General features: G+C 39.2%; 2 protein-coding genes and 1 long non-coding RNA gene across 6 annotated transcripts; 1 reads left to right on the forward strand and 2 right to left on the reverse strand.

Annotated features, from left to right (window-relative positions):
* Window positions 1-2,772: 2,772 nt before the first annotated feature.
* STEAP2 (STEAP2 metalloreductase) lies at window positions 2,773-20,020 on the reverse strand. 3 transcript variants are annotated; one of them, XM_066187057.1, is made up of 5 exons: window positions 19,974-20,020; window positions 14,803-15,324; window positions 12,613-13,140; window positions 10,484-10,648; window positions 2,773-4,221 (listed from the first exon to the last, which is right to left on the reverse strand). In XM_066187057.1, exons 2-5 carry the CDS (start codon window positions 15,292-15,294, stop codon window positions 3,937-3,939), a joined length of 1,470 nt encoding a protein of 489 aa, XP_066043154.1. In that variant the 5' UTR covers window positions 15,295-15,324; window positions 19,974-20,020; the 3' UTR covers window positions 2,773-3,936. The 3 variants fall into 3 exon arrangements, with proteins under 3 accessions (XP_066043154.1, XP_066043321.1, XP_066043238.1); XM_066187224.1 differs by lacking the exon at window positions 2,773-4,221 and adding an exon at window positions 5,898-6,402; XM_066187141.1 differs by lacking the exon at window positions 2,773-4,221 and adding an exon at window positions 9,214-9,406.
* An 11,791-nt stretch (window positions 20,021-31,811) lies between these two features.
* STEAP1 (STEAP family member 1) lies at window positions 31,812-42,348 on the reverse strand. 2 transcript variants are annotated; one of them, XM_066197943.1, is made up of 5 exons: window positions 42,145-42,348; window positions 39,076-39,180; window positions 37,749-38,261; window positions 36,141-36,305; window positions 31,812-34,601 (listed from the first exon to the last, which is right to left on the reverse strand). In XM_066197943.1, the coding sequence occupies exons 2-5, from the start codon at window positions 39,166-39,168 to the stop codon at window positions 34,344-34,346; spliced, it is 1,029 nt and encodes a 342-aa protein (XP_066054040.1). In that variant the 5' UTR covers window positions 39,169-39,180; window positions 42,145-42,348; the 3' UTR covers window positions 31,812-34,343. The 2 variants fall into 2 exon arrangements, with proteins under 2 accessions (XP_066054040.1, XP_066054048.1); XM_066197951.1 differs by lacking the exon at window positions 42,145-42,348 and adding an exon at window positions 39,624-39,741.
* A 31,863-nt stretch (window positions 42,349-74,211) lies between these two features.
* Window positions 74,212-91,850, forward strand: LOC136292134 (uncharacterized). The gene is made up of 4 exons (XR_010721840.1): window positions 74,212-74,304; window positions 74,717-74,742; window positions 87,609-87,668; window positions 91,605-91,850. It is a non-coding gene; the product is annotated as an uncharacterized lncRNA (long non-coding RNA).
* Window positions 91,851-144,179: the final 52,329 nt, after the last annotated feature.

Raw genomic sequence — 144,179 nt, forward strand, 5'->3', positions numbered from 1 at the left:
AGCAGTTTAATCACTGTTGAAGAAATGTAATGACAAAGTAACTTTTTGCATAGGAAAGAGGGCCAATACATTTCTATATATACTGTCAGTGGATGCATTACAGTACATTATATATGGACTTTGACAGTAATTTTCAGTAAGTACAATATCATAGTTCTGCAACATTATCACTATTGCATCAAAATAAATGACTGTAGGGAACATGAATGTTAATTACATGTTCTACAGAAATGTAAAATGACTGTAAAATAATAGCAGCATATTTCATTTTCAAAAGTAGTCAGATTGTCAATGTTAGTGCTTTCTGCCTAAATCTGTTCAGAGGTACTAAATTCTACTCTCAGTTATACCAACCCATTCTAGTTATTTTAATTAGGTTTCAGGTGCAGGACTGGCATAGAATGTAGAGTGGTATTTATCCCATTAAAATTCTCCAAGATTTGATATTTTCTAAAATTTAGAAGTTAATTTTATTTAAAGAAATGAAGCACAATGCTTCAACCTTGTGTGGTTTCACTCTGCAGTAATGAAATAGGAGACAGTCCAGGACATTCAATTCTGTAATCCTTTTAAAATATATACACCTTTTGGAATGCAATAACAGACACAGTTAAGTTAGAAGTTGTAACAGTTATTTGTTCTTCATTTTTATGTGAAAATACCATTTGTAAAAGTTCAGGCTTTTGTCTGTCTCCAGCAACAACAGGGTTTTCACTTAATGTCTAGAATGTTTGATAAAAAAGTATTGTACTTTGTGTATCACCACCAGTATCACTGAAATAGCTGCATATTGGAGGAGAAACAATAAAATAAATACCCTGAAACAAACTTATTTGGTTTTGGAAAAAAGAAAGAATGTAAACATTTTTTTAAATTTATTTGATAGATTTATTGAACCTTTTTTTTTCTTCTTTTTTTTCTGTTAAAAAAGAGGAAAGTTTCAAATTTCTAAAATGTTTGATAAATTTTTGGAGAATATAGCTATTAAATACAGTAATCCAGAGGCAGCACCTATCTCAAATAAATCCAAAATTATTGATTTTCAAGAGGGTGAGAAGTTATGTTAGGAAAAAAAAATCACTAGACACCTGCTTTCTTTTTGGAAGGATCTGCCACTTGTCAGCTACTTGAGACAATCTCAAAGACCTTAACCTGACCAGTTACAGATGTTATTATTTTTCAAAAAATGGTGAAATAAAATTAATTATTTTCCTCCCAATTGACTTCATCACCAAGGCTGGAAAAGGAGGATAAATCTGAGCTTTCCAACTACTTGAAATTGAAAATTTGTGAACTAAAAAAAGTATCAAGTATCTGTTGACACACATAACACAGTTTTTTTTTCAAAAAAAGTACTCACAAAACTCCATTTTCAAGAAGAATCCATTGGCCTCTCATTCAATACAAAATTTGTCTAAAGACATATAAAAATGCTTTAATTCTGAAAAAAACATTATGCAAGTATTTTGTTTTTCATCTCTGGATTTGATCATGCTTAAAATGAAAGGAAATTCAACTGTCTCTTATTTTGTAACAGACCCAGAATATACACAGGATTGATGTGTATGTCTGGGGAATTTGAATACTAGAATAAAAATAAAATTGTTGTAGATATTTTTAATTTGAAATTAATTAAATTTAGAACAACTAGCATGAATTCTTTAGGCTTAGGCTGGCATAACTGGGGGCATAGTTTGATTCTAAAATCTTCTTTTGCTGTAAAGCTGTTCATTTCATTAAAAGCAGAGATAATGAGATTTACAGGACCAGTGATGTTTAAGGATAAAGTCAAACTTAATTCTGTAGATTTCTGATGCATGATAGGGCAAATTCTTAGTAAGTAATAAATAATAAGAGAAAGTTCCATTAAGAAAATCAGAGATTTTAAACAGTGCAAATAGAGATAAGAAAAATATAATTTAATACAAGAAAATTAGGACCAAATGCACAATCTGATTCACTGAAATAGAAGTTTTGCTAATTAAGCAGTAGCAGCCTCAAGGTATGAGTTGAGTTTGGTTGTTTTGTTAAAGAAGAGTAATTACTACTGATACAGCAGTAGTAATAAGTAATTGTGAATATTATTTAGAATCCAACAGGAAATGTAAATGTCAAGGTTTAGAGATTTTTAAGTATAAGAATAATAATTTGGTTTCTCAAAACTTCAGGCATATCCCAGAGACACTTGTAAAAGTTAGATCTTTATATAAAAATAGAAGATTGGATTTGCACAAAAAGATACTAAGAATTTAAGACACATTCTGGGAAATTCATATATAATAACTGAAACTCCAGTGTAGATACATACAGAATATGAGTATTGTGATGCTTCCAACATACTGGAAGTTTCACAGTGAAAATGGATTTTTATTGTTGCTGAATTCTCAGCCTTCCTTTTTGTTTTAAAATATTTCCTCATATTTCAAAATAATTGAAAAATCAAAAAATAGTTTACACACATATCTTTCTATAAAGATTCACTGTTTTGAATCTTCATTATATGATGTATGGGAAAAAAAAAGATGCCAAAGGTCTAAAATCCTACATAACACTTTGAAAAAAAATAAAAAATATGGTATTAGTACAATACCCTTTGCTTACAAGATATACAATCACACTGTAATTGAAACTGGGTTTGCATATTCAAATCAGGTAATGGTGTAAAACCACACACAAATAAATATACTGTACATGTGCAATACACTTGGCCAAGTACAAGGTGCTGCACCTGGGCTGGGGTAACCCCCAGGATCCACACAGGCTGGGGGATGAAGGGATGTGGAGCAGCCCTGCCCAGAAGGACCTGGGGGTGCTGGTGGGTGAGAGGCTGGACATGACCTGGCCACGGGCACTCACAGCCCAGAAAGCCAAAAGTGTCCTGGGCTGCACTAAAAGCAGCGTGGGCAGCAGGGCAGGGAGGTTTTGCCCCTTTGATCTGCTCTGTTGAGAGAGATCCCACCTGGAACACAGCACCCAGCTCTGGGGTCCAGCACAGGAAGGACATGGACCTGCTGGAGCGAGTCCAGGGCAGGTCTCCTGAGATGATCCAAAGGGCTGGGGAACCTCTCCTGTAAGTAAAGGCAGAGAGAACTGGGTTTGTGCAGCCTGGGAGGCATGGCTTGGGGGTGACTGAATTTCAGCCTTCCAGCACCTGAAGCGAGCCAAGAGAGTTGGAGAGGGCTCTAGTGTCAGGAGAGCATGTAGTGTCTGGACAAGGGGGAATGGTTATAAACTGAATGGGAGTAGGTTTAGATTGGCTATTAGGAGGAAATTCTTTAGTGTGAGGATGGTGAGGCCCTGGAACAGGTTGGCCAGAGAAGCTGTGGATGCTCCATCCCTGGAAGTGTTCAAGGCCAGGTTGGATGGGGGTTTGAGCAATTTGGTCAAGTGAAAGTTGGCAAGGCCCATGACAGGGGTGTTGGACCATTGATCTTTAAGGTCCCTTCCAACTCAAACTCAATTCTGTGATTCTGTGATCATTACAAATTAATTTGTTTCAATCTCTGGTTATTTCCTAAAGAAATTATTTTATACTCTGAACTCATTAACCCAGAAATGTGGTTTTAATAGAAGAAACACTGCCCAGAAAATGTCATATTAATAAATAGTACTCTGAACACATATTCTCTAAGTCAAAAAAATATCTGTAAAGCCTGGTTCTAATAAAATACTATTGTGATTTAACTGTGCAAAGGAACATTAATTTTTTTATTTCATAATCATCTGCCTTCTGTAATCCAAAACAAACATATTTTTGTAGTTATCAGAAGCAGTAATTCTTTAGTTATAAACTTCTCATATTTTGGTTAAGAGCTTGTACTATATGTCAAGAAAGAGACTTTACAAAGACTCCTACTTAGCTAAACTCCTAAAGATGCAAGTTTATGACAAAAAAATCCCGAAGCCAGACAGGTACAATGGTGTTAACAAATATCATCACATTACAGTTATCCTTTCGGGGGAGAGATGTGGAACAGACCCACTTACTTCTTCTATAACATGGCTTTTCTCCCATCCTCTTCGAATTCTCCTCAATCTCCTACTTACACATGGCAAAAGTAACACGATCTTACCTAGGATTACAATAGAAGGCAGAACAAGGGCAAGAACAAAATTTGGTGGTGTATAAAATCTGTAATACTCTTCTTCAAAAGCTCTCTTCCATCCATAAATCAGTACATGGAAAGTACTTATAAGTAGAGCAATGTATCCAAGTGTAGACTGTGAAGAAAGAGAAAACAGGAAAAAAAAAGAAAGGATATAATAGCACTTGGTCCTTCACCTGATAGCTCTAATACATTGTTTGCATTATTTTAACATTTCTATTAGACATCAAGTTAAAATCTCTAACCTATTCACTACATTAAGCTAGCAATATATGGTTTTAAGTTCACATTCTGAAATTTACAGACTGAACTGAGCACTGAACTGACTGAACAGAGTATCTCTGCTAACATCTACAGGCCTTAGTCGAAGCTGAAATGATGCCTGCCCAAATTCTAAGTAATAGAAGTCAACTGCAGGATAGGTATGCCAATAAGGAACAATTCCAGTGTAGTTACTAGAACAACATCCATTGTGACTAGAAATTAAATTTCCTAACTATGAGGATAGATCACTTCCGAGATTCCTTATTATGGAACAATGCAATTGTGTTGGAAGAGATTTGGCCCTAAACTTGCATATTTTTATCACTCTGAGAAGCACAGCTTACTTCTGCCTCACAAAGGCCGACATCCACTTGTCTGATGGTAGCATGAACTGTCCCTTACCTGCTCCATCAGTTGTTGCTGACTGGTTAACAGGAATATCTGAACTGCAGAGCTTGGGCATATTAGCACAAAGTGGTGCAGTTTACCATAAACAAGCAGTGTGGGATAAAAAGTGAAAGAGACGGTTCCCACAGCAGCCTCCAGAGGAAGGACCTCTCACCGCAGAAATCTAGAGCTTGCCACAGAAGGTGGTGGTAATAGGGGTCACTCACCAGTTCTGTCAATCTGCCTTTTTAAGGACCCTGTAGCTGTAATGCTTCACAGATTTGACACAGATCCATCAACCTTAACTTTCCTCAACGATGATAAAAGAAGACTACTATGCTTTGACTTCTGGTGGTGATCAAATGAAGAAAAACTCTTTCTGGCCGAAACTGATGTAATGACTTACTTGGCAGGGAAACATTTGTAGAAAATAATTGAAGCATAGAATGAGCATTAAGAAAGGCTACCAAGGTATGGTCTAATTCCAGGAAACAGACAAGCAAAGAAAAAGGCAGCCTAAGGGTCTATAATAGATAGTGAAAGAATTAATTCCTCCTACTTCAACATTAGGCAGTTTCTAAGGCAAGAAGAATGTCTGAGCTAATACTATTTGCAAGGATCCACAGGTAAAACTGTATAAAAGGAAAATATTCCTGTTAATTTTTTGGGATTGGTACCCTGTTTTACGACTTCCCATATTTATGGGGGTTTTTTGGTCAATGGTTTCAGGGCCATTTTTTAAACCTTTAGATATGCTGCATACTTTTCCTTAAAAAACTAATTTGCTCCCAAAATATCCCAAAATAAACAGAACATTTGACAAACACTTAAGGATATGAAAATGGCATATGAGGTATCTGAACGGAACTCCTGGTAAGAAATTTGGACAGCAAACAATCAAACCTGATGTTTTAATATGTTATTGCAGATTTTTGTTGGTATGACTGTCCTGAATTCATTGTTATATCACTGCCAGCAGCGAGAAGGGCACAAGTGAATCATATCCCTCATTTCTTCATCAGGATCACTGATGAGAAATATAACAATTCTTGAATAAAGAAACAGAAGGGAAATATTATACAGTCATTTCCAAATATTTTTATTTTAGTGGTTATTTTAATTCAATTTTCAAGCTATAGTTTTGAGACATCTATGTATGTCTTTCTATCTAATGGTCAAAATGAAAACTAAGAAGTACATCAGTATATTTTAAGCTAACAACAAAAGGACAAGAAAAACATATGATGATGCACTTTTATTAAGTTCTTTTTTTGTGCCCTGTGAAGAGTTGCCATATGCTTCTCTGAAGTGTATGGTAGAGCATGTGCTAGTGGGTGCTGCACAATTTCAACCACACATCTAAAAAACTAACAAAGACATTACTATTGCTTCTGTCAGCTACTAATGCTATGTTCTTCAACTGGGCCCTTAATTATCATTACTAGGCTCCAGATAATAATTGCTTTAAGAGCAGAGGACTTGTGAAAGCAGCAAGAAATAATACTGTTTCTTTACTGGTAAATTCACAGCAATATCAGTTGTAATTCTTGGCAACCCTCTGCTTGGGCTTTAGGATGACTGCTGAGAAAAGTGGAAGGATATCTTTGGCTGCTTTGCTTCCTTATCTTCAGTAATACTGTGTTTCCTGGAAGTTGAGTAATAGATTAGCACATTTCCTATGGACTCCCAAATCTTTTAGCTTTTCTCTAAGTCCTCCCTGTTTTGTTTCTTTTCCTTCCTGATCAAAGTCAGCTTTTAGCCAATATGGGGGATTCCCAGCCGAGGCTACTGATAAACTGGACAAACTGGTATAGTTTGAGAAAGGAACCAACAGAAGTTAGAGGAGCGGGAAAGATGAAAGGGAAAAAACCCTAAAATGTTACCAGCAAGATGTATGTAAGAGACAAAAATGTGTTGTAGGGCAAATCTGCTTCAGGAATTTCTACATTCACAATGGTCCAGCAGTTCCAAGAAATTTATATATACAAAAGATATTTTCTAAATTCTACATTTATGCAAGATATACTTTAGATTCTCTGAGTAACAGGCTATTGCTAAACTTAAAAACTGTTTGTAGTAACTTCTGACTGGAATCTTACCCATAAACTTGCTAACTACTCAGGCGTGTCTTCTTTGCTCTGGGGAAATGATATCCTATTCTTGTGGGAGAACCAAGGCAGGGCAGGCTTTCCTCAAAGTGTATGCATGAGAAATATTTTACTCACACTGCCTCCAAAAAACTTCAGGGTTGTGCTAGCAGAGAAAAGGAGTATCTACAAAAAAGTCAGCTTCCTACCACTCAAATGGCCGATTTGGGGGGGGGGGGGGGGGTTTTACTAAAAACCATGAAGCTCAGCTTTCAAAACCAGTCTGCTCTGTCCATTGCCACTTTAAATGATGGGTTTTGGACTTGAAGTCTTAGACTGAAAAAAAAAAAAGCAGCAGTTTTTTATGTTTATATGATATATTTACAGTTTAACTTTCCTCACTAGACTGACGGATCCAGTGCAGCATAGCTTGTAGACAACATCCTCCATTTCCTTGTATTTTATGTGAACACTCAAGGACTGGTTTCAATAAACCTCTTTTTTTTCTGTTTACAGTACGTTGGTTTAAGATGTTTATTCTGGCTGCTCTGACAAAATATGAATTCTTTTGTATTTCTTACCCACGTCTTCCTTTGCTCCTTATCCAAATATATTTAGATGAGAAAAAGAAGAATACTGAAGTGGCATTTAAGAAAACTGATGTGTTAAGTATAGCAGCCCCAGCTTTCTTCCCTGCTGCTTTTCTCAGTAAACTTCAGCTCTGGGTTACACTGACTACAAAGTTTTACCCTGTAAGTTTCAGTCATCTAGGATCTCCTACTGAGAAAACTCTTCATCACTGTCTCATTCTGTGGTTCCTCTGTCAGGATGTTATGAGTGTTTCTCTCCAAATCATGATGAAGTAATCAGACCTTTGTTTTGTGCAGTGGTCAGCTCTGTACTGTAGCAATTCCTGTTTTCTGCTGGTCTCTTAGCTCCTTCTAGGACTGACACTGTAATTTCCTTTTGCACTATTAAACCTTCTCATATCTCTCTTTGTGCATTGCATACTATGAGCAAAGGAGCAGAGCCTGCATTGCTTTTCCTCTCAAAGTCCTCTTCTCTTGATGAAGCATGCTGGAATTTTTGGGGCTGCTGACACCCGTGTTTGAAACCAAGCTAGGTAAGATGGAGGCAGCTCCAAAATAATTTGGGATATCAAAGACAGCAATTTCTTCTGTGCAAAAATATTAACAACTGGTGTTTCTTTAGAGTATTAGGGAAACTGTGTTCAAAGACTGCTTGAACTGCTGTAGGTTGGGGAGATGCTGCTTAGGGCTTGTTCTACTGGAACAAGGCTAGTCCCTACTGTACATTTTAATAAACTCAGATTTTCCTAGCAGGACTCAAGACTGAGTATGTTCTAGCGGTAAAACTATTTAGAAGACGCCAGACCCTTATTTTGTTGAAACTGCATTTACTAAGAGGAGCAAGCAAGAATATGTTGTTCTCAGTGGAAAGTGCTGAGCTGGGACAGTGTCTGAGTGGCTGACTGACTGAGTCTTCATCTGTCAGATGTGAAACAAGTTCAGCAGCTGTTGTGGCAAATTATCTGAGATTCAGCACTAAAGCTAGAGACACACTGCTTTTCCCAGCTAGCTGAAAAGAAATGCAGCAATGGGATGATGGGTTAGTAGTTCCATTGTTTGTCCCCCTGACTTAGAGAAGATTGAGAAATTTAAAATCAATTTTCCTTCATTGCACTGCACCTCAGCAGTAGAAAAAGATAAAAGAGCACAAGTATTATGTTTTGTCTCTTCTCCTTGCATACTGGGGACACTGGAACATACAGAAATACAGACTCCTTTTACTCTAAAAAGCAATCACTCAAAGTCTGTATTCTGATTGAGGAAAGCAAGAAGGCTTTTTTTGACAAGTAACTAAATGTCAAAAATTGTGTCAAAATGTCTTACATCCTGAGAAATAATGACAAAGTAAATACTCACTAACCTTTGGGAAATTTTTAGTAGCTCAATACTTTTGTGATTAAGAATTGCAAATGGTCATAGTTCATTACCAATACCAGTTACCTTCTCCCCATAATGCAGTATGAACGGTAACATACACTCAGAGCAAACAACTTATTCCCAAACAAATTCCTCAAAATACTGATAGATGGGTCATTGAAGGTCATAATTATTTAAATTTGGAACTATTTTGACTTAATTTACAGTGGAAATAACTACAGAAAATATGTATTGTAGATACATCATTGTGATTATTGTGTGGCTTTTGACTCAGTCACACAAGCCTGAAAATTGGAAATATGAGTAAAGAAAAATAAGACAAAAATGCTCTCTGTGTGGCTGGAAGTTATTACTGGGTAAAGGCATCATGTCACTCACAAGTGAATACATATTTTTCCCTTTTGCACTAATATTTTATATCACCCAACAGCAGTACTATTGTCCCCACACAGAGAATTCCAGATGGCAGAGATGTTTTAACAACACACTTGAGTATTTAGTCTCTCTGAAGGCTCAAAGCCATGACCGTGAATAACAGTTTTCTCAGGGTAACTCCATGTCGAAAAACTTGTCAGAAAACTTTTCGTAGGTCTACCTGTAGTTTTCCAGTAATAGAAATCATAAGGGAAGGGAAGACATTAAAGACAGACCTCAAACTACTACAGCTATTGAAGTGTTCCCCACCACTCTCTTTAAAATGTTTTTAAATTATGAAGCACAACCCAAGCCCTGAACTTTAAAGTCGGTGCCCACATTCTGAAGTGAACAGGACACAGAATTAGGCAATATTATTAGGCTAAGCTGAAAAAATGTGAATCAGAAAAGGCTGAACTAAGACTACAGTAGTAAAGCCAAAGTCAGAAAACAAAACATAACAAACACCAAAACTGTGCACGCTTAGGAATTTTCATCCAGCTGAATCCTAGTAAAATTTCTTAAACCTGACTGCTACCTAAAACTACTGCAATGATGTGTAGGAGCAAGCATTGAGCTGTTCATTAAAACCTGAATTTCTCAGTACTTTATGCTGGTTAGATTTGCATGTTCTAGGTATTTACCTGAGAAAGGAAGGCAGCAGATGGTGTGCCAGGGCCATGAAAAGCCTCTGATTTTAATAAGCAAACCTTCATATTTTACTAGTGGGTATTTTCAGCTAATGGGGATAATGAAGTTGGAGAGCTGTGTCAAGTCCCACACTGGATGGGAAGTAAAACTTAATCAAAGGCACCATGGCTGTCAAAGGGCTGTGCAATAAAAATCCTGCAGGGTAAATTAAGTCTTCAAGTTTAATAGCTGCGTGCATCTACCTACACAAGTATCTCATCAGTATCACTGCATTTAACAGGTTTGTCCAAATTTACCTAATTCGAATTTAGCAAAAAATTCTAAGAACAGAAACAGAAAAGATTAGTGATCATTTGGTCTTAGCTATGTTGGTTATTTAAGATCAAGTGTAGAAGGAAAAGTCCCATTCTAACACTCATGAAATGCTTAATGTGCCTTCACGGTAACATGTTCGTTAAGTAATTATTGTTTTTATTGAATTACCAGAGACAGAGGGAAAAAAAGCCTCTTGTCACATTGCAGTGAGCTTTTGTTTATGATCTTGATCATGAGCATGCTCAAGGAATTCTTGTTAACATCAAAACCCCCTTAAAAAAAAGTAACACACCTGAATAAAACTGAACTCCCTCCAGTTTAAGGCACTGTTTACTGAAGGGATGGAAGTTACTGCCAGCAAAGAAAGCAATCCAAGACTCATTATTCCAAAGGAGATATACATTTCAATTCGCCACACTTCTTCCTCATTCCAAGAATTTTCAACATTTGCATGAATCTGATGAAAGAGCAGAAAGGAAGAACTTTATTCTAAAGAATATTAAAAGAAACCAACAGAAGTTATTTTGCTGACTTCAAGTTCACAGTCACAGGACAACTATAAAATGGAGTCAAATATTTCAGAGGTTTTCTCATTCCTTGGAGAAAAACAGCTATTTCCTTACTGCTGGTATTGGCTTTTGCTAGGTTAAAAACATGTTAAACATGGAAATTTAGATGAGATGCTAAAAGAAAATGTAACATACCATTTAGAACATTACTGTTATAAAATCAGGTAATTCTGCACATTCTTATACACTATAGAAAAGAAGCTGTGTTCTTCAGACTCTGCAAACCTAAATTCTGCAACCTAAGTTGGATAAACCTGCAATTTCTTTTCAGTTTGTTACATTTAGAAATAGTTTAGCATAATTTCCTTCAGCTTTTCTATGCTGAGTCCAAGCTTGTTTCTCTCTTTCACTATTGACACCAGATTTTTCCAAGATGTTCTCACTGGAGAGCTTCACCAGAAAAAAGAAACAATTCAGGACCTTAACAACTAAGAAACTGAGAAACTCAATTATTTTTTCCACTTCTAGTTTAACTATTGCAATATGGCATCTCTTGAAAAAGGTGCACCAGAAATATTAGCAAGTGAGTTCTACAGTTTCATTAAACTAAGATAATTTCTTAGGAAAAGTACCAGTGAAATCTTTAGTATTACTAATTCTAAGTGTGAATTACGGATTCTTGTTGCCTATTATAGTTTTGCCCTTCCTTTCTCTTAAGTTCAGATTTTGATGCTAGCTCTTTCATAGATCTGTGAAACCCCCTGTTAATTTGTTACATTTGATTTTATGTCCTTATTTTCTATTCTGTTCTATCACATCTCTCTTTCCTACAGATTTTATGTGGTGAATGGCAATGCTGTTTTTCTGGCAATGCTGCTTTTCTCCCACTTTAAAGGTTACAATAAAAGCTGTCTCACTAACAGCAGCATGAGACCCTTTTCTAGAGGATGACAGATTTGTTGGAATGTTTCAGGGTTATGCAAGATCAATTGTTCCTGGAAACTATGACTCAATTTCTATTGCCTGCAATAGATGATGTCCACAGAATTTGAAAAGAATAAAGTAAAGAATAAAATATTTTTAGCATTGGTCCAAAATGTTACCAAATATCAGCACCTAATTTTTTCTTTTTGGAACACAGAAGTATGTGTAAGCATGATTATAGCATCCGCCTTTATACTTTCCATATCTGTAAATGCACTTATGATATTCATACTTCCCCCATGTGTTAAGTATACATAGGAAAGAACATACCTCAGAATTTTCCTGCTGTTGCTCTTATCCTGTCTATTCTACATTCTCCTTCTGTATATTGCTATTAGGAATTTCAGTAGGATGTGTCATTGATTCCCCCTATCACACAAACTTGACTGCAGATTGACCCACAAGGTAAGGAAAATGCACAGATATTTATTTTAGTCTCCTTATTTGGCATCACCTATACATAAGATAACCCACAATGTTTTGTGCCAAAAGCAGTAGGACAGATTAAGAAAAACCCAATTATTGTATTCAGGGGCCACATGCTCCCAGCCAAGGCGTTTTTGGCTTACAGAACTGTTGCTGTAGGACACAAAAGAAAGACTCTAAATATTTCAGAAGGCAAAGAGTATAGAAAAAGGAGGCTTTATTTTCTAATTCTTACCACTTTTTATAAGGTGTTCCGATACAGACTTAACATGATTGGTGAATAGGAACGACGCTTCTTTAATCTCACTGGTTAACTAGAGAAACAGCAAAACACTACCTAGAGAAAGACTGTTTTGAGAAAGGATAGTTGCTTGCCAAGATTGTTTTGAGAAGAAACTTTCTTGAGAAATTTTTCCTTGGGAAAAAGTTAGCAGCTGCTAGCAGGCTAAAATCTCTCAGGGTCAGAAATACCAGGCCCACACAGAACTAAAGACTGTCTTACCTGTTGATATGCCATGTTGAGGAACAAGTACCGCTCCGATCTCCTCATGGGCAAGCAGAGGCTGTACACCACGTGCACTGCTGCAAAGAAAAAACTGAGCAGCCCAAGCTGCTTCCGACACTGCAGCCAGTTGTCCAGCCAAGGAGGAAATCGCCGGTACTTGGTGCTGTAGTAAAGCTGATAAGCAGCTGCAATCAGTCCTGATAAATACACTAGAGAAAGCAAAGTGATAGCAACAATCGGCAGAGTCTTGTTCACAATCTCTATGGGAATCTTGTAAAAGTCACTCTGCTGATTTCTCATGTAGGGATGGATGACATCTCTGACAAAGGAATAGATGAAGAAAAATGTTGCCAGGCTAATGGCAATCACTACAGGCCCCTTCCACAGGGTGAACAGTCGCAGAGGCAGGTTTTCAATTTCCCTTGAAGATGACAATGCTCCCAAATCAATAGGAATGAAACTGAGCTGACGGGCAAGCTCAATAACTTGATGGCGAGCCTGAACATTGTTACTGCATATATAGACCTGTTGGGAAAGTCAAGGGAATTATCCATAGACAGAGAAGGAGACTCAAAGGTAAACAAAAAACTAGCAAAACCCACCAAACCCACAAGGGCTTCCAAATCAAAACTGTAACACAACTGCTAAAACTGTATACTTTATCCCAGCTTTTATCACCAATATGACAATAAAATCACGTAAAAATCTAGCCAAAGTGCAAACATGCACATTGATTTATCAACAGAGTAATCAAAACAAAATTAGCTTTTTCTTGGATTTAGTAACAGGGGATGTCTTGGTAATCTGTACACTGAAACCTGTCATACTGAAATGTCTACAGGACTAGATTAACTTGAAGCAACAGCTGAAAGCATTTCAGAAAATCACAAATCTCTCAAAAATACAGGAATCTTGAACAATGACCCTTAAACAACTATAGCATTCAGAGAACAAGAAACAGCAAGCTGTGTAACCTCTCCACGGGTAACAATTTCAGCCTTATTTCCCAACCCAGATTTCCACAGATTTCAGATCTGAGCATTTAACAGAAAAGACAAAAACTAGCAGCCAAATAAGAAGTCGTTCTAAAGGCCAGTTTATTATACAGTGAAAGAAGTGTACTGCTGTGAAGTACTTCAAGGTTCTGTTAAAATTCACAATGGGCTATACTTTCTCCAACACTATTTGCTAATCATCTGCATTGAAGCAAATATGTTCTGTTTTGACTGAAATGAATTATCTTTAGTGTACAGCTATTCTGGAAAGGGACAAGGGAATTACGGTGAAATTATTTTTTAAATTATGCTAATTCCATATCAATTCCATTCCATTTAAATCTACCTGAGGTGCCATAAAACTCAATTTAGTCTCTAGCAGTCATGTTACATTAGTTATTTCTTATGTATATTTCAGATTTCATAAAGCTGTGAAGGACTGGATGCTTGAACAGGTTTAAATCTCTTACATCACTTCAGCAAAACATGAAAAACATAAAGGTGCGTTTTCCATATGCTGGATGGATTTGCAAAACATACTGGGAAGGAATTTGAACACGATGTGCCCAAGCAGTGCTGGATCAAACAAATGATCACTTAGAAGTATATGTGCCTCCTTCCGTTCCCTCACATTTATCATTTTGGGACACTCTAAAAGCTAGGTAATTTCCTTCAATCACTTTGCTGCTACATTGGACACAAACATTTCTTGAACAGCTGATTCTTGAGCTCTGTGATTGGGACCTGAGATTCCTGTGCATTTCTTTCAATAGTTCACCCCAATGCTGCCACAAAAATCCACTGGGAAAGACTACCTCTACCCTTGTATAAAGCATAAGGAAACACATGAATGTATTTCCTATGGAAAACATTAAGACCCAACCCTTCTCCTCTGTCTGTAGCCACTGAAAGGTAAGTTGTTTACGCTAAGCTAGTATCCACATTTCCTCTGCAATCTTTGAAGATGAACAGGCAACACGGGAAAAAACTGGACCTCTTATTTTATTTGTCTTACAGTAGGATGAACTAAACTCTGAAGGTTTTATTGGCTACAAAAATGTAAGCTAAACATCCAGCATTTTAGGCATGTTAAGTCAGGGAATGTAAATTTCATGAGTTCTGGCTGTTACATTCAGTTCCTGTAATTTTCATGTTACAAATAAATTAAATTAATACAAATAAAAACATTTACCTGTCTGCTGGCATCCTTTGGTCCTAACTGCAGTGACCAAGCTGAAATGACATTGAATCCTTTGACAATTAGGGAATCAGGAAAAAGTGATGCCAAATACTCTGCATTGGAGTCTGGATATTGGTCTACTCTTGTATTATTGCTGACATCAATCAGAATTTTACCAGCAAGTAAATGTTTGAGATCCCACAAAGACATGTAATGTTCTCTGTGTATGGCTACAAAAATGATGTTTGTTTTAGCCACTGCATCTTCATGGTGAGTGACGTCAACCACATGGGGAAAGAAGTCAGCAGCGTGTTTAGGGTTTCTGCTCCCTACGACCACATGGTACCCACATCTGATAAGTCGGATTGTCAATGACTTAGCAAAGTCTCCGCTTCCAATGATGCCTACTGTGACCTTACTGACATCCTTGATGCCATTGGCAACATTTGGTAGAAAAGTTTCATTGAGGCTCTTGGGACTCCCCATCATAGAGATTGATTCCATACTTCCAAGACACCAAACCTACAATGTTTTCTTTAGGAGAGAAAGAAAAAAAAAAAGAGAAAAAAAAAAAAAGGAAAGAGAAGAAAAAAGAAAAAATAACAGAAGGAAAAATCAGCATCATACAATTTTATGAGACCTCAAAATTCATTAACACCTCTGGAAGCAAAATCTTTGGTTCTAAGTTTCATATTATATTTTCTCCTTAATCAAGTATGTGCTAATCAATTTTGTCTTGCAATAGAAGGAGAAACAAGAAATTTAAAGTACTTTAAGTATTTCAATAATACAGTTACTTAAGTAAACAACCATTTTTTCATCTCCTGTTTCTTACCTTCCACTGCCTTGGAATACTGGACCACAAGATAACTTTGTACTCCTGAAACTAATGGTCAGTAGAATAATGAGTAGAAACATGCAAAGAAAATTGGAAAATAACAGAATGCAGAGAGCACTGGCCTGTGATCAGCATGAGATCAGCAAGCACACAGAAGCTGAATTCCATTAAAAGTTTATGCAGGCCATTATTGCGATATCCCCTCCTGGCCATGAAAGAGGAGATGCAAAAGTCTCAAAGCTGCAAATGTCATGACACCACAGCAAACATCCATCTGATATACTCACCTGTCAGCTTGGAAAATGTACTGCCCACGTGGATCCAATGGCAAAAACAACAAAGAAATTTATCAAGACCTGATCATAAGATCACTAATGACATTTCTAGGTCAGACTGCTTGGTCTGGCCATGGATGTATAAGGATTAACTGTGGATGCAAGGGTAAAGGATTCAAGGCCATGAGTCACAAATATGCTTAACACAATTTTCTATCCAGGCAAGTAAGATAAATCCTGGAGACAAACACATGGGACAGCCTTCCATAAAAAGCTAATGGCAGGAAGGGACAGATTTCACACAATAATAAAAGGGAAGATAATTTTAGGACTCAAATTCAGTGTAGTAAGGGATGTTTTGAAGAAAAACAGACACTAAGGCTTGCAGAAAAGTAAAATAAGTACTGCTATATCCTTGGTCACAGAACTGCAATAAAGCTCTAACAAAGACATTAAACACCAACAAAACAACCCTCAGGAGGGAAGTCTTCACACAAAACCACAGTTACGACCTAGGTGGCTCTGCATCATTGGGGGTGGTTGACCCTGCCTGGAGGCCAGGTGCCCAAAAAGGCGCTGCTCTATCACTCCTCTCCTCAGCTGGGCTGAGGAGAGAAAATACCATGAAAGGTTCATGAATTGAGATAAGGACAAGGAGAGAGCACACACCAATTGCCACCAGAGGAAATTCAGACTCTGCTTGGGGAAATTAACTGACTTTATTACCAATCAAAATCAGCAGGATAATGAGAAGGCAAACAAATCCTAAAGAAACACCATCCCCTCACCCTACTAAGCTTCTTCCTGGTCTTTATTTCCGATTCTCTGCCTCCTCCCCCTCTGCAGCACAGGGAGACAGGGAATGGACATTACAGTCAGTTCATCACATGCTATTTCTGCTGCTGCTTTCTCCTCAGGGAAAGAAGTCCTTCTCCTGCACCAGCCTGAGGTTTCTCCCCTAGGAGAGTCCCCTACATACTTCTCCAGTGTGAGTCCTTCCCACAGGCTAGAGTTCTTCACAAACTCCTCCAGTGAGGGTCCCTTCCAAAGTGCAGTCCTTCAGGAACAGGCTGCTGCAGTGTGGGTCCTCATGGGGTCACAAGCCCTATCAGGAAACCAGCTCCACTGTGGGCTTCCCATGGGATCACAGCCTCCTCTCAGGCATCCACCTACACTGGTGTGGGGCTCCTCCACAAGCTGCAGGTGGATCTCTGCTCTACCATGGACCTCACGGGCTGCAGGGAGACAGCTGCCTCACCATGGGCTGCACCACAGGCTGCAGGGGAATGTCTAATCCAGTGCTTAGGGCACGTCCTCCTTCTCCTTCACTGGCCTTGGTGTCTACGTGAGTTGTTTCTCTCACATGTTCTCATCCTCTCTTCTGCAGCTGCAATTACTTTTTTCCCTCTTCTGACCTATGTTACCCAAGAGGCGCTGCCACAACCATTGCTGCTGGGCTGGGCCCTGGCCAGCCATGGTCCATCCCAGACCCAGCTGACACTGGTCCCATTAGACATAGGGCAAGATTCCTGCAGCTTCCCACAGAAACCACCCCTACAGCACTCCTTCTCAACCCTGCTACCAAAGTCTTGCCAGGCAAAGCCAATATAATTGTAGAACAGGAATAAATTCTGAAAATTAAGGAAGCAATGAGGAGAGGCAGGCTTAAGAAGGAGCCTTTCTTTTCTAAAAAGAAACCATAAGGTTGCCATCTTGGGAGTAATCAACATCACACCACACAGAACCTTTTCCTGAGCCACCATCCAAGAGATGATATGATGGTAATTAATCAATGGGGGACATTAACCAGTCATTGGTATACAGCATGTGGGGTGAACAACCTTCCACAATTAAAAGCAGCTTCGTGTTTCAGAAATTAGAGGAAGCTACTAGAAGGATGGGAACTTTTAATTTCAGCTTTGACTAGAAGGTACAAACTCACCGAAACCAGACTCAGAAGTTAAAGACAGAAAGCAATATGTGAAAGTGACCACAAAGTTAGTATTCGAAGAAAAGATCCTAAAAGTGAATCCTTCTGGCAGAGCACAAAGATTTTTATGCATGCACTCAAAAAAACCATTGACTTTTTCCTTACCATGTGACCTGAAATGTATTTAACACATGACCAAACTACCAGTATTTCCTGTATTAGTATGGGTTTGCACCCAGAAACATAATGAGAATATATAATGAGATAAAAGATGTAACTAGATATGACAGAACATGTATGCTTTCACCATACGATTACAGTGGCCCATTTCAGTTCATATCATGTAACCAGAATGTGCTGCAAAACTCTGAGATTGAAAGGGAACCACCATAAGGAAATGGGCTACCAGTAGCATTTTACCATGCTGCAGCCTACTTTCAGTTTTAGTCCAAAGGATCCTGGGGAGAGAGGGCACACAGGACTTGGACATGCTGAATTGCTCCGGTGAGCTGAATTTGGCCTGCTGGCCAAAGATTCTCACTGCCTGTTCTAAGGAAAATACAGTGCGAGTAACAGAATCAAACTAACAGACTTCACAGAAAACCCTCAAGGGAACAGGCTGACATGACTTTTAGACAAGTAATCTAAGAGATGTACAAGAGCAGAAAGCTAGCAGTTACTGAAAGGACTATATTAAATGCATAACTGCAATTCAGAGGCAAGAATGTGTAAGACTGTTTTAACTGCAACAGGAGAGCTTTCCTGACATGAAAAATCACACAATAAAAAAAAAAAAATTGTGTGCACAGCTAAGGAGCACCTTAAAAAGGCAAAGAGACAGTGCCATCATGTAGGGATAAAATAAGAACAAGGATGGTACAGAAGTGCATTTGTAACTAGTGAAGAAAATAAATGGCAACAAGTAAAAGTTCCATAAATACAATAAAAAGCTAAAAGACAGAAGGCAGTGTTATAGCTTCAGAGGAAAAGGAAGAAGTTATAACCTATACAAACTAGGACGAATTATTAAATGTCTTCTTTATTTCAGCCCTCAGCAGGAAAGTTAACTGAGTAGGTATTTAAAGAAATTCCTTCTATGGGGAGACAGACAATGAGGTCAAAGTGCAAAAGGTAAGTAAAGAGTAAAGGAAAAAGTTAAAGATAAGATAAAGATTTTCACATCAGCAGACACTTATGAAATCAGCCCTTGATGCTTAAAATGCTGACCGAAGTGACATCTTCAGAACTAAAGAGATGACAAGACAGGCAGACTAGCACATATTGCTAAAAGAAGGGAGGACGACTAAAGAAAACAAGGACTTCTTTGCCTAACTTCAGTACCTGGCCAGATTTTTCATCAAGTTATTGTGCAATCAATTAGTAAATAAATGGGAAGCAGATAACAAGAAGCAGCTGAGGTGAGTTGTTCAGGAACAGATTTCAAAAAAACCAACCTTCTTTTACGAACTCACTGATTTCAGGGTTATGAAAATCAATAAAAGTGACATAGATTTGACATATGGTCTGAGGAGAGCTAAGAGAACATCACAGAGCTGTGTCAGCCAGAGGGTGACACACGTGAAAAACTGCTCCTGGAAAAACAGCTGCGGGAGAAGAAAACCGAGCCAAGGCAAGCCGGGCCACTGTATCCGTGGCCCTCCGCCCGGGCGGGCACTTACGGGGCGCGGGCTGAGGCGCGGGGCGGGCGGGAGGCCGGGCGCGGGCCGCTGCCCCCTGGGCGGGCTGGCGGGCGGCAGCGCGGTGCGGAGATCCAGCCCGGAGCAGCTCGGCGGGGCCCCGGGCCGGGCCGGCATCTCCAGCTGCAACGACAACACCGCCCGTGACAGGAGCGGCGGCCCCGCCGCCCGCCGGGCACAGCCGGGGCAGCGCTGCCAGGCCCGCCCGCCGCGGGGCGGGGGCTCGCCGACCCCGCCAGGTACCGGAGCGCCCCCGCGGCTGCCCGAGGCCGGGCCGCACCGCTCCGCGGGGCGCTGGCACCGCCAGAGCCTGCCCGGAGACGGGGGCAGCCGCGGCGCAACCGCCGCGATCGGCAGCAGGGACAGCCCCGCGAGCGGCAGCTGCGCCGAGGAGCGCCCGGCGGGGATGGAGCCCGTCCCGCCCCGGCCCCGGCGCCGCTCACCTCCGCCCGCCCGCCAGGAGCACCGCGCCGCCGCTGCTCCTCCTCGCACTCGGGCCCGCAGTGCCGGGCGGGCGGAGAGGCGGCGCCTCTCCTGCCGCTGCTGCGACCCGCCCCCTGCGGCCGCTCCGCCGCCGCCGCCGCCGCGGCCGGGCGCCTCCCTGGGAGCCTTGGGGGGGGACAGGTCGTGAGGCGGCAAGCGTGGCTTTGCGGTCAGGAGGGTCCATGGTATCCTGGGGTGCCTCGGGAAGAGTGTGGCCGGCAGGTGATCTTCCCCCTCTATTCGGCCATGCTGAGGCCACATCTGGAGTGCTGAGTCCATTCCGGGCTCATCAGTGCAAGAAAAACTACTGGAGAGAGTCCAAGGGACACAGTGAAGATGGTGAGGGATCTGGAGTATCTCTCTTACGAGGAGAGACTGCGGGAGCTAGGCCCGTTTAGTCTGGAGAAGACCGAGAGGGAGTCTCATCAATGCATAGAAATATCTCAAATAAAGATGTCAAGAGGGTGGTGCCAGGTTCTTTTCAGTGGTGCCCAGCAACAGGAAAAGGAGCAATTGCCATAAACTACAACTCAAAAATTTCCAACTCAACATGAGGAAAAACTACTTCACATTGAGTATGGCAGAGCACTGGAACTGGCCGCCCAGTTCAGTCCTGGTTGTGGAGTCTGCCTCTGGAGACATTCAAAACCCACCTGGATGCATTCCTGTGTAATCTGCTCCAGGTTACCCTGCCTTGACAGGTGTTGGTTAGATGATCTCCAGAGGTCCCTTCTAACCGTAACAATTCTGTGTTTCTGTGATCTGTGACAGCCCAGGGGCTCGGTGCAGGGAAAGAGGGCTATGGATGACCCTGCGGTGCCCTCAGCTTTGGCCACTGTCACTGTGCTCCAGCCCCGGCACAGGCAGAGCTGGACCCGGGGTGCTGCTGACACAGGAGCAGCTGTGAGCAGCTGGCCCGTGTCCAGATGAGCTCAAGCCCTGCAGGGCAAAATGTGCCTCCCAGACCCTGCCCCGCCTTGGCTGCCATGGCCCAAACTGTTCTTCAGAAGGAACCTGTCATCAGCTGTCTTTCCTTTTCCTCTCCCGGCAAAAAGGTGCTGCTGCAACTAGTGCCAGCTGCAGGGCTGTGGAATTGTACCATCATATGTCACAGAATGATAGGGTTGGAAGAGACCCTTAAAGATCAGAATCCAACACCCTTGCAATGAGCATGAAGATCTTCCAGGAGATCTGGTTGCTCAGAGCTCCATTCAGCCTGACTGAACGTTTCCAACAATGGGGCACCCACCACCTCTCTGGGCAACGTATTCCTGCTTTTCACCACCTTTCTCATGAAAAATTATTTCTGAGGGGGTGTTGGGTGTCCATGCAGCCCTGGTTTGGCTAGTGGGGAGGTCACTGGTACACTCTGCGTAGGTGGGAGTTCTGCTCTAATTTCAGTGTTACTCAAAATGAGAAACATGGTTCAGCCACATAAAAGCAAAGCTGAGCCTCAAGATATGAGTTATGTCTTGTTTGGCATGGAAATTTCCAGTTGAAGACAAATGGAGCTTTTCCCTGAAAAAGCATAGCTTCTGATTTTAACATCTTCTGATTTACCTAATAAATTCTACCTTTCATTAAGCTGTGCTGTGTATGTAACAAGGTATAATCCTCAATTCTTTCTTTTTAAACTGGCCAACCCACATGAAAATGTGTCTCTCATGTTGCAGCAAAAACTGATGAATGCACAGGTGATTGAAAAGAAGCCATATGATGACACTGAAACGCTGAAGGTGACAGTTTTCATCTTTTGTGTGTGTATGCTGACTTGTTTCTATAATGTATTAACCGAGGACTTCAGCAAAATTAACCATGCAATTAATACAAACATTTTTTCCGTATATAATCATGACAACCAAGGTGTAGAATTTGAAAAGATGACTGTGACACCTTTCTGTTGTAGTTCAGAAGACATTCATTCCCCTCCCCAATTATTAAATAAGTAATTTTCTTGATCTTGAAAACATATATTTTTAAAGTATTTTAAAGTCTTTTTTTATTTGATAAACTGGTGCATGGAAATTGTATTGCTTAATTTTCCAAACTCCATTTTCAGCTCCTAGATACTGAGGACTGAATTGCTACTCCACAGAAGAAAACAAAAAGGTGAATCCATTGACAGACCACTCAGAAGTGAATTAGTGGTTTCCAGGGTGAGAACTGGCATTTCAACTCTTCATTTCCTTGTTCTAATATTCTCCTTTGCTATTGATTCAAAGGTCGTTATCCCAGGCTTGTTTTGTGGTAGCCAGTACAGCTGCAATAGTATGAGCTCAAAAATTTTAGTCCAGCCAACAAATATATCAAAATAAAAAAGCAGAATATTCTCTCCTGCATTATTTGTGGCTGATTCTCTTTATATGCTACTACTTTATGTGACTCCTGTTACCAGAAGAGTATTTACATGAGAATGGGCAGTTGAGCCATGTGCCTCAAAATGATAATGTATCGCACAAAATCAGAGCAGTCATAGTTTTGTAATTCTTAATTTATTTGAATTAAAGCCTTAATTAGAAGGCTATAAATTGGAATGTTTGTCATTGCTTTCCTGCGGGATTTTTTAAACATTATTATTTGCAGCATTAAGTCATGAACCAAAGACTCCAACCTTTAGGAGATGATCATTAGATCCATGTTGATTCTTTCAACAAGTAGGGAGCTTTTTTCTTATGCAGGTGTATGATTAAAAATGCATGATTTGTTACCTGTTTCCTGAGCAGCTGTTTGGCCTTGCGAGTGCTCTCTAGCTACATTTTCATGGGAAAGTGTCACAGGTTCTGTCCTCCAGCCTGCACTGTGTAGGGTGTGCCAGCTCTGACCCTGGTCCTTCATTCCTAACCCACAACCCCATGGATATAATTCAATGTCACTTCTCACCTACATTGTTAATTTCTTCTCCAGTTGTTTCTCCTCTTGCTATGTGAAAAGTTATCTGACTTTAGCCTTTGGCACAGGGGTAAATGAGGGAACTCTTGAGACATGGTCATTTACCAGGCTGTTGAACAGACACCACTAATTTGGTATCTAGTACATTTAAAAGTGAAAATCAAGGCAGCTTGATGGATTTAACTTGTTCTTATGTTTTTCTTCTACCTTTTTGAGGTTTTGCAGTTTGAAAATTCTTGTTTGAAATTGGGACTGAAACAACTACAGCCTTCCTTCCATTGCTGTGTAACTGATTTGTTCAAACAGGAAAAGCGTAGAGGGCCCGATTTTGCATGGAGATTAGCATGAGAGCAAGGATACATAAGTACCTTTTATATACTTAAGCTCTCAGAAAAATTGGACCATGTCTCTGTAGTAATAGGATGAAATTGGATACTTACAGTTCTCTCAAATTATGTACTAAGATCTATGGTCAATGTATGTCTCAGATACCCCCTATTAAATGACTATCTTAAACAGTCTGTTAAAATAGATTATTTTCTCTTAGCAGGTGTTTTTCTTTCTTTAACAAATTCCAGGACAACATTATTATTTCTTCCTTTAAGGGATAGAATATAACAAAGGACTTTTGAAATGGCAAATGGAACAGATATTCTGGTTCTTCCTCTTGGCAATGGGAAAGCAAAGCCCTGGGGATTTCCTTGTGGAAAAAGAGTGAAAACAAACACATAAAATTTTGCTTCCTATCAGGGCAACAAAATTAAATAGAATAATTTTTGGCATACTATGCTCAACATAGCTAATTTTATAACCTAGCAGAAAAATACAGTGTTTCCCAGCCAGGAACATTTAGACCAACTCATTTTTCCTTATGGCAGCCTGCAATTACTCTAAAAATAAAACTTATGCTTCTTACCCATTCTTTGTAAGGACAAAATGGATCTGAGAGAAATGTTACTGTTTACTTTAAAAAAGGGTGGTTTTTTGTTGAAATAAATAGATTATAGAAAATACTAGCACCTTACTACTAATTAAATGAAGAACAAAAATAAATGGTAAACACCTCAACTAAAGTATCTTCCTTCTCTTTTTGGATTTCATCAATTTGTGATGTCCCCTTTTCAATAACTGTCCAGGTATGACTGCTTCTCTCAGACTCTGTAGGATCTGAATTTCAGTAGTCAAAAGCAAGGAAAAAAGCACAAACTGAAATAACTAAAACCATTTAGTTATCCTTTTGGGAAAGAGTGAAGATAAGAATGTAGTAAAGAAATAGGAAAGGAAAAAAAGAGAAAAAGTGAAGGAAAGAGAAGAAATGCCTTTTTAGAGCACATTTAATAAATTATAGTTGAGAAATACTGGCAAGTCATGTGAAATAAGACAAAGTATCTCTTTCTTCCCAAGAGAAATTACAAAACAAGGGTGATTCACCTAAAACAGTGGACTACTCTTCCCTCTCTTTTCCCTCCACACAAGAAAAAAAAAATCCAGGTTTACACTTCTATTTCTAAGGCAATCCAAGTAGAAAACCAGTGAGGATTGTTTCTGATTTTATGATCTATCTGATTAATTTTATTCACCAGAAAGAAGCTGAAGGAAGGAAGGAAGGAAGGAAGGAAGGAAGGAAGGAAGGAAGGAAGGAAGGAAGGAAGGAAGGAAGGAAGGAAACCTTTCCTAGATTTCTCTGACTGTGGTTTTCCATAGCTATTGTGATGCCCAGTTGAGGGGTTTCAGGACCTTTGTTCTTGGTTTCATGTGGAGAACAAAGTCACATGCGACCTTTCCACTTCTTGAAACAACATTTGCTTTGTGGTGTGAGTAACAGAAGATAAGAAATTTTTTTCTTGATTTATGGCTGCTCATCTTAAGAAGTATCTACAAAATGAGACAGTAGGTTCTCAAAGTGTGACCTTATGCCTGCAGTAATTGTTGGACCCAAAGTCAGGGGAAAAATAGATTATTTTTCTAATTCATACAATTGCATCCAGACAAAAGCTTTCAGTCAGTTGACTTCTTAACCAAGAACAGATATAACCTCCTTCCTAGTAAAGTATTCCAAAACTGAAAAACTTATTCAAAAGACACTAATACTTGCCTGAATACTAAAGTAGCTGAGGAAAGCATAGGCTGGATTGTGGCTTGGCCACCATTTGACAGCCTAAGACTAATGTGTTTTACTTTTTTAGGTCTTTGATTTCAAATTTCCTTCACAAAGCTTCAGACCACAGATTTTTCTTGAGAGCAGAGAAGTGAAAATCAAGATCATAGAATGTTTCAGGTTGGAAGGGATCAGAGTGGGTCATTTTGTCCCACCACTCTACCCTTGCTGGGTTATCCTAGAGCACATGGCACAGGATTGTGTCCAGATGGTTCTTTAGTATCTCCAGTGAGGGACTCCACAACCTCCCTGAACAGTCTGTTCCTGTGCTCAGTCATCTGCACGGCAAAGAAATTCTTCCTCATATTTAGGTGGAATTTCCTGTGCATTGGTTTTTCCCTGTTGCCTCTTGCCCTGTTGCTTGGAACCACCAAGAAGAGCCTGGTCCATCCTCTTGACACCCTCCCTTGAGATGCTGACAGACATGGATGAGGTCCCTTCTCAGTTGTCTCTTCTCAAGGCTGAACAGACTCAGTTCCCTCAGCCTTTCCTCCTAAGAGAGATGCTCCTGTCCCTTAATTATCTTTGTTCTCCTCTGCTGGACCCACCCCAGGAGCTCCATTTCTCCCTTGTACTCATGAGCCCAGAACTGAACACAGCTCTCCAGATGTGGCCTCACCAGGGCTGAGAGGAGGGGCAGGATCACCTCCCTGGGCCTGCTGGCAATGCTCTTCCTAAAGCACCTCAGGATACCATTGGCCTGCAAGGCCACAAGGGCACTGCTGGCTCATGAAGAGCTTGCTGGCTACCAGGACCCCCAGGTTCTCATCAGAGATGCTTTCCAACATGTCAGCCCCCAGTCTGTACTGGTGAGGTACTACACTGTGTCTTATATATCATTATGATGCTGAAAATGTAAAAATATTTAATATGTAAAATATTTGTAATCTCATTATTACTTGTACCTTGTCATAGATTAGGTCTTCAGTTAATTGATTCTGAACATTTTGTTTCACTGAATGGGATTGTGCTGGCTGTGTAAAATATTCCCTGACAAACAAAAATGAAACAATACTTCAGTAGCAACTTAGCACTGTAAAAGGAAAATCTTTATGTTTATAGAGCAATGAAATACTAATTTGAGTTCCCACTCCTGTGAAGAATTATGTAGTTAATTTCACAGATGTGAAACTGAGACCAGCGAGTTGCTACAGATCCTAAGTGTTAAGCAGTTTTTCACTATCAAGGCAATAGCTTTTTCTTTAGAATTTAAGTTGTCATTCCTAACATATTTGTTTTCCAGCCACGAAACTTACAGGAATGTATTAGAATGAGTGATTTACTGTTGATGTAAGGGAACATTAGAAACCATACTTGGTCAGACCAATAGCCACTAACTATCTAACATCTAACCCACTAATACATGTTTAAGAGCAGCAAAACAAAATGCTGTTTAAGGAGAGTGTGCAATCTTGGCTGCTGTATTTTGTACTCTCCTCCCAAATCCATATTTACCCTAATGATGTCATAGGGTACATACCTACAGCCCTTTTGGTGTTGCTTTAGAGGCTGTTGTTTCTGGGTTTGTCTAACCTCCTTTTGAACCTGCTGATTCTGTCTGCCTCCACAGCCCTCTGTGGCAGCAAGGTCCAGAATTTGTTCACTGCAAAAAGATGCACATTCTTCATCAGCTGTAAACTGATCTACTATTTCTATTGAATACTCTCTATTCCTGGTAAGGTAGATTTGTTTAAAAATAGTTCTGTGCTTATCTTACTCACTGTCTCCAATATTTTGTAAATCTTGATTTAATTCCCTTCCACCTCCTCCCCTCTCATTTGAAGAGCTCCTATCTTTTTAGTCTCTTCCTGTAATGCAGCTACTCCACACTCTGCTTGTGTGAGAAGCACTTCTCTGTATTGCTGGGTTAAATTATCAAAGGCTAGATGTGGCAAAAACAAAGACCCAGTGAGGGTCAGAGGAGCAGTGTCAGGCGAAGGAAGCCCAGCAAGTTGATCAATGAAAATGAAGCCAAATTTCCTACTGCCAAGACTATCCAAGAGGAATGACCAGATCATTGTCACTGGGGTGAAGCTTGCCAGGGTCATCAAAGGAAGAAACTGTTTCCTCTGAATGTAATGTGAACTGAAGAGGTGTTTTTTTAAAGAGATGTGAGACTTGATGTTCAAGGGAAAAAGAATTATCTGGCAGTTATTTTAGGGGGATTGTAGGAATGTGCAAGGCTTACTGTGGGATGTTTAGGGAGGGATCAAAAGTGGGGAAAGGGAGGCATCAAGGAGGATAAGGTTGGAATAGAATATGAAAACAGAGGGAAAGGGGAATTAAATTATAATTAAATTATACCTCCCTTCCATCTCCCAAAATTTCTGTAGGCTCAGTTTCCCCCTTCTTCATTCACTCACCCTCATCTCATTCTAGTAGCTAAGTGTATCTCATTTGTACTTACCCTGCGTACTTCATTTTCTCTTCCTCACCATTGGAATTCCCCACCACCAATTTTCCCTTATTTTTTTGGCACCTTGGTGTCAGAAAGGTGTAAGAACTCAATTATGTGGAAGAGTTTCCAGGGATGTTGTGCTGGTTTTGACACCAGCAGGGAACTACACTCCAAATACACCACTCCCTTTCCCCTGCCCCTTCTGGTAAGGGAGGGACAATAAAGCACAGAATATGGATTGAAATAGCAATTTATTAAAAGAGCAAACCAATGGAATAAGAAATGCACAATAACAACAGCAGTTGTTATTAATAGCAAAAGTATGCAAAAGAGAAGATGTTTTACCCACAAAAGGGTATTTACCACCAGGAACAAAACCCCAAGATGGCAGATGCTTCCCTTAGTTCTGACTCCATGCTGCCTTGCCCCCTGGCTCATTTGCACCTCACAGCTGTCTCGTCAGCACCGCAGGTCCATGGTTGTGGTCCAGAGAAAACAGGAAGGGAAGTCTGGTGGGTGGCAGAGGGAGTAGGTCTGCAGGGTTAATGGTGACATCCCCTCCACTGGGGCAAGCCAGGCACACCCCTGGTTCCAGCGCCCCAGCTTTTCCTGCTGAAACCAGCTCCTAGCAATGATGTTTGTGGTACAGAATAAACAGCTGGGCAAAGCCACCAAGCCCCTTCTCTATAACCAGGGCAGAGGTGCTTAGAAAAAACTGAGAAAAGATGTTAAACAGGGCTGAATAAAACTTTGTGAGATTGCATAGCTCAGCTGCTGTGTTGTGATACGGAATGTTTCAGGCCAGGCTGATAATAAAAAATGGTAACAGATTTTATTGCTATTCCCATGATAAGGCTGCCTTGATGGAAGGTACATGGCAGGATAGTCTATCCCAAACACTGGAGGAGGTGAACAAGTTATTGGTAATTGCATCAAAGACAATGAAGACATGAAGTATTTCAGTGACTGTAGGTGACAAATCTTGCTCTGAATAGCTAAGTAAAAGTCCCATTGGTTTCACTGGGAATTTTGCCTCTGCAAGAACTAAGTGGTGACAATTTAATATTTAAAGTAGAATAGTGATATCAGCACAAGGATAAAACTAAAGCTCTTAGGAATTTTCTGAATACAGTGAATATATATATTTTATATATAATTCATCACCATCTAAATCTGGTTTCAGTTGGTTCCTTGTTTTGTGTAAGTAACTTTTAAGACTGTTTTAGTTTCATTGTGTCTTACATGAGACTTTTCCTTCGTTTAGCACGATGTACTCTTTACCAGGAAATAAAACCGCAATGTCTGCTGTTATTTGAAAATAACTCAGTTTATATATAGATCATGATGAAAAGTGGAGCAATATCTGTGACTTTTCCCCCAAACTTCAGAAACAGTATGTCACTGAAGCACTTACAACCTCACTGAGGTTCATCTGTATCAGTAGCTTTTGAACAGATTTCCCCAGAAATGCCTGAAGTGGTATTTCAGGGTTGGAGAAATGTTTGCAACTTAATAGGTTCTGCAGGTCAAACTCTACACATACCCAGGCTCTTTGTATTTATTCATTCCATTCCCCAGCTCCATGTGGATAACCAACTATCCCATCCCGTTTCAAGGATTCACTTCAGTGTTTTCAGACTCTCCCACCAGTCATTCAGCTGTCCTCCATTTTACCCATCTCTCTTACTAAGGATTCCTAGTCCCTACTAACTTGACAATGTTCATTGATCTCATTCAGTAACCTCCACCTACTTATTTTTACTCTTTAATATCCATTTGACTCCTTTACTCTTTCCTCTCACAAGAAAATCTGAGTGCTTGCAATGTCTCCTTTCCTCTTTTTCACAGATCTCCAATTGTCCTGTTCCTTCTGATTCCATGTTGATGCCTCTCTGCATAGCTTCATAGTCCCCCATAGTCCCTGGTCTGTCATTAATTATCAGGGAATAAATAAAGATGTGAAAAAATGATGTGAATAAATAAAGATGTACAAAGCCTATTGGAAATTAAAAGGGCCAAAGCCATCATTATTTTAATTATGAGTGACATTTAACAATTGTCAGATTTCTAAATTAAAGTTGCAGAGATAATTGAGGAAAGTGGCTTGGGTTTTTTTCCAATTCCAGCTTCTTGTTTATTTTCTTTTTAAGGATTTCCTGTTAGATACTTAGAGTAATTTTGAATGAATGAGATGCACTGTTCAGAAGTTATTCTGGTACATGCACAGGTACAGGCAAGAGAGAAGTGACATTCAGTTTTATATATGAGTCACAGGACTGAAAAAATAAAGCAGAGAAATAATTAGAAGTAGGTAATATGGCCATTCCTCTAAGTCCAGCAGTAAGATACTTCTTAGCATTCCAAATAATGGGGATATTCATGTGGAAAATTCTTTTTCAGTAGAGTACATTCAACAATAAATTGTAAGCATGTATATAAAGACTGTACACTACAAATCTGACCACCCAGTTAAAAAATCCTCACATTTGCCTTGCTTCTTTTTTTAGTAGTGAGCCCAAAAAAATGAAATTTAAGGACCAAATACTTCTATCAGTAGCAATGGTAGTATTCTACAAGTCCCAAGTCTTTAACCAAGTCAAAGACACAGCATATTTGTCTCAGCATTATACTTTCATGCTATGAAGATGAAATATACATAAAAAGAAACAAAAAAAAATACAAAACAACTTAAACTTCTGTTGTATCATCTTTATTGAAAGTAGTTGTGGGTTTTTTTAATGTTGATAGAGTTTGGTTTGTGGATTGGTTTTACGTATTTTCAGCTGAAAATCTCTGAAAACTTCTTATGCCTACTTAATGAATTAGCCTCACTTCACCCATTTAAATGTTAAATTTAATCTACAGAAAAGTTCAAAAAAAGATAATTGAATCCTGATGCAACTGAATTCAAAAAGACTTGTTTTAATAAAAGAAATAATAAGAAGCAATTTTGCCATGAGCAACAGAATATGCCTATGGGATCAAGAAATCCTGGCATTACTGAAAAAAGCATCAGTGGCAATCATCAGCCATTGCCAGACACATAGCAACTACAGCAAATTACATTCTTCAGGGGTGGATCCAGTGTGTTTTCAAAAATTGGTCGTTTTGTTTTGGTTTTTTTTTTAAATTATTCCTTTCATGCAATTTAAAGAAAATTGGTTTAAAAGAAATTAGTTTGAATTTCAAAAATGGTTAATGTAACATTTTGTATTAAGGGACAGTACTAGAAACTATGGACATAGGAGGAGATGTTAGATCATCATCTCTACAAATGAAACCACAGAGCCCAGAGTCACATAGAGGTCAGTCAGTTTTATATGGGTTTTGATGACAATTTCTAGAACACATTTTTGCCCACTGATTCATGGAAAACTAAGAATGTGACAAAAAAAAGTGAAGCAAGAGAATATTCTTGTTACTGAAATAAAATGAAATAATTTAAGTTTTAACTTTTAGGAGCACTTGGAACCTTTCATTTAGGGCTGGTTTAAGTTAAACTGCCTGTTTACACCATTCTTCTTCCTGTCCTTCCTACGTGCATGGCTGTCAGGTGAATCAGACCCATGAGTGGGTCTGGCTGAATCATTCTTCTCTCTGCATTACTTTTCAACTGGATCCAATGCCCTACTCACATCTTTAAAGACTTGCAGCACTGAGAGAACAGAGAAGAGTGGCCAAAGGGAGGGACTGCTTTCAGTAAATGCTGCTGTCAACAGGAATTTGCATTGCACAATAGCCAACATAGCCCTGGCTCTAGCTTCCCGAACAACGATTGTTGCTATCACTTCTTGGAAAGAGTATTCTGGATACGATCTCTCCAAATGATTTTGGCATAAAATTCCTCAGGCCCTCTTAGCAATTTATATCTCCAGAGTTTCAATTCTGTCTCTCTCAAATACATTGGAGACATGTAATAACAGAAAAAGTACTTTGCAGGCCTCACAGAAACATTTTAAAGGCACTGCCACTAGAATGATAGATTCTTACACAAAAGTATGCCCATACATGCTTTTCCTCAATGCCCTTGCTATAATTGAACTTTTTTTGGTCTTTGATCAGTATTTCAGTATTTCCAGGGATCCTGGGTCTCCCTCCAAAGCCTTCTCTTCCTTCTCACAAAATCTCTGAATGCTAGAATATACAGTTAAAGGTTCTGTCAGGATAAATGTAATTTCATTACAGTACAAAAGTGTCCATTTAATTTTTCTCATCTTTCCTTCCTTTGGAGGCTCCAGGCTCTTCACTAGCATGAAGAAAATGGTGCCCTTTGACTGTTTAAATCAGCAGCTCTTCTAGAGTGTACTGTGCCTTTTTACCCTGGATATATATGAAACAATGTCAGATACAGCATACATTGAAGCATTTAATGATGCAAGTTTTATAAAACTAGTTAGTGTTATACAAATAAATGCCTAAAATGTGCACACACATTCAATTAATGTATTACACTAGTATATTGGCCTATTAATACACTGAATTTTGAAACAGGTACATTAACATAAATTAAAAGGTACATATGAACTTAATTTCATCAGTATTGAACTATCATGTCTGCTACAAATGGAGAAATTAAATACTGTCAATGGCATTTTCTTCTTAGCCCTATATAGATCTCCCTCACTGCTGCATCTGAATGCCCAAAAAGCAAATCATAGAATCATTTACATGGAGTCCAACTATGAATCTAACACTGCCACTAGAACATGTCCCTAAGCACCACATCTATGTGTCTTTTAAATACCTCCAGGGATAGTGAGCCTGCAGACTGGGAAGTGAGTTACTAAGATGTAGTTTATTGAAGACTTACAAAGCAGGGAAGAGAGACTCAATATGAAGTCTCAAGTTCTGGCTGTAAGCATTCAGTGGTAGCTTCTAGAGAAGTGGCTAGATGTGACACAAAAAACATGACTCCTACTTGAAACAATCAGTAGGGAAAAACATGCTTGAATGTTTTGGATGTCATGTGTGATTTTTGGAATAGCTTTTGTAGACTATATGTAAATTTCATGTTGTAGAAGACACTTTTGTGTTTGCCTCTGGGCAATGCTAGAGAGAAAAGTCTGAAGTGTGCTTAACGTCCCCAGCTGAATGATGAGCGAAAAAGGTCCGTTTGGATAGTATGTGATGATGTTGAAATTGGTTTGCGCCTGTAATTTATGTTATCAATTCAAAACCATATTAACTGGTTGAAATCAATGAAGTTATGCTATCTTGCACTACCTCCTGTAACAAGTGCATAGAGCTTACTACTTATAAGACATTTATTTAATTTGTGGAAATATAAACGCAAATGCATTGAGCACCATACTTTTCCTGCTCTGTTAGAAACTTCTTAGATTAACATTGCAGCCCAGCTTCCTGTATTGTAGGGTTTTGGCCTCTGCCACGCATTACTGGTTTGATACATAATGCCACAGAGTTCAATCAATATTATACAGGCCACCATGTCCCGGGTACTTTCACAATATTACATTATGTGCAAATTTTAAAAAGGCCAACTTTTAAGTTGCAATAATTGAATAGTAACAACCAGGAAAATACAAAATGTAATATCCCTGGAGCTATTTATGTTCTGTGTAAAAGTCCAGAAAGAGACAACAGAGTCATTAGCACCACGTATTACACTTTTTTTTTAGGCATATGTTGTTTTCCTGCTTGTTTTAATACCAGAATCATTACCAATTACAGTTCTCATTCAGAGGATTCCAGCAATAGGTGGCATCCACATTCCATGGCAGAAATGTTTCTGATGTTGGGTGAAAATGTTTACTATTGAATAATGTATTTCAAAACAGATACTAACAAATGAATTATTCATTTACAACTTTCAGCCAGACCTATGCAATGTAAGGAAAGTAGGATTTAATGAACTGATTAAAGTTATTAGGAAAATTTCTGTGAAAGCAAATGCATTTAGAAACCATTTAATGTGAGAATCTCACCAAATCAATGGCAAGATTCAAATGTCTATTTTTAAAGTTTTTCTTCCAGTCACACAATTGTGCTGGCCCTAGAGTAAACAAAAAACCACATTTACCTGATGGAGTTATCCCACTGGAATAATTTGTGCAAATAAAGTTTAGCACATGTCAAGGGCTGCGGGCTTAGGTCAAAAGCATGGAAAATTTCCAGCATCAGAAACAAAAGAATGTGTTCATGGAATAAAAAATGGGAAATGTTTTATCGTTTCAAGTAAATAGAGACACACCTAGTCCTGGATAACATGGAGATCTGAGTCTAAAAACTCTTTTTTTAGACTGTGCCCAAGCCTCAGGAGATATTTATACCTTGTAAAGATCCCTGTAATTCTGCTTGCCCAGTTGTATACGTTCAAGACCTGGCAGGAATACATAGTTTCTGTCTGGCTCATATGCCAAGATGCCCACTCTGCAGAGTGGAACACAGGCTGCAAGTGCTAAGAGGCAACTAAATAAACCAAAACTAAATACGCTAGTTTTTATCCCATTATAATTCTGAGATTTAATGAAGGTACATGCATGGCCGTGCGAAGCAGAAAGCATTCCTGGGCTCTGTGGTGTAATCACTTTTTTCACTTTCTGCGGTCATCTGGAGAAATGATTTATGCTTGCTTTTGCATACAAAGAACTGGGATTGAAACAATGAAACACTTGGATTTCAAAAACAGTCAGAAGAAAGAAATCATCAAATACCAAAACACTGAATAGGTTAACATGTAAAATAAATGTTTTTGTTTTCTGTCTTTGAAAACGACAAAACTGCATCAAGTATCTCATACTACTGAAGTCAAAAAGAGAAGTGAGAAACAAACATCTGTAGCAAATGTGAAAACAGAGCTCATGAGTGAAAATTTCATGGCCTTGAGCATATTTACATACATAGATGGAAAATGTCCATATTTGATCACAGTCTGGAAGTTATGCTGCTTTGATTGGCTTGTGTCTTAGCTTCCCAACCACTTCTGATTTTTCTGATCCTCTTCCTAAAACATGGGAGGAGCAGTACGCATTTACAAAGCAGAACTACACTAGGAAGAAAAACCGCAACCATAAATGAAGGCGGCGTATACCAGATGAATTGGTTAGCATCAACCCACTTATTCCAGGCAAACACCAGTGCATGAACAGTGCATAGCAGCAGGGATAAATATCCCATCTTGCTCTGAAAAGAGAAAGAAAATAGCAAGCTGTTTATTTTTCCCGACTTGGCAAAAAAAGCACTCTGTTAAGCAAATACAGAAATACAGAAATCTAGACAGTCCTTGACCAACATGCCCAAGTCAAAGAAAAGAGACCATTGGCTTTAAACTAAAAGGAAAGAACTGTAAGTCAAGACTCCAACTTTACTCCTTTATGCCACTGTAAAAGAAAATGGATGAGGCATGTTTTTCAAGTATTGCTATGATACTTAGCTAAAATACAGAAGAGATTGTAGGTTATTCCTGAAACATGCTCAATCCTGAATATCTCAATTTACAGACACCATCTGTATACTAAATTACTTTAATTCTGTGATAAATCATTATGAATTCAAAACCAGATATCTTAAAAGGATTAATTGATCACTTGCAAAGAAAAATTTCAAGCTAAATTAAAACTACAAGCTCTAGTAAGTCTAGTACTATGGCAAAAGCACTGCACAACTACGGAAAACTCAAGTCCTTCACTTCACTTACAGTGATAAATTTGGCTTAGCTTGTTTACAAAGTTCAGGAGTAAAGAAAATTTACTAGTAATTTTAAGTTTGTTGTCACTTAATAATCTTGTACTCATCAGTGAAGTCGAACACTGTCTTTCCAACTGCTGAATGTACAGAATATGACTTTTAAGTAATAAGGTTATTTGTTTATAAAGTAAGTCCAACACAGAAGTATTACTCTTCTGGGTTTCTTCACCATAGTCTTTCTATAGTGAAAGCAGTCATGTCCATATTCTCTGTACACTTATCTTACAAATGATGGACTTCATAGAGTGTGCAGAATATTGAATCACTAATTGATAGTTATACAGTTCAGATCAGCTTTTAAAATATAAATGAAATTTTCAAAGGCCAGTTACTTATTGAATTTTCAGATTTTGGTGTTTGAGGGCCTGATCCAATACTTGCTTAAGTCTAGTGTGACCATACTGATGTCAGCAGAACCACGCTGATTATTATTGCATATAAGAGAACAGAGAGCAACCCAGATGCCTGGGTTAAGGAAACAAACACAGTTGTAGCAAACTCCGAGACTGGCCGGATTTGATTATCTAGCATCTGTTCTAAGATGTCTCTCTCAAAATACACTGTATCATATGGGAGCAGCATTGACTGGTTCAATGCCACCTACTTCAAATTCAGCTGAACATGGGACATTCTGGAGAGAGAAGACCCCCAGAAGATGACTTCAGCACCAGAGCTAAGAAAAAGTCTCAAAGGGACAGCTGCTGCAGGTCACAATGTCAGGAGGAGAAAATAAAGTGGTATGGAGCTGTCTTTTCTTCCCATTTTATACACTGAACACAACAGCCTGTTCTCCCAATAAAAGAGTAATAAAAAGAACATTTCTCACAAACCAGTTAACAAAGAGTACGGAACAAACTTTTCAACTGGTTTCACTAACTCTGTGTTTGACATTTCTAACTCCTAATGGTCTTAGCTGATAACACACAGTTCCACAAATGGGACTAACAACAGTGCAGTAATGACATTCACGCACACCTGAATGCAGTGGAACTCTCTCCAGGTCAAAGAGTGACTGACAGATGGAATGGATGTTATTGCCAAAAGGGCCAGTAAAGCAAGTCCCAGAATTCCTACAGACACATAAATCTCCATTCTCCAAACATCATGTTCAATCCAGGCATTTTCTTTTTTTTGTTTGACCTGCCAAAAGAACACCATTAAAATTAGACGAGCACACTTGGCTGTTTGTGTTAAATATAATTTCACTATTTTCATCATAATATTAATGAAATAAGCAAAGAAAAACAGTATTTTGGTTTGTTTCAATGTCTTTGAATATAACTGCCTTTTACTTCTGATGACGAAGTCTTCACTAGTATCTGCAGAACAAAGGTGAGATTTTAGAGAGAAGAATTTAGCCTTCATCAGTGTCTTGGCCCAGGGGAACCTGATTCTGAGGCCTCTTAACCTGCCTTCACAGCAAGGATAAATCTTGGTTTTGACAAGAAAAAAACCCCACCTATGGCCAAATATCATATCAGGGAGATTATAACAACAGGAAATATATTAACAGCACTACTTCACAGAAGTAATTCGGCAGGCCTTCTTAATAAAAATATCCTGCCAGGGTAGTTGTTTAGTTTTATTAAAAAAAACCCCCCACAACTTGGTACATTTGTGATTTTAATAAACTGATGTCAAAGCTTCTTCCATTTACAACTACTTGCAACAGCACTTTGATCCTGCTAGTGATCACCATGGCATAATATGCCCCAAATATGATCATTTCTGCATTTTGAAGACTGGAATCTCAAGGAAATTCCTAGTAATTCATTCAAGTCATATTACCAGTAAGGCTGATTTCAGAGTTTTCAACAGGTAATTTGACTAATTACAAAAATCTTAAGAATCTACTAACACCATCATATTTTGTTTTTAATAATTTTTAATAATAAAGAATTTAGGGGTAATAAAAACATGGATTTTCAGTCTATACCTTATACTGAAATATTTCTAATACTGCATTATTTATGGCACCCAAGGGAATGAGTGAGCATTAGGAACTCTCTAGTCACAGAGGACATTGGAGAGCTTTGCAAGCTAATTATTGACCATGAGTCAGAAGCATCACTGAAATCCTATCTTTAAACAAGGTAGTATGTATCAGTCCAAATGTGAGCCATCAGTATGCACAAATTTAGTCTGTGCAAATACACATTAGTGATTTAGCTCAGCCCTCCTTCACTGCTGGCTGATTCATTTTGCAAAGCTGTCTAAAAATGTTATTTTCAGTGCTCCGTTTTTGTTTCTAGATTTCACTGGTCCAGAGTAGATTAATCTACACTAAACTAATAGTGTGCCAAAGACTTAAATGTTCCTGTGAGATACAATTTTGTGCATTTTACAGATGGAAAAAAATCCCAGATTAAGAAAATTACTTATTTAATATACATTGGCACGGCTGTGATGCTTACATGCTTTGGAACTAGGTCCAGTTCCATCCCTGAACAGTGCTCTCTGTGAATGTGCTTGAAAACCAAACAAAGGCAATGAAAATGGCTTTCCCCCATCCAGATTTGCTTGAATCATCAAACCAAGGATTTTCTGAATACAGAAGTGTTGGTGTTTGCATGTCCATCATACCTGCTGGAATGCCCAGTTCAGCAGCTTGTATCTGTATGATCTTCTCATTGGATAGCACAGGCTATAGCAGGCGTGCAAAGTAGCAAAGAAGAAACTGAGAAGTCCAAACTGTTTCCTTGATAACATCCATCTATCCAGCCACTGGGGAAACCTTTTGTACTTGGTGCCAAAGTACAGCTGGAAACCAGCAGCTAATATTCCTGGTAAATACACTAGTGCTAAAAGGGTAATTGAAGTCACTGGTAAAACTTTGTTAATGACAAGGATTGGAATTTTATAGAAAACGTTTTCCTTTCTGGTTATAAAAGGATATATGACATCTCTCATGGAAGTATAAATAAATGTTAATAATGACATCACAGATGCTATCTTCATTGGCAAGTGCCACTTCGGGAACAGATCCTGCTTGCAGTGCTGCTCTGAAGAGTGTTCAAACTCACCAAAATGGTGTGCTTGATGTAAATCAAAAAGTGAAGCTGCTTCTGATGGATTTGCAACCTGCATATCCACATTCTGGAAGGGACAGAATGGAAGTACAAAGTGAGTTTAAGAGAAGATTAAAAACTTCAGTAATGACAGTATTTGCCATCCTGACTTTTACAACTTACTGCAGTGGAACCATATACAAAACATGCATTATTAAAGACAAGGTAACTTGGAAACATAACATGTCAAACAGCATAGTCAGTACTTGAGAAAGGCACTTGTAGAGTCAATTTCCCATTCTTCATTATCTGCAGTGATTTTAAAATAGATTTTCATTCCAGGAAGGTAACTACATTGCAAGGAAGGATTACATTATGTGAAGCATCATTTCAGCTTCTGTAAGTTATATAAGTTATTCTATAAGTTATAGATTTCAAATGTCATATTTCAGTTATAGACTTAATGATGTAGTCCAAATACCGTGCACAAGAAAGGACTAAAGGATTTTTTTTTTTTTTCTGGACTGTTTTCTGTGTGATGTGGAAAATTTCCTGAGTGCAATGTTGCTATCATGAAGATTCCCCCAAAGATAAATTTTATATTCCTTTGTAAAGATCCAGATTATTTCTATGGAGTTTTGCTCATCTGGTAAGATACAATTAGCAGCTACCCTCATGTAGTTTTTAGCTGCCCCAAACTTTGTTTATTTTTTATCATGGACTGTGATTAAACTGAATGAGATGTTCTTTATCTTTTTATCTCTTTATGTCAATATTGTGACAACACTTCAGAAATATTCATGATATGCCAGTGTGATGGTAACACTGTCTCTGGACAAAACTGAATCAAGGATTGCAATATTCTGTGTGACATATGAGCTGCTTTTTTACAGAAGCATTACCAAGTAGTTAAGATTTCCTGTATTTCTTCTCGGCATGATGTTCTGACCTGCATTCTGATCAATGGCATGATTACCACATTCCCTCTTCTCCATTGTGGAAACTCCCTGCAAAACAAACACAGGATGAAAAACAGGTTTTGAAATGCCATACTGGAACTTTGAGGCCTATTTTCCCTCAAATTGTTTTCTTCCTTGTCCCCTACACATTTGCTGGAGACGGTACAGTCAACTAGGGAAAGGAAAGTCTGTCCTCTAAGAATGGAAAAAGCTCAGCTTATTTTCTGGATAAAGCAGAGGATAAGAGAGACCATAAATCAATAGAACAAAATTACTAATGAAAAATAATATTTAAGCCTAATATCCCTGTCACCAGTGGAATTAATGCATTAATTCAAGTTTTTAAATGACAACAAATTAGTTTGAAACCTTGCAAAAAAAACCCCATGTAAAACGTTGTGAAGATGGATTTTAAGTTCATGAGACTTGCTGATACAAGTCTATGGAGATGTGTTGTTTCTAATATATTTTAGGGTTTAGCACTTGTCTACCTGAGAGTCACTCTGGAGAATTAGAGATGTATTCTCCCTTCAAGATTGTCAAGAAACTGGAGCTGGAACTCATGCTGTTCCCAGGTATTTTGGCAATACTCATCCCAAGTAGCAGCAGAAATGGTTCTAAGCTATGAGGGATGACAAAAAATCAGATGGCAGAAAAAGAAAAAAAAAAGTAAGAGAATTGATAAACTGAAAGAGATGTTTCTGAAAATCCTAGGATAGCAGAAAGACCGTATTATGAAGAGGGTAAAATAACTACAGGGCCTGCAAGGACCTTGCAACAAGGACTTCCCAGGTGTGCTTCACACTGTTGCACATTGTAGGAGGAGAGGCACTGGCACCATGCTACTGGAAGCTCACAGTGCCATACCACAGGGTGACTTTCTCTGACACCTTTAAGAAAATTACTAGGTGACTTTTCCATGTACTTTCCTACTAAACAGCTGAATGACTAGATATTAAACTGTTTTTCTAACTACTGATTCTTTTATATCCATAAAACTTTTGGGAAATTATATGCAGAAATCAGACTTTGACAATTTTCCTTCTTTTACTGTGTCTGGTTCCTTCAGTGGATGAGTCTTAGAGTCTTTTACTATCTGCTATGAGGGTCTGCTCTCTGCCAGGCCACCAGGCACCTGAAGAACACCTTTTTGAAGTGCTCTTTTCCTTAGTATTTCTCTTTGAATTTTTCCCTCCTGGTAGTCAGCTCTCCCTTTGAGCATAACCTTTCAGACAAGTGTTGCAGAGGAGGGTCAACAAGAGTTCTGTCTGAAGGTCAGGCTGTTAACCTTTTCCTGCATCAGCTAATGGTGTAGGAAAAGGTTATCCTTTGTATATCCTGCGCACAAGAAAGCATGGACTAACGAAGGCACACTTCTGTTTCCCCCCCCCTATTCCTAGGGCTAGCCCTGGTGATTTTATCAAAAGTTTCGGGGTATCACGTATCTTCATAAAGCCTCAGGTTTTAGAATTTCTACTTCTACATGTTTCAATATACATCATTTCTAGCTGTTACAATTCAAAGAATAGTTTACAAAAAGAACTTAGTAGGGTGAACTTACCTGTAAAAAAACTATAAACAAATACAATGAACTCCACATCTACTTTTAAGGAACTCATAATATGAAGGGCAGTCACTGTTTCTGAGGCCTACCTTCTGGCTACCACACTGTCTTAAAGGTCCAAAAGCATAATTTAGGTTGGGGAGCTCAGTATGGAAAAGCCTGACTCACCCAGTTCTTGTGTTCCTATCACTCTTCATTCAGAAAATTTATGAACAAAGAGTCTGTTATTAGTTTCCAGTTACAGCTTTATATTGATGAGGACGTAATAAATGGTATCATGATGTGAAGAAAAGCAACCCATGAGCTAGAATGCCAGCTGCTGATCCTAAAAGCTGATTTATTGGTTTTTTTGGGATACAGTGTTTAATACAGCGTTAAAGGTTTATGCAGCAGAAAACAAGACAGAAAGAAAAAATTGTGTGTGCGAATGAACTACGGGTTCAGCCGTGGGACTGCATGCAAAGAAACTCAAGTGTCATAGCATCATATTCCACTTGGCTTCTAATACCAGTTAACATGGAATTATTACCCAGTAACAAAGCATAGTAATTGTCTTTGAAAACCCTAAAAGAAGGGTTTTCAAGGACATAAGACACTACTCAGTGCCTTATAAATTGCAGAAGTTGTCTAGACTGTGTGTCTTTTTGGAATACATCTGAAGAAAAAAATAGGAGTCCTGCAAGAGACAGCGTTAGCCATCTAACTCACAACTGTTATGAAAAAACCAGTTATAATAATGTCCATACTCAGTGCACATCCCTTCTGCTCTGGGAGGCAGCTGTCAGTGACGGTGGAGGGCGTCCCGCTACAGAAAGCCAAGTTTCCAGCGCTGTGGGTACGGTACTGAATTTTGTACCAAGACAGCACGCTCATTGTAACCCTGAACCATCAGGGATCCACACTGTGCAGACATTATCCCGTGAAAATATCATCCCAAGTCACTAGGAGGTTTTCCTGAATAAGGGGTTTCAGGGCCGGCTCCACGAAAAAAGAAAAATGGGTAAAATAAACAAGCTATGATATTAACGAGGAGGTGATGGAAGAGGCGCGGGATAGCGCCGGCACCTCTCTCTCGGCACTATCGGAAAATTACAGCATGAAACTGCCGGGCATGTGTCTCGCTTTCCGAGTGCCCGCTGCATCGTGCAGGACGCTGTAAGCACTCGGCACGCGAGCTCTCAACTTTCCTCGCTCTTCAAAAATTCTGCTGAGCTCGGTGGAAAACCGAATGAAAGCCCAGAGGGTGGCAGCCGGACAGCGTCGCTCGGCGTTCCTACTCGGCCAGAAGGAGCCCGAGCCGCCGGGGCTCCTGGCCCGGCCCGGCCCGGCCGCGTGGCGGGCGGCGCCCGAGTCGGAACGCGCCGCAGCCCGGCCGGGCGGGCGAACCCGGACACCTCCCCGGCGGCTCCGGGCACGACCGGCGCCTGTCCGCCCCCGGGCTCACTCACCTCGGCCCGGCAGCCCGGCCTCTCCTTCCCGCCACAGGTCCCGCCGCGGGGGGCGGCAGCAGCGGCGGCCCCGGCTCGGCTTCGTGCGCGGGGGGCAGCGCCCGGCGGCGCCGCTCAGAGGGGAAGGCGGCCTCGGGGCAACAGCGGAGCGCCTACCGGGCTCCGAGGAGATGAGAAGCAAGGGAGCCCGGCCGCAGCCTCCACCTCCCCTCCCGGCCCCGCCTTCCGCGCCCATCCCGCTCCCCTCCGCCCAGGGGGTGCGAGCCGCAGTGCCTGCCCCGTCCCGAGCAGCGCGGGGCGGCGGGACGGCGCGGCCTGGGGGACTCCCCTCCGACACCCGCCGGCCCAGAGAGCGCCCAGCCGGACAAAGGGTCTGCTGGGCCCTCGGCCGGACAAAGGGCGCATTCACCTGCTCCCTCCCCAGGGAGGAGGAGGAGGCGCCGAGGCGTGCTTGCTCCCCCGGCGCCCCTCGCCTCCACCAGCTGGACCTGTGCCGGCAGCCCCGCCGCTGGTCACGGGGTGCGCTGTGGGGTCACAGCACGCTCCGGGCCCGCCAGTGCCCCGAGGCCCTTCGGATCCCGGGAACCCTTCTGCTCTCCTGTCAGCCCGTTCTCTCTTCCCTGCCGGTTCCTCCAAACGTGCCACTCTTAACTTGGCAAAATGCCCTATTAATCCTCACTTTAATTCCCTCCTCCTCCCCTCTAAAATACCATGATCCTGTAAGTTTGTTTGTTTTTTCTTAAACCTGTGCTGGCGATTTTGAAAAGGCAGCTGTCTCTTGAAATTTTAGTCACACAGTAGTGTGAGCTATCATTATCTTGTGAAATCTCTGTTTTAGTGGATGTTTTGATATCTAGTGACTTCCTGACGTTGAAGAACACATGGCCAGTTCGTGTCAGAAATGTTTTCATGCAGAGCTCATTGTATCCTCCTCAGGATGTCTTCACAGAAATGATGCCAAATTCCATATCTTTCTGTCTTGGGAGTAGATTTTTTTTTTCTCCTTTTCAGTAGATGTTAAATGGACGTAGACTCCAGCTGAATGCTACATCTGGAAGAAAAGAGGAGGTTGCTTTGGAAGGAATAGAAGACAGAATAATTGTATGTCCAGTGTCGAAGCCTTAACTTTTAAATTTTTTAGTTACTTTCATTAGCATGTTTTTCTATGCTTTGCATAAAGCCTATTTTCCACGTGTTTTCCATTAGTTACTTTTTTTTTTTTTTTTTTTCAAGGGATGCTAACTTGGGTATGCTCTCACTTTGTGCATGTGCCGTTTGATTTCCTTCCTCGCTCCTTTTCTCGCTCGGTCGGTTTGGGATTTTCCCCGTTCCCATCAGCAGGGTGGCGCCTGGCGGTGGGAGCGCAGGGAGGAGGCTGCCTGTGGCAAGGTGTGCCGGGCGGTCCCAAACCCCGGCTAAGGAAACTTTGCTGTCCAGAAGGCTAAAAGCATGTTCCCAGTGAACTCCTTGGCAAAGCACTTCTTAGAAGCCCTGGTGTAAGCTAGTGTTATGGGAACTACATTTATAGAAGATAGCTCAAGATGCTGAGAGATTGCAGCATCTGTTTTAAGAATAGAATATACTATCTTAAGGATAGAATATCCTTAAGGTATCCTTAGCCTTTTCATAAAACACGCAAGAGCTCAGCTCCTGCATACACGTTCTCAGAAGATGAGATGAAAAGCCAGCCAAAGTGTGAACCTGGCTATTAAATAAGTACCTGGTAAGCTGTTCTGCACAGATGCTTTTAGGTGTCTCTGGACAAGCAATCCCCTCTCTAGTCTGCATCCTGAGTATTATGAGGTGCCTGTCTCTGAGTAAAAATGAAAAGCTGATTTTATGTGGGGGCTGACAAAGTGGAAATAGATTCAAATGCAAGTGAAATCTTTCCTTTCTTGCCTACCCTAAGGCATCCTTCCACACCACTCAAAGTACCACTTATATTAGAATGGTTACTGGAAAGCAAACTGCATGGCAGTCCCACAAACCATTACACCCAAATGATACCACAGATTTGAACTGGTATTTATGAGATGTGCTTTGTAAGAAGTCTGAGGCTGAAGGTAGGAAACACCACAGGAATCAGGAGTTGTTTCAAAATGAGACAATTTCTCTTGGCACATGCAGAATGGGCATGATGTCACTGACACAAATGTAAAGCTGTGCAGCTTTGGCTAGCTCCAGAGGTTTAGAGTAGTGCCGGTATGCTTTAAGTCTTGTAGGAGCTGGGGGAGAAGGAATAATAATTTCGTGGTTGCTGAAGTGTGTCAGGGTTTTTTTCCAGAGAACAAAAACACTCTGGTGACACTGTCTTAGCACTTCTGTGTTTTATTCCTTCTATATTTTGATCAAAATCTGTGTGTGATGTCGACAAAGAACATGAGAGAATGCTTGATCACATTTTCTGGAGGCAAGAAATATTGCATTATTGACAAGATTGCCAGACTTCTTTAATCTTGATAACAGTTTCATCAGAGTTTTTACATGGAGAAGTCTCTGGTCAGGACAATTTTTCTGCTTCTGCAACTACTCTTTAGACTAGGAGTTCTGAGAACAACTTGCCAAATGGTTGGAAAACTGGTGCAGTGTTCCAGTAACACGCAGACCTACATATAATCACACTAACAGTCTTGCTCTGAACTTGTTGAGTAAGCTAAGTGTAACTGTGTCAGCAAGATGACTACAGCATGAGCTTGGGTGACTCAGAAATGATGCTACAGCGGGGAAAGTGGTGTGGAATGGTGGAAACCGTTCCCTGTAATTTAACCAAGTGCAAATGGGCTGGGTTCATCTGGGTTGAAATGATTAAATGGTGACTGAGTTTCCAGGAGGCACTTGAAGGGTTCAGTAGAGGCTTAACAAGGTGGTAAGGGGCTCACAGCTCCTGCTCCCGGGGGAGAGACGTGGGGAAACTGGGCCTGTTTCATCTGGTGAAGAACAGACTAAGGGATGACAGAGTAGCAACCCTCCATAACTGAAGGGAAGGTACAAAGGTACAAAGGTGAGGAAGCCCAACTCTTGATAGTGCCAGTATCAAGTACTGTAAAAACAGTCAGGGATCACAAATGGCAATTTGAAGGTTCGCATTGGGTATTAGGGAAATATTCTTCACTGAGAAGATAGTGAAAATTCTAGTGTCCATTGCTTTTTGTCTTTCCTTTGAACTCCACTGAGAAGAGTGTGGCTCCATATTCTTTACTGTCTTCCTCCCTCAGGTATTCACATGTAATGTTAAGAGCTTCCATGAGCCTCGTGATCTCCAGGCTGAATAGTTCTAGCTATCTCAACCTCCCATTGTAGGGGAAGTGCTTCAGTCCTTTAATCCTCTTCATGGTGACCTGCACAGAAGTAATTTCAGTATGTCTGTGTCTTGCTTGTACTGAGGAGTCCCGAACTGAACACAGCAATGCAGATGAGTCTCAGAATGGCTGAGGGAAGGGGAAGGAAGACCTGCCTTGACCAGCTGGCAGTGCTCTTCCTATTGCAGCTTAGGACTTGATCTGGTATTGTCAGGGGTCTTCCTTTAAGTGGGACAATGCACACAAAATTTAACTGCATTAATGGTTTTGCCCATGAAAATATGTGAGATGACACCAAGAGGACCCTTGCTCAGAATCCGTAAACCCAGCAGTCTGTGAAAAGGAACATAAAAATGTAGGTGCTACAAAGAACCATGTGTGAATTTGGAAAATTATAAAAATACATTTTGAAGTGCTATCAAATCTAACCTGATTTTGAAAATTACAGCCTAAGAAACCGCAGTGCTGGCTCCTAAATATGAATTGGGAATGGAAGTGCCAAATGCTCTGTGTTCATGTTGGAGGAGTTGCAGATGCAGCTGGTAGAGAATGCTTGTCCCTTGTGGACTAAGGCCATTTAAGAACAGAGACGTCAGACAACATATTTGATTTTCTGTCATTTAGTAAGCTTTTTATCCAAGAGAATATGTCAGAAAGAGATCAGATAAGCATATAACTGCTGGATTCCCTGCTGAATGAGTATGTAGTGAAGGACCAGCTGTTCTTAGTGAGTAACATTGTTAAAATCAAACAAATTTCTTACTTGGCCTGGATTTATCACACAAATCCTGATTCAAAGAAGTGGCACTCAAGCTACTTGAAATAGTTGAATTCCTCTGGAGGATTTAAGTCATCGGTGCCAAGTCATGGGAAGCTGAGGAAAATACTGACAATGAAAAGACACAGAGGCTCAAGATTGTTTGAGAGGGCTGTTCATCCTCGTCCAACTTGCATAAGAAACAAAATTATGTACTACTTCTCTCTTGACTTATGAGAAATCAACAAAGCCACATGGCACTCAAATAATTTTTTAGCAGTGATACTTTTAGACGTTGTTGAAAGTACAAGTAAACACCACATGACTGCCGCAGTTAAAGTTCAATGAAATGAGTTGAAAAACAACTCAAAGTAGAGAAGAATAGCAGTATTTTATTTTCCCATTGCCTGTAAAAAATTGCATTCTGGATTTCAAGTATATAATTTATAGACTAATACAGAAAGCACTTCCACTATCAATTTTTTGAACCAACACCATTCACAGCATTCCTTTCTGATAATGAATGTTGTTTCTTGGAAGCAACACAGAATAATTTGTTTTATATTTAAGAAAAAATTTGATTGAACCAGACATAGTGATATTCTTCGGGTATAATCCCATACTCTTAAAGAAATGCTTGCCCTTCCCAGTGTGTTTGTTACTTTTGCTTACATAACATCTAAAATTGTACTGTTATCCCTTGAGGCAGCTGTGGTACTTCTCTGTGGTGTCTTGTTGATTTTAGAATTTTACCACACACATGCCATTGGAGTATAGAGCTGGCTGCCTTAAAATACTTACAATAATGAAACCAGTGATAATAAAAATAACACTAATTTATATACAGATTAACAAGAACAACAGAGCCACAACAACCCTGAAGCACTTCAAGGCTGTAAAATGCAAAGAATACAAGGAAAGGAATAGACTCACAGGAAAAGTGTTACTGAACAAAGACAGAATATTGGTCATGCAGGTTTTTTTTTTTTTTTTTTTTTTTTTTTTTTCAGGAAACCTATTTGCTAAATCTGATTATGTAATAGCAAACAGCAGTGATGTATTTTCTGCTGTAGTAAATACAGGTATTCATTACCTCTAATTGTTAAAAAAAAAAATAAGACTTTACAATATTTTTACAGGAATCCATTGAAATTAAAATGTTTTGGAACATAACTTGTGAGAAACATGTCTTATTGCTCATAGCTGTGGTTATTTGATGGATTTTGTCGTTGTCATTGTGTAACCCCAGCCAACAACCAAGCTCCAGGCAGCAGCTTGCTCACTGTCCCCTCAAGGGAATGGGGAAGTAAATTGGGAAGATAAAAGTAAGAAAACTCATGGGCTGAGATAAAGACATTTTGGTAAGTAAGAAGCTATGTTCACAAGCAAAGCCACTTCCTGTGGGCATGCAGGTGCTCAGCCATCTCCAGGAAATTAGAGGTCCATCAAAAGTAGTGGTGCCTTGGGAAGACAAACGCCATCACTCCAAACATTGCCCCTTCCATCTTTTCCTCCCAGCTTTAAATGCTGAGCATGATGCTGTATGGTCTGGGGTATTGCTTGGGTCAGTTGGGGTTGGCTGTCCTGGCTGTGTCCCCTCCCAACTTCCTGTGCATCCTCAGACCACTCACAGATGAAGTGTTGTGAACAGCAGAAATGGCCTTGTCTCTGTGCAAACCCTGCTCAGCAATAATGAAAACACTTCTCTATTATCAACACTGATTGCAAATCCAAAACATAGCTCCATGCCAGCCATTGTGAAAGAAATGAACTCTACCTCAGCCAAAACAGCACAGTGATTTAGGAATGGCCTTCTAATATCATTATACTTCCCATGAGAAGTTCATTATACTTCCCATGAGGAGGTACAAAGGCATGTAGTGACAGAAAATTGTCAAAATGTTGCAGCATCCCTCCCACAACCATGTTCTTTCCCAGGTGGTCCACCTCAGAAATTTATCAGAAAATATTGTTCCAGTACCATATTTTAAACTCCTTACAGTTTTTAAGGATTTTTTGGCACTACAGCTACTACAAAAACCTGCAGGTTTTTTTCCCATCACCTTAGTGCCTACAAACCCCAGTCCCTGGTGTCAGATGAGGTGCAAACACAAACCACAGGCACTGACATCTTCTCTGCAGGCCATGAGATAGGTTTCACACCAGAAACAGGAGGAGACAGGTGATGCAAGCACATGGGGAGGAAGCTGAAATGAACATGGTTTTAGAAATGTAATGAGAGGGTGATGGTTTGGATGTCAGGCTGTGGTGATAACTGTCCAGTGTGATGATAGCAGTCTCAACTGCTGGATGCTATTGTAATAGCAACAGCTTCCTAATTTTAAAGAAGGGTTTGAAAGAAGACAAGGAATTGGCTTTGTCAGAATTTATATGTAATTTCTCAGTTACTGAGATGTCTTTGTGAAGTGACCAGGAGAAGTTCTTAAAACACTATGTTAAGGGTACCAAGGTGCTTAAAAAGACTCTAAGTTTGTCAGATGGTTGTTAGAAATTTGATACAATCTAAACAACTGAGGAACAGAACCTGCTGATGCATTTGAAATTACTTAAATACTTTAACCAAGTTATACCATAATTAATTTAAATAAAGTAAAGTACTCTGCCATCCAGTTTTGGGAAAATACTTTTTATGTGGAACTAGTGCATGAATACATTTATTGTGGTTGACTGGTAAGGGAATTGTCGCTCACATGCAAAGACTGACAACACAATTACACATGTGTCTTCACTATGGAAGTAATTGTGCTAATTAGAGCTTGTTAAGTTGGATATTTTGCTAGATTTGGAATTAATTTTCAACAGTTTTGCTACTAATATTGATGCATATCAGTTGTAAGTTCTTAGAGCAAGACTATTTTTAAATCTGAACAGTTTTCTTATTAACAAAGGCAAAGACATTTTGTCCAAAACTTAATACCAGAATTCTAGTTTAGGATTCTGACTGTTCAGCAATACTGTCCATGGTCAAAATTAAAATGTGCTTGCCATCCAGAAGCACTATTCTATGTGACTAACTTCATGCTACAAACAACATTAGATAGCTGAAGCTAATTGTCAGAAATAATCCAAGAGATTATATCTAAAATGAGAGATTTGTTTGGATTTACTCCCACTGCCTGGGGCACTGGTCTACTCTAGAAGCAGAGCAGGGACTCAAAAAATAACTGGAGCAGGAAATGAGGGAGGGCTGGAACAGACAGGGAGCTCAAGCAGAGCAAGAACAGCAGGCTCTAGCATGCTGCAGGTTCCAGAGAAAAGCTTTAAGCTTCCATCTAACAGCCATCCTGTCACAAATGAGCTTTGCAGGAGATGCAAAAACTGGGTGGAGTGGTAGATGTACCAAGTGGTTGTGCTATCATTCAGAGCTGCTTCAGCAGGCTGGAGAAATGGACCAATGTGAAGTTCAGCTAGGTCCTGCACCTGGGAAGAAATAAACCCCTACACCAGAATGGACTGGTGGCTGACCAGCTGGAGAGAATATTGGCAGAAAAGACCTTGGAGGTTCTGGGGGGACACCAAATGAGCATAAGCACCCTTGGAACAAAGATCATAAATCTCTTGGGCAGCAGGAAGCAGAGAATTGCCAGAAGGTTGAGGGAAGAAGTTCTCCTTCTCCTCATCTGTAAATCCACATCTAGAATGCTGTGTACAGTTTTGGCTCTCCATACTTGAATGAGTGCAGCGAGGACTGACAAAGACAATTAAAGGATTGGAGCATCTGATGTAAGCAAAGACAGGCTGCATAGCTAGGAGGAGTAAAGGCATGGGGATATTTTATCTGTGTGTAAGTATCAGGAAGTAAAGAAGAGACAGTCATTTCTCGATGACAGGACAAGAGGCAATGGGTACAAATTGAAACACAGGAAATTGCGCTTCAACTTAATAGAAATATTCCTGTTGGGCTGTGGTTGAGAATGCATTGATTGTGAAAAGACTGAAGTGAGACTCTATCCTAATGACTATGGATGGTTTCAGGAACTGGACTTGGAAGGGCACTAACTTGAATACAGAAGTTGTGTGATGACACAAGAGCTTGATGAGAACTTTAAATCCATATCAGAGGAAGTGTAGTCAGAAATCTCCTTTAGTGTGATTTTTTTTTGTTTGATTATTGCCCATTTTTGAATTCTAGAGTAGAATTCTATTTTTGCTATTTGGCACACTTGTTTGACTAGAGTTTTTGACCTAAGGTGACTTACCTAATGCTTCTTTAAAAATTCTGTCTCTGCCAATTCTAATCAAAATCTCAATGAAAATGGAGTAGGGAAGGTGGGGTGAAAAAAAAAATAGACACTGACCTAGATTTAATCATTGCAGGTGGACAAATTTAAGCTTGACAATCACTTCACAAAGTGATGAGGCTCAAGCCAGAAGCTCTTTAAACTACTTAGTAGAAAAATTGCATGTATCTTGTCTCCTATCTAGTTTCAAAAACAGTATTAGAGGATGAAACAGTGTAGAGAAACCCAGTCTGAGCATTCATAAAGAGCAGCAAATCTAAGGAAACAAGGTTTTCTTAGAATTATTTATTATTATAGTTCCCTGATTTTCAATATGGATCTGTAACAGCCCTGGTTTTGGCATAAACTACAACAAGATATTTTTTTCCATCCTAATCTTTGTCAGCTGATAACTTTGTCCTGACTAACTTAGTCAATGGTTCATGAAAAAAATAGAGACTTCAAAGACAGGAGCTATGTCCTAAATATTAAGGTGATCTACAGGGGGTTGAGCATTGCTATTTATCCTTTACTCTCACTTAGAAAAATCCCCTGTGATTAGAAGCACTTTTTTCTTATTGCCTAAAATAACTGTCTGGAGCTTTGTGAATTCCATTCTGCGATGCCTTTGTCTACCTTTTAGGTGTTGTGGTGCTTTGCATGCCTAAGAAACTGAAGTAGGCTGATATGCTTAGGAGTGCCTTAGTGTCTTTGAGGAACTTGCCTGATGACTGCTGTAGTGGCATTTAATGAATATTCATAAATAAACAGGTGTGGTAAACTATAAACCTTTTATATTTATCTCTAAGATGATACTCCTTTAGATTTACTCATGACTAAACCGTTCCTAATTCTACCAACTCCCACTTCTTGTTAATTTAGAGCTTTCAGCAAAACAAAAAGCATCCTAATATACAGTACCAAAATACAACTCAGAGGGGAAAGTTAAAATAAAATACTCTGAATACTTGTAATTTAGTATTCGTTGTGTTTTATAGTCTAGTGTTACTTAATTTTGGGCTCACAAGTGCTATTATATGTTGACAGAAATTGAAAATCCTGATTTTCATTACTTATCTGACTGTCTTGTTTAAAAGTAACTCAAATAATGTGTTTCTATATTATCTAAAAGTCACTCATATAAAAATACTTGAAGGAATTTAGTACATTTCAATAATGGTGCTGGTAAAGTTGTAAAAATAAATTATGGGATTTTTTCCAATTTTGGTTATGTTCATACTGAGTTCTGCCCTATTATTACTGCTTTGGCGCTGAAGAAAAAAACCCGAATTCTGTCTTAGTATGATTTTTGCACAGTTAATTTGTATAAAGCATTCAGAGTTATTTGTAACCCTAGGGAAAAAAAAAATGACAGATCAGGTTTTTTATAATGCCTTTGAAAGGAAGAGAGGTGTAACACATCTAACAGATCAGTAGAGCAAAGTAAAATGATGATGAAATAAGTTCTTCTGGTAATACATGAATATTAAATGCAAGTTCACATAGAACATCAGGTGTTGCAAGAATTTTCATAAATGAGTAAATAATGTGTCAGTGCTAGCTGTGTATACATACAATTGTAATTAAGAAAAGGGTATTTGAATTTCTAAAAATTAGAAATTCTGTAAGAGAAAAAGAAATACTCTTTTCCCATGCAAGTCTTTCTTCCTGCTCTAAAATGCAATATATTGTAGAGTCAGAGGTACTAAACGAAACATTGAAGCTGTTTGGTATAGAGTAGTGTATGTGGATTGGAATAAACAGGACTGCATAGAAGCTGAGAAAGAAGTTAGCTTGTATTTAAAATTTAATCAATAATTTGAAAGTGGTAGTGGTGCCTAATTCTACTGTTGTGGAGTTGATTCAGCATCTCATCTACTTGACACTAGTGTTGTGTTATTGTTGGTGGAATTGCTCCTACTTTAGCATCACAAAAGAACATGGCTTAACCCTATAGAATGTCCTCTGTGGAAATTACTCAGTAAATTATTTAATTCATGTCTTAGATAACAGAATATTCCATACTGAAAGAGGTTGTGGTCCTTTAAATATTGCATAAAAATACCCTTAGTTTTACTTCTACCCTTGAACAGCAGCACTTTATGGTGTAATACACAGGAGCAAAGTTAATCCATATGTTAGCAAGCCCTTTTTCTCCTAGAAAGGCTTTTGAGTTTTGATGGCATCGGAAATGACAAAATAAAATAAATAGCTTCTCCCCTTACTCCCATGCTGACCACCTCTACTTTCATTCGCACATTCATCTAGCTATCTCTCTGAAACACATAAAGTTATATTTTGGTTCAAGAGAAGAAGCAACAGCTTCCTGTATATTCTCTCTCCTCATCCCAGCTGTTGGCTTTTCCAGGTGGCCAGCTGTTTCCCCATGACAACCTTCCCTCTTCAGAACAGCATACTTTGGAAAATGTATGACATTACTTTATTTCTGGAAAACAGCTTCTACTCTCCCCCCTCCATTCTTGGCCATGTCCTGTGGTTTGAAGAGTAAAACTTCAGTGTCAGTGTGGGTTTTTTTTTTGTTTGTTTGTTTAGTTGGTTTGTTTCTTTATTTTTCTCTCCTTGTTGTTTAAGACCAAAAATGAACTGAAGAAGTAATTTCCATTGTCCTAATTCAAATATTTTGTTTAATTTGGGAGAAACAGGAAACTTGTATGTGGGTGACTTTACTTTGAGAAAAAACTTCATGAAATCCTGTAACATGACAAAGAAAAGCTCTGGGTGAGAAGAAATAAACAAATACTAAGTGTTGGGTCTTGTTTGGATTCTCTGAAAAGTTCTTTTTTGTTCTCCCTCAGTACTACTATTACTAAATTAGCTACAGTGCCAGAACATGCTCATATCCTGATACAGCCTTAAGAACTTCCAGCTTGCAGCAGCCATGATTTCTGCTTAGTGATTCAAACTAGTTAAATAGTTTTTGTAGGGTTGAAAGCCTGACCAAAAGGTTGTTAAGGCCAAGGGCAGATATTTTGCCACTGACTTCAACAGACTTTGTATCTGGTCCTTTGTAAGAAGCTCTTACACCAAAAGCTCCAAAATGCAGGTCGGTGTCAGACTCAGTGCTTGCTTTCCTCTAAAGCTGATCACCAGCTGTGATTTCCGTGGTGAGCATGCACAATGCCTTGCTGACATCAACAGAGGCACCTGAGGTACAAGGCTGGGTGCCTTTTTGGCTCCCTGGGTATTTTTTGGTGTATGTTTTGCTTCGGTATCTCATGTCTGCTGTGCACTTAGAAAAGGAACATATAAAGTTACCATAACTCGGTGTTCAATAACTTGTTAAGCTGCTGTCAAATTGTAACAAGGCGTGAAGTCTGAGCATGAGTAAAACTACCACTCCCAGAAACAAATGGGAATTAATATGTTGTATCAATTATGGCTTTTATAGCAGGAGTAAATCTGTTTTAATTACTGAAATGGGTTAAGCCAGGTCCAACAAGAATAAAACCACTGTGAAAACATCTATTTCCTAAACTAATAGGATGACATGAAACAGCCTTCCTGAAGTAATAAACACTTAGAATTAAGCAATGAAATCTCTGTGATTAAATACTTCATAAGGGAGGCATAAACTTACTGTGAAAGTGACAGAAAGGTGAGATAAGAATTATTATTTTCACTGAGGTTATTTAATTTTTTTCAGTAGTTGATTTTTTTCTACAGTAGGTGTTTACTTCATAAATCCACGATGAACAGAAGTTCACCGTGTCATCAAGGGTGCTGAAAAGGAAGGTACCAGCATGTGAGCCAGCATATGCTGCTCATCAAAACTTTTGACAAATCCCAGAGCATAAAAAAAGTAATTAATGCTGGAGGGAGATTTCAGAGTGATATCTTCCATGATGCTCATATTTTATCTGGAAGGGATGTACAGAAGTATGAACCCCAACCCTTTTGTGGAGGTACAAGTTAAAATAATGTTCATATCTCTTGCATGGACTTTTAAAATGATTTATTAGAATGTAAAATCTGTTTGGAAGCAGATTTTGGGTTATGTCTCCTGGGGATAGTGGATGACTTGGGTGGTGGTTGTGAGAAAAGGCTGTTAGGGATTAGGAATATCTGATGGTCTGCCACTATGCAGCACATGTTAGAACAGCCTTAAAATTATTTTAAGTGTTACCAGTCATAGCTGGTGTCGTAAGAACCATTCACTGCATGGAAGTAATAGGGTAGATGGTGTTGGCCATTCATCCTCTTGGCCTTTCTTTGTGCTTCTCTGCTGAGACTACAGGAAGTAAGTGGAGAGAGGTGACTGCCAGTTCCATGATTTTTGAGGCTCCACAATGCTGAAGGCCTTTACAGATTATGGGAATCAACAAATATAATGATATTATGCGTTTTCTTTGGAATTATAAATACTTTGGTCATGAATAAACTATTTGTTGTGTGTCTTTATACAATAAAGTCTTCTCCAGTTGCATTTTAAGTGCTGTTGGTTTTTAAAATTTACATTAATATATTTTAATAATAGTCTATTAAATGTTATGTATGCCTTTCTATGACATGAAGCAGCTTTCATTGTGAAATAGGATTCTGCTGTACATTAACAAATGTGAATTCTAATGATGATGAAAGAGTAGCTAAATATCAGAAGAAAACAAGTATATAGTGGGAGCTATTGATCTATGGAGAGAAAACAAGTAGACACTAGCTCTTAAATCAGCATATCCAGAGACTTCATAAATTTGTGTTCAATCGAAGTAGCTCAGGAGGGCTGTGAATCAACAGCAATGAACCTTTCTGTAACTGACTTCAGAATAAAATAAATTTGGATTTTTTCCTTGTCTGACCTTTTTCTTGTTCTTTATGTTTTGTGTGGGTTTTTTTTTTTTTCTTTTTCCTTGGTTTAGACTTTGAAAATGTTGAGACTGAAAAGTTGTGTTTGTATCATCTTGCATATTCTGATCTGGATATACTTTAGGATATACTGTATATATATATATATGTATGTGTATATATATATATTATTTGGAGGGCTTGTTTTTTTGTTACATTGCTATTTGTGCACTGCTTTTGAGAAGTAAAAATACAAAATTAATTAAAAAAAGGAAACCAATAAGAAAAAGGTTTGACCACAAGGTGGCATTGAAGACACGCAAAATACTTAATCCTACATTTGAATGGAAAGGAGTTTAAAAGAAAAATCTGCTTCGCCTAAGCTTTTAGAATGTTTTTGTTAAAAAACTTTCCAGTTAGGTTGCATGTTAATGCACCCTGAAAACCCAAAAGCAGTTTGGCTTACTTTAGTAACTTCCTGCTTGATAAAAATCTGCTATTGACTTTTGTGAAGTGTGTGCAAGACAGGAAAAGAATGGCTTTGCCTTGGCATTGTCTAATGCTCAGAGAATAGAAGACAGAGGGCTTGGATGGCTCGGATTGAGATGGAAACACCCAAGGCACTGCCCATCCATCATTCCCAGTGCACAATCTACATGGCTAAACAGCCTTTCTTTTGCTCTTCCCATCCTGGCTCTGTTTGAGAGCAAAGGAGGAGCCCACACTTGACCTCTTTGGCCATGGTGAAATCTCTGCGTGCTGTGCTGCCGGCTGCAGCCCCTAAGGGTGTTTGGTTCACTGCTGTCTTTGGGGCACATCATCTATGGCTGTTCCTCTGCCTGCCAAATGTTTATCCAGTTAAATAACACATATGACATTGCACTCGTTTGCCCCAGAAACTGATTTTGTCTTAAAAAATTATTTCCCTTATTATACTTAGTAGTTATGACTGTAGCTAAATAATCTAGTTGTGCTCTATAGAAAATAGTAATTAAAGGGATAACTTCTTCCTCATGGAGTATTACCCTGGAGCTTAGTTTCCTTTTATATTCTTAAACTGTCCCTCACTTGCACAGAAACATAGAATTTGGAGAATACCCACAAAATATTAATGTCATTGCTAAAACACTCAGATTTTGTTTCTGGGTTTAGCCCATTGGCAAGGTCAAATTCCTGTAAATGTCTTTCGTTAGCTCTGTTTTTTCAATGCATTTTCTCCTGAACGTTAGTCAAATATATTGTGGAAAGTAGGGGCAATGTATACAATGAAAGATAGCTTAATTTATTTGTATGTCTGCTTTTCACAATTTTTAATCCATGGATCACTTGATCTATAAGACATCAAAAATTTGTCCAGAAAAAAATAGTTTAAAACAAGTTATGATGTCTTTCATGTAGAAACTAAGAAGCAAGCAAATAAAATAGCGGGAAATGTAAATTAAAAAAACCCCAAATATTCAAGATTTAGCCTGATTTTTATTTGGTTGGGTATTAGAATGCATTGTGACCACCCTCTTTTTTACAAAGATGTAAGTGGTTCTCCTTGTGAAAAGAGGCTAAACAATGCTGTTGGCCAGTACCCTACTGAACGCGTGATCCAACAAGCTTAAAAAACTGACAGCATGTCCTCTGGGAATCTGCATCACTGTGTGATAAATTTCTTTGCAAGGGAATTTTCATGCCATGCAGCCCAGATTTACTTGGCATCACATGATGTTCATCAGATCCCACTCTTTTTTAAGCCTGGAAGAAGCTGGAAGTTAAACCTACAAATGCTGCAGTGTTTTAAGATGCTATATTCTTAAGAGCCAATGGATAATTTGCTGTAGGTTAATCCCATTAAAATTAGAAACAAATTAGCTTGACATTGAGGATGGGAAAATCAATCCTTACTTTACCGAGAGCAATCCTTTATTTTCACACCAGGATTTGGAACATGCTTTTCCTGCCTTCCCAGATTTTGGTATATGTATTTAAGAATTTTTTTCTTCTCATTACAGTTCAAGACAACCAGGGGAAACCACTGAAACGAAACCATTAAATGTGTTTACATGAATCACATATCTTTCTGAATAATAATTTTTTATGAATTTATTAAATGAGCTTGTATCGTTTGGGTTTCTTGTTCTTCCAAGGACTCACAGCTGTAGATTTCTTAGATTAGCTCTCAGTTTGGAATGTTTGTGCAGTTTTGATGGCAATGGCAAATACTTAGTTAACTTCTCCTAATTAAATTCTTTGCAAACTGTTGATGAATCCTGAACAGATGAAATGAAATCAAGGAGATAGAGACATCATAAACATATAGTTAAATACTTGCAGAGACCAACACATGGAAATCGCTATTTTTGTTAAGTTCACGCTGTGAGGCACTTTTTGAGCTATATATTTCTAGATTTTTTTTTTTTTTTGTGTGTGTGTGTGTATGTGTATCAGTCAGAGTAAAGGTGCCATATAAAAGTTTTAAGTAGCTACCTGGGAGATTGGGGTGGCTACTGAGAAACTCATAGCTATTTTCCGGTCAGTAGAACTGCTTCCCCACTGGAATGGGTGCTGGAAATGCCTGAATGTGGACTTAAATGGCTGGAGCCTCTTGCATTAGCTCTGTATCATTGTGGTGCTCCCTCTGTGCTGTGTTGCATAGAAAAAATTGCAGCACTGTTGATTTGGGTCCCTGAGATGGGACTTTCTATTGTGGATCTTCTGCTCTTGCAGAGTTCTCTCATCAGATTTGGCTCGAAGGAAATGTATGCCCCTCTCAATGACATTAATTTCACTCTCTCCCTTCTATTGCTGTTATCACTGCTGCATATGCAAGAGCTCTTAAGATGCAGGAAGGATGTGCTCTGTGCATGTCCAATTGAGGATGGAAAGTGATCAAGGGGTTGGTTCTCCCCATCAGGAGGAAACTCAGTGTTGAAATGAGCTCAGATTCTTTTGTGGAATTAAGGAAATGCCCCCATGTTCCTGACAGCAATCTTGCAGCAGATGGAAAATACAGCTCTGTGCTGGGAACTTGGGAACTACAAAAAAAAAGAAAGACAAAATACTGTGCTTTGGATGAGATACAAAATGTCATATTCTGAAATTTGACCTGAGTTTAAGTATATATTTTAACACTTGTCCCTCTTGTGTGTTGCAATTAGTGGTGCAGAAACTTGCTGCCTTCTGGAAGACAGGCTGCAGGGAATAAACAGTATTTCTTTTCCTCCATAGTTATAAAAGAAAAAGAATTATTTGTAAACAACAAAACAATCACCTTCTTTCTCAGCTGCCAAAAAATAGTGGGTACAGTTTCTGGGGATTTTTGTCAGAAATCTTAAGCAGTCCTTCAGTTAAAAAAAGATGAAGAAGTATTTGGTTGCATTGACACTATTCCATGTAAATTTGAAGTAACTCCAAAATTTAAAGCTTTTGGATCAGGTCACTGGTAATCTGCAATTCATCCCTTATATGGGGGAATAAAAAACCCAGTCATTTGGAAGGAGATTTATGTGGATGAATACAGATAAATTTTTCATATTTGAATGGAGAGGGAAGGACTTTCTTATAGAGAAGAAAATAGATTAAACCAGGAAAATTCATGTCGACAGTTTCAGAAAAGGAAGGCAATCTGTGATATTTTTAGAGTTGCTTCAAATACAATTTTTATATATAAGCTGAAATGTCAAGAAGACAGTGGTACTTGAATTTTAGTGAATTTTGTTGGGAAGTATGTACTCAAGTACATATTGTCATCCTTAATCTTACACATTAGGTACACCCATTTTAGTTCCAAACATGAAAATTACAAATCTGAAGCATGGTTCTGTAAGTCCTACATGTAATGGAATATATAAGGTCCAATTAACATTGCTGTTCTACTGCACTTTATACTTAGAGTCTGGATACTGTTCCAGATATGGTTTTCCTTAGAATACATAGAAGTTGTGCTGAGGAAAAATTTTCCCTACTGCCACACTCACAATATCAACATCAGTAATGCCAAGAATCAGCACTGGCTGCTGCTATGCTTAGCTGATAACATCCCTTTGGCCATCATGCCTGGATTTCTGCCTGTGAAAGCTGCAGTGCTGAGGGTTGACTAGATGCATGCCTGGATCTAGCCCTGATAAGGAGCTTGACTACGCTGTAAATTGTACCTAGGACTGGGAACTTGAAAGGACAGGGGATTTGCAAAGTAAATGTAGCTTTTATGAGATAGCAGGACCCCAGTCAGGGGGTGGCAACCCTTATCAGTGTCTGTTAAAGCTTCCAAGTGGGGCATAGAGAATCTCTGGGTAACGGCTGGTTTGAATAAATCTTTGAATAATAACTCCTGTTATTATCATTGTCCTATTATAATCTTTGTCTGTGACTTTTTTTATACAAAAGACTGATGACTTAGCTTGTCCTGTTGTGTGCAAAACACATCTTCTTTCAGGTTATCCTCCTTAATTCATGCTGTTTATTTCCCTCCCAAGGTATGTAGTGAATCCTTTTTACTTTCCCCTGCAGACAGAAAAATATCTTCAATTAGATATTTATCTAAAGTTGTTATCGGCTTTAGCTGTGTTTGTTACATAATGGAATTCCCATGCAGCAAACCCAAGCAGGCCTGCCCTGCAGCCCCATCTAATAACAGCAAGTGGTGCACATTAAACTCACAGTATGGTCACATTCATTTCACAGTAACTTTTATACATTATCACAGGACAAAAAAAAAATTAGCAGCCAAAAATGTTATAACCAGGAAAGCAGCATAAGAGGGATAAAGAAAGAACAATTTAGAGCAATCAATTATGAATATTTAATGATAGCAAGGTACTTTTTTTGCAGAGCTTATCCTAGCTGGACCCCTTCTTGCCAACAGGAGCATCTAATTTTTTTCCAAAAAAATTTGATTCTGGTTTAAACAATTACTAAGCCCTTTAGTCCAATTTCTCATGTTCCTTCTTATACCCTTGGTATAAGACTTCACATTGAGAGCCTAAAGCAGGCTTCACCTTTCTTCCTATTGAAAACATTTTGCTTTTTACACCTTGGGAGAGAAAGGTTAAGACCACAATGAAAAGAACGTACAACTTCTAAGTGGGAAGTGATGTGCTCTTTTCAAATGCATTTTCCTCAAAACATAAACTAAGCTGTTGTTAGTTGTTAGACTAATATAAACCAAACTCTTTCTAGTTTTCAGATGTTGTCTGATTGATTTGTATATCTGAAATCTGCAAGGCTGTTGACATCTGCTGCTTTGAGACTGAAACATGCTGAATACTACTAATTGGTCATTGAGCTATGGAGCCTCTTATGCAATTAGGCCACGTTTTTTTGATGAGAAAATCAATTTTAAATTAAAGGACTGCACTAGGGAAGGGTGTAACTTAAAGGTTCTACCTAAAAGGAAATTGGAAAACTATACTAGAATTGTAGTGCTCTATCATGCAGCAGATCTGAAGAGCTTTTATTCCTGCTGTACACCTTGGTACCTGAAGATGAGCTTTTTGCAGAACATGGTAATTCACTTTCAGAAGTTTAGTTGCATTATTTTGGAGTTGGTGTGATTGTTGTGCTGGTGATAAGACAGAGTTTGGAGACTACAGAGTCTGCATGAATGACAGCAGAAGTATACATAGGATAACTCAACAGTGATGCTCAGGGAAACTTATTTGATGCACTCACATGTTATTTAACTGCAGAGGTATTTTTTCCTAGTGAAGTACAAGTTCATTTTTTTTTCCAGGAGAATAAATGCAATTGGTACAAAGAGCACCCTTTATGACATCCTGAGGCCATGGTGTTTTCCCCATCTTTATTCTTATGCTGCCAAAGCAGGCAAGCAAGCTCAGACACAGAGCTGTCAACTGTGCTACTCCACTTCGTACAAGCCAGAACAACCTGAGCCGATGTGCTTTCACACCTCTTCCAGATGATGCTGACTGTCCTTTTCACCCTTTGCTTTGGTTCTAGGTTGATGTGAGATGCCTCTGCTTCATGTCAGCTGAAGGTGTGAAACTGGCCTAAGTATTAGATTTGTAAGCTCCTTAGTCAATCCTCCTATGTTCTGTCTGAAGATCTCAAATGATCTTCTTTTCAATTACTATCATTCCTTAATCTAGCTTGGCTTGACTTTGTTAACTGATGAATTCACACTGATATATTAAGACTTTTGTATTTAGGCTGAGCTGCTTGAATCCTTGCCTGTAGTCATGGACAGATGGACTGGTGATGGATTGATGTATCAGTGTCCACTACTCACAAGATGATCCCTTCACAATGTCAGAGATACTGACCTTTCCAGGAACAGAATATGTGTCACTCACATGTAATCTACGTGATCTTCTGACAAAAGAAAATATAATGAGGATGTGAAGAGGTTGAAATGCATCCTTTCAGTCAAAGCATTGGTTGGTTTGAGTCAGCAATAGTTATGTATGTATGAAAAACTTGAGTACTACACAAATACAGGTTTATCTGTGCACATGCAAGTATGAAATGTTTAGATTATGTGCCCTTTACATTTCCCAAACATGGCAAGCCGTATGTATTAAATAAAGCTTTTTGTTCCACCTATACTTAACAGAGAGAACACTCATCTCCTTGGCAAAAAATAAAGAGGCATTATTTTAATTTGTCTCATTGATGGTGCTTTCAATAAATTTTGAAGATTTCCTGACATGAAATGAAAATAAAAATGCTGAAAATAATAAAGCATGAAATATGAAATATAAAAATAATAAAGACCCTTCAGTTCAGTTCAATTCAGTTCAGTTCAGTATCCTGTCCTTTAACTAGTCTACCAAGGACTTTTTTTTAGATATCATTATAATACTGATTTCTACATAGAATTCACATGGTATTATCTTCATATTTGACATACCTTCTGTATCTAAAACTGTTTTAGATGTCATTTCATGCACTACATCACATAAAAGGATCTGCAAAGAGATGCTAAAGGTATTGTCGTGTGAACTCGATGTGCTCTCTTTGGTAGATACTTTTGTTACAGACAGATTATTTCCACACAATTTGGTTTGGACAACTACACCGAATGTTGAGTCTTACAGTCAGAATTTAGCAAGTTTTTATGTGTCTGAAATGTAATAGTCTTGTTAGAGTAAATAAAAAAAATACCACTATCGAATAGGTGCTGCCCTTATTGAAATGTGGAAGGCAATGTGCCAAATTCTTATCTATATTCCATATTTCTTTTCCAAAAATAACTTTCTTCCGTTCTTTCTTTGGTGCATAAAAAGGCAGGAGTGGCTTTATCTGGACAAAAGTGCTCTCTCACCCAGAAGTTCCTGTCTGGAACTTGTATCTACTTGAGTCCTTGAGCTTTGCTAACTCAAGTTTGTGGTAACAGGCATAAATTACATTTTGTAGTTCTGCTCCAGCTGTGTGCTAAGGGGATTAATTTCAAGGCAATATATACGTTTCTTTCTCACTGTGGCTTCCAGAATGGGAGGGCAGCTTTAATTTGCTCGGGAGGGGTTGGTAGGGAGGTATAGTGACTCAGTTTCTTATTTGTGATCTGCATTTCTTTCCTCCCTAAGGTAAAGCAGTTGACAGCTTGGGTTACACAAGTCTCTTTCTAGAGAAACTTTGACCCAGTCTTCTATTTGTGAGTGTTGGTCTCAATCTTGTCAGGATGTAAAACTGATAAAAATACTTGTGAAGCCCTTATCTGTGTGCTGAATCATTTTTCTTTGTTGTCTTTTGGATTTGGGCCCTCTGATGAAACCCATAGAAAAATGTGGTGACTCTTGTGGTGGGTTATCTCTAGTACAGGCATAGGGAGCATGGCCTGTAAGGGAGCATTTTCAATACGTTCATGGAGAGGCAGCACAGGAGAATGAGGAGAGGCCTGATCTCTTGCTTAGCTGAACCAGGACCAAGCAAGACAGGGTGCCTCATTCCTTGGTTGGTGGCTGATATGTCTGGGGGTTATTGTGAGTAAACGCTAAAGTAGTTTGTGTAATTCATTTAATGTCTAAGAAACCTAGGCATTCACTCAGGCAGTTTCAAGCTCAAGAGCATTTAATTTAATGCGTGGTTATTTTATTAGTGAAGCAGATAACTTTCAGCAGCTTGCTTATGTGTCTGCACTTAGCAGTTGTTGCCTTGACCAATTTGAACTTCTAGAATGGCAATTCTGGTTGTTACTGTGCCTAATTCTGATTCAAGACTGCAAATATTTTTGATCATTGCATTTTGCTATTTCAGAATATGTCCTGACCTTCCAGAACTGAAATTCCAAGGAATCATACTGGGGACCACAAAAACCTTAATCTTAGGGCTACATCTCACTCAAAGCCTTCACATAAATTATATGTAGATTGTGATAATTTAATATAGAAAATTATACTCTCTAGTTTTCACAATTGATTCTTTAGAGGCAAATTAAAACAATAAAATAAAAAAACAAAATAAACTTTTGTTTATTTATGCACTAGCTCAACACCTTGAATAAACCAGAATTGCAATCAGTTTAAATACAGACATATTGATGTGCTGTAATGCATGGTCCCAGTGCAAAAAAATTCACAATGTGTTTGCAGATGGGTGGCAGTGGTGATATTCAGAAAATTATATGGAAAGCGTGAGGGAGAAAAGGCTATACAGAAAATTGTGTACCTGTGGACAAGTCCTGAAGAAGGTGTGCATGGGGCTGTCCTGAGTGAAAACTGCATGAGCATGATTGAATACAAGATACAGGAAGACACTGACTTATGAAGAAGTAGAATTGCTATAAACATCTCAGTTTAAGGTCCTGAGAAGACTGCTCAGCAGGCAGGTTACAAGGTGGGAAGGTTGGGAAACAGGCACAACTTCTGAGTACTCAGTTAAAGAGTAGGGCATCTGTATTTCTAACGTGTTATGAATGTTCCATGGAAAAACAGAAACACACCAAAAATCATAAGATTAGTCAAATTGTTCGATAATTTATATTTTTTATGATGTGCAGCATAGAAAGGCTAGTAAAGTCACTAAAGTGTTAAAACATTTGTCTTATGCCTCCTGTAGAAGAAAGAATATGTTAAAATTGCAACATAAAGGTCTTCTTAAACTGGAAATCGAGAGAGAAAAGAGGGAGTCATGATTCCAGGAAGTGCTTTGAATATCAAAGGCAACCCTGAATATTTCATTTGCTTTGAAAGGACACTGATCAAGCTTTGAATGTTTCATTTGCATTAAAAAAGGGACAAGAATACACAGCTAAGAGAAATCATCCAGGATTGGAGGAAATCAGCCAGCAGATGGAGTAATTTGATGAATTCTGTACCCTTAGCTTCTGCAACAAGTGTTTTTGGGTGACTATTATTTCTTGAGCTCCTAAGAAGAAACCATCTTGCTGTTAAAATTTAGGTGTGCATTATTAAGTGTTTTACTATTTGCAATCCAGCTTACAAGTTTCTAATTAATTGTGCAAACTTTATCTTCAGAAACTAGTATTTATTGTGCTTTAAGCTTTCATACTCACATAGTATTACACGGGAAATTTAGGTGAAGCTGAGAAATTGGGGATTTATAATCTCTTTGAATGTAAAAAGAATATATATGAAACAGCTTCCTAGGGACAATCTGCACACAAAATAATGTTTTTAAGGAACGTATGTGTTTTTCTGGTAAGCCAGGAGCTGGTCTGCAGCCTATTAAATGCAGAAATTAGTCCAGTGAACGACCATCCTAAAGGCAGCAGACCGAAGAAATATCTTACCATGAAATGTGCAGAATGAGACGAGTTCCTGCAAGACTTTTTCATCAGGTCTACTTGACCTTAAGATCAATTGGATTGGAGAAGAGTCAAACCACAGTAGCTAACCTGACTCTTATCCTCAAATAAGATTGTATGAGGGTTTGGCCTGAAACCGTGCCTAATCAGTTCAGTTTGACAGTAGCTTTCAACTTTTATTTTGTAGCTCCACCCGTCCCTCTTTTAATGTGGTCTCTCCACAACCACAGAACAAAAACTTTGTGAAGTCTTCATATCATTTGTGAAGATATGAATCCATTCATATTGTGGATTCCAAAAATCTGGCGTTACTCTGTAGATAGCCATAGAATTTGTGAATCTCGTCTTGCCAATCTGACATTTTTTAGAAAGAAAACTGTTTAAATTTAGGAAGTGTGATAGCAGTGAAAACCCCACTGGTAAGTGGGTGCTAATACAAACAGGCAACTCGCTGGGTAGAATTAGCCATTATACCTCCCAGTTCTCCTCAAAGACATTTTGGTAAACAAAACCAGAATTTACAACAGAGTTGTAACAATTAACGAAGTTGAAGAACCTTCATTACAGAAGTTTGGAAGGTACCTGTGAATGGCACAAATTACTGCTCGATTTATTTGATATATTATAACACAAAGGTTCTTGCCAGAGCCCTTGGCTCGTAAACTGAAAAAACCCCCAAACCTCTTATTACTCTAATTAGACACATAAATCAGGTGAAATTTATTCCATTTTGGCAAGAGATGGACAACTCATAAATATATTTGTAATTGTGCTTTGTAGGAATTTGAAGGAATGCTTTGTAGCATTGCTGCTGAGCATTCAAAGTAGATAGGGTTGGTTGGGATTTTTTTCCTAACCCTTGAAGGTAAAGGATTCAGTACCCCTTTTAAGAATCAGATTAACTAATTGGATATTAACCCCTCGTTAGGGCAAATAATAGATAATTAGATTTCGGAATCTTTTTCATTAAAGAGAGAAAATCTTTGCTACTCTTCCATATTCTGTTGTTTTCTGTAAGTTATATCATCCGTGCAACAAATTAAAAAGTTTTTTCAGATGATGTCTGGTTCAAAACCCATGAAGTCTTGCTTTCAAATTATGAGAATGCATTGAGAACTGTGTACATAATATGTGTGCAAATGTCGCAGAAAATTCTTTGCTATAGGATAGATGAAATACAATTTTCAGGTTTAGCAAATGACATTGAAATATCTAGGATATTAATGCTAGGAAGTAAAAATAGCTGAATGTGCTTGTTTGGGCTGGGGTAGAATTATTTTTTCCCTACAGTAGCTGGTGTGGGATTCCATTTTGGATTTGTGGTAGGAACAGTGTTGGTAATACAGAGATTTTTTTTGCTGTTAATGAGCAGCACTTACACAGTGTCAAGGTCTTTTCTGCTCCTCACACCACCTTTGGGTGGCTTTGGGGTGCACAAGGAATCTGGAGGGCATACAACAGGACAACTGACCCCAAGGACCCAGTGGACATCCCAGAACAAATGGTGTCATCCTTAGCATATAAATGTGGGGGAAGAGAAGGAAGGAGGGATCTGTGCACTGCTCAGCAATAACTGAAGTATCTCTGCAATAGAAACCCTGTTTTCAGCACAAATCCAAAATGCAGCTCCATGATAGCTACCGTGAAGAAAATTAACCTCATCCCAGCAAAACCAGCACACAAAATCAATGCCATTATTGCACTAAGCACTGAGAATTGGTTAAATGAAGGTATTTCCTCTCAGACTCTCTGAGAAAAGAAAGATGGAAATTATTATTTCTACCAAGAATAAGTAAACCTTAGGGAGATTCCTACCTATATAGTAATTTCAGAAAATGGGAATACTCCTAAAAATGAGAAGCACATTCTTACCCTTACCCTGACACTAGCTTCTAAAGCTGTAGTGGTATAATATTTGTATTAAACCAGGCCTTACAATTTCTATTTTCTATCACAAATGAAATGTCATTGTGCTCTAGTTCCATCATTTATGGTTCTGGACTTTGAATTTTAGCTTATCTGAAGTATTCATTGGACCTGTCAGGTAAAGGCCAACTTAGTGTATCAACATCACTTTAGGCTTCATCCCATGCAGAGAAAGTTTCAAGCTAAAAATTGAAGAGAAAGGTTCAGAAAAGACTGGCTGTCTCACATGTATATATACACCTCCAAAAATATCTCTGTTAGTAACCGAGGCCTGGATTCCACCTATCTTGAGCTGCCAAGAAGTCTAGCATGTTCTTAAATAAGGTGATATGTTTAGATATATCACATCAGAATGAAGTCCCAAAATATTTATGTCACTGAAATACCCAAATCCTCTTCTTCCTGAAAGTGATACTATTTTTACAGACTGCCAACCATGCAGTGTTAGTTTCCACTGACACACCAAAGTTCACACAGACAAGCATTATAAAATTATAAAAATAGACTTATATAGAAAAAAAATTTATGTATTTCAGAATTATATATATATGGATTATTTATAAACACACGTGCACATGCACCAGTAGACAGAGACACACATAAAATTAAAAAATGTAGCAAGAACTACGGGAGAAGCACTTCGCTCACTTAGACTACAAGTGAGCAACATAGGAGATAAAAGGAGCATTCTTTGACAGTTGTATGTATCTCATTCAGTTTTAACAGAAATAATCTTTTAATGCCTTGGCCATTTCAGGGGCCTTAAGAAATAGAAGCTGAACCAACTGACTGATACTGAAAGTGTAGGGAAAGAAATATCAGGTAAGTTTTTGTTCAAGTCATGTCTTCCAAATTCAGGCCTGATACCAGTGTGATTCTAATACACTTCGTTGATCTTGATAAACGATTTCTCTATACAGTGTAGAGCAGGCAGTTAACTAAAGTTTTGGAGACTGTGAGATGTGAAAAAGAATAGTGAATGAAAAGCACTTGTTAAGGAATCTTAGTCCTCTTGAATCTGTTAAATGGATTTCGAGGTTCGAGACTTAGACAAACATCTGGAGTTCAATCCATATATTTATTTCTGCATTATTTTCCTCTCTTCTTGACTTTGCATATTTTCCTCTGTCTTTATTTGCCCTATTTTTGTGTGTTTATTTGCCCTGTGTTTGTTTTAGTGTGTGTTATATTAATCAGTGCAGAGAAACTACTATTTTCTGTGTTCAATATACAGGCATCCAATCACTGAGAGAATATTTTCATCTCTTCTCATGTTTAGTATTTTTTTCTTGTGTTGACACAATTTGTTTGGTTTGATTAAAAAAACAAAGATAAAAACAGAGGAAAGCTAAATGTGTTTAATAAATAATTAAGTGGATGTTTTGACAACCCTTTGACAGCCAGAGAAGGAAATACATAAAGAATTTTAAATGAAAATACAACCCCAGAAGGGCACGAACACAATGATTTTTGAAGTATGCCACACTTCATCCATTATGCTTTAAAAAAAAAGTGGTTTGGTTAATACCCAAAGGATGCTAAAAGTATTTTTTTGAGTGAAAGATTCACAGCGTGCCCTGTTAATTGAATAGGAATTGAATCTTAATCCCACAAAGTTTGCAAGTAATTTTCCTGACACAGCACAGTAATAAATTTTAGGACAAAATACTAAGAAAGCAGAGCACTTTCTGGTGAGTTCCGAGTCTAAGAATTAAGGTGTCTGAAGAGTCAGAATTTTTAAAACACAAGTTTGCTGTTATCCCATGTATGCAAGTCTTATTCTCCTACAAATGTAAATACTTCCTTTTTATATGTTGAGGATTTAATCAATTGTCCTTGTGGAGATAAACTTTCAATTTGTGGGCAAAGTGACCCTTAGGATCACTATGGGTGTAGTATGTCCCCCAGGTTTACATGAAGTAGGCAGCAGCAATCCAAAGTCATTGTACCCTCATATCTTTGACCAGAATTTGATTTGAAGGATATATTTTGAATTCTGAATTTAACCATCTCCTCCATAGACAAAAACTGTCCTAATTAAATGTGTTCATAACCACATTTATCCATTTATTCCAGTATACTTGTTGCATTTTGTCCAAATTAATTATTCTTTTCTCTGGTGTTTATCCTTCTAATGTAGAGACCCATCTTTTTCACTCCTCACTTTCATTTTTCTAAGATAAGCAGGTCAAATCTTTATAGTGTTCACTGTAATACTTATTTCTCTAGCCTCCAAGTCAGCTCAGCATCCTTCCAGTTTGACTTCACATTTTTTGAAAAGAAAGATGTCCGCCTAGATAAGTTCTCAGTGGCATTTGGTAATATAGAAATAATTTTCCATATTCCCACAGGAGTGCTGACTTCATCTGATATAAGCTAGGATCATATCTGTGCTTTCCATGAAGGCATTGCAGCAGTAGGAAAATCATGTCCAAAACTAACCAACAGTTCAAACTGCAGTGCTCTTTTCCTTCCTTATTAGCATTTCCCTACCAATGAGCTCCCAGGTTATGGCAGAAATACTTGTTATGCCCTGACTGTGGGTCCATGTACCTTTTCCTATATAAATTCTATTTGTTTCCTAGTACATCATTTCTTCCCATGCAAGTTCACAGTCATCTGACCATATAATTTTTAAAATTATTCTACTGGTAGAAAATCTCACCCTGTTGTGGTCCTTAATGGTGACTGTTTATTGAGAAACTCCACCACAATGACAACAGTTCCCTTCAGAGCAAGTGACTATTTCATTTTCAGTCAGGTTTTGCCTACTTTCAATTCTTGTAGTCCTAGCCTTTATTTTAACTGATGATTTCTCATAGGGTGAACACTGGAAAATTTCTTGAAGACAACTTTGTTCATATCTTTTCAGTCTTAAAAATCAGTTATCTTATTAAAAAAGGGATCTGGCATGATTTACTGTTAGCAAATTTAAGCAGGATTTTTATGTCACATTTTATTTAGCTTCAAGTCTTAATTTTTAAGGTTACCAGGCCATTAATAGTATTGAGTTATTAATTTTTCTTGCCTATATTTAGAAGTTTTACATTTGCTATTGCCCAGCTGTATGGAACAGTCCAATTAAACAACCTCTTTGATCTTTGTCTTGGATTTCACAACATCCTTTTAAATATACACATTGTGCAATTGTCATTGTCCCACTCTGCTGGGAATCCAGGAATGCCTTTTCTTTCGTTAATAAAGTCAAAATGAATAATAGATTCCTCCTTCCAGATCTTATTCTCTGGCTACAGATAGTTCTGTATGCTACATTCCTATTCCTATTCCTATTCCTGTTCCTGTTCCTGTTCCTGTTCCTGTTCCTGTTCCTGTTCCCGTTCCCGTTCCCGTTCCCGTTCCCGTTCCCATTCCCATTCCCATTCCCATTCCCATTCCTACTCCTTTTTACTCTTTGAGTCCATCCACTGGTTGCCCCCCCCTAGAGATCCACTGTTTCAAATGGAGACAGTTCTGTGAATTCTGTCTATTTTTTTTTTTAATTTTAGCAAAGGAACATAGTAAAGATGTATAAAATGTCTCTGATTTTGGACTTATAAAACATCTTGAGTTCTGTATGTAATGTATGGTTGTCATTACTGCTCATCTAGAGGATTATCTGGTCTTCATCCCAGTGTGGTCCATGGAGATCATACAGCTTGGATCCTGTGTTCCTTGCTCTCTGGATCTTGTCCAAAGTCAGGGTCACACTAAGCTGCCTTGGGATTCACTCCAAAACTATATTTTCTGCATTACATTTATGACTAATGTTTCATTGTTGCAGATTTTAGAGGCTGAGGGGTTTTTCCCTCTTACAAGGAGTTAAATGGGACCAGAAAAGAAAGGATTCTGAGGTTCTCTCTACTTGCTGGATACTAGTTTTTGGAGTGCTGCTATTCAAAAATTTACTGAATAGATTATAGAAATGCATGAGAAACCATGATAACGATCATGAGAGCTTACTGGTTTCTATTCGAACAGACTTTCAATTAAATATTGTTATGAAAACATTTTCTCCTAATTTTTCAGTTAGTAACTTCATTCAGTTAGTAACATTCAGTTAGTAACTCCTCATTTTTCAGTTAGTAACTCTCTCGTGCCATCTGATGGCTGCTGATATCTTTAGTTCTCAGGCCATTTCAGATCTCTCTTCTCAATATATTTTCTTTTAAGCTTCTTTGCCCACTTCAAGACCAAGAAATGTTCCTGTATCCCAGATTACTGTGTTATAGTAACTCCTACATGCCCTTTCACAAGCTCTCAATCTTTCAGGAATACCATTGCTCTCTGGTTTTTGTCTCATTGGACAGCTGCACAAACGGAAATTCCGACCTCTCCAGAAATATGTGAAGTTTGTTCCATTATATATAACCTGTTCTTGGAGATGGGTGTTATAACAGACAAGGCAGGTGAAGTCCAAAAATCAGATAACATGACTCTTGCGGATAGAGTTCAGCTGTGCATGCCCCAGTCACCTGCTGCATATTGTTTTGCCGTCTTTGTACATTTCTGGGAACAGAATTGAAATAAAACACAGTTTTAAAGGCCAATGGGGCCTTGTCTTATTCAGATACGTGGAACCCTGTGGACACAGTGATATTGTGGGCCCAGTAATATTATTGACCCTTAACATAACAGAATTAGGCTCATGGCATTGAGCGTTCCTATGTGCTGTGCTTCTCCCTGAGAAATTAATAGGAGTGGGACACTAACAGACAATTACTGCAGTGGAACCATTGACTATAGTGTGGAAACTTTGATGCAGTGGACTTCTTTCCTCCCACAGCTAAAAATCTGCTTTTCGTTTTACTTTTCCTCCTGCAATGTAACATCCTGTCTTTGACATGTTCCTAGATCAAAGGTATTTTCTCCCCTGACTGGAGACATAATTTGCTCATGTACTGTTTCAAAACTGACTGAACTCAGTTGTACCATGGTTAGTCTCTGTGCACTAAATCTGGGCTGTCCTCTCCTCCATTTGACTTCCAAGTACTTAGCTAGTTCCTGTGTTTGACTCTGCAGGTTCAAAAGTCCCCAGTGTGCTGGGAAAGTAAAGAAATCTGCCTGCCATGTCAAGAAAAATGTTGTTGAACAAATTTCTCTGGTGGCCATCTCAGGTATGTTGCCTTTAGAAATCAACAGCAAGAGCATTCAAGATCTCAGCCTTAATGCCATTAGAAATCCACTTCATAATACTGTCAAACACCCTGTAATTTTTTTGGTGGCAGGAATTTTAAATATTTCTAGTTGAACAGGAATCAAACTTCTTATCTAAATTGTGGATAAACAAAAGATACATAAAATAATAAACTTGATGCTTTTAACAAGGCTTTCAATTTTCATGTGACAGCTAGAAACGGATAGATGAAATTGCATCTTGAACCAGGTTCTAAAAATAATATGCTTCTAATAAATTAATATGCTTTCTAAATGATTAGAAAGACATTAAAAAATGGTAAACAGGGAAAACAGATGGGGGTATGTACTAAGGAAAGTTAGAGAAGACAAAAACTCACAAAGTAGTTAATTATAAGTAGGATGCCAGAGGATGTCTGAAAAGAGGATGAGAGTTTAATTATGATTGCATAAAACTAAGCTGCTTCTAAGGGCAGTTAGAGAAAATAAAGGTCATAAAGGGAAAGTGTCATTTGAGTTGTTTACAGAGATGTATGTAAATTTGAATTTTATTGGTCAGAGAAAAGAGTAAAACAGTTTCTTTACACCAGGGAAAATTTGCATTATTTGGGAAAATTTTCCAGTATCTTGGACTCGGTGGTCTGCAGGAAGCATGGACTATAAGTAAGAAAAACCAGAGAACCTATAGGCCAAATAAAATCATAGCCAATAATAGCATAAAATTGTTTAGCATCTTATATCCTTCAACTTTTGTTCATGGAATTGATGCTAGAAAACAGGTTATAGTGTTTTTAAAAGGTAGAGGATTATTACATTGGAATTTGTTGAGAAAATTTAAATTGAAACAATAAGATTACTATTATGCTCAGTTATGCCAGAAACAGAAGTTATGAAGCCTGGTGAGTGACAATCTAAAGTGCACTGTGATCTTACCATGGGTGTACCAAAATAGCACTGCTTCATGTGAAATCAAGGTTTGGCGGTCTGTGAGACTTTTAGAAATGAAGCACCTGTAGAATACTGAAGCAAGGGAATAGCTCTGTAAGCACATGAGTGACACACACATGGAGTTCCATTTCTCTTAAGATTCCACCTGATGTCAAATAACCTTTTTTGGTCTGTGTGACAAATAACTTGATTTCTGTACAGGGACAGAAATCCCTGTTTCCTTTGCTTATGCTGTTTTGCGTGTGAAAAGATTCAGAGTGAAGGCTAAGTTGAGCACATGAATTGTGTGGCATGATCATGAGATCACCAAGTCCTGTTCACTCATTAAATACTTTAGAAGAAATGTCCTTGGACTGAAGTGTGCTCTTGCAAGATCAAAACAAGTGCTGTTTTTCATCTTATCTTTTAAAATTAAACCCTCATAATTCAAGTGGATTGAGACCAATCTTGTGTTACTCTGTTGCTAAAAGCATGAAGGTAAGTGGAGGTAATTCTAATGTCAATTCAAGGGGTTGCCTACTTCTTTTCAGCTTTCAGTTTCAAGCCAGCTCCCTTCCGTATTCAATAAATACACCCACATGCAGGGTGGTGTGAGTTGTGACATCCAGTGCTTCCAAGCTGCAAAGTCAGATGCTGGAATGGAATTCAAGAGCCTCTTAAGGTCCTTAATTTGCTTCCATAGGAAATGAGGGCTGTCACATCCTTTGGGTTTGTAACACAGCACGTGTGGGAGTTGTTGAAAACAGCTGGTAGAAAACACTAGAGAAAGAGCTACAGATGAGGTTTTCTTCTGTGTTAGGTCTCTGAAACAGCTGTTCAGAAAGAGAACCTGTTTCCAAGGTTCACACACCTGAGATGGATAGGTGGGTACAGAAAATTGGATCACCTTTTTCTTTAAAACAGACACTGTATGTGCATTTATATTCACCCCATTCAGAAAATGCTCTAGGTTTGTTCAGCACATTTCACAGCACCTCGGTAATACCTAGCCATATTCATATTATATCCCACTTTCCTGCTATTGGGGGAGCATTTATTTTAGATTAGAAGGATGTAGCAAATAAATCTTCAGAGAAAGAAATGCATTTCCAGCTCTCCACAGTGTAGCTAACAAAATATAATAATAGCCAATGAAGAATCTAGCATCAAGAATATAGTAATAATTGCCTAATTGCATATACAACAGGTGTAAATTAAATAAGTAGATAAATGAAGCCTGAAATAAACAACGCTATAGGGAACACAATTAATATAACAGATGGTAGATGTGGAGAAGAGTTGTTCACAGCCTGAACACAGAAAAACCTTCTGCAGGGAAAAAGTGTTTTATAGCTCTCTCCTAAGGTAAGCAAATAGATTTGGGTGTAGCTACGTCTCCAGTTTTAGAGGAATGCTTTGAAGTGCTGCTTGTAAAGTTGAAATGATATTGAACAGCTATCAATCAAGGAGTGCTGAGCTCCATTAAATATTGTATATGGCAGTAAACTGAGTAGAAAGTGAAAGGAAGAATCAGCACATTAACAGTTGGTTAAATGGGCTGGTTGTCTGGTGATTAATCAAAGCAATAATGTAAGTAAACAATCAAAAATCAAAGAAGGGCTGTGAGAAGAAAAACAAGTTTTTCAGTGGCACATTATTATAAAGGACATTGGAGTGAAGAACCCTGCAGGATTTGGGAACCAACGGCAAAGAGGCAGAAGTAGGTGGATACAGGACTCCAGAGACTGTATTCAGCATATATTCATTTTTCACACAGGCACAGCTCAGAAGAATAAATGGGAGGTAAGGACCTTTCATAGGAAAGTCTATTTTCATCACTTCACTCACAGACTGCAGCAACCAGAGCTTCTGTGATCTCCTTCAATTTGTTTCCATACTTCTTTCATAATATACATTTCTTTGGTGGCTCAGCTTCTTCTTCTTCATGTGTTCATAATTGTTCATTCCTTCAATTTTCCTTGTTATAGCACACATATTTCTAAGAAGACAGAGTTTAAGTGTAAAAGCTCTATGTCATATCTCTTCTAAGGAACTCTGTGTGTTTGTTGGGGGTTGGGTTTGTTCCTTCTTTCTCTGGGGAATTTTTTCCCCACGGGTTGCCAAGGGGACCGGGTGTTGGATACTTGAGAGTGCTTGGCTGAAACAAAGAGATGGACCAAAGGTGGAAGGGGGAGATAACGCAGGTAAAAGACACAGCTTGAGGCAGCTGCGTGCTTTTCTGCTTCCGGCGTTCGGGAGACGCGTGTCGGCCGCTCCTCGAGGATCTCAGCCGCCGCAAAGCACGCCGAGGAGAAGCTGGGCGCTTTCTGCCTCGCCTTCGAACTTCTTCGGCGCTGCTCCTCTTGCTGCAGCGTGACCCTGCACCCCCTGCCCTGCCGGGACATCCTGCCCCTGCCTGCCGGGACACCCTGCCATCCCAGCTACCAGCCCGGGACTTTTCCACTGTTCCAGCTTGGTGCTCTGAGGATCCTGCAGGGACACCGAAACCAAACTGCCCTGGGTTTTGTGAAACAAAGCCCTCAAGGTTCTTGGTACTGTTGTCGTTTTTCATTAATGCTGTAGTTGTTTGGTGGGGGGGGGAGTTTTTTTTTGTGTTTGTTTGTTTTGTATTACATACTAGTAAAGAACTGCTATTCCTATTTCCCAAATCTTTGCCAAAGAGCCTCTGATTGTAATTTTACCTAGCAGATACCTGTCTTCCTAAACCAAGACAGATTTTTGGCGCCCAAGTGTGGGGCTTGAGGGCACTGAGAAAAGAAAAGGGAAGAGAAATAGCAGTTCTTAACTAACCTAGTACTTTCTTTTGTGTGCGTTGGATATAAAAACCTCATTAGGCTGCATCATGTGGTCTAACTTAGCCTGGTTTGGGTGGCATGTGGTTGTGGCTGTATTCCTTCCATTTGCAGGCCCTTATCTAAACATGGGCCCTATAACTAAGGCTACTGTGACTGTCATCCAGTTTATTTTATGGCTTAATAAGGTGAAGAACTCATGGATTTTTAATTTCCTCTGGAAGGCAGGCACATGGATTCAGGGCTATCGTACACTAACTGTGTGTTTTTGGAGTTACTTTAACAACGGTACCTACTGTGAGGAAATGACACCGGGGGAAGTTTCTTTTTCCCAACCCTTTACCCATCTCTTTGGGTCTGCCCCACCAGTTTTTGAAGGGTTTAAATCCTCTCTGAATGCTAATGATATCATACAATGGCTGGTGCTGCTAATATGCGTATTCTGTTTAGCATTCAGAGATAAGGGAAGATTGACCTGGATAACCACCCTGATACCTAGCCCACAGAATAGGGATGATACCCCAGAGCCTGACTCTGCCCCACAGCCTGCCTCAGAAAGGACCCACCCGGATTGGGTTGAGGTTCTGGTAAAAGAGATAGGCCAAATGCTGAAAGAGTACATTTCCCCAGCTCATGAAAAACCCTCCCCCTGCCCCAAGAAGGCAGAGACTGATGGTGCAGCAGTGGAACCCACAGATGTTACAACTGTCCAGGTTCCAGCTGAACCACAAGGGCAGCCACAGCCAGCAGCAGTCGCCCCTGTGGAAACAAGGAAGTGTAAAGTGAAATCGTCAGATCCTGATATTAAGGGTAAGAAAGGAGGGTCCTCACAGTCCACAGAAGAGCCACAGGTTGAGATCATCACTGAGTCCCTGACATATGAAAGTCTACGTAATCTGCAAAAAGATATTGCACGACGAGGACGTGAGGCTTATACAGCCTGGCTACTTCGAGTCTGGGACCTTATGGGTACAGGTGTGCAACTGGATAGTGCTGAAGCAAGGAATTTGGGACCCTTGACCCAGGACTCAGGTATAAATCAGGTATTTGTAAGAGAGCAAAGGCCCCTTCCCCTTTGGGAACGACTTCTAATGAGTGTGAGAGAGAGATTTGTCCACAGAGACAGAATGCAAGAGCACAACAATAGAATGTGATGGAAGACCCTTGAGGAAGGAATCCAACAGTTGAGAGAAGTGGCAGTATTGGAAGTACTTTTTGGGAGGACCGGACAGCATGATAATGACCCCGACAAGGTTAAATGCACAGGGCACATGTTGTGGAATCTGGCAACTCATGGACCATCCCAATACACCACATTCATCGCAACAATTAATGCCGAGGATAACCGAGAGACAGTGGGTTCTGTTGCCAACAAGCTCAGAAATTATGAAAGTATGATCAGTGGTCCAATGCAGGCTCATGTCTCTGCGGTGGTGAAGGAACTCAAAGAGGAGATGAGGGAAATGAGAGAGGAGATGAGAAGGAACAGTTCCCATGTAGCACCGGTGCGAGTCACAGGCCCCAGAATCAGAGCCCAACATTCCCCAGCGAGAGAGAGAGGGTACACCCCTCGAGCTGACCTGTGGTTTTATCTGCGGGACCATGGGGAGGACATGGGAGCGTGGCATGGGAAACCTACTTCTGTCCTGGCAGCACGGGTACGTGAGCTCAAGGAGAGAAACGCTAACAGAGGGAGTTCCACTAGAATGAAGGTAGCCTCAGCCTCCCATGAGCAAGCTGCCAGGTATTACGGAGGTGGGAATGCTGTGTCAGATTCCCTCGAAGGAACCTCTACCATGTACGTCCAAGAAGGGAATAATAACCAGTGCTAGAGGGGCCCTGCCTCTAGCCAGGAAGAGGCACGGGAAAATCGGGTTTTTTGGACTGTGTGGATTCGATGGCCTGGCACATCAGAGCCACAAAAATATGAAGCTTTAGTAGATACTGGGTCGCAGTGTACTCTAATGCCATCAGGACATGTGGGGGCAGAACCGATTTCCATTGCCGGGGTGACGGGGGGATCACAGGAACTGACTCTGGTTGAAGCCGAGGTGAGCCTGACCGGGAAGGAGTGGCAGAAACTTCCGATTGTGACCGGCCCAGAGGCTCCATGTATTCTGGGCATAGACTTCCTCAGGAATGGATATTATAAAGACCCTAAAGGACTCAGATGGGCTTTTGGAATAGCTGCTGTGGAGACAGAGAACATTAAGCAGTTGAACACCTTGCCGGGACTATCAGAGAACCCATCTGCAGTGGGACTCCTGAAGGTAGAAGAACAACAAGTACCTGTTGCCACCTCGACAGTGCACCGTCGGCAGTATCGGACAAATCGGGACGCCATGATCCCCATCCACAAGATGATCCGTGAGCTGGAGAGCCAAGGGGTGGTCAGCAAAACCCACTCACCCTTCAACAGCCCCATCTGGCCTGTGCGCAAGTCTGATGGAGAATGGAGACTGACTGTGGACTATCGTGCATTGAATGAAGTGACTCCACCGCTGAGCGCTGCTGTGCCGGACATGCTGGAACTTCAGTACGAGCTGGAGTCCAAGGCAGCGAGGTGGTATGCCACTATTGACATTGCCAATGCATTTTTCTCCATTCCTCTGGCTGCAGAATGCAGGCCTCAGTTTGCTTTCACCTGGAGGGGCGTGCAGTACACCTGGAACCGGCTGCCCCAGGGGTGGAAACACAGCCCCACCATCTGCCATGGGCTGATCCAGGCTGCACTGGAGAAGGGTGAGGCTCCAGAACATCTACAGTACATTGATGACATCATTGTGTGGGGAAAGACTGCAGCTGAAGTGTTCGAGAAAGGAGAGAGGATCATCCAGATTTTGCTGAAAGCCGGGTTTGCCATCAAGAAGAGCAAAGTCAAGGAACCTGCCAGAGAGATCCAGTTCCTGGGAGTAAAGTGGCAAGATGGACGACGGCAGATCCCCACTGAAGTCATTGATAAGATCACAGCAATGTCTCCACCGACCAGCAAAAAGGAAACACAAGCTTTCCTAGGAGCCATAGGTTTTTGGAGGATGCACATTCCTGAGTACAGTCAGATCGTGAGCCCTCTCTACCTGGTTACCCGCAAGAAAAACAATTTCCACTGGGGCCCTGAACAGCAACAAGCCTTTGCCCAGATCAAGCAGGAGATTGCTCATGCAGTAGCCCTTGGCCCAGTCAGGACGGGACCAGATGTGAAGAATGTGCTTTATTCTGCAGCCGGGAACAACGGTTTGTCCTGGAGCCTTTGGCAGAAGGTGCCAGGGGAGACCCGAGGCCGACCACTGGGATTCTGGAGTCGAAGTTACAGAGGATCTGAAGCCAACTACACTCCCACAGAGAAGGAGATCTTGGCCGCCTATGAAGGAGTTCAAGCCGCCTCAGAAGTGATTGGCACAGAAGCACAACTCCTCTTGGCACCCCGACTACCAGTGCTGGGGTGGATGTTTAAAGGAAAGGCTCCCTCCACGCACCATGCCACCGATGCCACATGGAGCAAATGGACTGCCCTCATCACACAGCGTGCCCGTATTGGAAACCCAAATCGCCCTGGGATTTTGGAGATAATTACAAACTGGCCGGAAGGAGAAAACTTCGGTTTCACGGACGAAGAGGAGCAGGTACAAGTGACACGAGCTGAAGAAGCTCCTCCATACAACCAACTGCCAGCAGAAGAAACACACTACGCTCTCTTCACTGACGGTTCCTGTCGCATCGTGGGAATGAACCGTAAGTGGAAAGCAGCCGTATGGAGCCCCACACGACAGGTTGCAGAAGCCACTGAAGGAGAAGGGGGATCAAGTCAGCTTGCTGAACTCAAAGCTGTTCAATTAGCCCTTGACATTGCTGAAAGAGAGAAGTGGCCAAAGCTCTACCTCTACACTGATTCGTGGATGGTAGCCAATGCTCTGTGGGGCTGGCTGGAAAGGTGGAAAAAGGCCAACTGGCAGCGTAGAGGAAAACCAATCTGGGCTGCTGATGAATGGAAGGACGTTGCCACTCGTGTAGAGAAGCTGCCTGTGAAAGTCCGCCATGTAGATGCCCATGTTCCCAAGAGTCGGGCTAATGAGGAACACCAAAACAACAAGCAGGTAGATCAGGCTGCCAAGATAGAAGTGTCAAAGATAGATTTAGATTGGCAACACAAGGGAGAGTTGTTCCTAGCCCGATGGGCCCATGATGCCTCGGGTCATCAGGGCAGAGATGCCACCTATAAGTGGGCCCGAGACCGAGGGGTGGATTTAACCATGGACAGTATTTCTCAGGTTATCCATGACTGTGAGACATGTGCTGCAATCAAGCAAGCCAAGCGGGTGAAGCCCTTATGGTATGGTGGGCGGTGGTCCAAATATAAATATGGGGAAGCCTGGCAGATTGACTACATCACCCTTCCCCAAACTCGCCAGGGCAAGCGTTATGTGCTAACCATAGTGGAAGCCACCACTGGATGGTTGGAGACCTACCCTGTGCCTCATGCTACTGCCCGGAACACCATCCTGGGCCTGGAAAAACAAGTCCTGTGGAGACATGGCACCCCTGAGAGAATCGAGTCGGACAATGGGACTCATTTCAAGAATAGTCTTATAAGCACCTGGGCTAGAGAACATGGCATTGAGTGGGTGTACCATATTCCTTATCATGCACCAGCGGCCGGGAAAGTTGAACGGTGCAATGGCCTGCTTAAAACTACCTTGAAAGCACTGGGTGGGGGAACCTTTAAGAATTGGGATACTAATTTAGCAAAGGCCACCTGGTTGGTGAACACTCGAGGTTCCACCAACCGAGCAGGTCCTGCCCAATCTGAGCCCTTGCAAAAGACAGACGGAGATAAGGTTCCAGTGGTACACATGAGAGGTATGCTGGGAAAAACTGTTTGGATTAATCCTGCCTCCAGCAAAGACAATCCCATCCGTGGGGTTGTCTTCGCTCAGGGACCAGGTTGCACCTGGTGGGTGATGCAAAAGGATGGAGAGACCCGATGCATACCTCAAGGGGACCTTGTTTTGGGGTGAACTATCCATGACAATGTGGCTGCATCCATATTTGCATATATATATATATGTATTTTTAATAGTTAAAACTCAATGTAATATGTTTGTATGGGAAAAAAATTCGGGGTGGATAATGTTGGGGGTTGGGTTTGTTCCTTCTTTCTCTGGGGAATTTTTTCCCCACGGGTTGCCAAGGGGACCGGGTGTTGGATACTTGAGAGTGCTTGGCTGAAACAAAGAGATGGACAAAAGGTGGAAGGGGGAGATAACGCAGGTAAAAGACACAGCTTGAGGCAGCTGCGTGCTTTTCTGCTTCCGGCGTTCGGGAGACGCGTGTCGGCCGCTCCTCGAGGATCTCAGCCGCCGCAAAGCACGCCGAGGAGAAGCTGGGCGCTTTCTGCCTCGCCTTCGAACTTCTTCGGCGCTGCTCCTCTTGCTGCAGCGTGACCCTGCACCCCCTGCCCTGCCGGGACATCCTGCCCCTGCCTGCCGGGACACCCTGCCATCCCAGCTACCAGCCCGGGACTTTTCCACTGTTCCAGCTTGGTGCTCTGAGGATCCTGCAGGGACACCGAAACCAAACTGCCCTGGGTTTTGTGAAACAAAGCCCTCAAGGTTCTTGGTACTGTTGTCGTTTTTCATTAATGCTGTAGTTGTTTGGTGGGGGGGGGAGTTTTTTTTTGTGTTTGTTTGTTTTGTATTACATACTAGTAAAGAACTGCTATTCCTATTTCCCAAATCTTTGCCAAAGAGCCTCTGATTGTAATTTTACCTAGCAGATACCTGTCTTCCTAAACCAAGACAGATTTTTGGCGCCCAAGTGTGGGGCTTGAGGGCACTGAGAAAAGAAAAGGGAAGAGAAATAGCAGTTCTTAACTAACCTAGTACTTTCTTTTGTGTGCGTTGGATATAAAAACCTCATTAGGCTGCATCATGTGGTCTAACTTAGCCTGGTTTGGGTGGCATGTGGTTGTGGCTGTATTCCTTCCATTTGCAGGCCCTTATCTAAACATGGGCCCTATAACTAAGGCTACTGTGACTGTCATCCAGTTTATTTTATGGCTTAATAAGGTGAAGAACTCATGGATTTTTAATTTCCTCTGGAAGGCAGGCACATGGATTCAGGGCTATCGTACACTAACTGTGTGTTTTTGGAGTTACTTTAACAACGGTACCTACTGTGAGGAAATGACACCGGGGGAAGTTTCTTTTTCCCAACCCTTTACCCATCTCTTTGGGTCTGCCCCACCAGTTTTTGAAGGGTTTAAATCCTCTCTGAATGCTAATGATATCATACAATGGCTGGTGCTGCTAATATGCGTATTCTGTTTAGCATTCAGAGATAAGGGAAGATTGACCTGGATAACCACCCTGATACCTAGCCCACAGAATAGGGATGATACCCCAGAGCCTGACTCTGCCCCACAGCCTGCCTCAGAAAGGACCCACCCGGATTGGGTTGAGGTTCTGGTAAAAGAGATAGGCCAAATGCTGAAAGAGTACATTTCCCCAGCTCATGAAAAACCCTCCCCCTGCCCCAAGAAGGCAGAGACTGATGGTGCAGCAGTGGAACCCACAGATGTTACAACTGTCCAGGTTCCAGCTGAACCACAAGGGCAGCCACAGCCAGCAGCAGTCGCCCCTGTGGAAACAAGGAAGTGTAAAGTGAAATCGTCAGATCCTGATATTAAGGGTAAGAAAGGAGGGTCCTCACAGTCCACAGAAGAGCCACAGGTTGAGATCATCACTGAGTCCCTGACATATGAAAGTCTACGTAATCTGCAAAAAGATATTGCACGACGAGGACGTGAGGCTTATACAGCCTGGCTACTTCGAGTCTGGGACCTTATGGGTACAGGTGTGCAACTGGATAGTGCTGAAGCAAGGAATTTGGGACCCTTGACCCAGGACTCAGGTATAAATCAGGTATTTGTAAGAGAGCAAAGGCCCCTTCCCCTTTGGGAACGACTTCTAATGAGTGTGAGAGAGAGATTTGTCCACAGAGACAGAATGCAAGAGCACAACAATAGAATGCGATGGAAGACCCTTGAGGAAGGAATCCAACAGTTGAGAGAAGTGGCAGTATTGGAAGTACTTTTTGGGAGGACCGGACAGCATGATAATGACCCCGACAAGGTTAAATGCACAGGGCACATGTTGTGGAATCTGGCAACTCATGGACCATCCCAATACGCCACATTCATCGCAACAATTAATGCCGAGGATAACCGAGAGACAGTGGGTTCTGTTGCCAACAAGCTCAGAAATTATGAAAGTATGATCAGTGGTCCAATGCAGGCTCATGTCTCTGCGGTGGTGAAGGAACTCAAAGAGGAGATGAGGGAAATGAGAGAGGAGATGAGAAGGAACAGTTCCCATGTAGCACCGGTGCGAGTCACAGGCCCCAGAATCAGAGCCCAACATTCCCCAGCGAGAGAGAGAGGGTACACCCCTCGAGCTGACCTGTGGTTTTATCTGCGGGACCATGGGGAGGACATGGGAGCGTGGCATGGGAAACCTACTTCTGTCCTGGCAGCACGGGTACGTGAGCTCAAGGAGAGAAACGCTAACAGAGGGAGTTCCACTAGAATGAAGGTAGCCTCAGCCTCCCATGAGCAAGCTGCCAGGTATTATGGAGGTGGGAATGCTGTGTCAGATTCCCTCGAAGGAACCTCTACCATGTACGTCCAAGAAGGGAATAATAACCAGTGCTAGAGGGGCCCTGCCTCTAGCCAGGAAGAGGCACGGGAAAATCGGGTTTTTTGGACTGTGTGGATTCGATGGCCTGGCACATCAGAGCCACAAAAATATGAAGCTTTAGTAGATACTGGGTCGCAGTGTACTCTAATGCCATCAGGACATGTGGGGGCAGAACCGATTTCCATTGCCGGGGTGACGGGGGGATCACAGGAACTGACTCTGGTTGAAGCCGAGGTGAGCCTGACCGGGAAGGAGTGGCAGAAACTTCCGATTGTGACCGGCCCAGAGGCTCCATGTATTCTGGGCATAGACTTCCTCAGGAATGGATATTATAAAGACCCTAAAGGACTCAGATGGGCTTTTGGAATAGCTGCTGTGGAGACAGAGAACATTAAGCAGTTGAACACCTTGCCGGGACTATCAGAGAACCCATCTGCAGTGGGACTCCTGAAGGTAGAAGAACAACAAGTACCTGTTGCCACCTCGACAGTGCACCGTCGGCAGTATCGGACAAATCGGGACGCCGTGATCCCCATCCACAAGATGATCCGTGAGCTGGAGAGCCAAGGGGTGGTCAGCAAAACCCACTCACCCTTCAACAGCCCCATCTGGCCTGTGCGCAAGTCTGATGGAGAATGGAGACTGACTGTGGACTATCGTGCATTGAATGAAGTGACTCCACCGCTGAGCGCTGCTGTGCCGGACATGCTGGAACTTCAGTACGAGCTGGAGTCCAAGGCAGCGAGGTGGTATGCCACTATTGACATTGCCAATGCATTTTTCTCCATTCCTCTGGCTGCAGAATGCAGGCCTCAGTTTGCTTTCACCTGGAGGGGCGTGCAGTACACCTGGAACCGGCTGCCCCAGGGGTGGAAACACAGCCCCACCATCTGCCATGGGCTGATCCAGGCTGCACTGGAGAAGGGTGAGGCTCCAGAACATCTACAGTACATTGATGACATCATTGTGTGGGGAAAGACTGCAGCTGAAGTGTTCGAGAAAGGAGAGAGGATCATCCAGATTTTGCTGAAAGCCGGGTTTGCCATCAAGAAGAGCAAAGTCAAGGAACCTGCCAGAGAGATCCAGTTCCTGGGAGTAAAGTGGCAAGATGGACGGCGGCAGATCCCCACTGAAGTCATTGATAAGATCACAGCAATGTCTCCACCGACCAGCAAAAAGGAAACACAAGCTTTCCTAGGAGCCATAGGTTTTTGGAGGATGCACATTCCTGAGTACAGTCAGATCGTGAGCCCTCTCTACCTGGTTACCCGCAAGAAAAACAATTTCCACTGGGGCCCTGAACAGCAACAAGCCTTTGCCCAGATCAAGCAGGAGATTGCTCATGCAGTAGCCCTTGGCCCAGTCAGGACGGGACCAGATGTGAAGAATGTGCTTTATTCTGCAGCCGGGAACAACGGTTTGTCCTGGAGCCTTTGGCAGAAGGTGCCAGGGGAGACCCGAGGCCGACCACTGGGATTCTGGAGTCGAAGTTACAGAGGATCTGAAGCCAACTACACTCCCACAGAGAAGGAGATCTTGGCCGCCTATGAAGGAGTTCAAGCCGCCTCAGAAGTGATTGGCACAGAAGCACAACTCCTCTTGGCACCCCGACTACCAGTGCTGGGGTGGATGTTTAAAGGAAAGGCTCCCTCCACGCACCATGCCACCGATGCCACATGGAGCAAATGGACTGCCCTCATCACACAGCGTGCCCGTATTGGAAACCCAAATCGCCCTGGGATTTTGGAGATAATTACAAACTGGCCGGAAGGAGAAAACTTCGGTTTCACGGACGAAGAGGAGCAGGTACAAGTGACACGAGCTGAAGAAGCTCCTCCATACAACCAACTGCCAGCAGAAGAAACACACTACGCTCTCTTCACTGACGGTTCCTGTCGCATCGTGGGAATGAACCGTAAGTGGAAAGCAGCCGTATGGAGCCCCACACGACAGGTTGCAGAAGCCACTGAAGGAGAAGGGGGATCAAGTCAGCTTGCTGAACTCAAAGCTGTTCAATTAGCCCTTGACATTGCTGAAAGAGAGAAGTGGCCAAAGCTCTACCTCTACACTGATTCGTGGATGGTAGCCAATGCTCTGTGGGGCTGGCTGGAAAGGTGGAAAAAGGCCAACTGGCAGCGTAGAGGAAAACCAATCTGGGCTGCTGATGAATGGAAGGACGTTGCCACTCGTGTAGAGAAGCTGCCTGTGAAAGTCCGCCATGTAGATGCCCATGTTCCCAAGAGTCGGGCTAATGAGGAACACCAAAACAACAAGCAGGTAGATCAGGCTGCCAAGATAGAAGTGTCAAAGATAGATTTAGATTGGCAACACAAGGGAGAGTTGTTCCTAGCCCGATGGGCCCATGATGCCTCGGGTCATCAGGGCAGAGATGCCACCTATAAGTGGGCCCGAGACCGAGGGGTGGATTTAACCATGGACAGTATTTCTCAGGTTATCCATGACTGTGAGACATGTGCTGCAATCAAGCAAGCCAAGCGGGTGAAGCCCTTATGGTATGGTGGGCGGTGGTCCAAATATAAATATGGGGAAGCCTGGCAGATTGACTACATCACCCTTCCCCAAACTCGCCAGGGCAAGCGTTATGTGCTAACCATAGTGGAAGCCACCACTGGATGGTTGGAGACCTACCCTGTGCCTCATGCTACTGCCCGGAACACCATCCTGGGCCTGGAAAAACAAGTCCTGTGGAGACATGGCACCCCTGAGAGAATCGAGTCGGACAATGGGACTCATTTCAAGAATAGTCTTATAAGCACCTGGGCTAGAGAACATGGCATTGAGTGGGTGTACCATATTCCTTATCATGCACCAGCGGCCGGGAAAGTTGAACGGTGCAATGGCCTGCTTAAAACTACCTTGAAAGCACTGGGTGGGGGAACCTTTAAGAATTGGGATACTAATTTAGCAAAGGCCACCTGGTTGGTGAACACTCGAGGTTCCACCAACCGAGCAGGTCCTGCCCAATCTGAGCCCTTGCAAAAGACAGACGGAGATAAGGTTCCAGTGGTACACATGAGAGGTATGCTGGGAAAAACTGTTTGGATTAATCCTGCCTCCAGCAAAGACAATCCCATCCGTGGGGTTGTCTTCGCTCAGGGACCAGGTTGCACCTGGTGGGTGATGCAAAAGGATGGAGAGACCCGATGCATACCTCAAGGGGACCTTGTTTTGGGGTGAACTATCCATGACAATGTGGCTGCATCCATATTTGCATATATATATATATGTATTTTTAATAGTTAAAACTCAATGTAATATGTTTGTATGGGAAAAAAATTCGGGGTGGATAATGTTGGGGGTTGGGTTTGTTCCTTCTTTCTCTGGGGAATTTTTTCCCCACGGGTTGCCAAGGGGACCGGGTGTTGGATACTTGAGAGTGCTTGGCTGAAACAAAGAGATGGACAAAAGGTGGAAGGGGGAGATAACGCAGGTAAAAGACACAGCTTGAGGCAGCTGCGTGCTTTTCTGCTTCCGGCGTTCGGGAGACGCGTGTCGGCCGCTCCTCGAGGATCTCAGCCGCCGCAAAGCACGCCGAGGAGAAGCTGGGCGCTTTCTGCCTCGCCTTCGAACTTCTTCGGCGCTGCTCCTCTTGCTGCAGCGTGACCCTGCACCCCCTGCCCTGCCGGGACATCCTGCCCCTGCCTGCCGGGACACCCTGCCATCCCAGCTACCAGCCCGGGACTTTTCCACTGTTCCAGCTTGGTGCTCTGAGGATCCTGCAGGGACACCGAAACCAAACTGCCCTGGGTTTTGTGAAACAAAGCCCTCAAGGTTCTTGGTACTGTTGTCGTTTTTCATTAATGCTGTAGTTGTTTGGTGGGGGGGGGAGTTTTTTTTTGTGTTTGTTTGTTTTGTATTACATACTAGTAAAGAACTGCTATTCCTATTTCCCAAATCTTTGCCAAAGAGCCTCTGATTGTAATTTTACCTAGCAGATACCTGTCTTCCTAAACCAAGACAGTGTTCCAGCTGGTTTTAACATGACAAGTGAATATTTTTTGCATGTATATTCTCATCCCACTTCCTTTTTATCCAGTTTATAGCCATTTTGCTTTTAGTAAAGAGGGTCAGAATTTGAGAAATTGTGCAGTGTAAAATTTCATTGCTGAGTACTTCCACTTTAGCAGTTGTTTCTACACAGGCAGATTGTATTGAAGATTGAAACTGCAGCTTCACTGGACTTGGCATATTTAGGAAGAAGGTAATACTTACTAAATTCAGGCTTCTTTTTTATATGTATTGAAAGCAGAAACTCATTTAGAGGCACATGTTGATAATCTTGAGAAATTGTATATGCCTTTTGTTAATACTGCTGGTAGTGTTGGAAGGTAGTTGTGAGGAGGCCTCCATTTAACTGACCTTGAGCAGGTTATCAGTCAATGTTTCACTCAAAGTGATAAAATAAGTAGGATCAAGAAAGATGTTCATTTTACAACTTGAAAATTATTTTGCTCAGTTCCTGAATAAATCCTGTATTTTGCTTAAACATCCACAGTGGAAAGAGGGACATAATCCACACAATTAGTAAATTCTTCAGATGATATCATTAGAATAGCTATTAATTTTATCTGGATGCTTCAAATAAGTTGTTCCATCTCTAAATATGTTTCTTTTAAATGCTGTTATTAACAATGTACATTAATTTAAGGAAAGGCTTATTCTACTATAAAAAGCTAAGACAGAGTATTGGGAATGTCCATGTTCTGTGGAAAAGCTAAGGATATATGTAAAATCAAAACCATGTCTTGTCTTAGTGAGGCTTCCACAAAGACCACTGATCTGTACTTTCACATATCATTCTGTAAGAAGCTAATATCTTTTCCAAAACTTTTTAAGGTTCCATTTTTATTCACATGATCAAGTCTATAGGTTAAATTACATGGAGTGAACAATCTGCCATGAAAGGCCAACTGATTTCAGGACTTCACCGTTTCCTTTAGATGGAAGCAGAGAAAAGCTTTGATTCTATCAATCACTAGAGAACTCTACGAGATCAGGACAGGTTGATGTTACTCTCATTCAGTAGTTCATTCGTACATGACATATAGGTGTGTTACCTTATCTTACTCGGGAGATTGTCTCTGAACCTTTGGAAACAGCTAGACAGTAGGCAGTGGTACCACTCATTATAGCAAACTGCAAAAATACCCTGAAGAATGGCCTGTTTTAGTAGGTTTGGTTGTTCAGCCAAAGATGAACAACTCAGCAGTTGTGCTCTGTTCTCTCAGATGCACTTGAAGCAGTGTTCCTCTCATAACTGATTTTCACATGTAAGCTTAACTTTGCTTTTTCCAAGTTCTTGCTCTCTATGGTAAATTTGTTACACAGTATTCAAGAAGGTAAAACCAAAGGACGTTGAGGCAAGGCGACGAGGGCACACAGCACCATTCCAAACACACAAGCTACTTGCCTCATGGAAAAGCCTCCTAAGTTCCTTTGGAGCAACATGCTGCATAGGTCACCTTTTTCTGTCTTTTTGCACGTGCCTCTAGGAAAACTCCTTCTCCATGAACAGATAAGAGTCTGGGAAAAAAGTTAAAGAAAATCTATATAAACGTGTTACTTGACTCATTTGCTGTTTAAGCTAAGATGTTTTAAAGTGGCAGAAGGGCTTGTTCTAAAAGGTTCTCTCCTGGGGTTAAAATTTTTACAATTCTGAATTTACCATGTCACCTATATACAATAATTCTTCTAATGTATTAAAACAGGTTATTCCACAGAATATACATAATCTTCAAAAAGATAACTGAAAAGTCAACTTGACATCCTTCTTCCCTTGTCTGCAGAATGGTGCATCATCTCTATACTTTTCTACACTGTATGATATCCCGGCAAACTTTCCAATGCTCGGAAATAATAGAGATAATCTGTGTTTTTCCTGTTTAAGATCCCAGTTCTGAGATTGCTCATGTTCTATATTTGAAAGATTAGCAGGATAGCAGCCTGTTATAATTTATTCAAAGAGGGAGAAAGGTCAATCAAGTATTTTTTACATTATTTTTTTCCTGGCTTTCAGAGGCAGTTAGAACCAATAGCAGTATAACCAATTCTGCATAATTTTCTTCTCGCTCAGCTCTAAGCAGTATGTACCAAAATCAGTAAATCATTCTCTCTCTAGAAAACAAATAGGAAAGACTCAGAACTGATGGATTTAAAGTATCTCTGAAGGCATTCTTTTCAAGAGACTAAGAGTTTGCACAGCCACTGCTTTTATTGGACCTGTTTTCTAAGGAGTATGATTTTAAAACCTGCAGAGGTGGTATTTTTCACTGAGCTTTGAATCCCCATGGACTGTGTTAGCCTTTTGCTATGCTGTGTGCTGTTAGATACAGAGTTGACACAGGACTCAAATTCTTTGTCATGGGCTAAACCTTAGATCTCATCAGCAAAACATACTGGGGGGAAATACCTAAAGGTTTGGAATGCTGGAAAATAACTGCAGCCCAGATAACACATATTATCTACTATGTGGACAATAAATTTAAAAAGATCTATTGAAGAATGAAGGCATTCTTTAAAAAGCAAAATAATTAGCAGACTTTTATTTCTCAGCCAACATTTGAAACCTTGAAAACATGTTCTAGGATTAAAATATCAGCATCATTACAAAAGAACCATGTAGCATTTCTGTTAAATTCACTGCGTCCCCCTTTTTCCTATTGTAACTCTGTGGTTTTCATAGCTAATAGGTATGAACCATTTATCTCTAAAACAGCTTTGAAAATTAACTTTATTTTTGCAATATTTTGCTTCAGGAAGAAAATGCAGGTAATAATCTTACACACCATCTTTTAAGACTCTCTGTACCAAAATGTATATTGAAAATTCAAACTATCCATTTTTTACCTGGAAGGTTTTCTCCACAAATAGAATGAAGTACAACACTGAAATGACACATGTTTACATGGAGATAGAACTGAAAACGCCTAGTGGGTCCTCTCTAGTCACAGACAATGGTTTAGCAAAGCCATACCTCTTAAAGTGTGCATACTAATAGGAGATACTCTTGGAATCGAACTTGCATTTGCCTTCACGTTTTGTAATACAAAGGCCCAACTCAATCACAACTGTTAAGGGCAAGCTTTGTAGGGCAAGCAAATCACCAGGAATTTCTAGCAAGCAGCTGGTTTGCTAGTTAAGCATCTTTTGTAGCATATTTTTCTTTTACAGAAAAGATGGTAACACAAGGCATTTTAGTGAACCCACCACATGATAAACTGAAGGTTTTTTCCTCAGCAGTTAGGTGCCCACTTTCCAGTAAAATTTTATAGGTTTTTGGTGTCTCATTTCCTTAGAAAAAATCACAGTTCTATAACACCATGGCTACAGGTTACAACATGGTGTTAGATATATGGAATGTACGGGAGAAATTCTAAGGTAAATGAAGTACATCCACGCAACAGATTGAAATTGCCCTTTGCCCAAAATAGCCACTGCAACTTAGTCTAAGGATTTGTGAAGGAAATCACTAATTACCCTCCCAGTCCATCCCAGACAGACCAAATATGTCTGGCTATATCCCTGTATGCAAGTGTTGCAACGTAGCAGGAGTGGATCACCAGGGCAAAACAGCTGGAGCAGAGGAGCTCACATCTAGATGTGCAGAGTGTGAGGGTTTTGCTGCTGTTGTAGTGGGTTCTCTGCACTGGACCCCACTAACAGCCCAAGTGCCCTCGCTGATGTGACCCAGAATCACTCTCAAATGACACAGAGAGCAGCAAGTGAAACCGGTTGGGTCATCCAGTTCAAAAGCACTTTCCTGATCTGAACTGAAAGGCCAATGTAGATATATCCTACAAATCATTTGTGGGACGTGCCCTCTGACAAGACAGCACCTCTAAAATGCTTTTTGCCTCTGCTATGGTCCTCTGCATACACAAGCAGCCGTGGACCTGTTTCAGGTTCCTTGCGGAACACAGCATGAAAAAAATCTAACTAAGCAGTGCATTCTGAGTGCAATATCTCAGAAACATTCTTGATTCCTCTGAAATTCTGCAATTCCCCAAGTTTCTCTCAGCACAGTTAGATAAAATTACATTGTATGACAGTATTATGCTGAGTGTGCTTGCCTTAAGTGAGTTGATTAAAAGGTTCCTGTTTTCTGGAATTACTAATGCCCTGAAATTTGTCTCCACAGCCTTGTCTGTGCCAGTGGTATTTCATCTATGCTGTGTGCTGGTTGGATCCTGCCAAGGAGTTGAGCAGAAATCTTATTTCTGTGATGCAGCAGCAAGATGCTTGCAGTACTTTAAATTGCTGTAGATGAAAGAGGCGATTTACACCTTGAGCATCATCAAACATGATTTCAGCACATTTTATTTCTTGTCACTAGCAGCATAACTATTCCTGTTATTCAAGAAAAAATAAGCACTGAATGAATAAAGTCCTGGAATTTTTAACCTACAAACTGGCTCTGCCTGGCTTCCTTTTAACCAATGGAAGTGCCAAGTCAGGCCAGCAGAATCCATTCAGAATTTATAAGTTTTCTTATCCTAGCAATGTAAATGTAAAATGTTTGATACAAATCTCCTATTTATTTCACTAGTCTCACATTCATTTTAACTGAGGTGAAAAACCTGCATATTTCAGTCTGTGACTGTATGTCTCCTTGGCTCCGAAAAATGTATTTGGTGGCCATAGTGGGGTTTCTATTTAAGATGAGTAGCAGGGGCCTAAAGGTCTACCAATTCTAAATTGGAATAGGAAGAGATATTTCGGCTTTTAAAATTTAAAAAAAAAAAAAGTTTTCTTTCCTACAAACTGAAAAATTAGGATATTGATCAAATTTTCTGGAAATTTGCATATAATGAATATTATGCAAATTATGAAATGCAATTTTATGGTGAAATTGCGAGATAATAACTCTCTCCTGTAGATATTAATCTATCAATATGTAATCCCAAAATTCTGACCCACTGATTTTTCCATGATGTAAGATTGTTTCAGAAAAGAACTTTCCAAGGGAGATTTTTCTCTATATTTGTATGAGTCTGAAATTTAAGTACTGTTAATATGAGGTCTCTACAGATTAACCTAACTTTACTGGATACAGAGTAACCTGAGTCACTTCAGCAAACGATTTATTATAATTTAGAATCCAAATTTCCATTTTATGAATTTCTTTTATGAGCCAAAAGGATTAAATCCTATGTCAGTGGAAGACATGGAGTATTTTACCACATCAGCTTACCTGAAATTCTGCTTATTGAGGGCAGAATTTATCCTCTTATGATGTGAGTCTATAATACATATGGGAAGAAAAATATTAAATTAGACATAGGTAGATACAGAAAGACTGATTTAGAGAAGTGGTTTTTGGTAGAAGTTTAATGAAAATGAAAAAATAATTTAACCCCAAACAAAATGCTGACATCTACTGTGCAGAAGTGCTTCAAATGTCAGGCCCCATCTTGAACAATCCTTGAAAAGTATAGGAAAATGTATTTGAGGCCACTTGATTTTCTTGTCTTCCCGTGAACTGATAAGAGTTGAAACAGTAAATTAATCTCTTTTTTTAAAAAAATTAGAGCAATTACAATATTACTTCATGATATAGCTTTTAAAGAAAGAATTACAATACAGAAGAAGGAAACGCTTTAGCTAAGAGAAATTTAATGTCATAACTGTGCTAAACTATTGACTGGCTGCTTTCATATGTGGTGGTTTTGTTTTCCAGAGACAGATCTTTTAAATAATTTATTACCTGTTTGAAGAAGTTAATGAACAGTATGAAAAGGGGAAACTTTTGTTCTTTCCTTTTTTTTCTTTCTGTAAGGATGTTTACTGTCTGGCACAATGATTATTCAATTTTTAGAGATGTTCACCACCTTCTGCTGCTGATTAAATTCCTGTTTGGTTTCCCTGCCAAATCTGCTGGATTAAATTAACAAGCTCTGTCTGTTTTAGTGGTAATGACCTGCACTGACCTTCAGTTTGTACAAAATAGTAATCTTTTCAGTGATTTATTGATTCAGTGCTCTTTATCTTCTTTTAAAGTAATATGCAATGGAAATGTTTGCCATTACCTTGACTGAATTTGCAGACATGCTCTGCTTATTTCATTATGCTAGAGACTGGCCCTTTGTATGTCATATTTTTGTACTCTTTGCTATTATTAACAGTTCGTTTTCTTCAGAAGTTTCACTGGAGCTTGATTAAGGAAGAAGCTTCATGTGATCTTTCAATGTATAATAGGGCCCAGTCTTTAAAATTATACACATCAAAGGACCAATTTAAGAAGTTTAAGCCCTTTCTCTTTTTTCTAAAGTAAATTCAGTTTTTGTTTAATTGCTTCCTAAATTCTTTTTGATTTATTGTGAAACAGGTAGTGGGGAGACGGTGGAGAAATTACGTTAGGAGCAAATGTGAAAAGGATCTAAATGATGATGAGTGTAAGGATCTTTAATTGTACTTCCATTGCTATTCCAGCGTCTCCACTAAGTGGAGAAACTACTTTTGAAGTATGGAGAAATACAAACTCTCCTCTTTTTTGCAGGGCAGATTTCTGCTGGGTGGTTTTGCAGTCCTTGCATTGTATGTGTGGGCTGTGAATGCCTTGGCTGATGAAATCTGATGGCCATTGCTAAGGCATAATACTTGTGACCTGCTGTGGAAAATAGTGCTCAAAGGGCACAGATAACTTCAGATAGCATCTGTGGAATGAGAAAGGTTGTTCACAGAATTACAGCTTTGAAGCCAAGAATCCAGGTGTTTTAAATAGCTCTGGTGGACCATAAATTGACAAATGTAAATTTTGCTTAAAGAGTCAAAAGCTGTGGATACAGGAAAACTGAGACTCTGCAGAAGAACTAAACATTACTTCATATTTTTCTGTTTATTTTCATTTTTCTCTTCTGTTGGGTTTGCCAAGGTGAAGATAGTTTTATTTTGTAGCATTGGTTGTCACTTCACTTTTGAAAATACAGTTAATAGTGAAGTCTTTGTAGATCCAAATCCCATCACCCTTCAGGTGAATGTTGTTTTCCCCATTAGACAGGTGGGAAAACTTTTTGAAGAAGATTCCCTTTATGCATAGCTTTGGAATGGATATTTTTCTTTTGTTGTCAAAAAGATATTTTTAAAAATCTGCTCTGTTGACACCACTGCAATATTAAACCATTTCTAAGCTATTTCAGTAAATCGGTTCTTTGGTTTATCCCAGTTGCAGAGCTTCAGCAAATCCTTTTTATGTGAAATGTAACGGAAAAATGGCTGCAATACATTTCAAGCAAAAGACAAGATGAGCACTTACGGACATCTTAAGCAACCAATTGATTTGTTGATGGCACTGATGAAGGGCAATGTCCCTTAGGAAAGAGAGATGAGGTAACCACATAATACTCTGAGACTGGTGTTTTTGTGTTGTTGTTGTCTGTGGACATGGATAAAAACCAGAATGGCCATCTAAACCATACTTTAGTGCCTGTATTGATTGCTGGTTCTCAAACCAGCCCTGTTATGAATTGGCCATTTATCACTTCAGAGGAAATGAACATCCCCAGATTTTGAGCTACAACTTCTGTAACAAGGGCCTTTTCAGATAAAAAAAATCAACATGTAAGATGAAAGCGAAAATAAGAACTATATTTTCTATTGTTACGTGTGTGAAAGGATCAGGATAGTATACACAGGTCGTGGTGTTTCCTGCATGCATGTTGTCTGTTGTGACACACTGGCTGCACTCAAAAAGTCCTCCTGCAAAGCCATTTGGTTGTCTTACTCTGCAACACCCAGGAGGGTGATAGCTGTCACTGCACTCTCTAGGACATATTCCTGTGCATTGGAGCCGCAATAAAAGCCCCTACTGTGGTCAAATAAAATTTCAGTGAGGTCCAAAGGCTGTAGCTTTGGTCCTAGCTTCAAATGTCATTTTAAAATAGTTGCGTTTGCCTTCATTCTGTAGCCTTCCACACTCTGCTTCTCTTGTTTTCTCTAAGTTTTATGTAAAAGGATTAGGTTTGCTTTGAGAGCACATAAATTTTACGACTGTATTTTACTGATGATAACTTTTACTTTGAAGAGGGTCTCACTTTCCTGCTGTGCATTTGGCAACTGGAACTGGCAAGTATTATCTGCTTAACAGAAGAAAATAAAAGATAGAGATTTCCCAAATCAATTGTTTGAGACTTAAATACATATTGAGTTTTCTAGTTAAATGTCCTGTTTTCAACAGCTACTTTCTCACCTCTATTTCTTTGAGGTTTGGAGAAAAAGACTGAGCCAGCAGTGCTTTTGAAAACCAGTCCTGCTTGGCATCTAAATTAATTCTTGGTATCTTGCTAATTAGTTTGATTTTTGGGTGTTTTGCTCTTGTAAGCATTTCTGCAAACTTTGATGGGAGCAGCTAGCTGGTTTGGCACTGTCACCTTAAACTCCATTCTTAATCTGATTAGGCATTCCCTGTATGTCTTTCCTGTAAGTATTTCTATATTTTGATCTCAATCAAAATTGATTGAGATCAGTTGCTGATTTACTATTGTTTTGCAGTCTCTACAGACAAGAGACATTAGATAATTATTTTGGATTATGAACCATGTATCAGCCTATCCAACTGGCCAAGCAAAGGTCTTATTCTACATGAAATCTTTTGAAATTACTGTGAAGGCTCTTTAAAATGTAAAAATACTTTCAAATTTTAAAATAGGTCTATGACGGTATCTGGTCCTTATGCCATTACCCAGTCAAAAAACTAGCTTACCATAATTGAATGTGTCTGATCTCCTGTACAGACTGTGTGGGAAAACAGATTCCTCCGTGGAGAGTACCAGATCTTGGATGAAGTGTATTGAGACATCTTAGTGAGATGGGATGGAACAATGCATCTATATGTAGACACTGTAACCCTTGTGACTTTGGTGTGGAAGGAATCCTGCTGCATTAGATATATAGAAATAAGTAACAGGAAAAGTTTGTTAATAATAGCTATTGTCTTGAGAGTATTCTTCTGTATAATTTTTTTTTTGTTACTCTCAGAAATCAATTCTTTCCTTATTTTAAAATATCATTGCTGTCTCTAGAAAAAATAAAAATCCTGACATAATGATGTAATAGACACCCTTTCACCTGGGAGAAAATCACACTTTTAGTGGGTAGGGGCTGTTCCACATTATGTTAGTGATGAATTGCAGTTTCCTGTATGAAAGATTCATTGACTTCAACTTTGTGTCTCCCTATCAGCAGGCAGAGGATAGGCTATCTCTGTCAGAAATGTGTGATATAAGTGACAGGTTGCCAAATACATGGTCTTGGGAAGAATTTGCTTTCTCCTGCTGTGAATCTTGGATGCCTGAACTGCATTTTTTCTACAAATTGTAAGTGACTGTTAAGGGCATCCATACTATGTAGAAGTAGGCATACAAAACAGGTAGCTAAACAAGGACCCAGAGCTTCTTAGGTGTGATTTTAAAATGAATCACATGGTCTTCTTGTCGCTGCATGACTCTGGGAGGAGCTGCCTTTTGAGGCTCACCCTGAGCCAAGAGGATTTCTGGCTTGCTCTCACTGCAAGAGAATGGTGATCAAAATAGAAATCAGTCAAACCATCTGTAACCAGGTCATGGAGAAAAGTCCCTAAGGGTGAACTTGACTTTTGCAGCTGAAAGTAGGTGGGAAAAGGCTTTTTTATAATGTGTGCTTCACTGCTAAGGTACAGTTGAGGTGGAACTTCTGTGTCTAAAGATGAAACAGCATCTTATAAAGCACTGATGAATCTCCTGTTTTCATCTGAAGTGCTTATTGCCCTTAGTTTGGTGACAGTGCTGATACTTCCATATGCATGCTGTTTCAAATTTAGCTTTCTTTTTTCTCTCTATAAACTGCTCACTTGACCAGATCATAGCTTTGGAGAGCCTGTTGTATTCTGAACTTCAGCTTTGTTTGAAATGTAACTTCGTTAATCCAACTGCAGAAAAGCTTCTCACTTTTTTTTTTTGCAGCCATATAATAAGTAACATAAGGATGATAATCGCACAGGATAAATAAAATGATCTTTATTTCATGAAAGGAAGTTAAATGCAACTATGTACTTTTATGATGAGTGTTTTTTCTAATATTGTTACAACTCCTGGTTTCTTAACATGTTAACTTTTCTCTGCATCTATCTCAGAGCATTAAATAACTATAAATTCCAGATGAACAGGCCAGCTAAAGACACCCATGTATATTTTTCGACAATATGATGACAATGTTAATCTGATATTAGATCTTTGAGGACAGGAAAGTGTGATCACTGAAAAAATGCTTGTTCAAAATATCTTGAATATCTTTAGGTTAGAAACATTAGAACCATTCTGAAACTGCTGTGAATTACTCCAAAGAACTAATAGATGAGGTATGGGAAAAAGCACATGATTATGGAAATACAAGTGGGTCTAAAAACCCTATTTAGCTTTTTCTAATCCAAACATAGATATGAAAGCAGTTTGAACATTGAGTAAATAATAGTTTATAATTTTTGTTTCCTGAAGCAAAGTGAAGGTGCATTTCAATGGTGCAGTGACTAGTACAGACAGCAAGGTGACTGGCACCTTGGATGAACACAGTGGATGCTAGGCAGCTAAGAAGATGCAGCATATAAAGTTATTATGGTAAAGTTAAATGCTCCAATTAAAAAAGAACTTCAGATTATGACTAACAGCTGCCCAAACAAATGGTTCCCTTCAATAAGATAGAAATAATGCTGACCTGCATCTCTGAAGAGCTTACAGCTTGTTAGCCAAATGGCCTTTTTGTTGAAACTTGTCATACATATTTTACACTGTTAACACATTTCTTAAAAGCACTTAAACCCAATTTGATCTGGTCTGTGATATAATTAATGATTTATCTGGAAGACAAAGGAAAAATTAGCTTTCTTTTGTTTCTACCTTGACTGATATAAGACTTCATTTTGACAATGTAACATTACTAACACATTCTTTAAAACAAAGGAAGAAACATATTCTTGAGTTCAGACAATAGCAATAAGAAATAACTGCATTTTTATAGTTCATATGGCATGGAACATGCTCTCAGAGGAAAATTGAAGATAGAATTTATCTTTGGAGGTGAAATGAAGGGGGGAAAAAAGCAGATCTCAGTTTTTCATTCTTATTTCTGTCATCAGGATTCACTGTTGGCCTGTTAATCACTGGAGTTTCTTTTCCTCCTCTACCTTTGGGGCTCTCATGGAGAAGGCAATGGGAGCCATACACGAGGCATGTTGCATGGCCACCAGCTGCTCAGTGGTCCTTGAGGCAATGGGAAAACAAACAAAACAAAACAAAACTGTGGTATTTCCTAAATGCTTTCAACAAGTAATCTTTCAACAGGATGGATTATGGATATGTGGCAAGGTTGAGTAGATTAGAACATACAATTCTGGTTGCCTGCAGGACAGTGGTACTGTCTCAGCTTTGATAAGCAAGGTAGAGCTGAAGATTATTCTGAAGCCCACCTCCTGTTGCTGTCCATCTCACAGTTAAGCTCTCACTATCACCTGTCCATCCTGGTCAGGCTGATCTAACTGCTGCTTTTCTATGAGTTTGATGCTTTCTGCAATTTCAGAAATTGTTTCACATTAACTTTGTTTTGGTGTCATAAGTCTAGAGTTCTGTCAGCAGTGATCTCTCTGTGCTCTGCTTCTGCATTCTAATCCTTCTAAATCACTTTGTGTCTTTGCCAAGGAGTAGCCTAAAAAGTAGACTGCATGTTAAATTGGACAGAGGGCCCATTTTATATGTCAAAGATGTCAATGTTGATGGCATTAAGTGGGTCATGTAGCAGGATGGCTTATATGTCTCAGTATAGTTGAGAACTAACCTTAAGCTTGACCCTAAATATCAGCATGAACAGATCCTGCACCTCCTTCTAAAGAGATTTCTTTTTGTTTCTTCTAGTACAACCCAAGTCTTTGCACTTTTTCTGTGGAAGGTGTGTGCTGAAAGGATCTCCTGTTTGACTTGCACAGTTAATATTCTGTATGTTGAATGCTCTGAGGAGCAATGGAGGCAAAAGATTGGGCCAAGGAAGGGCAGTGAACTTGTTAAAAGTTCAGTAGAGAGGCAAAAGTAAAACTTCTTTTCTCCTACTGGTATCTGAGCTTTCTTGTCTTCTGTTAAAGGAGGGCATTGATCACATTGAAGAAATGAAATGTGGGTTTGCATCTTTGTACAGGCTGAATTAAAAGTATTTCTGTCCAATTTTGGAGACATGCTTTTATGTACTGCTTGATCTCTCCAGTCAAATAATTCTCATCTTTTGTTTTTTGAATTCCCTTGCCTAGAGTAAGTTGGTATCCCAGTGGAGAATCTTCTCAAGTGTGGATGATTACCCAGTATCTAATTGAAATCCATAGTTTGTAGATGTATGCTATGCTACAAGATGAATCTTTTTCTTAATTTTTTCTTAACTTTAAATACCTTCCTACTTACAGTAAAATGAAGGGGGCCAAATCTTCAGGTAGAGTAAAGCAATGTCTTTCCATTATGCCAGTGGAAACAATTTTGATTTACAGCTCCTGAACCTCTCACCCAAAATATTGATTTAATATTTTGTTTCCTAATGGAAATAGAATCTGAATAGCTTTTACATTCTTTTTGCTTGCTCTGTTCCTTCTCCTTCTGCATATAAAAAAACATTTTATTATTTTATTAACAAATCCTGTTGCAGATTTTTTACACTATATAATAAAATCCCTTCAGATTATTTATGGAAGTTCACTCATTTGTTTATACAGAATTGCTGCATTCTTCACTTTTGTCTCATTTTCCATGGTGTTTAAATTAATATTTTATTCATTGGTTGCAGTTGTGCCCACCATGCATATTACTTCATCGTGATGGAATAAGATTGATGTCCTGTCTTCTAATTACCTGTCTATACAAGCCATCTTTGTCAACACTGGTTCATTTTTCTTTTTCTTTGCCAAGAGGCAAGAGCAGGAAATCAAATAAACGTGTATAATACTGCTTCAATTTTAAGTTTATAGCATGAAATCTGAGAAGCGCTAGAAAACCAGTGGGAGACAGCTGGGCAAAGTCCAGGCCACTCTTGGAGGGTTTCACACTGGAATCAGTTGGGTTTTTTGTCAGTGTTCCCTGTAGGATTGGAAGGGTAAATATTATCAATGTAAAAATGTATTCAACTTGAAAAAGAGTCTGGAAGTGTGTTGTTGCACTGGGAAAGTAACATTGTAAAACTACCTCTCTTTCTATTTTAGTGCAGAGAGGTTTGTTTTAATTTTTTTTTGCTATTCAAAGACTGTTTCTTAATAGATTCTACATATATATATATATATATATATATATATATATATATACACACCATATATTTATAATATCTCACTTTTATAGTACATGACCATACTGTATCACATTTTCTCCATCTCAGTGTACTAAAAAGATACTTCTTGATTTTTAATTAGCTTTTTGGAGCGATGAGTGTTTTCATTTTGTACATCAGTTAGCACAGGGCCTCATGCTGACTCATGAATACAGCAAGAATTAGGCTTTCTGCTCCATGATTCTTTTTACAATGCAGTCATGTAATTTTTCAGTGTGTTCAATAAAGGTCCTCCTTTCCTCTGAGAAAATGTCAATGTTAAAGGCTTTCCCAACAGTCCTAGGTCTTCACTCCTGACTATTCAAGAGTATCTGAGGGACAGTGTAAGACACAGAGTCTTATTTCTTATTTAACTTTTATAAGGCCACATATAAATGTATGTGTAGGTGTAGGGTTGAAAGAAATGCTGAAAGTCGCAGACCACTATGTAACCTCAGGGCTTAAATACAGCACAGATCCATTATGGATTTTTTTGAACACAAAGTTAGTGTGTGACTAGCAGGATCCAAAATTTGGCTATGGTGGAGACTATTAATATTAGCAGAGTCATTTGCAAAATACTCAGTTTGGAAAGTTCTTTTAGGATGACTATTTGTGTGCTTTGAAAGGAACACATGCAAAAATAATTGGCTGAATCAGGTCTTAACATAAGCACTGACTTGACTTGTTCCAAAAGTTCCTAAGAAAAACTTGAAGCTAGAATTCAATTATTAACCAATGATTAAAGAGTTTTGTAAGAAAATAAAATGTTGAGGTTTGTTTTGTGAGGTTTTTGTTTGTTTTTTTTTGTTTCTTCTTTTTTTTAAAAAGATTTTAATGGTTCTAGAATGCCTGAAAAAAACCCCAACCAAACAAACCAAAAAAACCAGGAAGTAAGCTACAAATATAACAATAAATAACCACATGACTCAGACTTAGTTGTCATTCTTCTTTATATCATGACTCTTTCTAACCTAGTGTGCTTTCCGCCTCAAAGTAGGGTGAGATAATGACATTTAGCTACTCAGCAAAGCACAATAACACATGTTTTATAAGAAATGATTGAATTCTATACCAGCAGTGGTGGCCATATGTTCTCTATGCTTGTTACATTCTACCTGTAAAGCACATTTAGCTTCTGCCAAACTATGTGAACAGTCACATTTGGATTTTTTTTTTTAATTGAGCTTCCATTTTTTTCCCCCAGCATTTGCTTTGGGCAGGGCAGAACCAAATTCTGTTGAAATGAACAGAAATATTCTCCAACATTCTATGGCTTTCGGTTTATAAAATTTTAATCAATTGGCTACAAGTGCTGATCTTTTCTTTTAAGCTCTTCATTCCCAACATTCCCCATGTTTCGTTTCAAAATGTAACCATGTTAATTGTATTCTGCCTCCTAGTCTTCAGATAAAGCATGATAAACACACTATATCCCTTGTACATGTACATAACCACAAGGAAAACATTCCACCTATTCAAATTGCATCGTCTGTTTAATAGATCCTAATATCTAACTTCAAACTTGTGCTTGAACATGGGTGCTGTTGGAGAATTATTTTGTTTTCAGCTCTTGAAAGAGACACAGAATTGGATTTCAGCTATTTTAAGTAGTTCTCTGGACCAGAAAATTTGATTGACCACAAAATGTTTGGCTAAGCCAAGTATTCTTTTATCTAGTGATAGTGATTATTATAATGAGGTTGATGATATGTAGAGTTAAAACTCTGAAATTGATCCTTGTAGGAACATTAAGTGATGTAAAATAAGGTAGAGGTTATTAGCAACCTGAGCTGCCTCAAAGCTCATGGTTGTTTTCCTTTTCCAGACTTTCTGTGTTTAAAGTGGATAGGTGGTGACAACATTTCAGTGTTTGTTACAGGACAGTGTTCTTAAATTTATAAATTTAGGAAACTGTTGTCTGACCCTTGCCATTTCAGATGTAGGGTGTGTTATAAAAGAGGGGCACTGTCAGGTAGGTAAAAAAGCAATGTTACTATTAATTTATTGCATGGATAAAATCCCACACTGAGTTGGAACTACAGGCCTGATACTGCGTTTGGTTCCCAGTGGTCCATGGACGTTCATTGCATGTTGGACATTTGAAAAGGTCATATCATGCAGTTATATCACCTTCAGTACAATTTTCGGAGCACAAAGGGGGAAGGAACATCATAATTAATGTAAAATTAACTTTAAAAAAGGCCTCTTATGTTTAAGTATGAACCTGGCTGGATAAAAGCAGATTTTCTTGAATATGAGAGAATAGCTGGAGTTTTGAATAAGGTGGTAATAAAAAAAAAAGAATGTCAGCAATGAAAATGTAAATACATATTCTAGCTAAGTTATTTTTAAAGATTTTACTGGCTGTATCAGTGAATGTATTGCTTATATATGTATTTTTACAGTGAAGTATATTTTGTTAAATATGTTCATTCATTTACTTCCATGGATTTACCTCAGTTATCTTTTAATTAAGTGAAAAAATACTTTTTTTTTTTTTCTGTTGTGATTTACCACAAATACAGAAAAACAGAAAGACAAGTATTATGCTGGTGTCCAGGCTATGGCATCTGCTATTCCCTGTGTTTTGTATCATTAGCAAAAGGTAAAAATTCTGTGTGCTAGTCTGAATAGAAGCTCTTCAAAGGAATAACCCATCACAAGCTAGTCACTGGTGTTGACAATACTATTATTATCTAGAGACAATGTGAGATGAGTACAATGGAAACATCCTAGAGTGGAGAAAATATTAGTGAATTTTTTCATCTATAAAGATAATGCATGCTGCCCTGAGGTGGTAAGGACTGGATAAACTGGTAAATATAACCAGGGGACGTATTCATGGGAGAATATTTCAATACCAGTAAGTTGTATGGATTTTCCCTTTTCTTTTTTTCCCACTGTTGATGTAATATACCTCACTAAAGTAAGCAGGGTTAGTCCTAAGAAAGAAAATGGGTGGCTAAAGAAAGTCCTTCAAAGTTTTCGGTCTTTTGCTTTGTGTTTTAAAGGAGGATATAAACAAACATGGACCAACGCTAAGAGAAGAGTCACTTGTTTTTCCCACTGGTGCCTTCAGTTTATTTGGCCTTTGGAAGGCAGATGCACATCTCCTTTGGAGCACAAGATTTTGCTGACTTAGGCCCATTTGTGGGGGATCCTTCATGGTCAATTCTGCATCTTCCACTGCTTCTGCAGCCCATGCAGCCTGGTGTTAGAGAAAGACCTTGAGGGAAGGACATGACAAGTGGAAAATAGGGGAATCAATGAGAAAAAAGCCCCCAAAAACAGAGAAGATCAAGTCTGGGTTCCTTACCAGGGGGTGAGCAGAGGAGTGAAGTTCATCACCAACTCTTTAATACTGCTCTTAGCAGGAATGTAATTCTTATTTGTGATAATTTCAGGCTTTCACATATGTATTTGTCCTTTCACACGCTTTTGGATAATACTGTTTTGCAAAGGCACTAGAACCCTGGTTAAAAGGATTAATTTTCTATCCTCATTTTCATTCCTTTCCTTTTGCCCTCTTTTTAAATTACTTGACAGTGTGGTCAAAAAAAGCCTCTGGTATCTTTTAGAAAATGATGCAGTAATCAGAAAGCTGTTGCAAACTATTCAAGTGAGTCACAAATACCTTTCATCAGAAATAAAAGGTATAGAGTGAGTTGTAATCAGATGTAATTTTTCTATTGTTTATCTGCAATTCTTGTAAGATTTCTACAAAAATGAAAACTTATATAAAAGTCTGGATGGTATGCAGAAAAAATAGATATGTAATTCATAACTTCAGTTGAAGCAACTCCTTTTTTTTTAAAGGAACATCAGGTTCTAGTGGAAAAATACCAGAGCTATATTAAGAAATAATTCAGCAAAAGAAATCTAAATAATGACAGCATTTGAGAAAATCTGGTGAGTATTTATAAAAAGAAGAAACAAGGATGTCAGAATATTAATTTCAAATGCTCCATTTTAAGGAAAATCTAAGCAAAGAAAAATATCCCAAATTCCCCATCCTAAACACCAAAACCAGAAAGAAAGCTTCAAGTGGCCCCTATATGAAATGAATGAGCAATGGAGATTGTCACATGTAAATGAGGAGGTTTATAAAGGAAACAAGGATGCTTGAATGGTAGTTTACTACTATTATTTCAGCAATTAGTAACCAATGCATTAAATTTTAGTTTTCTAATTATTTATTTCCTAGCATTTTAAATTAAGTCTCAGAAATATTAAAAAACGGAGACTATTTACCACTGACTACATTGTATGCTCTGAACAGCTGATGCTGAAATAGGTCATATTCACAACATGTGTTCTCCCATTTGGCTGACTGCTTTCTGGATTCTTCTTCATTGGATATTTCTCTTTCTGCAACAGGAAAGCAGACACATTGTGCGTGCAGGGTGTTTAAGTGAATATGCTAAATCATTGTATTGACATGCTGTTAGTTCCACTCACCAGCCCTTGCTTCTGGCCATGTAGAACGCTATCAGTTTGAGAAATGCTTGTGAAGTCTAACAAAACACTTAGGACACCATACACACTGGGGACTCTGTGATGGAGGGCAGGGAAAACTCAGTCTGCTGGGAACTCAGGAGTGACTCTCCATCCCAATCTTTACTCTTTGTTGTGTACAAAAAGATCACAGTGAAAGGTACGATGGCCTTACTGTGAACCTCTTTGTCCTAGGAAAGGTACAGGACAATACACACTTGCTACACAAGTCAGGCCCCAGCTTTGTTCTGGAAGTAATACTTCTAGAGATGGGCATCAAACCTGACTTAGAGTCAGTCTCAACCCTGAGGGTTGGAGCAACTTCTGAAGAGTATAGCAGGAGCTTCCTCAAGGACGTATTTTATAAGTATTAAAAGCAGTGGATTTGGGAACAAAACATAGGCTGGTTGCCTTTTTGTTCCATGAAATTTCTTCCTTGTACTTTAAGTGTGTGGTGAAGTCGGTACTTTCTGAATATCTGGGCATTGTTCTGAATCCTACAGGAACTTACAAGGGATTTATAAAGCTTGCAGCTCAGGATGGTCTGTTCTGAGTGACCAGGAAAGCAGAACTGTCTATATGTATGTGCGAACCAAACAGGGAGCTCCAGCTGAACTCAAGGGTATGTTGATGCTGAACAAGGATCTTCTTTCTCATAAATTTTGGGGTTAAAGATTAGTTGTCTTTGTACATCCTGTGTTAGCTGGAAAATTCTCAAGTTTCAGCGGGCTTTTGGTTGATCCAAGAAGCAATCGCAGCTTGAAGGCAACAGGACTTCTTTGAAATGTTGTTATCACCATCTATGCAAAGCCAATGAAAGAAAACTTCTCTGAACAAAAGTATTACATGCCCAAAGAAAGCAGGCAGTCCATTATGGTGTTTCAGTTATTCTTAAAAGGAGAAATATTTATTCCAATATAAAGCCCCAATCTCCTATGTTGCAATTCAAGCTTTTCTGTCTCAACTTTAATATACATTGTCTCATCTATATATTCATATAGATGATTGCATATAAAAAAATCCTGATATACTAGAAACTGTTATTGTTTCAGCTCTTTGTTAGACAAAACTGTTGTGGTTTTCCTTAATCTACCCTCATAGATCATATTCTCTACAGTTTTTTTCAACCCACCTGAACATAATTTCATATAGAAGTTAGTTCTCTGGTTTGTATACTAGAACATTTAAATTTATTCTAGATATTAGGAAAGCCTTATAAACGTCCAAATATATCACAGTTGTGACTTTTCCCTTATCCAGTTATGCCATCAATCAAAGAAAGTAATTATGCCAACTTGACATGATTTTTTCTTGATAGGCTCATGTTTTCTCTTTTTTGTTACCATCTTACTGTTTTTGTGCCTTCAAAAAGAATTTTTAGTAAATTGCCCCAGAATCTTTCAAGGAAGAACAGTTCAAGGACTGGTTTGTACCCTCCCAAGCAGAGATATTTTTCCCTTTTTGATGAGTGGCATTGTGATTGCCCTCTATTTCTCTTCAGGGAATTCTACTCTTCTTCATAAACTCTCCAAGGCAAGTGCTATGATTCAGAGATTACAGGGGCCGCTTTGTTAAGGATACTCAATTGAAAGTCATTGAACTAAGCTAAATTGAAAATCTCTATCTTTTTCATTGTCCTCACCCATGTTCAGGAAGACATGCTTATCTCCTTTAAAAATTTAATTTAATTAAGTATTGGATCATAGTTAACATCTATTTGAAAATTGAAAGAATGCATTGAATGCAATGGCCTTCCTTGAGTCATTCATTATTTCATCTCCTTAATACTTCCTTCTATCTCTTTAATGTGTCATGTATTTGTAGAATCTTTTACTTTTGCTTGTTGTCCCCTGTTAATTGCAACTCAGTAGCCTTGTTGAATTTAATGTATCTGAACAATTCTTTTATATCATTAAGATATGTGCCCTTGTTTTCATTCTGTCTGCAGATCCTTTTTCCATTTTCAGATCACTAAACTGCTACTAATAGAGTCAAAATGTCTTCTAGTAGAATTCTTGTCTTTGAGGTAATTTCAGTTGTATCATTGGCATAATGTTTCCAGTGACCACCAGGTCTCTCACTTTTTAAAACACCCCAAATTTTCCATGCAAAAGACCTGACAATACATCATTTCTGCTGATGTCTGCTTTCTCAAAGTGCTGTCAATATTTTAGAGCGCTTTTATTTTTTTTTCTGTTTCCAACAATGTCTCCTTAACCCAAATGATTTTCTGTCTCTGGCAGAATAATTTTAAAATAGCTACTGTCCTAATAATTTCCCTTCCAAAGAAAAGACTCTCCCCAGTACATGCAGCAGATATTTTGAGCCCTACAATATAATTGCTCCAAAATACAAAGAGGAAAGTCATGTCCCCAGTTACCAATAGTCTGCCTCCCTTGGGTTATCTCTAAACAACCATATCCAACAGCCTCTCATTGTTTTAGAAGTGGAGATATTGCCTAAAAAAATCTCTTTTTTGTCTATCCCAGAAGCCATTGAAACTGTCATTCACTGTATGTGATTTTGCCAAAGTTCAGAGAGTGCTCTTGATAAAAACCCTTCTACTGCTGCATCTCAGGTGCTTCTCAACCCTCCCTAGGTGCTTCCTTGTATACTTACTACATTCCACTAGGAATTTGTGACACCAATTATCCAAATTAGTTAAGCCTTTGAGTTATTTCTGATTGTTCCTCATGTCCTGACCGTATACCTAGAAGGAATTTCAGATATTCCATTGCTTGTGATATTATTTTTTTACTTGCCTCATAGTTTCTCATTTCTTCATCTCACTTTCTAGATGAAGGCTGGTTTCCTCTAAGAAGGAAAAATGGCCAAAGGCAGCTCTTCTCTTTCGTTCCTAAAATTTTGGAAGCCGAGCATGTGTTATCACTGAGATGCTGACTTACTGGCACTGGAGATTGCATATCCATTCCCTCTCCTGTTGTTCATGTCACAAACAGACTAACTACACTTTGAGGTTATCAGTCACTGCTCCAGGTGACCGTGACATTGCCCTGGGAGTAGTGGTAGAAAAGTAGGAACCGTGCCAGTTCATTAAAGTGTGTTTGCCAGCTTGCAGTCTGATGAAGTACAAAACATCTAGCTGCTACATTTGGTATTCCTCCTTTGGAGCAGAGTAAGAAGAGTTACTCTAACCCTAGTACTAGAGCTGAAGTGACCACATCTAAAAGAAAAAAATGAGTAAGCCATGATTTCTTTCTTATCTAAAATCAAAGGAGAAAAATCAGTTTTCTCCACATGCCTGCATTTAAGAAAGATTTGGGATGGCTTTGAGGTGGACCTTCTGCTATGAAGGAAAAGCATGACATCAATAGAAATATTTGCAATGATCTGGGTAAAGCTCACATTTCTGTCTTTAAAAGAAGAGATAGTCTGTGTGGGTAAACCAGAGTAGTGTAATTTTGCTGTTAAAAGGAAGTTTGTTCACTGACTGTCTAGAGAAATCAAATAGTTAGGTATTTCAGCAGCCCAAGTTACAGCTTCTTTTGGGAAGCATGATACTTCATGCCCTTCATTAGATAAAATAATAGAGCCCTTCATTCCAAGGTCAGTGACTCAGATCTGCCCCTAGGTGAAAGAGATACAAAAAAAAATCCAAAACCTTTACCTGTATCTGGTTAAAAAAAAAAAAAAAAAACAACAAACAAAACTGGTGGCTTTTTGATGATACATGTGAGGAAAACCAAGAGATTACGATCAAACAGAGAAGTGCCCACACTGCAAAACTACTGTCAGAGCCACTGGTGCCTCAGCAAAATGGCCAAGGACAAAAGAGTCATGGAGAATCTACTTACTGCAAATTCCTTCTGGCAGCTGCTGAAGCCAGTGATGATGGACATGTACCTGTCCTATCACTGTACTGAGCTTTTGTGGGGAGCAGTGGTGGGCAGTGAAGGACTTCAACCTGTAACTTCTCTAAGATAAAAGAGTCCATATCAGGAAGCCATGTGTGCTCGATGTCTCACCCAGGGTTACTAATTTTTATCAGAGATATCTGAAGCCTTCCCACCCATTCTGAAGTGAAAGGTAAAAGTGTTTGACAGGTTAAAGCAGTTCTGAAATCTGTTCTGGCAGAAGCCTTCTCCTGATGGGCTGTGCCATAATAACTTGTTTTCTTGTAATGCCACCCAATGTATTAAGAAGAAAAGTGGGATTCAGCCAAGTCTGCTGTGTCTGAGGATTCATCCTCGGAACTACATATAGAGCAGCACTCCAGGGGGTTTTAGCTTTGAGGAAGGAATAAAGCTATCCGGATATCCATGCATCACCCACTGAATTCAGTGAACCTCTAAAATATACTCCTGTACTATGCTTCAGTTTGCACTGTGGAGCAACCTAAGAGCATGATTCCCTTTGTGTGGAACTTAACTGGAAGATGCACTCCAGGGGTTCACCAGTGGTGAGTTGGCAGTCAGTCTGTGAGAGCAGAACATAGATAATTTGATGATGCAGAAAAATCCCCATTCAATATGAGCATGGAGGATGCCAGGTCCTCACCTGCTATTTCACTTTACAGAGCCACTTCTGTTGGTCTGTATTGCTTTCTAATATGGATGTAGTTAGATGGACTAAGGGATTTTGGCCTCCTATAGACGTATGAGTTACACTTTGCACTTAGGGTCAAAAATTGTATGCAGTATCTGCTTAAAAATGAGATAGAAAAGTAAAATTTTTGTTGCACATAGTTCAGTGGTTTTGATTACTCTGTCATCTATATCAAAGTAAAAGAAAAAAATCCTAGTGGATTTAATACTTAGAAATTGTCAACAGTATGTCAGGATAAAATGTGTCTTTAAGCATGAAGTATAGCCAGTCTCATTCTTAAGCTGATATAAGGAGTTCTTGAAATGAACTTGGGGGCTGAGAATGAATAACAGACATAGACAAAATTGCTTTTTGCCTTCTGATGTCAGTGGGCTGGATTTGACCATCAGTGTATCACAGAACGTCACAAGCTTTCACACCGAATATAGTCATTTTTGGTGGCTGTGGAAAGCATTTCTACAGATTTGTAAGATTGAAATGTTATTGGCTTTTTTCTAATCTTGGCAAACTAAGTTTTTTACATTTCTGTGCCAAACATATTTGCATTAATTGTAGCAGACCTGTTAATTATGGAAATAATTCAAAGATAAAACATGGACCTCCAGGACAAGACATAAAGAACTTTATATTTTTTTCCTTTTCTGTAATACTGTGACACTCATGTTTTATTTCATGTGAAGAAAATAACATCAGGAGGATACTAATCACCAGTTTGCTACAGCTGGAAACAGCACAACTGGCAGATGAGTATTTTAATGTATTTCTAGATTAAGGAAGGCAGTTTAAAGAAAACATCATGCAAAAATTCAATCTGCTAAGGGTTTAAAATAAAGTCTTCATCTGTGCCACTGTACAGTGAATAGCTACCTTATGTTTTATCATATTGCAGTGGATTATTTTCCTAATGAAGCTTGTGTTTCCCTTAAGCATCCTTCAGATATTTTGTATTCACTTTGGTCTATAATAATGCAATGATTGAGTGCAAGGGTGGATTTTCCTTTAGTAAGGCTCTATCAGGACACTTTTCTTAACAAATTAAACTCTAACTAAAAGCAATGTATACAGGCAAGGAAAACAAAATTTTGTAATTAATTTCAATGAGCTATTTTATTCTCATCAAATTGGATCCTTTGCAAAATGAGTAAGGGTTTTGGAAAGGGAGAAAATTAGAAGCTTTGTTTTAAAACCTCTTTTTCTCTTCCAATCCTTAAATAATAACTCCACATAGTACACTTTAGCTGGAGTAATACAATTGGAGCTTAAGAGACTACAAATCGATATTCAACACTTTATGACCAGCATTTATGGCCAGAGATTCCTCTACTTTAAAGAAGCCCAGATTGAGGAGGAACTAGATTTTAATTACTCCTGAGAATAAGATAGAATACAGTGTATTAAACATGTGTAAGAAATGGCATCTAAGCTGCAGAACATGAAAAAAATGTGTAAAGAATGTGCAGAGTACACCTATTTTTAGTCATGTGTACCTATTGTCTGAGGTTTGGAACAGACAAGATATTTGTTCATGCCTTGTTTCACAGAGGAGTGCTTGGAGCCCACGGTTGAAGTTTGGAGCAGGAGAAGAGGTTTCAGACCACTTTGCACTTCTTTAGGTCAGTATGGAGTCAGTACTGACTTCCTGCACACTCTTCCATAAATTGTACTGGTTGTCCATGCACCTTCAGGTATGACTTCTCTTAGGATAGTATCCCACAGAGCAATATATCACAGAAATCTGATTTTCCCTCCTCTGTGCTCTGCAAGGGTGTCAATCTCTTAATTGTTGCCCATCATGACTTGTTTACTGTACTAACTTGTGTCTGTACCTGAAGTCCTTCAAATAAGCTAAATATAACAGCAGAAAGACATCACCACAGCTCTGACTAACATTTTCACATAATTTTTTCCTTGTGTGTCTCTCTGGGAGAAAAGACACAGCAAAGGGGATTCACCTTTCCCTTGGCAGTAATAAACTTCTTCTTGGTCATTTTTTGTGCTCTCTTCCACCGGCTGATATATTTAAACCCTGCTACCTATTTGCCTGGATTTTTTTCCCCTTCTGATAAGAAGATGGCATACTCTCTCTCCCTTGGTGGTGGCTGCTCTCCCTGCCTTTCCCCAGTCCCCTACCCCCCATCCTTACAGAGCCTTTACTTGGACTCCTTTCAGTTGTAGCTCTGCTAAATGATTTATGTGGAGCTTTCCTCCTGCATCAGTCTCAGTCTCATCCCTTTCCTCAGTGAAGACAGTCTGGCATTCTCTCTCCTCAGTCCAAAAGGAATATTATCAATCTCAGTCAAGGACATTATTTGGGGCTAATCCTAAAAAACATACACTAAAAATCTCCTTCTGATAACCTTATCCTAGATTTGAAAATGTTTTTTCGTTTTTTTTTTTAAGCAAGTACATCTAATTTACAAGACTGGATGTGGCTTGTGATATCAAGAGTTTGGATGGGTGCTTTTTGGGGATAATATCCTAACTAAGGCTGAATGTCCTATTAAAGCCCAGTGGAAAATCCCCAGGTAAATTAGGCCATGCTGATCAGCCACAGACTTTTTGTGTCATTTCGTGCCTTCTCCTTTTAAAGATACTTTTTCAAAGTTGAAGAACCTAGTAGTTATCTAAGTGTTATCATCAGAATAAGTAAAACCATGCATGGTTACTTCAGAGTGATCTGACAGTTTTTTAACTTAGCCTCTCACCTTTTCTCTGCTCCAATCATGACACAAGGTTAGCAGCTGAATGCCCAAGTGCTCTTCATTTGTTTAAGTTCTATATATAAAGAATATATAGGAAGAGAAAGAGATTTGCTTTAGTCAAAGCATTAGTCAAATCTGCAGATGACAGGCAGTTATTTAGAATACTCAAATTCAGGGTTATAAAACATGTAGTGTGTGCAAGTTATAAAACTTTTGTGTGCAAGGCCAAAGAATGCTGGATTATATACAGTGTAAGGGAATAGGACACCAGCTGCAGTAGGGGAACAGAGACCTGCTGGCTCTGATCAGTCCAGCCACTCTGACACCTTCATTTTGGTGGACAGGTCTGTACTGCCCTTGGCACAGCTGCAGAGGAGCATCTCTGAAATCCTAGTGAGACACCTTAAACTCAACCTCACTGTACCTAACCACTGTTCTTGTGAGAGGGAGCTGCATAACGTGCACAGAGAGGGATCTGCATAACTTTGGGAATAGCCTAAAGAGAAAAGGTGCTCACAGTTCCTCTGCTGATATAAGTAAACAAGAAAGTAAGGTGGGTAAAGAAGAAAATAGAAATTAATATATAGTATTGTTCTCACATGAACTACTGCATAGGGCCTTGTTATCCTATCTAAGGAAGAATATCTCTCTAATTATGATGTTTAAATCATGGGGAATGTCTATTTTAGGCAGATGTGTGCAGGGTTAAGGAGAGAAAATTAAAAAAGTAACAATTTAGAGATGACAGATAATGAAATTACGCTCTCCTTACCTCATAAAAATGAGAACAAAGAAATACTTTTCTGAAATATCACAAATTTAAAGCTTGCAAAGGAAATAATTTTTCCAACTTGGTAGAATTAAGCTACGAGACTTATGAAGACATGTCTTAGATATTCTATAAGATACACAGGGTTTATTTTTGACCAATTTTGATGCAATAGAAAGGAGGTATGTGGCTGTTTTGGTTATTATTATGTACAGAAATGCAAAAAGTAGAAAGACATTGCTTATGAACATGTATAAGGAGAAGAAAGAGATAGAAAGGATACGAGTAGAAAGATATCCCCACCTGTGGATTTAGCCAGGAGACTTGATTGTTGCAATTTCTGTGTCCATTACTCAAAGGCATAGTCACAGTCCTGATCCATCCAGGGGTGGGGGCAGCCCAAAACCCACAGAGTTCAGTGAGTTAATATAGGTTCATGTTTAGGTGGGAATGCCCAGGTCCTGCCCCTGGAAGGAGGGAATTTTCCACTGTCTCTTGCAGGTCTGTGGATCTGTCTTGGTGGTTGCACCCACTGTGCTCCTGGGCTGTTCCCTTGGACACGGAGCAAGGCACCCAAAGGGAGCTGGTTTCTCATCAACCATGAACCCCTCAGGCTCCCACATTCTGTGGATGCAGCTCTCCCAGGCTTTAGGGGCTGGGAGAACTGCGGATGGAATTTGGAGATATTGGGGGTGACTCCTACCCAAGAATTTCTGCTTTTTATTCCTGTTTGCCAGTGGGCAAACCTCTCCTCTCATAGAACTCTTATAATGTCCTCCTTGTCTCCAGTATCCTGATTTTCCTCTTGGATTAAATATAGTAGTTTAACAGATACAGATGTGAAAAACAGTCAAGATGATGAGAGTAAATGCTAAAATAAAGTGTTAGAAGGAAGAAAGGGGGTTGTGACCCAGGTTTTGAGACACTTTTTAACAACCTGGGCTTGGAAAGTCTCTCCTTTGTTACTGAGGCGTTGGTATTGCCAGTCACCATCTGCAGGTAAGGCAATGATCTGTATGACAGCTCTGGGCCAGTTTAAACATTCTTAGCACTATTGCAGCACTAAATGAGAACACAGTGTGGGTTAAAAATCCTCTGAACAATGTCTGTGAAATTTATAATTCCATTTGTGAGGGAGCAAACTCAGTTTACTTGTATTTCATTCCAGCTGCAGCATCTGTTCACAAGAAGTGTGACTGAGTCCTTGACTGTGTCTCTTAGTAAGATTAGCAAAACTTTTCCAAGTGGCAACGCAGAACTGGAGAGGTGAGGAGCTGGTTATGGGCCTCATTTTTTGGAGGTACTGAACAGACATGTATCACTTTGACTTTAGCTGGAGCTGTGGATATTCAAGATTTCTGGTAGATTGGAATATTTCCCAAAAGTTAATCAATCTTTATGGAATTATGTTTTTATTAGTCATGAAATGGATTTTTTTACATTGATCATTTTTCCCTAAAAAGCAATTAAGTGATGCATGAAAGGCAGAGAAGTAACTAAATTAAATTCAAAAGGTTTAAGGAATAATAATTTGAATTATAAAGATCAAGTACATTCTAAATGTAATTCAGCAGACTCAGAAATCCCTTACTAAAACTTTTACAAACTTTTACGACTTGTCTTCTTAATCCTCACATAGGAAAGGGAATACTCTGCATCTTAATACCCATGTGAATTTTGGTCTAACTTAGAAGCAGTTAATTTCCTTTATAGTCTGCTGAGAATTCACTACTGAAGATTGCATAAACTGAAGAAAAACGTAGCATGATAAACATATCAATAATCTGTAAGTGGGATTGCTTGGAAAGATTGGAGGTAAATGTCAGAAAAAGAAGACTTCCAATGATGAAAAAATCTCGATGTCTACAGCAGGCCTGAGTTAAAAGGCTGCATACTGTTGGGGTGTTGCTTTTTTGTTGGTTTTTTTTTTTTTTTTTTTTCTTTTTCTTTTTTCTTTTTTCTTAGCAGTGAATATAATGATCGGTAGTTTTCAAATTACTGTCTGTAGACACCAAGGAATTTGCTAAGTCTGTTCTGGTTGTCAGCAGAAAAAGGAGTTAATTAACAAGTTAGCCAGGGATGGGACCAGTGGCAGAGGAAGCAGCTCCTGAGAAAGGCAATTATGAAAAGTGCACTGTGAGATGGAGTTTCTCTAAACAGCTAAACCTCTGGGAAATTAAGTGGTGATGGCACTTCATGAAGTGCCTCTGTTTTGGCTGTTCTTTTCACATTTATAGCAGCTGAGAGCCCTTGTCCTAGAGCTCAGAACCCCTAATATCCTGTAGAAGCCCAGAAGAGATGGCATTGTTCCTAGGGAGCTCGCTGGGTGTTAAAGCAGCCTGGTGCAGCAGGGATACGAGCTCAGGTCCTGCCCCAGAGACAGCTGTGACACAGGTTTCTGGCCTAAAGCATTAGAGAGCAGATTCAGGATTGCTGAAACCTGCCATGCCCCAAGTATAACAGAACAGATGGATAGAAGACAGCCGAAAGAAGGCCAGGAACCTATGAGACAGTTCTGATCACCTTGATAAACAATTATCTCAGCAGACAGACTGCCTAAATATTTTCAGATTTAATTATTTGTGCTTTGAGTACAGGTTTTACATAGATTAAGCCCAATTGCTAAACAGCAATAGCAAACTATAAAATCACAGGGTTTTTCCTAGTGGATTTCCTACAGAAAGTTTTGGCAATGTTTATTTCTCTTGCACATAATGTGCTTAGATTTACTGAGTAGTAAATAAAAAAAGGGCGCAAGTTCTTATAATATAAAAGAAGAAAATGTGCTATTTCACTGATTCATAGTTTGGTTGTTTTCATTTTTTGCTTTAGCAGATCGTAAAAGAAATGTAACATAAATGAAGGTACAAGAATAAGCATTTCTGAAGAGTAGATGGAAAGTTAGTGGAAATGAGTCTTACAGCTTGTATATCTTTCCTATCAGCAGCAACACACAAACCTGGAGTCTGTAGGGGTAGAAAAATTCTTACTGTTTAGGTAAACAATTTTTAAAATAGCTGTTGGCAGTCTTCTTGCTCAGCCAAGATTAGTTGCGTACATACTTAGTTTAACAGCAACCTTCACATTAACAAAGACTTCTCTGATGCTAACTACAGTGCTTTCAAAGCCATAGATGTGCAGTGCAGAATTCTGTAGGGATATATAACAGACTGAAATTTAATACTGCTCTGCATGATATTGTATCTTATTAAACAGAAGATACTTAACAACCGTCCAAGAAAACTAATAGGTTCATGTTTTTCTGTACACATACTACTTCTTCTGCCATTGTAATTGTGCATGAATATAAAGCCTGAAGCTACCTTTTCAATCAATGGAAATTTCTTTACTGACTTAAGCGAGCACAAACATATATAGACATAATGCTGTTCCTTTGCAGTATACCAGAACAGCCTTGCAATTTCATCCGGGCTAGCTACTTGCCGTCAATTTTGCTGTCAGTTCTGCTACATCTGTTTCTGAAAAATCTGAATTTGTGTTTACTGAAGTTTTCTGTAGTTCTCAGTTCATGAGTTAAAAAATGAAGGACTTTTGTTAGCTTTTTGAGATACAGGAAATGCTGGATTCTTTAACTATTCTTGCTTGATTTATCAGACCCTTCCATCATCTGCTATCTGTTGATCTACTGACTAAGCTGCTGAAGGTCTCACCAATTGAAGTGAATGCTGTGTGTCCCTCTAATTTCTATGCTTCTGGTAACAGAAAAGGAACAGCAACTAGAGAACTGAAGTGGGATGGAATTTTATGCTGTATAATTTAATAGGTCATAAATTTATGTCTCAGTTATCTCATTCCAGTGCCTAAACCTCTGAGGAGACAAGCTGTCTTTGTTAGAAGCTTGCCTCTGCACCACTGTTAGCTGATTAGTACACTGCTGCCAGATCTTGCTGCAAAAGGGGTTAGGCTGTTTTTAGTTCTCAAAAAGTGTTATTCAGTTGAGTCTGAACAAAGCTGATTCCCAGACACAATGCCAGGGAACAATGCTGATTCCAAGACATCTGATATTCTGGTAATTTTGAAGTTAAAAATAGATTTTTGGGAGATTGTTTTTTAAAAAGTAAGTTTCTGAAGCTTATTCAGCAAAACCAGTGCAAAGTAGGGCACAGTTCCTTACTTCATAGGTCACCTTAGAGCACAGATTACTCACAATTCCAATTTTAAAAATAAAGATTAAATACAACTTCTGGAAAAATGACAGGTAGAACACCTCATAAATGTTTTAATAATAATCCGTTTTCCAAAGTGCAAGAGGCATTTCAGCATGGAGCAGATACATGCAATACTATAAATCCCCCATATTAGCATAAAGATTTAATGTTGGTACTCTAACTTACTTTCTAGGAAGTCCAAGAATCCAAAACATGCCTAAAGGTTTATATATATTTCCTCATTCTCTGTTGTATTGGGCTTCAGGGGTGGCTACACGCATTTGGCCATATTTCTTTTAACAATTCAAAGTTATCTTGAAAGTAGTTGCTTGTTCTTCCTTCAGTCTAAAACTGAAGTTGCTGAGTCATCAGTAATTACAGATACAGTGTGAGAACAAAGTGGGAAAAAGATCAAATGCAACAAAAATGAATCATTAAGAAAGACTGAGAACCTTAGTAAATGGTATCTGGACTGGATTAAAGAAAATATTCAAAATTGCTAATTGTGTGGCACTGACAAGATCTAAGGCTTACTAGGTACTAAGAAATACACGTGAGAGTCCAATTAATGACTACATGCGTTTTTACTAGCATTTCATTAGAGACACCGAATGGCCACTGACTTCTAGGGGAGAGAACTCTACAAAACAGAACCAGTTTTGTTTGGTTGCTCCTATTATGCTTCTGGAGAAGGTTTGATATGCTTCTGTTTCATTAAAAACAAAGCCTCATTCTGCAACCCCTCATTTCTTCCAAGTCCCTTTAAAAATGAATTGGTTCAAATGGTTTTTCTGAGACCTGAAGACCCACAGGTCTTGTGTTTCTGGGCATTCCATATTCCCTTTGAAAGATAAGCATTACATTTGTCTTCTTTCTGGCTTTTACTCTGACCTTCCAAGACCATAGAGATAACTCTTATTACCTCTAAGTTGAAATTTCCAAGTTGCCTCCTTCTAAAGCAAATGATTAAAACATATGAATGCATGGATGCAACTATAAAGTTAATGAGCATTTGGGTTTACTCATATCAGAGAAAAACAGGTCTTTAAAGTAAAACAAAGTGTACTTACTAGATGTGTATGAAAACACTTGAACTAACTGAAAATTCTATGGAAATACTTCACTGAAAACATTCTAAAACTTATCTGAAAAATGTTTTTCTTCTTGCAGATAGTAATTCCAAATCAATATTTCCATATGAATATATAGATTCAAATGTATTTTTCCATTTTCTGTCACCTTCCAAAATACCTCCTCTAAAATATTAAGAAAAAGTAACAACTGAATAGTTTTGTATTAAATTGTCCTCAGATGAAAACTACAAAATTCTGTATCCAAACATTACTGATTATTTTATCATGTAATCATATAATGGACTGGATTGGAAGGGACCTCGAGGACCATTTAGTTCCAATGCAATGTCCCTGCTGTGAGCAGGCATGTCTTTCACTACCTTTTTTTTTTTTTTTTTCCCTTTCTCCTTTCCTTTTTTTTTTTTTTCTTTTTTTTTTTTTTTTTTTTTTTTTTTCTTTTTGCAAAAAAACCCTAGTGGGGATTTGTTTCAAAGTGTAGACCTGGATAATCCAATTGCAAATGCCTACTGGTGATAACAATGTGTCAGTGTTTTGATTACATTTGATGTTATTATGAAATCTTATCTGGGTGTCTTCTAAAAACTAAGTGCCCTAAAATATAAACCAAACATAATATGCAAAGTAGATACAATAATGTTTGCTGATGTAAAATAAAAAGTTGACAGCAAAGAGCTGGGAAGGAATTTCACAGTGCTAGACAAGCTCGTGGTCAAGTGACCTGGCTGACACTAGGAAGTCACTGCGTATAGACACAAGGTGATGTAAAGGAGATAGAAACAATTGCCATTTTACAGGCACAGTGATGAACCCTGAAGGAGCTGTCCCCACTTCAGAAAGAGAACCTGGAGGAAAGAAAAAGGAGCTATAATGGTGTTACTGGCCAAGTCTGTATTCTAAACTGCAAATCCCATGTGTAATAGTAGTTCATCTAGCACCAGAAGTGGAACCAGAAAAGATCCTTGAGAAGGCAAGAAAGCTGATCAATAGTATGAAATTGCATTCAAATTAGAAAATGACTGACTAGAGCTGCCCCGGGTGGGGCTGCTGACAGAACAGGTAGACCAGAGTTGATAAATTAGCTAGGAGGATTCACAGTCCTTTCTCATTGTAAACGACTTATAAGTTATTGAAAATATTGAACAGGTCTCAGTTTTAGAACAGACATAATCTGGTAACTTCTCCAAACAGTTCATAGGTCAGCTAGGGAGTGGCTTTCTGCACTAAATATAGATGTCAGAAGTTTTCAGATCTCTAAAAAGCAAATAAATTAATGAGAAATTTCAATTCAGGAATATTATTTTATACAAAGAATAATTTCTGTCTTAGTAAATCCTTGATCTATAGGTCATTGAGAACCTGCAAAAATACATTAGAGTCGTAGAGTCGTACATTGTCTATTTACAGAATTTCCATACCCTCTCCTAGGTAGGGTTGTTGACTTGTGAAAGATAATGGGGGTCAGGCATGGTAACATGAAGTTTTTCTGTGGATGATGTTTGTTGAGCTATTGTCCTTTGTAAGGCCAGAGCTAAAAAATATTAAGTTTGAAACATAAACCTAAAGCGTAGTCTAAAACCTATCTTGCACTGCTCCTGTTTTACTCTTCGATGGTAGACAAGCACTTTGGTTTTAGTAGTGGAAAAATTGTATTTGATCTGATCTGAGATACATCATTGCCTTCTGTGATAATTTCAGATGCACTGTGCAAATATGAACTATGCAAAACAGCAACTGTTAAACTCAGCCTAGCTGTTCTGGTGGCCATTATTAGAGATTTCTTCCAAGAAATGCTTTGCAATTCCTCAGGCTGTCTCAGAAACCAAAACCACAGCCCCTCTCTCTTTCTCTTTGCTATGACACAATGCTGGGGCTGTGTTTATTCTCAGTTCTCTTCCTATGTATAAGACAATCTATAGCACATCCTGAGTAATTCCATAATCATTTCTGCCTGTGTCTACAATAATGATTTTTTCAGTGCTCTTTCATGATTTTGATCTCCACTTCAATATTTAGAAACTAACAAACCATTTGTTTGGCCTTAAAAATGATATTTTAAAATGATTGCTGTCTTAAGCAGTGTCTTAAGAGACACATAAAGAGGTGTGGATGCCTTTTATAAGACAGTACAGTGGTACAGGGATACCAAATACTTCAGTCTCCAACACTGTACTTAGCCTGTAATTAGAAAACATGTCTTTCTAGCAAATTAATTAGTGCTACATTTCAATAAAAATTTTGATAAGGAAGGTGAGTCTAGGGAGGGCCTGACAATGTTCATGTCCATTTAATATGTTTCTCTCTTTGCCTCCTTCCCAGTCATCAATTAAATACATAAGAAGAAATTAATCCTTCTGCAGCTCTTTATTAATTTGGTTTTGGAAAAACCTCTGGTGTGGAGAAACCGTCTCAATATTAATTCTCTTTACAGGATGAACATTGATGAAAGAATACAATCCTTACATGGGAGGTTGGTGTATTTTTTACTACTGACTCTCAGTTAGAAATCCAGAATGGATCAGGGTGATTCTTTCAGTGCAGTGTGTTTTTCAATATTAAGGTGTTTATTTCCTCATCTGATAAGACAAGCCCACAAATAATGTTCATCAAGCATGCCACCTGATCCACACTTTACCTGGGAGCTGCAAACTGTGCCAAGAAAAAGTCAAGAGTTCAAAGCTCAGAGATTTGGTATAAGTTTTTCATTGACACTGTTACTATACAATGCCAATCCATATATTAAATCTATACTTGTGCACTTACTGAACTTGGAAGTCATCAAGCTGTCTGAAGTTACCAGCTTTTATGCTTTCCTTGGGCTACAGAGTGGAATCTGACCCAGAGGGAATTAATAATTTAATTCTGGATGTATTATAGTTTGTTGAATGCAATTGAATGTCTGTGACCTTAAATGTAATTTTTCAAATTACTTACAAACGGGGAATTAAATTTAATCTCTTCTTCTGTGTTTATTCACAGAAACACCTGCAAAATCCCCATGTCTTTCAATGAATCAGTAAAAACTTTAGAAAATGGGCTTGAGAAACATGCACTTGCTAATAAAGTGATAGTGGAATGAAGTGTAACAGGGAAAATTCTTTTTTCTAAGTGGTTATTGTTGGAGTTGATTACAAAGAACCCCACAGGAATGGAACTTTTCTTAGACTCTCAAATTAAGTGTCGCAGTAGGGCTTGAGATGTAAAAGTTCTCAATCCAGTCTTGTAAAAATGGGAAGTTTTGGAGCTACTTTGTGTTTAGTAGATATATTAAAGTTAATATAATTTATGTTAAGTTCTTGAAAATGATTCAAAGTAACAGTGGAGCATCAGTTTGAATTTTTATATTCAACCCATAGAAATATTTGTCTAAGGAGTTATTTTACTCACATTCTTGCATTTCCAGAGATATTAAGCTGATTTAGCTACTAGAATGAGAATGAATTAAATCCCACATTCTTTTAAATTCACGCAGATCTAGTTTTGGTATTATTTGCTTGAGCAGTAAGAAAACATCTATTTCTACCACAAATGTTAATCCTACCATGTAATTTCTAGTTAAAAGCAGGCAGGATAAAAAAGAAAAGCTCACAAGTGCTTTTTACCAATGTGCTGGTCTGGACACTCACCAAACCATACTCTGGGTAGGATCACTATAAAGTAAAAATTTCCCCAAGGGAAAAAAGTACCACTTATTGCTCACAAAGAGTCTTGAAGCATGTTTGGATTTGCTTTGGTGTCCACTGATGAAAAATTTTAAAACTTTTTAATGGTCTGGGAAAGTATTTTCTAGACATGCTGTCAGTATCTGCATGTACAACCACATGTGACAAGCACAAATACAAAGACACAGGTCACTCTGTAAGTTGACAAAGCCTTATGTTGAATCTTGATATGAATGTTGTAATTTGTGAAAGAATAAATGGTATTAGGAAGAGGAATATTCATGAAGAAAAAAAAAAGCATGTAGGTATCCTCAGGGTTCACATTTTGGCACCATTATTTTGTAATAGAAAATGAGTTAGACTAACAGTAAAAACTGCAAATCATTGAAATTCAGTAATTTGAGATGATTGTGAAAAACTCTGATCCTCTTTCATTGAATGTGATTAGGGTAAAGAACTGCTATGAGTTGAAAATCCACAGGGAGACATTTCTGTAAAGTAGCTCAAAAGTCAAGAAAGTAAATCCAACAACAGCACAGTATTTGTTGTCTAGTAAACTGATCGAAAACTTAAATATTTTTGAGATACATATTTATTTTAGAAATGTTGACTATTCAATTAAAAATTAAAGCCTTTATGACATCTTGGAGCTGTTAAAAGGTTTTTCTGTTGTTGAGAAAAAAACAGAAAAAACAGGCATGCTGCCTGATGTCTTCCCATTGATTAATGATAATGTGGGAGTTACAGACTTTAAAAATGCTAGCAATTTCTATTTCATGAAATATAGACATATATTCAAAATATGATCAATTCAATATTGTCTTTTCAGCAAATACCTATACTGTTTTTATGGAATAAAAATAGGACTGGGATAATTCTCTGTTAACTTCCTGTAATTTTCACAAAAAATAAACAGTTTGTAGTCACATCATAGAAATGTTGTTCAGTATGTGTCTCATATGTCACTCTGGTTTTGGTCTCATCCTGCTTATATAAATATTCTGTCACCTGTTGCTCTCTCAGTGCTGGCTGTCTCTGTCCTGAAACCGTGCCGGTACATGCAGAGATTTGAAATCACTGAGTACTTTGGTCTTTCCTGCCCATCTGCCATTAGGTTGTCTCTCCACTTCACAATTTCCCTCTGGGGGGTTGTCAGGGGAGTTGATGAACCGAACCTCCTTGCCTGGAAAACAGGTGCATGTTCCCTACAAATACTGCAGTTGACACCCACTGCCTGTGGATGTCTCCTTCATGGTGCTGCTCTCATTCTGAAGAGCTTGGCCATGATGCCTGATGTGTCCCCTCTTTCCCCCTCATTTAGCAGAGCCCTGACTCTCTCCACTAGGTGATGGATCCAGGTAGAGCAGTCCTGCTTTTGGCTGCACCATCCTCCTTGCTCTTGCCTTGCCAACATGTACGTTTTTTAATACAATAGCTCAAGATTTTTTCACTTCATGTTCAGCATGCAGCTTTCTCATGTAAGGTGAAAAGGAATAGCAGAAAAGGACTGATTTAAAAAGGATGGAAAGGAGTGGAAGAATGCTATACTCCAGTGAGGTCCCTACACCACTCTGCAGTTGCAGAACCCTCCGGTGTCTGGAACTGCTGTGTAGCAGATACCTCTGCAACCTAAAATGCACACACAGGTTATAGTAGTTTCTAGCCCTGCCAACCAAGGCAACCTTGTGCCTTCTCTCCTCTGGATAGTCCAGTTCAAGTGTCACTACATTTCAAGTTTCTGATCTTATTAAAATGATTCTGAGAACTGTTCTTCCTGAACTTCAAGAAATTGCTGGGTTCTGATATCTTCTCAGAAGCATGTCTGAAGGTTCTTCTCAAGGACTTTGAAGAGGACAGATGTGTCAGCTCAGTGAAGAAAATATAGGTTAAAATGTAGATTAGTGTTTATATTTAACATGTATGTCACCTGACCTAACTTTTTTTTCAAAAATAGTATATATTTCTGGTATCTTGTGAAAGCACAGTAAAGAGAAATTCTTATAATGATTTTTCTATTTTTTTTCTAGTTTATGCAACTGGACTGTGGCTTGGAATATTTAAATTTTAAACAAAAAGCAATTACATGCTTATCACTAACAGGCACCACATAAATCTTTGAAGGTATTTTTCACATGGTATTATACTATGTGGAAAATGTCTCATTGGTAGAGATTTTTGCAGGATCTTTAGTATGAAGATTTGTTTTAAATGAAGAGAAAATAGTGAAAGATTAGTCTATAGCTCAGGCATTTCATCATTTTCTGAAGGTATGCACTAAGAAATCATTTAATATGTGCAGAAATGCTTTAGTCAGAATATGCTACTACTATATAATTTGTCAAACCCTGTCAGACTGAGAGGCTGCTGTAAGTACTATTTCAAATTGTTTTCAGATGAGAATGTTATCTGAGAAAATTCACATGATAAGAGGCAAGAGAAGCTTTGCTGTTTGCTTGTCTGTCACAGTTGTTGTAGGACAAGATATATTGATTGCTGTGACCTTTTTTTTTTACTGGTAACCTTAGAATTTTGATATCAACCTTCAGTATTTGCCGGGTTTTTTTATAACATGTTTAGGTCTGTTTTTTGATATATCTTTTAAAAAAAGTTGTACAAATATAACCGGGAGAGCTGAACAGCTTCTCATGCCCGCTCAGGGTCTAGTTTTCCTGATATGCATAATCTTTCTTTTCCTTTCCTATCCAGGTTTTACCTCCTATATTTTTGTCAGGGACTGAAATTCAGCTTCCATTCATTTTGACACTCTGAGAGGACCTTCAGTACAACAGAACAACCTGTTGGCTCTGTGCTGTAACCGAGTTCCATCAAAATCTGAGTAAGGAAAAGCTATTCACTCTGACTTCATAATACAGTTGCCAAAGAGGCAGCAAATGAACTTAGCAAGCAGCTGTGTGAGAAAACAAGAAGGGTTTTTTCAAACAACTGTTTCCTTAATCCCTTTTTGATAGCTGGATGAGGAAAATTCAGGCAGGTTAGGAGGCAGAGACCAACAGACACAAAACATAATTTTCCAGATGCTATTAAACACAAAGAGATGTCTGTTGTGATTCTCTCAGTAACAGAGCATGAAAGCTGTGGGGACACCTCAGTGGTGTTGTTATGTCTCTCATATTCTTGACTTCTGATGCTGGACATTATTGGAGATAGGATAATGAAAAAGGCATTCCCAGACTGTTGTGCTACAGAACACTCTTGTTCTTAAAGGAAAAGCCATTGCTGCTGTCTCCAGAGGAAAAAAGAAAAGACTTGGATGGGTTTAGGAATTGATACAATGTTAAGTATTCCAAGTATTTTGGCATTTGAGATTTTTATTTTCTTTCCCATTACAAAATACAGGAGGAAAAGAGACAGTACTTAATATTGCTTACTTCAGATGTCCATAGCCTGAAATTGTTCCAGAATCCAAGAATTATGTTAATAGTAATTGCAGAATTTGCTCTTTTCAAGACTGGCATGTAGAACACTGGCATGAGATGAAAAAAGACCCAAAACACCCCACCATACTACTCATGAATTCATATGAATCTGGAAACATGTGAATGTTGTTGTGACCATTCCTAATTGCATAATTTCTCCTACCTTTGCAAATGGAGTTTAGGCAGGACTGTTTTGTCCAGCTGCTCTGCAGCTGTTAGTGTCCCAAAATTTACTCCCATGACAGAACTTTATGCCCCCAAAATTTACTGATGTCATTCATATATGACAACTGGCCTGAATGTGTGCCTGACTATGTGAAGATTTGAGTAATTTCATTGCAATCAAATATATAATTGCTAGAAATGGCAACAAAATTTAAAAAAAACAAACAAAAAACCAAACTGCAATACTTGGCAACACTTTTAGATTTCCAACTAAGGTGTCTGTGTTTAGATGCTTTTGGCATTTTAGCAAGGGAATTGTAGAGCAAATAAGTAATTCAGTTTCTACTATATGGTTTGCAGTTACACCTGGTCCTGGGGCTTATCATAATTCTGTGAAATTATGAAGAGAATAACGCAACATAATATTGTGTATGAACTTGTGATATAGGTGGCTTTGATTTGTTATAAACAAATAAAAATAAAAATTGGGATTTTATTTGATTAGCATGGCTTTGGCCATTTGAGAAATGGTCAAATGATTAACTTGCCAGGTAAAAGCAAGGTTTTTGTGCAACCATAACCAAAAATCACAATAACATCTCTAGCTAAGAAGATTGTAAAAGTGAGAGGGTGCAAGAAGGCTACTTGGATGTTGTCTCTAGCCCAGGTTATTCTCTCAGAGCAGGAAAAGAGCAATCATTACTGACAGGTGTGATTCCAAGTGATAACAGAGTGTATTTTAAAACATTTTAAACTCGAAAATACGGAGCTCAGAATCTCTTAAAACTACAAGAGCAAGACAACCAATCCCAAATGAACCATGCTTCATTTAAGATAAAGGTATATATAATTCTCTAGGGAAGATAATATCTTTTTATTGTTATGCTGTGATAGTGACATCACAGTTCACTCAGATTTTCTGTGTTTGTGAGAAGCACACTGTGTTTTGCTTCTCGTTTTTGGTCTGTAATGTAGTCAATGGCTGGTTCATTCCAGATACACGAAATTCACAGCTGTTTTCCTTATTTATCCACATGTGAAAAAAAGGGTCTATGGATGTTTTCTCCCCAAATAGTTACTTACAATATTCTTACTTTAGTAACAAATGCTGTCTTATTTTTGTGTTCTTGCAAGTTCTGCTTCCCACAATAACTCAGTTTTGATGGTGATGGGATGGAGCTTAATTAAGACTTTCTAATATTCATTGTGAATATACGGGGCTGAACAGGCAGTCTTCCACAACTTTTAATTTTTTATGTGTGAAACTCCTATTAACAATGAAGCATCTGTTCTCTTAAAGGGAACAATTTTTCACACACGTTGGCATTGGGAGCTCTTGTGATCAATTAATAGTGCAGGTGGAAATGTTCTGCTTGATTCAGGAGCCTTAATGGCACTTTGAAAACCTGCTGTTTTTCTCCATGTAAATTATTTTATCTACACAAATCTGTTGGTTTACATGTAAAATAATCAGTGTCTCTAAACCAAAGCAAGCCCCTTCTTTTGGCAGAAAATGCTAGTCATATATTCCACTTATTCCCTGCTACAGTTATAAATGGTAAATGGCAGCCTTTTAAGAAATTCCCCTGTGGTGCAGCTAGCAGGAGATTGCTCAACTGTATAATAATCAAATCTGACCAGATGGTGATGAGGCTGGGTATTAAATGTTTTTTAAACTCTCCTGCTAGGTTTTCTCATTTGAAAGAGGAGAAATCCCACTTTAAGGTGTACATGATTTGAAAGATATCTTTCCATGAGGCATGCAACATTGCCTATTTTGTCACATAGTACAGCACTTCACATTATCAGGCAGTGTGGGGAAAGGTCATGACTTATTTAGAAAGTCAGTGTGTTTCTCAAGGACAGTACTAGCCTGATGGCTTTGGAGAAGAAACTGACACTGGGTAGAATTCCATCTTTTAAGTTTCTGTTTCGGATGGGCAGCGACTAATAAATGTTTTGAAGAAGATTTTGCTTCTTCATGTGGCAACTCAGTTTTGATGCTGGATTTCCCATCTTTCTTAAAAAAAGCCCATGCCTTGTGCTTGCACGGAGTACTATACTTTGTGAATGAAATACATTTAGTGCAAAATGTCTTCCTCTGTCTACTGATGGCAGGCTGAAGCCTGAAGTCCCATGAACCTGCTTTGTCCTAGTTCTGTTCTCCTGGTGGTACTGTGGCTGTGGTGTGGTGTCCCCAGGCACCCTCTCTTCTGTCATTCCATCTCTTCCACGGGATGTCCCTTCTTTCCTTTCTTAGAAATTCTTCTATATTATTGGTTTATCCATACACCACATGCTTTGCTGCCTCCATGCATACCTTAAATGTGTTTGAACTAAACACTTTACCTTAAGTAAAGGAAGAAAACTCCCTCTAATTCTCTGAGCTCATTTAAAAAATGTTTAATATTTCCCAGATCAAACTGAAGGTTAATGATAAATAGAGAAATAACCTGCTTTTGAACATTCTTGTTACTTAAGTTGCTTTCATGTGACAGCTGTGGTACTTGCTGCTCACAGTCTATTCAGCAAAATATCTAGTAAGAGACACTGCTAACAGAAGCTAGTTATCGATTCAACAGTAGCTTTTGAAAAAAAAAAATATTGCTTTTTGCAGTAGTGAGATCTGGGGAAACAGCGAAGCAAGTGTTCCAAAGAAGTGAAAGCACCTTGAAAGAGCAAAGCTTCATCTAAGACTATATATACACCTATACAAGAGCTCTGTTCCTCCTACAGTAACCCCTAACTCATCACCTTAACTTAGAACTGCATCACCTGCATTTTCCAAGATGGTGGAAGAAATTCTTTACTCATGTAAGAAACTTCCCTTGCCACAATGCTGACAAAGCCACTGGCCCCTTTGTGCTCCTCTGGAGAGCATTGACAGAGGAGAGCACAGCTGAGTTATTGGCTTGGCAGGTGAATCATTAATTTCCAAATCAGCAAGTTTTGTCTGACAGCTGCTGCCCTTCCCCAGAGGAAGGGAAGGCAGTCTGGCTGGTAGCATGTGCTGCCAAAACTCCTGGCATCCCTCCGGAGCTGGGCTGTCCATGGGTGCATGAGCCTGGAGCTGTGCCTTTATCTGCATGTGCATGTAACCTCCTTCTGCTGGCAGGACAGTCAGCTGAACATGCAGCCAGTACCCAGGTGAAGGATACTGAAGTATGCAGCAGGATGCTGAAGGATGCTGCAGCCCCACCTGCAGTGCAGTGTGCCATGAGCAGGACAGAGGGCTGGGCAGGGCTTAGATGCATCTTTGTCTCTGCTATTTGCCTCAGCTATTGCAGTCTGAAAGCAGGACAGGTTTTTTATTTTTTTTTTTTCCCCACCCCAGAGAATTAAGTGACTGCTACAAGTGGAAGGGAAGCAAAGCAGTAGTGCTGTGCTTGTGCCTTTCCTCCAGGGGTATGTGCAGGTCTTACCATTTGCAGTCTGTGGTGTCTTAACCCCATGCAGTGAGGCTTATGCAGTGCTCCTCTGCACACAACCTCTATTTTCCTGTCTCCCTGTCTTGTTGTGACTGGAAGTTCTGATATATTTTTTGTGAATTTAGAATTCTTGTTGCATGAATTTAATTTATTATTTGCTGTACCTGTAGCAGTCTGGCCTTTGTTAAGAGCAAAACCTACAGTATCTCAACAATTTATTCATCATGGATGTTTCACTTAAAAATAATTCCTTCTTCTCCAGAGTTGTCATTCCTGTGTTTTACTTGCATTCAGAGATGATCCTACCACAAACGCAATTTCCTAGTGTCAAAACTTACTCTGGCAGTAATTTTTTTATCCTTTAAGTGTTGAGTACTAGAAGAAAGGCCTATGACCCTTCAGTTTCTTTTATTGTGTGGTTTTTGTTTCGGGGATTTTTTTTGCATCATTTAATATTTGCTCTCTTTTTCTGTGCCCTAATCTCATTTATTCATTTTTATATTTCATGTGTTGTGAAAATTGCACCAGCTGGTACATCTTTTGAAATGACATGCACTGATTAAAGGACTTGCTGACCTACCAGCTACTGAATAATTATATCCTCAGGTGGGGAAATTTCACCAGACTAAAATGCTCTTCAAACTGATATTCAGACAGCTTGCTGAATACTTTTATGTCTAATGCACATATTTGGTGTGAAAGATTGGTAACTAAGACTTTAAGTTAAAGCAAAACCAGTCCTTCTGTAGTCCAGGGAAGAACAGAGTTAACAAATGAGAAATGCCTTTCCTGCCAGGGAGTAGTAACAAACAAAATGAAACTGGGCACAGTCCTGAAACTGTTCCTGATTGAAAGAAGAGGTTGTCCTAACCTGTACATGATCCAACTCTGCAATACAGAAAGAGCAACCTGAAAAATGAAGAACTGTTTGGAGGGTTTGCATAAGTATGTTTAATTAAACTTGTTTGAAGCAAGAAAATCTACTTAAGGGCTTATTGTCAGCCAAGAAACAGAAAGACATGCTAATGGCATGCAGGTTAAGTGAGGATACTGTGGTAGTCATCAATGTTTCATGTATTTTTGCTAAAAATTAAAACGAGAAAAGCTGAGGAGATTAACCGGAGCATTCAGTGTCAAGCGACACCTAACAGGAGTTACTAGCCCAGCTGAGAGGAGCACCGTGATCCAGCCAGGCAGAACAGCTCTGGTTTGCCACTCAGGAGTGCAAGAAGCCCTTTTTGCATGAAAGGAAAGCAGTGAACTGCCCTTTGCAATTGCATTCCCAAGGCAGGACTGTAAAATTGTTATAATTTTAGTGCGACATAATGTGTTTGTCTATGGACAGTGGATGAATTCCATGGTTCCCTACCATTTTGGTGGTTTTCTTTTTTCTCTTTTTAAAGTAATGCGGTTTGTTAAGCCAGCTGATTCATGTTAGATGAGCTTCTGCAGCATCAGAATGTTTAGTTGCGTTTCTCCAGCGTTATGGATGAGGTTTTTAATCAATGTCTCATTAACAACCCTTTCAAATTTGAAGCCATTTCTTCCATTATGTTCCTGGCAGAAATGTTGCAGTTACATTAATCCAGTTTTTATACTTTAAATTTTGGGATGAAACCAATTCTAGGTATGTAAGTGATTATTTTGTATAATTTCATGCCAAGAATTTTTTTTGCACAACCACAAGAAATCAACTTCTAAACCAGAAACAAAAGAAAATCCTGTTCTGCTGTCCTCAGACAATTTTCAGACTGTCAAAATAATTCAGACCCCCGTGCAATACTACAGGCTTGGGGATGAGGATCTGGGTTCTGGGGTGGCTTAGCCTGGAGAAAAGGGGGCTCAGGGAATTTATTGCTCTCTACAACTACTCAAGAGACATTGTAGCCAGGTGGAGTTGGTCTCCTCTCCCAGGTAACAAGTGACAGGATGAGAGGACATTGCCTCAAGTTGCACCAGGGGAAATTTAGTTTGAATATAAGGACAAAAATATTCACTGAAAGGTTTGTCAAGCATTGGAACGGGATGCTCAGGGAAGTAATGAAATCACCATTGCTGAAGGCAGTTGTGGTGTTTGGGGACATAATTTCATGGTGGACATGGCAGTGGTGGGTGAAAAGTCCTCAAGGTCTTAAAGATCTTTCCCAACTGAAAAAATTCCATGATTCTATGAATTTATGATGCATCTTAAGGTCCTGGGAATCAGCCTCATGTTCCTCAGTGGCAAAAAGTAAAGGATGGCTTTGCAGCTGGTTGTGAGCTTGGAAAGATGCTTACGTTCCGAGTCTTACAAGGAAACTTCCAGTGCTTTGCGAAACCTTTGGATAAGATTCATTTATCTCGGTGAGGAGCTGAGCTTCAACCACAAGGCCAACAACTGCACCAGAGGGATCTCAAATGGTGAGTACTGTGGTTCCAGGTGAGAAATCATGCTTTGCAGCTGCTGTCTGCTAAACTTGTCATTGTGAAGATGAAAAAAACCCTGTAATTTTGGGGCTATAAAAGAGGCAGAAATGCAGTGTCACCACCAACTGACGAACACAGGGAAGAAGGAGGAGGAAAAGGCACAGCTAAGGCAGGAGAAATTATGTGGGATTAGTAATTTTTTTTTTTTTTTTCATTTCTGTTTCTATAAGTGAGCACCAAAGGGGCCCTGCCTGAAAGAGCTTTCTGGAAAACAGTATTTTCAAGGGTCAGTCTGCTATGGGAACTGGTGGGAGGCTGGAAATGTAAATACAAGGCTGATACCCTGCTTTGGTCATTGATATTTCAAATGAAGGTCACTGTTTAAGTCCATGTCATAGAGACTGATATTTTAAACACTGATGCTGCTTCAGTTTTAAAAGTAGAAATGTGGAGTTCTTGTCTGAAGAGAATGAGGCTGGGAATCTCGGCTAGCTGTAAGCATTTTCAGATTTCAGTACCTGACATGACACTGAGCAATCTGTCAGTGGAAAGTCACCCAATTTTCTAAGCTTTTGCCAGGTTTCTATAAAACTGAGCAAGGTGCCAAGGAAGTATTTGGATTTCAGCTCTCACAAAGTCTGATGAAGGTACATTTTAACAACAGATCTATCCCAAGAGCTCTTGTTGGGGCTTTAGTTTTTGTATGGATTTAAGATGCACCCTGATAAATGGTTTATGGCAGTAGTCTTATATATGCTTCTTGGGTAAGTTTTACCAGACAGCTCTCAAGCAATCTTATTTTAGCAAAGTTCATGAAAACAGTAGGAGATCATCAAAAACTGGGCAATTTCAATTAACTACTAATTGAGAAACCTTTCTGAGACTGGCGTATAGGCCCAACTTCATTCTTATGACATTCTTCATGCAGGAAAAAGTATTTAGTACAGTTTAGATAGCAACCTGATTTAAACAGCTTTTATTTATTTAACAGCATGGTTGGAACCAGCCAGGACTCAGTATTTTCTGAAGGAAAGTTTCTTTGAGCAAAAGTTTAGCTTTGATCAGTCAAAGTTCAGAGAGAAGGTAATTGTCTGTTGAGTCTGGTTTTACCCATCTTTGGAAAGTGGAATATAATTTTTTTGCCGTGTATTAGTTGCATTGCTGCTGAGGAGGATGGAGATGGGAAAAAAAAGACTTTTTCTTTAGTTATTTTTGAGAGGGGAAAAGCTGAGGAGTTAAGGGATTGTAGGCAACTGGGCATAGATATACAAGTTTCAGGAGATGTGTCTGCCATAGAGCACAAAAAACACCTTAAAAAAGAAAAGGCAGAAGCTATTCTTAGGCTGAGCATGCATTTTTGGTATCCAGGATCGAGGAAAAAGAGGTAAATATTGCTTATACTGAAAAGTTTAAATTGGGATTACCTAAAGAAACCCCAGTTCTTGCTCTGACAGATGAACATTCTATGACCTGTAAACCAGCGGCTGACAATTTGCAAAAGTCCTGGAGTATCTTTTGGGGACAGATATAGATGTTTCAGAGAGAATATTTATTTTTTTGTGACACTGATTTGGGCAAGGACCTTTAATAAGTCTAAAGGACACTAGAAGATCTATGCTTCTACACTGAGTTATTTATTATCATAGTGCTCTGATAGCAGTTGAAAGCCTCAGTGTCTATGCCCTGGTCCATCTATACATCATTACTTTTGTCTGCTGTACCCTATGAGAATATATATTGTAATACAATTATGTGTTACAGGTGAAATAAAACCATAATGACCAGTAGTTTAAATAGTTTTCCATCCCTGTGCCTACAAATGAGTGTAGGGATTTCATCACCCACTATGTCTTTTAGGAACATGCAAACAGTGTTTATTGTTTTAGGTCAACTTGGGTTCAGCATGGGGCCGCTCTGAGGGGAAATTTTGACTCTCTAATGTTGAAAATGTGGTTAAAATGATGTAGTAATCTTTGTGAAGCTACAATTCATGCATTTAAACAAAGCAATCTCTTTACAGCTATTAGAAAAAGCAATATGAATTTGAAAACACATTAATCATTGCAGTTTGCAATGAATAATCCATTTGTTTCTGCATGTTATCTGATAATATATGGCAAAGCATATTTTACTGCTTTTGTTTGCACATTGCAGCTTTTATGAAATGTATTATGTGTGGAACTTAGTTAGAATTCTTTGTTTGCTTTGCTTTTTTTTTTCTTTTGAGTGCACTTTTCATGTCTGGGAGTGTAACCAGCACCTTTCCCTTTCCTCCAGCTTTCCCACCCTCTAACAGCTGTCTTCGAATATTTCAGCCAAACTTTGCAAACACGTAGAAGCCTGAAAGGTAATTAAACTCTCAAAGCTTTGTGAAAATGTGTAGCCAGTGGAGCAGAAAGTCTGTAGAAGTGGCTCATAGAGGGATCTGTTATACTATGAGTACTCAGGAAATTCTGGGCAGAAAGATGTGACAAGGGGCATAGAGAAAGAATGCACACTGCTTTGGGTACCAAGAGCAGCGATGCATAACTGCATCTGCAATCCCTGCTGTATCCAAGCCATGCCATGAGCTCATGTCACATCCTATCATAAAGCTAAGATGTGCTCAGTGGATGCCCTAAGGGACCAAGTTTGCCTAGTAAAACTTGGAACTTACTTTTTTACCAGCATAGATAGCCTCTGAGGTATAAAATTATGCGACATCTAAATCCATAGGAAACTGGGCTCCTTCAGTGTCAGTACCTGTGGAAACACAGGCTTTCCTTCTCTCTCCTTTTCTTATTTTTAAAACTGCATTTAAAGTAAAAACCAAAATGTGATCTGGAATGGAAACTTTATCCTCTAGACAGACACAGCCATCTGCAGAATTCTGCTGTGCCACTAACTGAAATGAATGTAAACTTTTCTTATGCTACATTTCTTTGTATTTCACCAATAGTCTTCCAGTAAATCAAAATATTCCTGTTAAAGAGGAAAAAAGTATCACATTTATGCTGCTCTTTTTCTGCAGTAATAAAATAGAGTTGGATCAAGAGGGTCTGAGGATAGAAAGTGTTAGAGAAACATTCTGTCACACTCCCCAGGTTTCTTGCTAGTCCTGATCCTCAGCTGTGAGCCATTCTGGTATGTAACAGCTGAGGTGTGGGCTGTTCGTGCTGTCAGGTAGGTCTCTAAGTAATTTCCATCAAGGGAGTTATTTATAAGATGGACTTGAAAAGTCCAAGCTGATGAAGCTGGACTTTTTGTAAAATATGTAATTAAAATACCAGCAAAATCAGATCTGTGCTTGCCAAATACTCTATTTTTGTTATGTGACAAGCATTTTTGTGTTGACAGTGTGCCTACAGGGGAAAGTAATATTTCCTATAACTTCAGGAATAGATAAAATATAGCCTGCTCTTTGTGACGTTAAATAAAAACTAATAAACTAATAACGTAATGGGATTTTCTATTAATACTTGGTTAAATAAAGCACCAGCAAAGAAATATTTGTCCTTTGAGTATAAAACCCAATGATGAAATTCCAACAGGCTGAATGATACAACTCTATAACAAATAAGTCTTTTCCACAAATAAGTGTGTGTTTTCCTCAAAAATGCCTATATTTAAGTATTCAATTATCTTTAAACATTTTGATTCTTCCCCTCTTCCCCCTCACCCACTGCATCAGAAGGAAAACAACTCTTCCAGACTTGGGGACTTTATTACATAGATAAATGGGTAGTATATCAAAGAAGACAAATACACCTTGTTTCATTTTGACAACTGAAATATTTAGATTCAGGTAAACCTAAAAGAAATGTTTGCTTTTTTTCCTTCTGACTGAAACAGAGGAGAATAAAAGAATCAAAAATAATTTTCAGTAGATAAAAACAGCTATTTTTTTCCTATAAAAGAAGTTACAGTTTTATATTCTTGACCAACTGAACTTTTCAGTTTACAGTGATGCTTTTAGGGTGCTGTGGTATTTGGGCTCCTTTTTTAAATGGAGCAGTGCAATATATTGCTTTCTGGTGACTGCTCCATAGAGGGAAAAAATAACTTATTACTGCTTCAGATAACTGAGTTCTCTTGAAGTGAAGTAGTAGAGGTCAGGGATTTTGCCTCAAAAACACTGGGCTCCAGTTCCTCAACAAATACTGGGTGAGTGAGGTTTTCCACTATTGAGCCTGTTTACAACCCAGAGATTTCAATGGGCCTCAGATTATCAACTCATATTTTCAGAAACTTATTCATTCCCCTAAACCCATTTCTATCGGTCCCTACAACAAGTAGTTATGACACGCGAACTAATTTTCTGACGTCTGAAGAGTAATGATGTTCTCAGTGTCTCTTGAATTGTTCCCCTTGAAATTTAAAAAATTCATGCTTTTCTTGTTATTGAAACAATAACAGAAATGACAGGGGGTTTTGTGGCCTGGTGCTTTTATATATTTTTTTTTACCTTCTCCAGGGCATTTATAATTTAAAAACAATTTTATATCCCAAGAACTTAGTTATGATTAATTTCAGTTGCAAGACTGAAATACAGTACTTCCACAGACAGATCTCAAGTGTCTGAAAAATGAGCCTTAAAATCTAAGGAAGACAATGATCAACCAAACATTTTTATAAATTATTTATTTGGCATCTGTAGTAGGCATCTGGGTAGAAAGTAGTTATCTAGGACACAGTTTTACTCCCTTAACCTGTTTTTCATTTTCATTCAATGCATCTTCCATCTCTTACAATACATGAGAGATTTCCTAGAAACAAAAGACTATTATACAACATGAATTAGTCTTGGTGCCCATGGGGAATCCTTTGGAAAAATAGTATAGGAGCATTTATTGTTGCTACTGGGGGCAAATGAGATAGTCCTGACTTGACTCTAGGACTTCTTAATGGACTGTTTTTATTAGATTTCCTTGGCTGTCCCTCTTGGAGTCCTTGTGAGGTAAAATTCCTGCAGTCTCTGGAGAAATGCATGACAGAGAAGGAGATGTGCTCTTAAGGTGAAATGTGCAGAAGAAGGAACTGGTGAAGTTTACTGACCTAGTCTTAGTAACACTGTGCAAACAGTCTTTATTTCTTAAGACAGGGGGCCCAGAACATGAACATTTGGATGAGTTTTTGCATGAGAAAAAAAATGTCTCTCCTTGATGTAAAGGACTTGTGTTTCAAATGCCTTTGCCCCAGCAAGAAGGCTCTGGCAGTTCTCATTACAATGGCTAGAAAATGTTACAAGCATGAAGTGTTTTGTTCAGTGGAAAAGCTGAGTATTTTTAAACTGAAATAAACGCAATAGAAGGACTGGGGAATGCTGAAATGAATGGTTAGTATTAGTGAAAATATAAGTAACCAAAACCTGGGTCTTATCCACTGTCAATCAACATTAAATGGAAGCCATATCATCACTGAAATCTATTGTATGAATGGGAAGAATGTTAAAGCAGTTGACATAAACAACTTTCAAATAAGACCATGTGCTTATCAGAAATGGATAGATTTTCAAAACAGCTATAGCAGTCTGAGAGAAAAGTCCTTCTAGAGTGCTTCTGATATTTTCTCCATCTTTTAGAGGAGCAAAATCCTAATGAAACAAGCATGGAATAAAGCTTTGGACTATCCCTATTAAGGATGAAAGTGAAACTTCAGTTCTGCAAATATGTAGGCCCACTTGCCTTTGAACTCATGTGCAGTTCCTTTTATTTACCTGAACAAAGTCGTGCTTTTCAGAATCAAGGCCTACATCTGCAAAGTTCAATTTGTTTTTGTGCAACTGAGTTCCATGTGAACCCATGAGTGTTGGTTACCTTATGAGAGACTAACGAAGGTCCGAAGAGTTTTCCCCTCATGTGAATTCCCATTAAAAAAAAATCCTATCTACTCAAGTTACTAGTTTTAAGTATCTGTGCAGAAATAAGGAAATAAGGTAAACAAACACATGTTCTAAACCCAGAAAAGTTTTCTTATGCTCCTGCCATTGCCCTTTTTTTCCTCAAGTCTAAAATACATTTTGGGAGACGATGCCATCTGAGCAGAAAAGATTTTGAAGACCTACATACATACATATATATAAATATATAAATATAAAAAATATATATATATATACTTGATTCACAGTGATACTGTCAAACCTTTGAATTGTCCATTCTCCTAAGCAAAATTCTCACTGAATCTCCATATACAGCTGCAGAGAGCCACTAACCTCACCTTGAAAACCTGAGTAGCCTGGGGAATATAACAATACTGTGGGTGTGAACAATATAAGTACGTAGGTATGTATTTGCATAAACCTGCACATATTAGTACATACATAAGCTAGGAAGTACATATATAAAACTTCTCATTTTCTTAAATTACAGCAATTATTTGGAAGGGTTTGTCAAACTTTTTGAGGATCAGAGAAAGAAAAATGATCCTAAACAAAGCCTGCAGTGAGAAGAAAATAATTATTCTTTTTTCTATTTTTTTAAAAAATTTTAATGGAATATATCTGCCAGGCACTACCTGAGGGATTGTGTTTCTGAATTCTTCCTATTATGTCACTGAATGCCTGTCTTTCAGCAAAGTTTGGCTTTTGAATTTTCTTGTCTGTCTGGTAGAAGTTAAACTGCTCATTAAGAATTTCATCTTGAAGGGTGACTTACTGTCTCCATATAATTAGATTTAGAGGAAGGTGTTCAAAATGTTCCACTGTACCTCTCAAACAACCTGCTCCTTGACACAATAAGTCATGATCATCCAGCTCGTTTCATAGAATCAGATTAAAAATCAATTACTGGAAATTTTCAAGACATTGGTCAGTAAACTGGGAATAATAATGGAAGTTTGAATATTTTAAGCATTTGGGCTGCAGGTCCTTTTCCACTGTAATTTTCTCCCACAGCCCAAATACAGGAACTAGGGAGCCCTTCCTATTCAGATGGGCATGAGTGAGGCTTCTGGGGCCAAAAAACTTTTGAGGTGGTTGTGCAACATTTCTTGGATATTCTCCCTTGGGCAAAAATTTTCCAGAAGGATCAACCAGGTTGCTGGTAACTGACATTACCCACTCTAGAGGGTAGGAGGAAGACAGATGGGAATGGACAGCTGTTTGGTAGACAGATGTTTCTGCTACAGACAGGGCAGCCAATGGGAGAATTCTGGGTTAATGGTGCAAAAGGAATGATAAATTAGGTTATGTCTCAACAAGAATGTCATTCAGAGCTCTTCTTTTCAATGCCAACATAAAATGCTTCTTACCATTATTAACACACTGGTGATATTCTCCATGCATACCTCAAAAGCAGAGTGTGTGCCTATGATGAAATGTTCATCAGTTTGATTTTCTGTGAATGCAGAGTTGCCACCTACAGCTCTAGTATTGTGCAGGAATAGTCATCAGTCTGAATTTCTGTGAACATGCAACTTCTCTGCAGGCACCTCAGGATGGTAACTCAACTGATTTCTCCAGCCTCAGAATCCTTCCACTCATTTCAAAAGCGGAAATACTTTCCGTACATGCTTCCTTCTTCCCTTAATGACTGATAGAGAGGCAGGTCTTTAAAGGGTCTTCCTCCTGGAGATCTCAAAGACATTTGGCCTTTCTGGGACCTGGAACTTGCTATGAGGCTTTATATTAATTGTTCACATAGGTACTTAGCATAGCATGCCAGGGCCACCACCTCCATAAGGGATTGACAGCTGTGACAGAGGTGTATGGGATATCCACAGCCAGGGAGACCAGCTGGAACACACTAAAGACTCCCAAATGGTCTCTCAAGTGTGTGTGTGTGTGTGTTTAAATGAAGCTCCGAAATCCTCACACACCTGACAAGACTGGACATACTTTTGGGATCTCTCTCATGTGAAGTTTCTTAGCTGACTATCTAGACATCTAGTGACTTTCTGGGATGTTTCAGTGTTGGCTGTTGCAATATGACACAACACCTTTTAGTTATGCAGCTCTGAATACACGTGACTTGAACAGAAGGCAGCAGTACTGTGATTGCTGTCATTTAGTTTGACTTTGAGATGCCTAATATCTTCCTGCCCCTTATGATGTACAAAAGGAATTTGCTTTTTTTTTTTTTTTTTTTTTTTTTTTTTTTTTTTTGCTAGCCTACACTGATTTAAAATTATGTGTCTGAAATGAAGTTAAACACATCTTTATGATATGCTTTTTAAATAATTGGTAATAGTCCACCTGTAATGGCTGAGATTAACATGACCATTTGTTACATGGCACTTGGTAATCTTCCTCTGTCTGGTTTCCTGTGAAGAAACTGTCCTCCCTTTTTCCTTGACTATTTTTATTGCTCAGAATACTCTCAAATTTTCTGAATAATTTTCTCCCTAGCAATTCAAAATATCATGCAGTCAAAGACTGGTGTAGGCTCCTGGGTTAACTTATTGTCAGCAGCACTTTCAGGCTCTTGGGTTAACTTTCCTTATTGTCAGCAGCACCTGACTTCCAGAACCTTTCAAGTACCACCTTCTCTCCACCAGCCCTACGTGATGTAGGGTAGGTGTTGTTTCTGTCCCTGAATGAGGTTGCTCCGTCTAGTACAATGAAGAATAGCCCTGGCTGGTGAGGGCTTACTTCAAGAGTTGGTGTTAAGAGTATATTTATAAGAAAAATAATCAGTGTGGGATGAATATTCCTTATGCAAATGGTAATCTTTTGGTCCTGGCCTTAGAAGTACTCCAAAGTACTACTGACTACAAGTCACAAAGTAGGAACAACTTAGAACAACCTACCTGAGAAGTTTCTCAAATAATCCTGCAAATACTTTTCTGTAATGAACTGGTCTTTCCCAAGGAAAATACTCAAAGAGCATTTTCATCTAGGAGTTCCCAACTGGCCTAATATTCAGAGCAATGCAACACTCATCCTTGGATAGAACAAGCATTCAGGGAAGAGAGATGTTCTCATTAGATTTCCCCAGCACTGTGTGATATCTACCAGATTTCCATATCTGAGCTGACAGAGATGATTTAGAGTGCAAATAAACTATTAACATAATTAGATTAGACATACCATGGTGCAATTAGAATTGTCTCTGTCAGACCATTCTTCATTAACTGAACTTATTCAGAACACACTGTCTGCTTCCTGCTTCTCCTAGACTAATTAGTTATGTGTATGAATGCTTGGATTGCTTTATTATTTTCACTGTTCACCATTAACATGTTCAACATCTTGCTGAACTGGTGTCACTCAGAAAGAGGCTGTGGGATTGACTTGGGTCCAGCAGAGTTGGAGTCCAGACATCCACCAGGCTGAAATGAGGGCAAGAGTAGGGAAAACCTTAGAATGCACAAAACATTAATGGAAGGAGTTAATAGATTTACTCTGAAAGAGGAAGATTTCAGCAAAAATGCTGCTTGGAGACAGACCTTGCTGCTTACAAGCAGAACTGAGAAAATGGATCCCAGATAAAGGAGGAAAATTTTGGGATTTAGGAGAAGGAAAAGATGAGGGACAGGAGAGAAGCCCTTTTGTGTTTCTTTTTCTTTTTAATAACAAAATGCTGTGCTCTTGTAGTCATCTTCTGCTGTGATAATTCAAAGATCTCCACAGGCTTTGGCTTTCTAGGCCTTTAAATTAGACCTGATCATGTAGTAGACTTGCTTTGGTTGGAAAAAAAAGTAAATTTGAAGTCTGTTTGGGGAAAGAACCTCAAACAACCATATCTTCAGAGATGTCAGTTGAAGTGTTTGTTAACCTTCCCTTTAGAAGGCAATTTGGAAATGAAAAATACCATTTCAAAACAAGAATAAAAGTTGACATTAAATGAAATGTCAAAACAGAGTGAGTCAACATTTCTAAAATATCTCCTTTCCTCAACAGTCTTCCACTGAAGCTATTTTCCAAATGTGGAATGAAGCAAATTTTCAGCTCCTTCCATCCGGACTGACATCATGCTACATTTATTTTATGATCCAATATTTGCCAATGCTTTTGGCCAGCACTAGTCTTGTTTTTCTGTGAGGGAGGCTTACAAAATCACTTCTCCCAATGCTTTGGTATAGTTCTACCTCCAGGAGAAACTGTTATCTCTAGCATGCCAAGTAACAGAAAATCAGCACAGGGTGAAGCACAGTGCCCTCAGTGGACAGTGCAGCTGTCTAGTTCAGATGAGCGCACTGGAAAGGGATTGTGTTGCAATATCACCAGAACGTACAATTTCTAGTCTTGCCAAAAAAAATAAAAATAAAAATAATAATAAAAAAGTTTTTCTGTTTAGCTGTGGTGAAAATGCTGACATCATCTTTCATCTTAATGACTGAGAATTGAGGCATGCACTGCTATCCCTTCTAATTTCCCCTCTGCCTTTTGACCTTTCCAGTAAACAAATCAGTTGGCAGTTCCTTATTGAATCAGAAGGAAAAGAACAGTGTGGCAATGCACTTCTGGTCCCACCTGCGTGTTTTTGGATTAAAAAAAAACAAACAAAAATAGACTAAGTGACCTTGCATCTTCCAATACATACCGAATAATGATTTCCTTCAGTTTGTTTAACCAGTTTAATTCAGTTGTATCAGGCTTTTTCTCATAAGTAAAACCTGAACTCTTGATAATCTGGTATGGCAGAAGTTTTTAACTTCTTGGTTAACTACCAGACAGACAAACCAGGACCTCTTCAGCTAACTTCACCAGTCAGAATTTCAGGTTTAAGAATCTTTTCTTGGGCTTAATGTACCATTTAGAGAAACTTCGTCCTCTCAGTAATTCTGATAGCTGCATTGATATAAAGGAAATTATAATGAATTTCAGTGAATTTGAAGATGGAAGAAATTTTCCCATGGTATGCTTTAACAGGGAATATTCTGTTCTGTTGTATTCTACATTCAATATATCTCTCAATTCTATCTAATAAATCGATAAAATTTATGGGTTTTTTTTCTAATATCGAAGGATGGATTCACAGAAAAGTTAAATGTGGTGAAAAGGGGCAGACTTAACATTTCATCAAGCAGTTTTATTCGATGTATGATTGCTCAAGGTCTTTGGGCATGGATATATTCTTTTAACATATCATTGTAATTACATTTAGTGCTAAATCAGAAATGACAGTTTGAGACATTGTTCACATTGCTTTTCTGTTCTTCTGTCAGTTCACCAGCTGCATGAGGTGTTCTTACTTTTTAAACCTGACATTTCAGCCCTAATTAGGAATGGTTGTGCTGTTAGTTTGTTCACAGCCCTTCTACAGGCAGATATCATGAAGCTTGTGTAGTTTTTCCTTAAAATACTTCAGTGGGTTGGTGGTTTCATTTCAGCATTTTGAGTGTAAACTCTGAGCTAATTTGTCAGACTAATTTGTAGAGATTTCCTCTGTATTTTTTCCACAAACTCTTCATTTCTAATCATTTAATGCCATGCTTTAGTTGATGAGGTGGTGTTAGATCATAGGCTGGACTCAATGATCTCCAAGGTCTTTTCCAACCTAGTTAATTATGTGATTCTGTGATTTCATTGGATTGGAATATTGGATATTCCACACTTAAATATGCTGTCATTAGAGCTGCACTATACAGATGATAAGCAGATATTTTTAGTAGAACTTTTAAAATCAGATCAGTAAATTAATTTCGAAGTAATTTTTTTGCAGCTGAGGTTTGTTTGGAATAGTCACCTTAAACAATAAAATCTCTTTTATAATATGTGGCATATTTATTATTTTATATAATTTATGGATATACCATAAGTTCATTAGAAGTCTGACTAGAAAGCAAAGAAATGAGAGGCAGACTACACAGAAATCTTCCTTATTGAAATCTTTTCTTATCATATTCTTGGTTTAACTATCCGTTGTCTGAAATACACCCTAATTCATTTATTTATCTATTTTTGTATGTGCATATCCTTAAAGAAGAAATGATATATATCTACTTTTCTAAATTTTTTATCTCACAGCTGGGATTATATTATCCCACAAGTTGTAGAACAACATCATTATAATTTCTACATAAATAGAAATTTTGTGTGGTCCTTGATCTGATTATGAGTAGCATATCCTTAAAAATAAAAATGACTTGTAAGAATTTTGGGTAGTTCGGTATATAATATAACCACTCCAATGTGAGATTGTAGTCTAAATGCTGACAGTGAAAGATTTTTGAATTGGGTTGAGATTTTACCTGAAAAATGTGTTTGTAACGTGCTACTTCTGCCCTAGCCCTGTAGTCAGTCAGAATGATGAAAACCTGTGGGAGAATTTGTCTTCTTTGAGAAACTTAATACTTGTATACTTTTCTGTATTTATACTGCAGGTGTCTGAACTTTTCCTAAGAAAGGTGTTATCTACTTCTAATTTTTGACAATTTCTTTCCAGAAGGAAATAATTTATCTGGAATGTGTGGAAAGTGTCTCGCAGGAAGCTATATCCTTTTTTTTCCCTTGACAAATCTCTCTTGAAGTACTTAATCTTGTTTGTCCTTGTTCATGGTTATCAAATTCCTCTGTTAAGAAACTAATTGCTGAAAAAACCCTAAAGGAACCTTTGATTCCTCATTTTAAAATTTCAAAAGAAAACTTTTATCCAGAGAATA

Source organism: Chamaea fasciata, unplaced genomic scaffold (genome assembly GCF_029207755.1).
Source record: "Chamaea fasciata isolate MVZ Bird 193981 ecotype frontalis unplaced genomic scaffold, bChaFas1.0.hap1 SCAF_1, whole genome shotgun sequence".
NCBI lineage: Eukaryota > Metazoa > Chordata > Aves > Passeriformes > Sylviidae > Chamaea > Chamaea fasciata.

What these genes read in the sequence shown, in the direction of transcription:
- STEAP2 (XM_066187057.1), bottom strand. Translation starts at nt 15,294, where the DNA reads ATGGAATCAATCTCTATGATGGGGAGTCCCAAGAGCCTCAATGAAACT. An exon ending in CAAAGGATGCCAGCAGACAG is followed by an intron (nt 13,141 to 14,802) that starts GTAAATGTTTTT and finishes CTTTCCCAACAG; the next exon opens with GTCTATATATGCAGTAACAA. An exon ending in TCAACATGGCATATCAACAG is followed by an intron (nt 10,649 to 12,612) that starts GTAAGACAGTCT and finishes CTCTTTCATCAG; the next exon opens with ATTCATGCAAATGTTGAAAA.
- STEAP1 (XM_066197943.1), bottom strand. Translation starts at nt 39,168, where the DNA reads ATGGAGAAGAGGGAATGTGGTAATCATGCCATTGATCAGAATGCAGGT. An exon ending in CAGGAAATCTTAACTACTTG is followed by an intron (nt 38,262 to 39,075) that starts GTAATGCTTCTG and finishes TGTCCCTTCCAG; the next exon opens with AATGTGGATATGCAGGTTGC. An exon ending in TGAACTGGGCATTCCAGCAG is followed by an intron (nt 36,306 to 37,748) that starts GTATGATGGACA and finishes TTCTTTTGGCAG; the next exon opens with GTCAAACAAAAAAAAGAAAA.